The 121,197-nt window shown below is 33.5% G+C and overlaps 12 protein-coding genes, 1 long non-coding RNA gene and 2 pseudogenes across 22 annotated transcripts; 4 read left to right on the forward strand and 11 right to left on the reverse strand.

Moving 5' to 3' along the window:
• Positions 1–6: 6 nt before the first annotated feature.
• Positions 7–2,811, forward strand: LOC123209994. 6 transcript variants are annotated; one of them, XM_044628128.1, is made up of 6 exons: positions 7–485; positions 667–1,305; positions 1,424–1,451; positions 1,560–1,648; positions 1,834–2,022; positions 2,202–2,811. In XM_044628128.1, exons 1-3 carry the CDS (start codon positions 144–146, stop codon positions 1,448–1,450), a joined length of 1,008 nt encoding a protein of 335 aa, XP_044484063.1. In that variant the 5' UTR covers positions 7–143; the 3' UTR covers position 1,451; positions 1,560–1,648; positions 1,834–2,022; positions 2,202–2,811. The 6 variants fall into 6 exon arrangements, with proteins under 6 accessions (XP_044484063.1, XP_044484059.1, XP_044484060.1 ...); XM_044628124.1 differs by having other exon boundaries at positions 1,424–1,648; XM_044628125.1 differs by having other exon boundaries at positions 1,424–1,648; positions 1,834–1,895.
• A 374-nt stretch (positions 2,812–3,185) lies between these two features.
• Positions 3,186–7,354, reverse strand: LOC123209995 (cysteine synthase-like). 2 transcript variants are annotated; one of them, XM_044628132.1, is made up of 11 exons: positions 7,228–7,354; positions 6,420–6,472; positions 6,216–6,325; positions 6,003–6,060; positions 5,498–5,761; positions 5,279–5,416; positions 5,071–5,122; positions 4,215–4,294; positions 3,764–3,823; positions 3,516–3,596; positions 3,186–3,400 (listed from the first exon to the last, which is right to left on the reverse strand). In XM_044628132.1, exons 2-11 carry the CDS (start codon positions 6,468–6,470, stop codon positions 3,308–3,310), a joined length of 987 nt encoding a protein of 328 aa, XP_044484067.1. In that variant the 5' UTR covers positions 6,471–6,472; positions 7,228–7,354; the 3' UTR covers positions 3,186–3,307. The 2 variants fall into 2 exon arrangements, with proteins under 2 accessions (XP_044484067.1, XP_044484066.1); XM_044628131.1 differs by lacking the exon at positions 7,228–7,354 and adding an exon at positions 6,689–7,142.
• A 6,363-nt stretch (positions 7,355–13,717) lies between these two features.
• On the reverse strand, positions 13,718–16,920 carry LOC123209993 (FRIGIDA-like protein 4a). Its single transcript, XM_044628123.1, has 3 exons — positions 15,924–16,920; positions 15,017–15,192; positions 13,718–14,510 (listed from the first exon to the last, which is right to left on the reverse strand). The coding sequence occupies exons 1-3, from the start codon at positions 16,828–16,830 to the stop codon at positions 13,986–13,988; spliced, it is 1,608 nt and encodes a 535-aa protein (XP_044484058.1). The 5' UTR covers positions 16,831–16,920; the 3' UTR covers positions 13,718–13,985.
• Positions 16,921–20,411: 3,491 nt separating this feature from the next.
• LOC123212520 lies at positions 20,412–29,674 on the reverse strand. Of its 2 annotated transcripts, XM_044631687.1 has the most exons (4): positions 28,857–29,674; positions 23,508–23,815; positions 20,682–21,056; positions 20,412–20,589 (listed from the first exon to the last, which is right to left on the reverse strand). In XM_044631687.1, exons 1-3 carry the CDS (start codon positions 29,594–29,596, stop codon positions 20,701–20,703), a joined length of 1,404 nt encoding a protein of 467 aa, XP_044487622.1. In that variant the 5' UTR covers positions 29,597–29,674; the 3' UTR covers positions 20,412–20,589; positions 20,682–20,700. The 2 variants fall into 2 exon arrangements, with proteins under 2 accessions (XP_044487622.1, XP_044487621.1); XM_044631686.1 differs by having other exon boundaries at positions 20,412–21,056.
• A 982-nt stretch (positions 29,675–30,656) lies between these two features.
• On the reverse strand, positions 30,657–32,985 carry LOC123212521 (40S ribosomal protein S18-like). The gene is made up of 4 exons (XM_044631688.1): positions 32,826–32,985; positions 32,570–32,730; positions 32,002–32,190; positions 30,657–30,927 (listed from the first exon to the last, which is right to left on the reverse strand). Exons 1-4 carry the CDS (start codon positions 32,826–32,828, stop codon positions 30,822–30,824), a joined length of 459 nt encoding a protein of 152 aa, XP_044487623.1. The 5' UTR covers positions 32,829–32,985; the 3' UTR covers positions 30,657–30,821.
• Positions 32,986–35,601: 2,616 nt separating this feature from the next.
• On the reverse strand, positions 35,602–39,169 carry LOC123212522 (imidazoleglycerol-phosphate dehydratase 1, chloroplastic-like). Its single transcript, XM_044631689.1, has 8 exons — positions 38,848–39,169; positions 38,633–38,757; positions 38,042–38,146; positions 37,869–37,961; positions 37,247–37,321; positions 36,954–37,016; positions 36,488–36,597; positions 35,602–35,964 (listed from the first exon to the last, which is right to left on the reverse strand). Exons 1-8 carry the CDS (start codon positions 39,092–39,094, stop codon positions 35,937–35,939), a joined length of 846 nt encoding a protein of 281 aa, XP_044487624.1. The 5' UTR covers positions 39,095–39,169; the 3' UTR covers positions 35,602–35,936.
• Positions 39,170–41,462: 2,293 nt separating this feature from the next.
• Positions 41,463–51,534, reverse strand: LOC123211920. The gene is made up of 8 exons (XM_044630895.1): positions 48,654–51,534; positions 47,684–47,816; positions 47,478–47,566; positions 45,466–45,704; positions 44,062–44,148; positions 43,679–43,778; positions 43,322–43,535; positions 41,463–43,234 (listed from the first exon to the last, which is right to left on the reverse strand). Exons 1-8 carry the CDS (start codon positions 50,862–50,864, stop codon positions 41,982–41,984), a joined length of 4,326 nt encoding a protein of 1,441 aa, XP_044486830.1. The 5' UTR covers positions 50,865–51,534; the 3' UTR covers positions 41,463–41,981.
• A 6,409-nt stretch (positions 51,535–57,943) lies between these two features.
• LOC123211921 (probable serine/threonine-protein kinase WNK9) lies at positions 57,944–61,703 on the reverse strand. Its single transcript, XM_044630896.1, has 7 exons — positions 61,064–61,703; positions 60,943–60,980; positions 60,600–60,827; positions 60,259–60,479; positions 59,956–60,113; positions 59,444–59,870; positions 57,944–59,363 (listed from the first exon to the last, which is right to left on the reverse strand). Exons 1-7 carry the CDS (start codon positions 61,142–61,144, stop codon positions 58,324–58,326), a joined length of 2,193 nt encoding a protein of 730 aa, XP_044486831.1. The 5' UTR covers positions 61,145–61,703; the 3' UTR covers positions 57,944–58,323.
• Positions 61,704–68,864: 7,161 nt separating this feature from the next.
• Positions 68,865–73,987, forward strand: LOC123210231 (annotated as a pseudogene).
• A 1,520-nt stretch (positions 73,988–75,507) lies between these two features.
• On the reverse strand, positions 75,508–76,666 carry LOC123211067. Its single transcript, XR_006501319.1, has 2 exons — positions 76,260–76,666; positions 75,508–76,126 (listed from the first exon to the last, which is right to left on the reverse strand). It is a non-coding gene; the product is annotated as an uncharacterized LOC123211067 (long non-coding RNA).
• A 5,092-nt stretch (positions 76,667–81,758) lies between these two features.
• LOC123210640 lies at positions 81,759–85,444 on the forward strand. Of its 2 annotated transcripts, none has more exons than XM_044629113.1 (7): positions 81,759–82,060; positions 82,315–82,432; positions 83,243–83,331; positions 83,416–83,462; positions 83,559–83,647; positions 84,033–84,166; positions 84,240–85,444. In XM_044629113.1, exons 1-7 carry the CDS (start codon positions 81,965–81,967, stop codon positions 84,918–84,920), a joined length of 1,254 nt encoding a protein of 417 aa, XP_044485048.1. In that variant the 5' UTR covers positions 81,759–81,964; the 3' UTR covers positions 84,921–85,444. The 2 variants fall into 2 exon arrangements, with proteins under 2 accessions (XP_044485048.1, XP_044485049.1); XM_044629114.1 differs by lacking the exon at positions 81,759–82,060 and adding an exon at positions 82,141–82,230.
• Positions 85,445–88,280: 2,836 nt separating this feature from the next.
• LOC123211644 lies at positions 88,281–89,385 on the reverse strand (annotated as a pseudogene).
• Positions 89,386–90,878: 1,493 nt separating this feature from the next.
• On the reverse strand, positions 90,879–91,738 carry LOC123211896 (photosystem I reaction center subunit II, chloroplastic-like). Its single transcript, XM_044630863.1, has one exon. It carries the CDS (start codon positions 91,629–91,631, stop codon positions 91,008–91,010), a length of 624 nt encoding a protein of 207 aa, XP_044486798.1. The 5' UTR covers positions 91,632–91,738; the 3' UTR covers positions 90,879–91,007.
• A 410-nt stretch (positions 91,739–92,148) lies between these two features.
• LOC123211895 (linoleate 9S-lipoxygenase 5-like) lies at positions 92,149–98,520 on the reverse strand. 2 transcript variants are annotated; one of them, XM_044630862.1, is made up of 9 exons: positions 98,202–98,520; positions 97,343–97,635; positions 96,257–96,497; positions 95,032–95,328; positions 94,797–94,882; positions 93,932–94,039; positions 93,543–93,847; positions 93,195–93,458; positions 92,149–93,116 (listed from the first exon to the last, which is right to left on the reverse strand). In XM_044630862.1, the coding sequence occupies exons 1-9, from the start codon at positions 98,431–98,433 to the stop codon at positions 92,348–92,350; spliced, it is 2,595 nt and encodes an 864-aa protein (XP_044486797.1). In that variant the 5' UTR covers positions 98,434–98,520; the 3' UTR covers positions 92,149–92,347. The 2 variants fall into 2 exon arrangements, with proteins under 2 accessions (XP_044486797.1, XP_044486796.1); XM_044630861.1 differs by having other exon boundaries at positions 94,990–95,328; positions 98,202–98,519.
• Positions 98,521–111,694: 13,174 nt separating this feature from the next.
• On the forward strand, positions 111,695–118,766 carry LOC123210042 (vacuole membrane protein KMS1-like). The gene is made up of 8 exons (XM_044628204.1): positions 111,695–111,975; positions 112,843–113,054; positions 113,430–113,508; positions 115,047–115,334; positions 115,937–116,100; positions 116,924–117,040; positions 117,896–118,069; positions 118,239–118,766. Exons 1-8 carry the CDS (start codon positions 111,918–111,920, stop codon positions 118,383–118,385), a joined length of 1,239 nt encoding a protein of 412 aa, XP_044484139.1. The 5' UTR covers positions 111,695–111,917; the 3' UTR covers positions 118,386–118,766.
• The last annotated feature ends 2,431 nt before the right edge of the window (positions 118,767–121,197 follow it).

The following is a 121,197-nucleotide window of genomic DNA, read 5'->3' on the forward strand; positions in this document are numbered from 1 at the left end:
CTAGTTTGGAGAGATTGCAAATCAGTCATGCTGATCAGCTGGTAAAATTATGGAACAATCAGGTTTTTGTGGATTCCTTCAAAAAATTAAATCGCTTGTTTGTACAATTTTGTAAAAATCTTGCAAGTGTTTTTCCATCTAACATGCTCGGGAAGCACCAGAAACTAGAGATGTTGGAAGTACAAAATTGTGATTCAGTTGAAGAGATTTTTGAAGTTCTTGAGAAAAGGTCCTGTATGATAGAGGAAGTTGTTGCCAAGGGGGAAGAAATCCCCAGGTTTGTATTCTCTAAATTAACCAACCTGTATCTAGGGATGCTACCAAGTCTCAAAAGTTTCTACGCAGAAATGCATTTTTCAGAATGGCCAAATTTGAAAGTGTTGAAGGTATATGGTTGTAATAATGTGGAGATCCTTGCTTCAGAAGTATTGAGCATCCGAGGGAGTCATGGAGACAGTCAACAGCCACTGTTCTTCTTTTACAAGGTATTTGCTTCAAGTACTCTATTAAATCATGTCTATAATTTAACAAGTACCAATTTTGCTTACCGTCATCATCATGTCTACAAATATCACAAATGTCACCATATAAAGTGCTACCCACTTTAATTAATCATCTTTTCTTGTTTGTTTGAACACTTCTTTTTATGATTAACTGATTTCCCAGGATGCATTCCCTAGCTTGAAAAAACTAGAGTTACGTGAAATGCCCAGGTTAAAGCATCTGTGGAGAGGAAATTTTCTGCCTTCCAATGCTTTTCAAAATCTCAAGACTCTAAAAGTATCAGAATGTGACAGTTTAGAAAATTCATGGTCCTCATCAGTGTCTTTTCAGAATTTGTCAACTCTGCAAGTTTCAAAGTGTGATGGATTGAGATATTTACTAACCCCCTCAAAAACTAAAACTTTGGGTCAACTTACAAGAGTGAATGTATCTGATTGCAAAAGGATGGAGGAAATTGTGACACATTTGGGAAATGTATCTGATTGCAAAAGGATGGAGGAAATTGTGACACATTTGGGAGATGAAGTAATGGAGAATTCAATTGTTTTCAACAACTTGGATTGTTTGGAACTTCACTGCTTGTCCAGCCTTAAAAGCTTCTGTTGTGGGGATTATTCTCTTGAATTCTCATGCTTAAAAAAAGTAGTTGTCAGGCAATGCTTGGAGATGGAGACTTTTTGTCATGGAGTTTTAAGCACACCAAAGCTCGAAAGACTACAGTGGACAGAAGGAGAGGATGAAGTAGAGGAATGTTGGGAAGGCAACCTTAATTCCACCATACAATATTTGTACAAAAATATGGTATATTATCGACTCACCGAAATACCTCAAGCATTTCTGTTGTTTCATGAATTGAATTGGTTGAATTCATGTTTTCTTCTATTTTCTTAGTTCAATGAGCTATGCTTTATGATTACAGAAAGTGTGGAGCTCCAATCAAGATTGAGGTCATTCCTTTAAATAGTTTGCAATAGACCATTGCTTCATTTCCTCCAGGTGAAGAGGGGCTTTGTTTCTGCCATCTTAACTGATTTTATCCTCAAATTTTGTTGAAGGTTGAGGCCTTGCAATGCTGAGTATAAGATTTTTGGTATTTTACTTTAATGGTCTGCTGTACTTGATGCTGTTTCATTTATTTTACCAGGTAAATATCATATTTTATATTTGAAATCTGTATGTTCTTTCTTGATAAATATATACACACACATACACACACATATATATGTGTGTGTGTGTGTGTTACTCTTTTCTTTTGGAATGATTAATTGAATTGTGCTTTCTTTAGGTCTCTTAATATGTTGGTTTTTTTTTTTTTTTTTCTAATTCTAGATCTAATGATCAAGATGCATCTATACTGCTAGGAATCCTACATTGGTTGAGAATTGATTCGGGTATGAGCATATAAACTTTGGAGAAAGTGTCACTTCTTGAATTAACTCATGGGGTGGGAGAGATTCAAAAACATTTTGTGGCCGTGGTTTCAAAATCCAAGGTCCCGTGGATTGGCCACTTAATGTGGTATAATTATTCTAAATTAATCTTGTATTACTTTGACAATTGAAACAAAATAATGTTTATAATAAATGATAAATTAAATAAAGTTATACATCATTTTACCTCAAATTTTCTGTCTGTGTTCTGCAATTCTGGCATTTTACAATTACTTGACACAAATTTTTTTTCATTTTGATTTGTAGAAAACTGTCCAGTGTATCGCTCAGAAGAATTAGACAATGGCTCCAGAAATGGCTATGGCTTCTGTCTCTGAAGTTGCATCAAAGGCTACATCAGATATGTATGATTTGCTAACACAGCAAATCTCTTATTTCAGATACAAGAAAACCTGTCATTTTTATCCTCAATAATTGTTAAGACAAGTTCAGAGAGCCATTTCAAGCCCACTTCTGAGTTAGAAGAAGGCCAGCAGTTGGTTTAAGTTTGAAGATATAGAGGCCCATTTATCTCTACTCAATACTGTGCGTTTTGGTGACTTCTCATTAAGCCAAAACGCACCGTTTAGAGTTAGTTGAAGCTTCATCTAGAAGACTCTGAATGTACTGTTGGTACAAAGATCTACGCTCTTCTTTTCTAAGTCTTCAGTTCTTCTCTTTTCAAGTCTCATTTAGCCAAGAATAATCTAACGGCATTTGTTTTAAAGATCAGATAGTTGTTTTGTAAGAGTTAGTTAGTTATTAATGGTTGTGATGTAGTTACGTAACTGTAGCCAGCCTGTAATCTTAGATTTTGTATAAATACTCTGTAAAACCTAATTTTTTTTTCTAATGAAAATCTTGAGGAATTTCAGTAGTTTTGTGTGATTTCTTTGCTCTGGTTTTCTCTATTTGCTAAATCCATTGATTTTTCATCTTTTGTGTTTTGTTTACTGTTGCTCTCAAAAATTTTCAATAATTGGTTCAAATCATGCCGACACCTTTTAAATTGTTGAGTGGTTTTGGTTTTAGACAGATTTATTCAGCCGATTCAAGGGCCGGTCAATCCAATCCAGGAGCTAGAACTAGTTTTGTTGACTGACCATCGAGTCTTAGTTCAGCCGAACAGTCCAGTTTTTTGTGTGTGGTAGGCTACATCAGCAATGTTGATTCTAATACCAGATGGCAAGTTACCTGGTATAAGAAATCAAAACAAACAAAATATATTATCTATCTTTTTGGTAAATTTGATATAAAAAATTAGGCTGTATAATGAGTAGTTAGCAGCACAAGGCACTTAAGATAACTACAATTCATGTAATTATGCCAAGAAGAAGCAATAGGAGACCAAAATGCTAAACTGATCTAGGAAATCAGGGCTCCACCACCATGTTTTCTGCCTCCTTCCTCTCGGATTCAAATAGCACAGAAGACAGATATCTCTCTCCAAAGCTTGGAAAAATTACCTGCATCAGTTAATCACAAGTCCATTTTTAAGCACAGACAGAAAATTATTGAAAACTTTACCAAACATGCAGGTGAGATTTTATGAGAATCTGCTAGGGGAATGATTCAACTTACAACAATAAGTTTTCCAGCGTTCTCGGGTCTCTTTGCAATCTTAATTGCAGCGGCAGCAGCAGCACCAGATGATATTCCCACCTGTAATAGACACTCCCATAATCAGACATGACTTCGAGAAACAAATTTGTTGCAGTGAGTGAAAAAAATAAAATAAAGAAAGAAACTACATAATTATTCCATGAGATTGCTATCAAGAACAGCTTTAAACCTACAGAAAAATGATTTTGGAGAAGCTGAAAACTTACAAGTAAACCTTCTTTCAGGGCAAGAAGCTTTGCTGTCTCAATTGCCTCATTACTTGATATCTGCAAAATTGAAAAAAGGGCTGTTTAGCAACCTGAAAACATGGCTAGAAATGGTCACTGGAAGAAGTAAGCAGACATCTATATCCAATAAGATATATGCAACTATGCTAAGTTTAAATTTCCCAACATCAACTCTCTCTCTCTGAATTTCCATTTCACTTAAAATCTTCAACATTTCATCTTCGGTTAATGTGGGACTAATCCAACTTCATCTCATAACATCAATCCAAGTTTCCGAGTATACATATTACAAAAAGTTATTACCCTTTCATTTTGTTATTTTTCCTGTTAACTCAATTCAAAAACACGCATTCTAAGGACTCTATGGAGCATTGAGCTGAAATTTCAAGTACATAAATTCAAGAATTTCTTGAAAGAAAATTTGGCTTACTTGAATAACTTCATCAACAACATTGACTTGCAAAACACCTGGGACAAAGCCAGCACCTATTCCTTGGATCTTATGCGGACCTTCACATTTATACATACAATATACATTCAGTTAGTCACAGCCAATAACCCAAGAAATCCTTTATTATATAAAATAAACAGCTAATACATAGGTAGACATAGATATAGATTATTTTACAGCTCCTACGTTCAAGGTGTACTGTGAGAGAGGCGGGGCTGCCAGGGAACAATTGTGGGGCTGGCTGATATTTTTGAGGGTTTCAAATGACAGGAGAAAGCCACATGGGTTGCTTGGAATGGAGGTTTTATAAATTAGTTAGAAGGGAGGAACAAAAGGGGGAAAAAGGAAGAGAACCAAGGTAGAAGACGAACTTACCTTTTTAAATGTTGTCAACTTAATCTCATACTTAGAGCTTTACTAGCATAAATGCCATCAGCTTAAACTATTATGCATGTACAGAAGGTTATGTGAGATAAGCAGACCATGTCATAAAAATTACTTTACACCATTAGTAAGGAAGTAAAGAGTACCAAGGTAGAAGACAAACTTTTCTCTTAAAAATTTCTCTTCCTCAAAAGTTTGTAATACTATCATCCATGTTGATAAAGCTGTCAAAAGGTCATAATACTATCTTCATTTCAACAAGATATAAGGACTCCTTCCTAGTTCCTCTTTTATTTATTATGCATCAATGCCAAAAACTACTTTATACTTCGATTTAGATTACAAATACTTGGAATGCCTCGATTATATATTAAAAATATTCAGACCACTTGAACAAGAAAATGCAAAGAGATGAGATAATTAAAGTCTAGGCATTAGAGATACAACTCACCAGGTTTTCCACCGGATAGAATAGGACTTTCAACTGGCTCCACACCGTATAGCTAATTACAAAAAGAAAGCAATGAGATGTCAAATGACCGTAGACACAAAAAACATTAGTTTTTCTAAAAGACAAAGTTTTAGTTTTTGTCGACTTTCTGAAACAAAATAAATTGGTTTCAATCTGGACTCACTTTAGAATTAAACATTTATTATACCTTTATCTTGGGGTTCTGCTCTTTAAGAAATGTCCCTGCACCTGTTATTGTGCCACCAGTACCAATTCCAGAAACAACGGCATCAACTTTCCCTCCTGAGCCTCTCCATATCTCTGGCCCAGTAGTCTCATAATGGATCTACACCAACAATGACATATATTTGGATAACTTTTAGTACTACCAACTACATCTACTTCATTTTTTACTTGAGAAATGTACCTTTGGGTTGGCTGGATTTTCAAACTGCTGCAGCATGTAAGCATTCGGTGTCTTGGCCAAAATCTCCTCTGCCTTCTGAACAGCTCCCTTCATCCCTTTAGCAGGATCAGTGAGAACCAGCTCAGCTCCAAAAGCTCGAAGAATAATTCTTCTTTCAATACTCATTGAAGCAGGCATTGTAATGATAAGCTTATAGTGCTTTGCTGCTGCCATGAATGCCAACCCTATCCCAGTATTTCCACTGGTTGGTTCAATGAGCACACTCTTCAACAACCATCCACAAAACAGAGTCAAAACCAAGGGAAATATAAAACAACAGATATTGATTATTCTATCGGACCGAAATCAGAATAGACATCATACAATGAAAAAATGAAAAAGGGTTTGCACACAGATCAACTATGATTAGAATGGTTACATACTGCCGTACACCAATTCCTTGTACAAAAAGGTTTTTCTCAAATGATACAGCTACCATAAGTTCAAGGGAAAAAAAAGTGCCAACCTTCCCTGGTATGATAAGACCTTTGGCCTCTGCGTCCGCAATCATACTGTAACCAATCCTGTACATGTGTATACAATGTTTAAGATTTTGAAACTTGATGGCCATAACCCAATAATTCATACAAAAATCCCAAAACACTAGCTCAAGGAATGGTGAACTATCATTTCTTCCAAACTAGAGGAAACTGCAACAATCAATGGGATTTTGTGATACCTGTCTTTGACACTGGAGCAAGGTTCCATCATCTCTAGTTTAGCAGCGATACGGGCAACACAGCCATCCACAATATTATTCAGATACACCAGAGGAGTCTTGCCAATTAACTGCAAACAAACGTAAGTTTAAATTCAGACCATTCCACACTCCACACTCTATACATAGCTAAAAACTAATTTTGTGCCAATTTAAACAACTTACTTCCGTCACATCTTTCGCAATCTCGCAATGCCCAACTCTTGGTTTTTCCATTACTACAGTTAATTCAAAAGAAAAAATTATTTATAAATTATAAGTTATCATTTAATCTGATATAACAACTTAACCTCTAAAAATTTTAATATTCCTCAATTTTTTTAGCTGTTTTTAAGCCTTATATTATCAACTATAAAACTATAATAATATTTATTTTTTCAAAAACAAATAAATAAATTACAATTGAATGGCCATAACAAAGATCTAGTATTTACCTTGATAATTGCTTGTTGAACTAAAAGACTCTAAATGAACAAAAGGCCTGGCCTCTAGTGTATACTGTACAGGGATTTATATTACTGTCACACATGAAGAAGAAGAAAATGAAAGGATTCTATTGAACCTGACCTGGATTGGGTGTCAATCCAGCTGCAAATGTACAGTGACTGGATCTTATGCCAAATTAATAATGGCAAATATCCAGCATAAAATAAATGAAATTAAAATAATTGTTGCAATCAACTTTGACCAGGTCAATGCCCAATTCTGGCAATTAGTTTCAGGAAAAATACAAAACAACTCCTCGTCATCTAAAAATATCTTCAATTATATTGAAGCATCAAAATACATATTGTTATTTTTCTTGCTTATTTTTTATTTCCCAAAATTCTGATTATCAAGATGAATTAATTTTTTTTTTCAATTTTATATATATAAAAGAAACCAGAAGTTATAAATGAACAATAATAGCACATTGATACACCCAGATGATGAAATTGAGCCAACAAAATTGCAGAAGTGAACATAAGGTAACCTTATCTTTTTCCAAAACAGTGATCTCTCACAAGGCAAACAAAATCATGGCAACCCTACGTTTATTATCTCCATCTTGTCCATTCATTCTCATAAAGCAAAAGCACCCACCTGCACCAAACACCATTCCTCCGACTTTAGCCCCAGAAAATGCATAGTCTCACACAGATAAAGATTTCAATGGAGCATTACGAGGTCTTACAAAGTGGTGATTGAGCATGACGGTGAGTCCACAGAGCTGGAGGTGGAGCCCGATGAGACAATCCTATCCAAGGCGTTGGACTCTGGCTTGGATGTGCCTCCTGACTGCAAGCTTGGAGTCTGCATGACTTGCCCTTCTAAAATTATAAGTGGCTCCGCCGATCAGAGTGATGTTATGCTCAGTGATTATGTGGTGGAGCGTGGCTATGCCCTGTTATGTTCCGCCTATCCCCGATCAGATTGTACTATTAAAACCAATCCTGAGGATGAGCTGCTGTCTCTGCAACTAGCAACTGCTAATGACTGAAAGGTATAATGGGTGGTTAGATCCTGAATTTGAACTTCTAATTTTGTTCATCCTGTGTTGCGACCTTAATGTTTTGGGGATGTTTAATGCACTTGATCACTGCTTATTGCTTAAGATGTTCAGCAATAAAATGATTCACATATGACAGTCAGGAGTTTATCTCGTTTTTGACATGTCTAATTATCTTGATTTTTCATCCTTTCCTGTAGAATTGACTAGATATACAACTACAATTGCTGTTGGCTTGTATATAATTCATATTGCAAGCCAATGATTTTAAACCCTGATCAGACCGATCAAGATCTATAGGCAAGCTTGGTCGAGACGGTTTACCCTAATCAAACTCTTGTGCCGAGCTAAGAACTGAATTGAGTCTATTAGTTTCATTAGGTTAGGTCAACAGCGACAATACAAACCGATTAGTTAGTAAAACAATGCAGGTTCCATAGCAACAAAACAACAGACGGTTGGTGGGCAACTACTGAGTGACCTGGTGCCTGCAACACGCAAATTGAAAAGATGGGAACGTAAATGTGAAGATCCATGAAACAAAAAGCTGAAAACTAAAGCCTGGCTTCTTGATAATGGTTCGTTCAATTGAGTGCTTGTGCGGGAACTGGTACAGGATGGCGATTGAAAACGCCCGCCTACAAATTAACTTGTTCAAGAATTCAACCGTTGCAAATGACACAGGCACTCATTGAATAGAGCATACGAGTACTTGATAAAAAAATTTAGGTTTGAAATTGATTCAAAGACCTAATCAGCTCAAACCCGAATCCATATTTGGTTTGAACGACCAAACTCAGATTAAAGATCCAGTTAGAGAGCTCGATTTGAGTTCAAAGGTATTAAACCTTCCGAGCTAGTCCTGGCCACGGGCCGGTTTGGCCCGTGAACCGGACCGAAACCGGCCCGGCTAAACCCGGAACCGGAACCGGCAGACCCGGAATCGGCAGTGAACCGGAACCGAAACCGTGGCTCTACGGTTCGGTTCCGGTTCACATAAATTGAAACCGTGGAACCGCCGGTTCACACCGGTTTATGAACCGGCGGTTTACTGTGCTGAACCGAAAAAAATTTGAAATTTTTTTGAAATTTTTTTTATTTTTTTTTGAATTTTATTTAAAAAGGCAACGGTTCCTGCGCAGGGAACCGTTGCCTTTTGAAGAAAATTTGCAGGGGACCGTTGGTCCCCTGCAATTTTCAGTGAAGTTGCAGGGGACCGTTGGTTCCCTGCAATTTTTTGAAATTTCAATTTACCCCCCTATTTCTAATTTTTTTCAAAAAATTTTTTTTCTATATATACCCCTTTAAATTCTATTCTCTCAAATCTCAATCTCTCTACTCTCTCACTCAATCCTTCAAACTCTCATTCTCATTCTTTAAACTCTTAATATTCTCTCAATCTTTCAATTCAATTAAATTTTCTTAAATTTAATTAAATTCTTTCTTATTTTTTTATTAATTTCAATTTCAATTTTTTTTATACAATTCATAATTAATTATAGAATTTATTTCTATAATTAATTTTATTTATTATTATTTTATTATCTTTTATAATTAATCATATAATTTATTTATATAATTAATTTTATTTATTATCAAAAAATGGTAAGTAGTGAAAATTCTTCCGGTTCACGAAGATTTGGTCAATATTCACATATATCAAATGTGAATGAAAATCAATTTATAGATGATTTTCATTCACAAGAAAGTGAAAACCAATATGAAGAGGTGGAGCAACAACAACAACATCAACAACAAATGGAGATGGAACAACAATCTCAAAAAATTCCTACATCCGATATTTTCAAAATTCATTTCAAGAAAATGCAAAAGGAAGATGGTAATTTTGATGTTGCTTGCAATTATTGTAGGCGAATTTACAAATTCAAACAAGGAGGTGGATACGGAACATTCAAAAGGCACTTGGAGTCAAAACATCCGGAAAAAATGGGACAAAGCCGAGGTCAAACACAAATAACCGGGTATGGTTCTTCTACACACAAATCTTTATTTATGTATAGTGATAATAAAAGTAAAGAAGAATTTGCAAAAATGGTAGCAATAGATCATTTAGCATTTAGTTTTGGTGAAAATTTAGGTTTTAATAATTATTGTAAAACTGCATTAAATCCTGCATATAAAACTATTCCAAGAAATACATTAAAAAGAACATTATTTAGTTTATATAAAAAACAAAAAAAAGAGTTAATTCAATTTTTTACAAATTTTAATGGACGTGTATCTCTATGTAGTGATATTTGGAGTGATCATTGGCAAGTTCACTCTTATATGGGTATAACTTGTCATTGGATAGATGATGATTTTCTATTACAAAAAAGAATTTTATCATTTAGGATGTTTGATGAACGACATACGGCTGATAATATTTATAGAATAATTAAAGGAATATTAGAAGAATATAAATTACTTTATAAAATTTTTTCAATTTCATTTGATAATGCACGTTCAAATACTGCCTCAATAAATAAATTAATTGAAATTTGCAGACCTAATTTAGGTGGTAGATTTTTTCATATTAGATGTGCATGTCATGTGTTAAATTTATGTGTACAAGATGGTTTAGAATGTCTTAATAATTTTATTAGTCCAATAAAAATAGCAATTTCATATTTATGGACACATCCCCAAATTATGAAAGAATGGGGTAAATTTTGTAAACAACATAATAAAAGACCAAAAAGATTTCCTAAAGATGTGCCGACTCGTTGGAATTCAACATATGAATTACTCAACGAGTCATTTGATTATAAGGATTTATTATGCTCATTTATTTCACAAAATGTGCCACAAATTATATTATATCCCCAACATTGGGATATTTGTTCAAAAATTTTAAATGTATTAAGAAATTTTAATAATGCAACATATACTTTAAGTGGGGTTTATTATCCCACTTCTCATTTATTTTTAAATGAAGCTGTTAATATTATTGGAGCTTTACAAGAAGCCGAACAAGATATTCTTTTACAAGAAGTTGTTTCTTTAATGAAAACAAAATGATTAAATTACTATAAAATAATTCCAGAACTTTTTCTTGTTGCATGTTTTTTTGATCCTAGATTTAAATTAGATGGTGTCACAGATTATTTGACATTATATTATGAATGTTTGCAATTAGATGAAGTTAATATTCCATTAACTATAACTAATATTATGAATTTAATTAAAGAAATTTATGCTGAATATGCATTAATTTATGGTGGTTCTTCTTCCTCTCTACCACCTATTGCCCCATCATCAACCCAAAATATGAGTTATGATGATCGTATTATGATGCAAAGGGGCAAAAGACCAAGAGGAACATTAGGCTCCACCTCGGAGCTTGATATTTATTTAACTACTATTTTTGAGTTTGGTGACAGCAATATAGGTAAAGACTTTCCAGTTTTAGAATGGTGGAGTCGACACGCATCAACTTTTCCAATATTGACAACTATTGCTAAACAAGTTCTAGCAGCACCGGTATCAACTGTCGCAGTAGAACAAGCTTTTAGTCAAGGGGGTAATATATTGGATGAGAGACGATCAAGTTTGGCTCCCGAATCTATTGAAGCTCAAGTATGCGTGGACGATTGGACAAGAGCCGAATTACGACAACAAGAAATAAAAGTAGACTTCAATGAAGAATCGCTTGATTTAACTACAGATAGTTCGATGACGACGGGAAATAATACTCAAGATAGTGGAGGTGAATGATAAGGTAAGGGGGTACTGCCAGCTATTAGATATGCAAAGGTAAGAGAACTACGTAGGCTTTGATTCTTCTAAACCCCAAGAAGATACGTAGGAAGCTTAATTGAAAAATTAAGTCCAAGCCTTTCTTTTAAATTTCAATTATTGTAATTAATAATTTAAAAATTAAATCAAGATCATGTATTAGAATTGATGGTTCAATATCGGTTCCGAATCGAAACCGTCGGTTCCGAACCGAAACCGTCGGTTCCGAACCGAAACCGTCGGTTCCGAACCGAAACCGTCGGTTCCGAACCGAAACCGTCGGTTCCGAACCGAAACCGTCGGTTCCGAACCGAAACCGTCGGTTCCGAACCGAAACCGTCGGTTCCGAACCGAAACCGTCGGTTCCGAACCGGGGCCATGAACCGGAACCGGCAGTTCTGAACCGTCCTGTTACGGTTTCGGTTCAGGGTCCTTATATTTTCGAACCGTGAACCGGCGGTTCCGAACCGAAACCGACGGTTCATGAACCGTGGCCAGGTCTATTCCGAGCTCTTTTTATCCGGACAGTTTTTTTTTTTTTTTAAACATTTGTTTTTATTGTTTTTTCAATAACTCTCTAGTTAATTAATTAAATAAAATTCAAATTTAAACTAATTATTTTAAATTTACATTGAGATTTATTCTAATTTAATTTAACTCAAGTCATGCTAGATAAAATACCTTCAAAATAAAATTTCCTCGTACGAGTACAAATGCCATAGGGTTTATAGAAAGTTTTGTGAATATAACATTTTTTTTCCTAGTTTGATAGTTCAAATTATATAATAAAAAGGTTATAATTATCCATGGCTGGGGTGATTCCGATGAACTTATTATTTGATTCGAATAAATTTATTTTGAATTAAAACTCTAATTCAATAGCATAATTTGAAATTGATTTATTTGTCTATATGATAGATTATTCGTACCATCGACAAACTATTTATTTATCCAATAACATAATTTATACACTAGTTAATAAATATGAAAATAGAAAAAAAAAAGTATTAGAATTATACAGGTATAATATGATAAATAATAAAAAATACGTTTATAAAAACACAATCATAAAATTCATATATAGAAAAAATATAAAACGTGTATATACAAATTTAATACGACACATCGTTAATAAAACATTTTTAAAACGATAGCAATACCAAAAATAATTTTAACACTTTTTATAGATATTTTGATTAATAATTCAAATATAAAGTATCTAATTGAATATTAAACTTAATATAACATAATATATAATCAATATTCAATCATCATTAAAAATTAATTATTGAAAAAAATTAGAAATTTAGATGATAAAAATTTGAGTTTTTTGTTTTATATAATTATGACATTATGATAATTAATTGAAAATATAAGAGATATTTTTATATTTTTAAAAATTCATAAAAACCCGGAAAATATAAAAAATAGTAAAAATAAATATTTAATACAGAAAACATATAAAATACCCTTTTAATATATTTTTTGCTCAAAAATTTGGAACAATATGTTTAAAATAAAATTAAATAAGAACATAAATTAGACATGAAAAACTTCGCATATTTACCATGGGTTATACCCCTAATAATCCTCTAAGAACGCCGTGCTCAAACTCAAGAAGGACATTATGTCTTTAATCCGAACTTAATTAACTCCAAACTAACTCAATTCAGATAAATCCACCCTTTAAGTGGCTGCAAACCATGCGCTAAGCAGTTACAGCCGCAGGCATACAATCGCAGTGGGAGCCAGTAAGAACTACCTAGTGGTTTCGGGTGAAAAGACAATTATAACCCTGGATTATTGCTGCGCAACAACGAAGATGATCCCGCCGCAACATCCAACTAGGCTCACGGCAAAACCCCAGCACCTCAGCAAGATCCTCCCACATTCATGGCCAAATCCATTAGCGCTGGACGTGACCGGTGAGATCTTCATACCATTAATTTTCACCAATTACAGGGGGCAAGTATCATAGCTGAGAGATGTCAATATAAAAGCATCTTAAACCATCCCCAAGCCTTCTTGCAAAATACCATTCAACTTGGAATGTCAGTCCATAATAGTCAAGATATATAGGAGAGCGAGGGTCTTCAAATGGACTGAAATACCATCCAACTTTGATTAAACAACATCCTAGCAATGTAACCCTCAGTTGGATTTTATGTGCAATTGTTCCAATCCGAACCGACAATTTCGACTTAAAAAAAAAAAGGACAGATCAACGCAGACGGTCTTTCTACAACAAATCTACAACATTGGTGATGATCGAGTCTTAACATTGTTATGATGCCATCATGTACTTCCACAATCACCTAATACTAGAAGTTTAATCAACATTAGAAATACTTCCCACCGAGAGACGGTGAGAAGCAGGATAAAGTTATAATTAACACACAGCCACTGTTAACATTAAAACGGTTAGTGATTACAAACCATTAAGAAAGCAAATGAGATTTTGGGTCATCATATCAGTGGTTACCATCTTCAAAGTGTAGTCATGTCTATCGGTAGTAAGCCTGCTGATAAGCCGGTGCCAAACCAGTGCCATAGGCCCCATAGGCAGGGTAGTTCATGGGAGCTCCTGGATAGGATCCAGCCAGAGGAGGGACCGCTTCTGGTGAGTATGCATATGGATTTGTTGGTGGTGCTTCTGGTGAGTATGCATATGGATTTGTTGGTGGGCTCCTGTTGCCGTATATGGCAGGTGGGGATGCATATGGTGAGACCCCAGCAGGGTATTGAGTGTGTGAGGGAGACCTGACAAAGGTGGGTGGTGCAGGGAAGGATGAAACATATGCATTTGCCAAACGACCAGCCTTAGCAGGAGGCATTGGACCACCACTGCTAGCACGTGTACGCTTAGTGGCAGGGACAGCTGCTGGCTTTTTCTTCTCAATCTTGGCCTTCTCCAGCTGCTCAAGACGCTTCCTGAGATTATCCGGAGGAAACTCAGCTTCAAGTTCATACTCTTCAATGCACTTGATGACTGCTCGGAGAGCTGACTGTTCTTTGCGTACAGCAAGGTGCTGAATTGGATAAAACTACGTTAATTAGTTGAAAGAATAGACACCCATTTTTGAGGCAACACTATACATTAGAGAAAGTACAAAATGTTACCCACTTCTAGAGGCTCCACCCTTCAACCAATCAAAGGAGCAACATGTGAAAACATTGGCAGTTTATCTTGTTATCAACGTATTAATAAAAGTACTACAGAAAGCCTTTTCTCGGACATCACTAATAACTTGGAGACTGAACAAAAACATTAAGTTCAGTCTCACACAAGAATTCTCTAAGCTGCGATTAGAACACTTGTTCATCCATATATATGACAAACAACTCCCTAAAATGACTCCCAAAATAAAGCATGTTTAAATCCATAAGAAAACCTCTATATTGTTCTAAAAGCATTTATGTACCCTTTGAAGCTATTCCTACACAGGTGGCCAACACAAACTGAAAGGTCAACTTCATAAAATTGAATAACAACTCAGTTAAAGGAACTTAATAAAGGGAAAAAGAAAGCTCATACCCCAGCTCGGCCAGTGTTATTTGGATCCTCCAAAATAGATGCAGCAGCCTTCTTTGCGTCCTTCAGAAAAGCCTTAAGTAGAGGAACTGGGGGGAACTTGTCCACCAGACCAACCTCATATGTAAAATGCACTGCATCAAGCTGCTGTCCCCTACTGATCAATTCTTTAATCATCTCTGTATATATAAGTAACAGCAATTAATAAAACATTAGAAGAAAAATCGAAGCACCTCCGACAGTAATCAACGGATCATCTCAATAAACCCATGACAAAGAAACACTATGGGATTTCCAAACTACCGTTAGACATTGAAACACTCACACATTCAATAGTATTAGAATCATTTGACTGAACTTTTAATTGACATATGCATATACTATCATCGTAAATAGTACAACCATGTGCGTTAACAATGAGCACTAATTTTTGTATTAACAATAATGTGTTATCATAAGATTAGACATTAGCTTATTTTTAATTTAAATTCATTCAATCACATGTCATTACTCAGTATTTGTGCACTTAGTTTTATTGAATCATAAAATACTAATCTGTGTCCATGTACACAAGCAGAAAACCAACAAGGTTATGCTAGCCAGAGGATCTAATTCCATGAGGAGCTCAAAAATTCTAACCGGGGACAAGCAGGACTAACAAATAACCAGTATTGTCCTCGTTCTTCGACTTTGACCAAAAAGATGAAAACCAAACAGAGTCTCAGAACAACAGAAAAAGAAACTGATAATATAGTTAAATTATATCGAAGAACAAAATTCCGTACTTGCGTTGCAGGGAAGAACAAATTGTGCAGCCTAGTCCGGAAATTAAAACCAACATTACCCTTACCCTTAAAAATAAGCTTAAATGGGTAAGAGAAGCTGAATAGGTAGCATAGAACCAACATACCAGGCATTTCATCACCCAGACCAAGCGAAACGGCGAGTTTTGGCATCTGCTTCCGCCAGGCGGAGCCAACCACAAGCTTCCGATACAAGTTCACATCCTTCTTCTTAACAATCCCAAAAGTAACGAGATGCTGCAAAAAGGTATGCACGTCAGGCGTCTTCACGTTCTCAATCCCACCTCTCTCCTCCAGGCTCGCCTTCCAAGTCTCAGCGATCTCTTTGGCTTTCACCTTCACACTCGGCGTCACCAACAACCTCGACTTCCCAATCACCGGGTCAACCACCACCGGTATCAAACTCTCCAACACCAACACGCAAGCCCAGCCCAAATCATTACCACTCTTGTCTTTTCTCTTGTCCACAGGAAAGACCTCCGATATAGCTTCCATAACAAACTTCGCAGGATCAACGCATTCAGCTAGCGCCACCGGTAACAAATTTCTCATCTCGTCTATTTCTTTCTTTTTAGTAATCACAAACCTCCAAAACTCTCTTGCCTCCATTTTTAGACAATAACTCTTCAGTATCATCAACAATGCGTCGCCGTCGTCGACTTCGCCATCAGGGTTGGTCAATTCCTTTTCTTCCGAGACAGAATTCAATTTACTGAGAGCAGCCTCCGTGCGTTCTTCCAGATTTTCTAAAGCGATCTCGACGCTGCCGTCGATGGTGACCTCCCGCTTCTTCAGAAAGTCCAAGGAAGCTTTCGTTTCAGTGTCTAGTGTTTGTATCTTCTGTTTCAGCGCAGCAGATTTCTTCATGATGTTCTGTTCAAGATAAGTAAAGTGATCAGAAAGCTCCTTCCAAAGGAGAGTACAGCTAGTCATTAACGAGGTTTGACGCTGGAACTCATCGAAATTCGGCGGAGTCAACTCGGTCAACTCGCCTGGATCGGGGATCGACCCCATGGCTAAAAATGATAGATTCGATTTTCTTGGTTTGGTGACTCAGTAACTGAGTTAATAACCAGAAAGGAAAGAAACAAAAAACCAAACCCTAGAAACGTAGATAGCGAAATAGAAGAAGACGAGACACTGACCAGAGGGTGAGGACGTGGACGGCTATTATAAGACCACGTGGAAGAGAGACTTTCAAAAAGGGAGTGTGGTAGGAAGTAGAATGCGCCGAGTGTGCGTAGGATAAGCGAAGATAAGGGCTTGTTTGGATGAAGGTGTGAATGAGAAGTGACTATAATGCTTTTTTTTCCCGGAAACCGAAGAGAGATCGTGAAAGGGAGAGAGTAAAGTAGAGTGGGGTGTGTGGGGTGGGCCAGGCCCACTGTGACCACCACATGGAAAGGGTCAGAAAAAGTAAGACATTGCCGGACTATAAAATAAAATAAAAAATTATATTTTTAAAATCATAAATAAATACGCATTAAGACTTTCAATGTACATCACTCTCGAAAATAAATCGATTTAAATACCCTTAAATCGAACTTAACTTCAACGAATATAAATTTAGATTAAAAAATTAAATATTTTTAAAGTTAAAATTAAATTGAAAAAATATTTAATTATATAAATTTACGAATTTAAAAAAATTTAATATAAATAAATTAAAATAATATTTTTTAATTAATATATATTTAAATAATTTTTTATTTGATTCAGTTCAACATAATAAAGGAAACACAATTCCCTTAAGCAAATTCAACAAACACTTGAATTAAGTTACGCTTGAACTTAGACGAGCTTGAAATTAAATTTAATTCAAATAAATCTAAAATAAATTTAATTTGAATAAATTTAAATACAAACTTAAGAGTTAAATATTTTTTAAATTAAATTCAAATTTGAATGGTGTTCGATTCGTTAAACTCATAATCTTAAAAAAATTTGATACGAATAAATTAAAACGATATTATTTTAATCAATATATATTAAAATAGTATTATTTTAATCCATTTTACTCAATTTGGCTCAATGCAATGATTGAACTTAAACTCGAATCCTCTCAAGCAAATTAAGTTTGAATAACTTTGAAATAAATACAACAAACGCTCAAACTAAATAAAAAGTTTGAACTTAAACACGTTTGAATTTAATTCAATTTAAATCCGACCCTACTAACAGGTGTCATTAACTGTTGTTCTGGCAGCAGAAACAGTGAGTGGATAGAAAGTATGAGGCATGCGCGCCCATTTCTGTTTTCACAGAGAGGGCATGTAATAAAAGATAAATACGGGAAGTAAGGAAGGAAGGCTAAGATAGTAAGACGTGAGAGACGTTTGCAATGCAAAACTTGTGATATAAAATAAAAGCAGAGTAGAAGATGGATTCCAGAGAAGGATTGATTGAAAGAGAAATGCATTTTATTCTAAGATGATATTTCAAGTAGTGACCCAATCAAATTGAGCCAAATTCAGCATTGTTTAATTCGAATTCAAATTCGAATTAACTGGGTATATACAAAATTTAATGAAAAGTAATATTATATGTACATATATTAAGTACACAAAATAAGTATATATATGACGTATGATAATGTGATTGAATATTATTTTAACGTTAATTTAAAATTATTTAATTATATAATAATAATAATGAGTAAATAAAGGGAAGCAAGAGAAAACACTTAAAGGGACATTTGATTTAAAAATATTTTATTATCAAAATTAAAAAACTATCTTAAAAATATATTACATTAAAGATTAGTAGGTATAAATTATTATTATATTTAATAACTATTGTATTTGACTAAGAATAATAAAAGAATACTAATATATTATTTTACTTAAATATTTTTAAATATAATAATTCTAATTTTTTTTTTATTATTTGTTATATTAATTAAAAATAAAATTATTTTTACCCTAAAAAATTAATAAATAAGAATATAGTTATAATAAAATAAAAATTATTTTAATAATCTTTTAATATCCAAAAATAGAGATAATAATCAGAGTACATTTTATATTATCTATCATATTATTATTAATAATAAAATCTTTTATTACTTATAAATTTAATAAAATAATATAAATAATACAAAATTAAATTATCCAAACAACCTTTGATGACCTTCACCGAGCACACCCTTAATGGTAGGTCCAGAAAAGAAAAGGAAAGGGAGGCTAAGAATTCAAGCTAGATAGAAGTTGTAGCTTATACTTATCCTTACATTGAAGATTGAGGCAAATTTCAAAATAATCAATCATTCAATTCATGCATGTATAATTTTACTGGTTACCAAAAGTGGGCTGTTTGAAATTAAAACTTTAGATGGAAATATTATTTATTTTCAAAAAGGTCAACGTTAGGCCATAATTGAGTTTGGGTGGATGAATGCGAACGACAAGAGGTTGGTAGAGAGATTCATTAAGATTTACAAACTGGTACTAAATAGCCGAAGAGATGCTGCCAATTTCTCTGCAAATGAAAGAGACCGAGGGGTCCATTATTGTGACACAACAGGAGACACGAATACGAATATACATCACACATTATTTAAGATCTAATCATTTGGAATATTAAGACGATGATTAATTAAATAGTTTATAAAATTTTTAAATTGATAAAAAATATTTTGATTGCAAAAATAAAAAAAAAAATCTACGATAGATTATATATTTAAAGTGAATAACCTCTTAATAATAAATCAGAGTATTAGATGAAAGATATTATAACCCAAGCTTAAGCTCCACACTCAAGTTCAAGCTCAATTTGACAATACTCAAATTGAATCTGACTCAATATGAGCCACACCGTGAGTAGCTTGCAAGCAACTTGAATTGATTGCAACCCAAGTAACTACCCACCGCTCATCTTGTTTGCAGTCGTGACTGGCATATTTCACTAAGCAAACTTATGTTTCAATCTAAAGGGGGGAAAAAAAAGGTAGAATAAAAGGGGTTACCAGCATGGTCCACAGCTACATACACCCGTAAAATTAATAGCCCCTATTCTCAAGGAAGATGGTGGATATCACATTCACATAATTGAACTATCCAAATATCTCACACACTGTAATGTTTATTACTTTAGTTGAACTATAGAGGGCCAGACAAAGCTTATCACAAGACACAGTAGTCCTCTTTAAGGCTTTGCCATTGCCGTAACATCCAACAGCTGAAATTTATGGGACATTTAAACACTAGGAACATCAGCCATCCCACCATTTCCCTTTGCGCAGCAAAGCTGATTCTGAAGCTAGTTAAAAACACTTCACTACTTCAGCACTAATGCATGGGAAGTCATTACAATTTGTGGGCTATTCTATAAATCAGTGCGTCCAAGCAGGACCTCAAACAATGTCATCAAGCCCCAGAGGGCAGCTGCCTCAAATTGCTTGTTTCTGAGTCTTTAGTGTCAAGAAAAGGTTTTCATTATAAGACTTCATAGCAAGTAGTCAATAAAACTAAGTTTGGCAAAGATCTAGACAGAAGTTGAGCCTTATTTTCGCTACTCAAAATTCAGGCTTGCTAGAGGAATTCCTACGCAAATATAAATGACATTGCGACAAACAGGTAAAAGTGGGAGGCATGATATCCTAAGAAAAAAGGAGAGTGGCTCGGAACCCTTATATTAAGATTAACCAATGATGCCTATTGCCAATCAAATATAGCACCACAAACATTGTAACATTATAAATTGTTGAGGATGCCACATCTTAACCTCAAAGACTGATAACAACCAAAGATCATTAAGCTCCCATGACCTTTCAAACTATCAGACAACAAAAATAAAAAATAATTAGGCATCCACAACGATTCATAAAGTAGGTTGGAATTTATACGCTAAGATACAGTAGAATATACCTCAAAATGTACCCATAAGTTATTTGGATACTTTAAATTCCCTCCAGCTCTCAATCGCCACCTTCTTCCTTGTTTCAAAATCAAGCTTGTCCAGATCACTAGCAGTTCCAAGATAGCCATACAATATTCTCTTTTTCTCTCCAGTTCTCTGATCCACCGTAGAAAGATTTGGATTGTTTTCATCGTCTTTGCCTAACATCAAGGGCTGCACACGAGACCAGACCTTGCGTCCACGATTGTCCTTCTCAAAGTATTCTGCCAACTGCAAGGCATCCCTTAGCCCTGATTGGTCACCAGCAAACTTTACAAGAGTAATGCCCAGATGACCCTCCCTTCCATACAATGATTTTGATTTGCCACTTCCAACACCAAGATCTGAAGACACCACATAGAAGAAATAAATCGATGTTAAAATAACTTTCCTGTTTGAACTTGAGTATACAATAAAGTACATCAATAATATCATGAGCAGATTATGATGTATATACAAGATCCCAAGGATTAAAATATTTTGAGAAAATGATTTATTCCACAAAGATAGGCTTCAGAAGTTATAGAATCCTATACAAAAAATTCAACCATGAACCCACACCCCAACTATTATGAGATGCAGTGAAAAACAAAGATACCCTGATTGTTTTGAAAGACTCAAAGAAAGCACTTAACGTTATGAAGTGACATGCAAATATCAGGCCCCTGTCACCAAAGCTCAAAATTTTAAATTATCAAAAGCAGAAGCAACCTTTAACAGATGAAACAAAGCATATAAAAATCAGTATCATTTCTATAAGCTACTCTATATATTTACTCATCAAAGATCATTGACAGGAAAAAAAGGAGGAAGAAGCATAATACTATAGAGAAATTTCGATGAGAAACCGCTGCCTAAAAAAAATTCAAACTGAAAAGCAATCACATAAAATGTCACAAATATATGTTCAGCAAAGTCACATATTCATCACCCATGAATTGCAAGAGATGTAGTAGGATCCACCTATTTATAGAATAAAATCAATGCATTCAACCCCTACCAAATGACTAATTTTGGGCTATCTCAAAAAACCTACCACTGGTACAAGGACACCAAACGAGGGTGGTTTCTTCCAATTTGAATGCCCTGTGGCATTTAGCCGTTGCTTAAAGATTCATAAAACCAATTCCTAGCCTTGCAATGTTCCAAGTTATGACAAGTTTGGCAAGAACTAAGTGGGAACATAAACAATATGCCAATAAAGGACCAAAGTAGCTAAACAAACCCGCCAAAATTGGCAAATCCAAATCAGATTGGTTTACCACTATAATTCCCACATGCAGTTTGATCTGATTTATAAATTATATGAGAAAAAAAATCAATATATATACAAGTGATGTGAGCAAATAATGGACTAAGCCCCAAAACATGCTTCTGACTTCTTTTTCCAGGGAAAAAAATACTTTAGATGGTCAAATAGTAGATAGAGTAATAAAGCGAAAAAGAATATGCATCAATTTTCAACAGGTTCTTGTTTAGTGTTCTTGCTAGTCACCAATCTCTTCAGAGTTTCTAAATCCCTTGTTTTTTTTTTTTTTGAAAATGTCAGTTACCCACCAATAGAAACTTGAAAGCAATGCTGAGGTCAATTCTTCATTGTAATATAAGCAAGACAAAGGTTTCAAAAACTCCAACATGATGCTCAAAAGCATATAAAAAGAAAGTTGTCACATAAGAGCCTTAGTCCTTTTGCATCAAATATGGGAAGATTAGTAACAACTCATCAATCACCCTTACTCAAATTGGCAAGCTTGCAAAGTTGTTATCACCGTCACATTGATCAGAGGGGCCAAAAAAAAGGGAAAAGGCAAATGAGCAATATCAAGGTCTTAAAGAACAGTAAAAACACTTGAACATGACCTCAAAGGTTAGCAAAACTAGTGAAGCATTAGAACTTTCAAGGTGAAACCTTGACTTACCTAATACAGTACTGTACCCCGAGTTTACCCATCCAACAAATACAGGTGGGGTCCCCGGTTATCCAAAAAAAAAAAAAAAAACACTTGAACATATTATTATGCAACTTAAGCTAGAGAAGCTTCACAGGCAAATCATTAATAAAGGCTTAGCCCAACTATGGGGAAAGGCTTCAAGTCCACTAATCTTGATTGGCTCAAGGGCAGTACCCCAAATCTAGCAGAAAGTTTAAACTAGTCTTTTGGTGAATCCTGGCAATCTTCAGCCAATCACATAAATATGCCAACTCACATAGGTAACCAGAAAAAAAAAAAAAAAAAAAACCAAGGAACAATAAGGTCCTTAAATAAATTAGGACCATTGTATTAACGAAATAAAAAGCACAGCAATTTCTAATTAAATAAGAACTCTTATAACATGATAAGCTCAATATGTACCATGCATAGAGTACACTCCAAGATCCAAACAGATCCTCAAGCAATTAGTTTAGTAAAGCATTGCAACTGACAATAAAACAAGCATAACTAAATTAGTTATCAAATAATATGCACAAAAAGAAGTGAGGTAGACCGTCAGACATGGCTCACAATTAGGGCTGCATGCTCAAGGTCACTGTAGGACAGTAGAAGGAAAGATGGAAAAAAGAGGACAAGAAAAAGTGCCTATGGAAGACTCCACAAAGTCATAATCACACACACTATGAGACAGCTACTTGTGGCCATGCTCACCAGTCAGCTCTAGGTATGTGTTCCTTCTTAAGAAAGTGTAATACAGAAAGAAAAATATCCCCACAAATGATCTCATCAAAGTAATAATCATTGATGATAATAGTGGTGCAAAGCAATTACAATGGCAAAGAAATGAAGGGGCCATTATACCTCTTATTGTTTTATCCATTGCTTTGTTTCCCAATCCTTCCATGCGCCCTTCTTTACCCTTCCCTGTAATTGTATTATGAATTATCACTGTGGGTGGCCATATAATCATATCATCCTGATTTGCCGCTGCTTCATCAGGAGGTAAAAACTGATAGGCTTTAGAGTTATCAGGCGGCTTTGAGTAGTTCCATCCCATTAATACACAAAGAGCTTTATGTAAGCCCAAATGATCCACACGCAAGTCAGCATTATCTGAGTTGTACGTGTGCATTATCAGGCCATGCATATCAGGGAAAACTTTTGAAGACCTGAAATTTTGCACATCAAGGGCATTGAACAATGATGATTCATTAATTCCTCTCAGACATCACTGAAAGCCAACAAGTCAGAACTCCAAAGACAGTAAAGACAACAAATACAATAGTTTGACTGTAATTCAAGATGCATATAGAATGCATGTACTATGTGTGTTATGTTAGATAAGTCAGGAAATCAGAGTTATCATTAAGCTAGACAGAAAGCATTAGCTCCACAAGCTGTAGCAAGAATTAATATAACAATTGCATCAAAAATAATCTTCTTGAGAAGCATATGAGCAAGATCATTTTTCTTCTAAAGCACAGAATGTTAGCTCAAAGTGCACTAGAACTAACATAGAATCCAGATTTACAAGCAGCTTCATCCCAAAAGGACATCAAAGCTAGTTTGCACCGAAAATGACTGAACAGACTTAGTGAGACCTATAATGAGTTGCCACAGCCCAAGAAATATGCTTTATGAAGTATAAGGGAAAGTGTTACAGATAAGAATATGCTTTGTCAAGGATAATACATCGGTTTCCACACCTGTTTTCCTACTTTCACATTAAACAGCAGAACAAATAAAAAGGCAAGCGGAAGATAGTTGGGATGATTAGGTATTTGCTTCTACAAGAGGCTATATTGACTTCAATAGAAAGAGAAGTAACATGCTAACAAAAATTAACTATGAGATATGAACTCCAAGGCAAGTTTGACAAGCCACTTATACTTGGTGAAAAGTCTCAATTAAAAAATATTTAGGAAACTGAAAGTGTATACCTTTAATACAAGTCAACTATACAAACCATTGGTATCAAATGAGAGTATTACAAAAGATTCCCAACTTATAGAAATAAATGTTCAACTCAACAAAAACTTAGATTTATTGATTGGTAAAAATCTGCATGGGTCTAGTGAACTGCCTTCTTTCACAGAATTAAGGACAATCAATTCCATTTTGGCTTTATTTTATCTTCTAGTCCTTCATCAAGCATATTAGCTTACAGGAACGACAAGTAGAGTTCATTAAAAACAAACCACACTAGGAGACCTTGAGTTATGTTCAATCACACTTAGATATTGTCACCATCTAAATAATCATTAGTAATAGTTACACATGACTACATTCTTGTCACCGAATTTCACAATCACATTGTTTTTCCTCTATTAGTGTTTCCATTATAATGCAACAAAAGTCAAAGAACAATAGTGATTTCTCAGTTAATTATGCACAAAACAACAGTCCTACCTTATATAAACTTTAAGATTCGTACATAGCCTTCCAAAAACAAATATAATCATTACTCTAAGTTGTCAATAAACATATAAAGAGCTAAATTAGACATATACATCAGTCAAAAGCAAGCAACAATTGAGTTGGACTTCAGACCACATAAGCTTTTAGGAAACCTGCAAAACATCCCTTGATGAAGTGAAGTAAATAATTCAAAGATCAACTCAAGCCCTTGGCCAAAGAGGAAAACAAAGCTTTTAAAAAAAAAAAATAGCTCAAACGTGAGAAAAGATTTTCTAACACATCCACAATATATCTAAAAGCCACACATTCTGCTGAGAAGTAACAAATAGTCATAGGGTTTGTCAATCACAGGGACTATAATACTAGCTATCAGCAGCAAAATGCAATAAGAAAAAAAATGACTCAGGAATTATAGTAAAAATACAATGAAATAGTTAGTCAGCACACTATTTTCAAATTATTTCACACCAAAATGTGTGCTTTGCATCTCTAAGCCTAAGAAATGTGTTCTCATTAATACAGGAAAAAACAACAGAACAGCTAAATGTACCAATTTCAAGAAAAATAAGAGCTCCAAGAACAGATCCTCAAAGACCATTGAAACAAAGCACCATCATAAAAAGCCATCATTTCGAGATGATTATAGAACATATGTTAAAATAATGCCTCAATTAACAACTCAAACAGCTCAGGAGCCATATTTAAGAATGTTGTGCAATCTTGCATAGCAAGCATAAAGTCAAAAAGCTGCAGTAATAAAATCTCACACAAAAGTCCCCCAATATTTGTGTTATGCCTAGGATACAAAATTCTTAATTAGGGGACTGGTTTTCAGCCTGTCGATTGACAGTTCCTAGTGAATCCATCCTCAATCCACAGAATGTACAAACAAGAAATTGAGATAAAAATAATCCTGGTAACAATTTACAAAAAATCATAAGGAAAAACATAATCTTTTGGCAAGATTACAGGGTAAACCCTGGAAGACATTTAGAAAAAAGCATAAAGCAAGGCATAATAGAACTGATTCTTATTGACAGACACCATTAGATCATAAAGTTCTCAAACAAAGAAACTGGAGTAGGCCTTCAAAATAAGTGATAATTCAAGAATATGCAAAGCCACGCAAAAATATTCTAAAACAATATGCTAAAAGCTAGCAGCAAGCAAGATAAATCTAGCAATTTATTGTGAAAAAGGGGTGGATAAATCAATGTCTAATGCATGCATCAGGCTTCCAACTAATATTGAAGAACAGATAAATTCATCTAGCCCAGAGCTAAAAACACAAGTCTGCAAAAAACATGCCAATTAATTTGCTAGAACTTTGGTCAGGAGCACATTTATAAAATCTTTGTTAAAGGTTCATAATGCACTATTTTCCTTGCAAAGGGCTGTTTTAGAATGCTCTTTTCATTTTAGAGAGTCCTGAGTATAATGATGCTAATTTCTTTTTTTGACATGCACGTTCTTCTTCTAGATATCAGTCCTGAATCCTAAAATATAATAAAGGAAAGAATTAAAGCATCTGAAATTGCAAAAGCACCCACAAACTTATCTTGGCAAGAAAATCATAACCATGTGCAAATTATTGACAGTATGAGCCTCCAAGATAATTTATGTCAGCTAGACACAATGAAAAGCAAAATCACTATACTAGTGAACTTCTGAGGCAGAAAAGCAAAGTGCATGTGCAGTGCCACAATGTGAGAGGTATTGGATCAAAGGGATTAGTCCGTACAAAAGAAGTGACAAAGAAACTATAGGAGAAAGGCATGTAGCATTGGCTCCAACGCTAGCAGAGAGCTAGCGCACAGCTAGCCAGCTTGGGCGTCGGGGCTGCAAAGCGTGATGGTATATTAGGATTCCAAGTGCAAAGTATGAGACTTAAATCTTACATTGGAAAGTGTAAAAAACTAGTGTGGGGTTTGTATGGCCTCGGGCTCTCCTATCTCAATAGTTAGGTTTTGAGGTGTAATTCTCCTACAGTTCGTATCAAATTAACAGATCAATAAAAACATGCAAAATGATTGGAAGAGGCCAGGAAAGAAAAAAGACAATTCGGTCAAAATATTACATAATCCCTTGGTATGGGGACGAGCACATCTGTTGAAACATAGAGAAAAGCAAATGAAATACTAGACATATATTCTTAAAACCATATTTGAGGTCATATCATGCAAACAAGATCAAACCTAAAACCTACTTTAAATTCCAAATGTTTCCTCAAATTCACTGATTCTAAATCAACCCACATTCCCTTATTTTTTGGGTCAAAAGCATTCTAAAAACATTTACTTCTACAACAACTAAATAGAAAAACCACTAATTAATTTGGCAGCCACAGCTTAAGTTATTTATCCAATTTGGAAAACAAAGGCTGCAGGAAAATACTCAAAGAATTCAGTCATGATGGCAAAACATGGTATAAAATTGTGATATTTTTACGAGGATTCAACTCCATCGGCATTAATTCATTATAGACAAAATCAAGTTTAATACAGGCAGTGGCAACCTTAAATTTGATGAAGCCAAGCTAAAAAAATTCATCCTGGAAGTTGCACCACAACCATGAGCAAAAACTTCAGCAATCAACTACAATGGTAAAGACTATCAAACAATGCAACTTCCAGTCATGAAATGATAATGAACTTTACCAAAAAGATAACACACATGCATAAGAACTTAAGTATCTTCTCCAAAAAAGAATAATGGATATATCTTCCAAGAAAGTTTCTAACAATTCAAATTGCTCCTCGCTATGGAAAACACAGGTGGTGACTATGCTAAGAAAATAAAAAACAAGAGCTAAAAAGTCACCCACCAAGCACAAGCATAAAAATAGGAGCTATAAAGTAAGCACTAATTCTGCAATCAAAATTTTTAAGAGGGTGAGAGAAGACCATGTCGCTAGCTTGTCCAAAACGCAGGGGGATATCCTGACAACAATAAATAAATTTACTCATAGACCACCTTCTAACCACAGAGGCCAACTGAAGAGAAAACCGATAGAGAGTAAGCAAACATGAGAAGCAAGCAATCCTTTAATGACTTCCAAACTGAGAAATCAATATCTTCATGTTTGTCTCCCATTTAAAGTCTAGCTTAACTCCTAACACTGATAATTTAAAACTTACAGAATAATCCAAAACTATAAATACTCTCGAATTTAAAGAAAAAGTGCAAATAATTTCAAGCCTAAGCCATAAACATAAAACAGCTAATATAGCCTATATCCACTCACCAAAAAACGAAACAGATAAAACTGTCTCTCTTTTCAAATTATTCAGAAAATGCGGGAAAGTGTTGGATTGAGCTTCTCATGCCAAAATGCAAACAAACTTACTTTCATTTACCACACTGACAATGAGAGCTACTATGCTCAGAAACTTAAAATCCACACTATTCTACTCTTGAGATTTGATAAGTGCAAACCAGATAACCACCATATGTGAGATGCAATACCGATTCCATGAATTATAGGCTCTAATCAAGCAATAAGCGAAAACCACATGCAATTTCCCATTACCCATACATGTAAGAAAAAGGACAGAAAGGCAGATTCGAACACGTGAAATATGAATTTAACATAATTTAGCAACCCATACCCCCAAGGATAAGTTAACCTCTCCGCTCAACAAAAAACAACAAACTTTACATCAGAACACATCCTTCTGTAGGTTTTCTTGACGCAAAATAATTCACTCTTATGGATGCATGTGTTGCTTATAAGTATGTCAAAACTATTCATAATCAAATAAATATTTCACATTAAACCTGAATCAATCAAACCTGCGACAGGCAATACACTGAAGCCGTCCTTGCTTCGCGTTCTCCAAATAACTCTTCCTCTGCGCCACATTCTCATTAATGGCCTTCACGAAATGCAAAAACGCCTTCTTTAACGCAATCTCATCAACCTCAAAATAACTATGCTTCACAACACTCTGACCACCACCAACACCATTCCTCATAAGCTTGACAGGCCTCAATTCCTCCTCAAAATTGCCACTCGTTCCTGCCAAACCCTCGCCGCTGGGGTTCGCAAATTGCTTGTCATTGCCGTACTTTCTCTTCATTGGTCCCGCCCCATCGGGACCACCGCCAATCGGTTTGCTCCAAAACTCCCGAGTGTCACGAAACCCTCCCGCTTCGGGACTCAATTGCAGCGAAAACCTATTACCCAAATCGTTCCGTAAAAACCGGTGAGTGAAATCGTAATCAGGCGGAAGGGCAAAGTAGGACCGGACGCTGCCGTCAGCGAGGACAATTGTCCGACGATCGAGCATGTGGAAACCGTAGAAGGGAGCTGGTGGCGGATCAGAGAAGGGCAAGGGAGGTCCGGGTGGAGTGAATGGGGCGAGGGTCGGGTCGGGTAAGGGTTTAGATTGGGCGGGGATGGGAGGTTTGGGAGAGGGATTGGATTTTCGATCGGACGGTGGGTGTCTGGGTGATTCCCAGCGGGATTTACGGTGAGATGAAGAAGGGCCTTTATAAAATGAGGAGGACTTAGGGTTGTTCCCACCGGCCATCCGTTTTGGACTTTGATTTGAGTGCTTATGGAGAAGAAGATTGGGCGCGACTGAGTGATTTTTTATTCTGTGTGTTCATTTTATTGATTTCTCCATGAAAGAACTGCAGGGTAAATTACTAGGATACAATTACTATAAAGCCCCTGATGTTTTCCATAATTACTTATGGTATTAGATATTTAAGTAATTAAAACTTTGTTTTTTAAAATTAAAATAACTAAATTTTAATATTTTTTATTAAAAAATTAAATTTATATTTTATTATACAAATACGGGTTTAACTTTTAACACTATTAATAATTAATAGTATGAATTTTGTTTTAATTCATAAATAATAATTAAGATAATTTTTCTTTAATGTGTGCACTTTAACAATTTAGAGATTGAGGAGAACAATTTTTAGGGTTATACGGACAATTACAACCCACAAATTATAATAAAATCTAAATTAATTATTTTAGATTTTAATTTAATTTTAATTAGTCATTATTTGAGTTTAATTTTACACGAATTCACTGATAAACCAACTTGTTAAACTGTAATCAAATTCTAGAAAACTAGGCCAGAGGACTGTGTCAAGCCTACTCTGCCATGGCTGACTGTACTAGAGGTCAAACTACGTCTAAGTTCACCATTTAACGAGCCTAGCAAACAGAGCCAACTCGCTTGCACTATAAAGCGTACAGGGGCAAACACACGTGTAATTTAGACTGGCTCATAAAATTATATACATTTCATATTTTCAAAATTTTAATTTTTTTTTTATATATTTTTCATACTGTCAAATTTTTGATTATTTTTTAATTAATTGTTAATGGTGCCAGGCCGAAGCGCAGGTCTTGCCCCAAGGCTCCCGTCATAACCAGCATGACCACGAGACTGACATGACCTGCAATTATACAGGCTGTGCCAAAAATGGAAGACTGGGCTAGGCCACAGGGCAGTCCGGCCACCTGCCATGTCCACGACAAAGAATGTCACCACTCACCACCAATGGCTTCAATATAAATTACTTTGGAAAATCACATATCAAAACTTTCATAATAGAACTACAGTCAAATGGAAGATTAAAAAATTAAATTAAATTAACTAAATAGATCCATCAAAACAGTTCCTTCTAGGGGACATTCTAAGCCTGAGCTCAAGGAAAAATAACAAAGTAAACATAATCGATCAACAAACCTTGCTACCAGAACACAATATCCCATGAAAGACAAAACAAAACTCAACGCTTTTTTGAGACACCAACAGTTTTTCCCCTGCGTCCAGTTGTCTTGGTGTGCTGTCCTCTAACTCGAAGACCCCAATAGTGTCGAAGACCACGGTGGTTTCTGTTCATTGGCAACATATGTAATCATTCAAAACTGAATGTAGAATTTAGATGGGATGATTTATGCTAATGTCATAAAGGTATCAAACCAGAAATGGACCATTCAACATTCACAATGATCTTTCACAGAAAAGTTAATATCCACTTTTTGATCACCACCAACAATTAACCAAACAATACACAAACACTTTCATGACAGAGTGAGAGATGTTAGGGTTCCAATAAGAAAAAACGATTAGGATGTCAACAGTCTACCATCAAAGACATTGTCCAACTTCTACCTTTTGAATTCTCCTCAGAAAAAGCCTTTCCACCCAATATCACTATAAACTCCATAAAGAGATAGATTTAAATTCTACATTATCTATGTAAGACCTACCAAGAACTTCGTCAGCATCAGTTGGTAATTTAGTTTCTCACTGTCATCGGTGTTTTCCCCACCCAAATCTTTTAATCTTGTGGTCCAGACTACTACCAGTTCTGACTAAAATTAACCTCTCTAAATGAAAAATGAGCAATCCCAGTAATCATGGCAGGCCATAAAATATAGTATATGAAGAAATAACAGCAGCAACACATGGGGCTGAAAAGCATAAATGCAACATTAAGGTAATGTTATGAAGATCCGGATAATAGGTGTCAGAGGAATCAGGGGTGAAAAAAAAATTAAAATAAGTCCTACATATGAGCCATCAATAAAGAGAATGCAGTTTGCAATTAAATCTATTGGAATCAAGCTCAAATTTTAGAAAGACTTTAAAACTCGTGTCACCATGTCAGATCGGAAAATGGATCCATACAAAACTGTTCCTCCAGGGAACATGCCACTGTTGTCAACTTTGAAATTAAAACTTTAGCTCTATATAAACAATCTCAATCAAGAAGTGTTCACCAACACAACCATGGTTCTGATAAACAAACAAAAAAAATAACAAAAAATAAGCAAGTTTGTAGACAAGCAAAACAAATTGATTCATTTACAAAACAAGCATCAGACTTAGAAAAGATATATAGTAATTGATATAATATAAAATTTACAACAGTATACAACTAAAAAAACAAGAAAATTTAATACCTGATCTTTTTCAATCGCTCAAGATCATCCCTAAGCTTCATGTCCAGTGCATTAGAGACAACCTGAGAGTACCTACCATCCTTGTAATCCTTTTGCCTGTTCAGAAACCAGTCTGGGATCTTAAACTGACGAGGATTTGCCACAATGGTCATCAGGCTGTCAAGCTCTGAAGCAGATAGCTCACCGGCTCTAAGGAAACCAATTTACAGAAAAATTTAGAAGAACCCAAGTCAAAAACAAGTTTCTTTTCTTTACCCCAAAAACAAAACGATGCCAGTAAAATTCAAAATCATAAGTTTCACTTCAATTATCCCAATGCGCACTATCTTTTGTTATGTAAGGTCCTAAATTTCATATTCCCAAGCCTGTGAGTTATTAAGCTGTCAAGACGTGTTTTATATTACAAAGCCCCAAAGCAAAACAAATTATTGGGACAATAACTAACCGAGCAATTGGATCAGAACGCTACAATTAAGATTTATTACGAATTCTATGAACATATATATCTCTGTAATTTATTGCATCTTCGCATAAAAACATGGGGAAATGCAGAGAGAAAAAAGAGAACCTTTTGTTCATGTCGACATCGGCTTTCTTGCAGACAACGTTGGCGAAACGGCGACCGATACCTTTAATGGAAGTGAGGGCGAACATTATCTTCTGTTTGCCATCCACGTTCGTGTTCAATACACGAAGAATGTGTTGAAAGTCCTCGTTCGCCACCAAAGACTGCAGAATTACACAGCCACTATCTTATTCAACAAATCAATATATAAATTTCAACAATGGCTAGTTTAAATAATAAGAAATAATTTAATTCTCACCATCGTGTAGTTCTTTCAGCTTTTTCTACTCTGCTCAGTTCGTGCTTGTTTGGCTGGTGAGAGAGGAAAAGTAGCACAACGGTTATAAAGGGCTCGTTGGTTTCAGTGGACAAAACCCTAGAGAGAAGATTTATATATTGGCGTCAAGAGGTGCCACGTGTGGTTCATTACGAGCGTCCCAAAGAGATGGCGGGGGGGAATTGTTATAAGGTAAAGTATGGGGAGACAGATAGTTTAGTTGAAAAGACTAAAGTGTGAATAACATGTCCCACCCAAGGTTTAGCTTGAAAAACTTTGTCACCCCTAACTTCATGGCAAAGTTAATAGTTCTAATATCTTTTACTATTTCAGTACTCAAAATTAAAATATCACCCAAAACTAACAAAATTGAAAAAAAAAAAAAACTTTAGATATCGAATCTTTATCAACACTATATTCTTTTACTTTCACTTTTCCTTTTACAATCTTCTTTGGTCAATCCATCCCTTCACCCTCTCGAAGCTATAATAAATTCTTATATTAAAACTTTTTCAAATTTAGGTCAGCACCTTTGCCGACAAGTTGGTCTACGACTTCTTTGTTAACCCTACTATTAACGTAGAGAAAAATGACAAATCGTGAAGTTGTCAATGATAATGTGAGGTAGAGAAAGGGACAATAATTTTAGGGTTAGGGTTACGACTTCTTTATCTAGGGTTAGGGTTTCCTAACTTTTGTAAGGGTTAAATGATAAGTTTTCAAATATATAGAATTGTTTAATTGTCCTATTTAAAACGCTAAAATGATATATATATAAAATAATTATTCTTTTATTTTTAATTTTTATAATAAAATTATCATTTTATCCTTATAATATCTTTTTTAATATATTTGACTTTGTATAGTAAAATTACTATTTTACTGTTCATAAACCATTAATTAAACTACTCATTTTTATAAAACCGAATAATATCAACAAAAACTGAATATAACTAAGTTGGAAAAGAACAAAAGATTGAGGAGTTGTCAAGGCAATCAAGTCACTATTTGACCCAAATGAGAAACCAAAATTTGGGATAGTTTTTCGATCATTTAATTTATTCAATATAGTAGTTATAGGTCTAATCACTACACCCGATATTTACCTATCAAACAAAGTCAACAGGGCTCCTTGGTCATAAAAAGAATCTGGGATAGTTTTGGCAAAGCCTTGTCAGCTAGAGAGTTAGTGAAGACATTGCGTTGCGTGATGAATCATTGAAGGAAGATCCCAAAGATATAACATACCCTACGTTTAGAAGGAATGCAGATGCAACAGAGAGTCTATTAGAGACTATTTGAGTAATTGGAGGAGGGGACAAAAGAAAAGAGTCTTGCTGGTGAGGTTTGAATGTGAGTTCAAAATGCACTACCTGAATGTGACATTTGTTGTTAATTCAAGTGAAGGTGTGAATTCTCTCGTCTGAGATTTAACATGTACTATTTTCTAATAGAATAATGTTATAAATGCATATTTTTTTATATATAATTTATATAAATAGATGATATATCATCATATAATTAAATATTATTTTATTTTTAATTTAAAATTATCTAATCATATAATAATATATCATCTATATGTCTAAATTATATATCAAATAAGTGTGTGTATAATCTTATTGTTTATAATTATAGTACTGATAAAATCTTTTTACTGATAAAACAAAATAAATAATTTTAATTGTGTTTGGTATATACCTATGTGGGACTCACCAAATTGGCAATCCCTTGATTTTATTATGAGGTTACGTCTTGTGGTCCAATTTCAGGAATCATATGACGAGCTGGAGAGAGCAATCAGATATTTGGCAGGCCCATCTGCTCCGCTTTCTGTAGAGGCGAGGTCTAAAACATTGAACGGTCAGGTTATAGATGGTGAATTTTTGTAATTACCTGAACGTCTTCCCATACTGTTATTGTTTATAGATTGGCAAATCCTGACCATTTTTTTTTTTCCACATCAATTAATTTGTTGATTTATGGGTACCAAATTTTCCAGAACGTTGAGATTCAAGAAAACCTCTGCGTCATGATGGCAAACTATCTGAAAGTTATTTTATGATTACATTGTTGCAACTGAAATTGTAGATATTCACACTGCGGAATCACACTGCAGAATACGTTGAATCACACTGCAGAATTAAATGTTCTACGAAAATTAGAACAAGGGGTGCATTTGAGTTAAATTAGGCTCAAACGTCGGTCAACTTTAGCTCCACTCAAATCCTAAAAGCACAACTTAAGCTCGAGTTTGAGCGAGCGATGATGTTCCAGAAAGATTCATCAAAGAAAAAAAAATTATCGAAGAAGATGAATCTATCAGTAACTTTCTAACAACTCACTAGATTCGAGCTATATAGACTCAAACTCAACTTGAGGCTACCCCAACTTGTTTTAGCTGAACACTGAGCTAGTTCAGCTTGGATCCCTAATTAGAACAAAGCTATTTGCAATTCAATCACAAGCTAGAAGCTTAACTATCAACAGTACTTTTACCTTTGGAAGTCACTAAGCATGGCAATCAGATTGATAACTTCTCAAGTTGAGAACACCATTGTTTCATAAGATGCGCTGAGGTGCACATGTTCAAATTCACAGGAAACCATGTATAGTTCATCCCAATTGCCAAAAGAATCAAAATGCAATGTAAGGTTAGAAGTTAAAGTCATCCAACCCAAGCCTCATTAGATGTTCAAAACCCACAACCAGAAACTGAATACATACATAAAAATTTCTGCAAGTTTGTTCAAAACGGTGAAAGAATATATAAGTTGACAATTAATTTATTCTAGGACTTCAATGTTTTCAGGCACATAAACTAATAATTACATAGTTTAATTGCTTCATCAACATTCATATGCCAGTTAAATAGACCATATAATTCTACATGTCCAGCAAGCACTCACCAGAAAAGTCATTTCAATTTGAAAATCCCTTGCTCTATTTCACTGGAGCGGCATTCCAACTAATGATAACAACAAATGTGAACAATACATTTCAATTTGGGTGCTTGAGGGTGTGGATATCGCCCTTATACATAATCACCTAAAGTGTTCAAATATCCTCCCCTTCCATGATGCCAACAAAGCATCAGGATCGCAACAAGACCCCCTTTGAGCTGTGAAACAAAAAAAAGTTACATAATCAATATTTGAGTTCCTCTAATAAACCAATCCATCATAATACAATTCTACACATTAACATTTCCTTTTTGGCTGAGTAAAAATTGTAGATGACACCAACAGGTGTAACGATCTTTAACTGTACATCAAATGTCTGTAACAAGCAGATAATGAAACAGTTCCTAAGGATAAAGAAGACAAAAGAAATTTGGATTACAATCTTATGGTAAACGGCCACAATATTTGATGCCATGTTCTGCCAATGATTAGGTATTTTTTAATGATAAATAAGCATATCTGAAGATCTAACCAGAAGTAAGAAGCAGAAAAAATGGTTTTGAAGAAGGAAATTATCTATGACATCAAGAACTCAAAAATGTTACATGACAAACGATGATACTACTGAAGTACAATTACAACTATTCAACATCTTTATAATCAACTTCAGAATAATTAAACAGGTAAAGACAATGCATTTAGAATTGATAAAATATTTATTTAAGTAGAAGTATGACAAACCTTGGTATGGTCCCACAACGTCGTGGATCTTCCTCAGTTGCTTGTCGAAGAGCCCTTGCAAAAGCTTTGAAGGTTGCCTCAATAATATGGTGAGAATTTCTTCCAGCAAGCTGTTATCAAACAAAATTAGAACCATGAAAAAGCAGAGCAAAACTTTCTCAAAAATCGAAAGATTTAGAGGAATGATCAACAAAGTTATATATGTAATTGGTCAAAAATTAAAAAAATTATAATTAAAGAGATAGGTTGCCTAGATTAAAATTTACATTTCATTTGCAAATAAATTCTAGTCATAAGCCAATGTTAATGAATAATGAGTCAAGTACAATGAGCACAAAGCATGTGTCAAGTACAATGAGCACTAAGCATGTTGTATAACTCCAATTTTTCAGTTCCTAACAATCACGAATATTTGGATGATAAAAATTAAAACAATGACATTTAAGCAGCTTTCAGTAAATCATACCTGCCGGATGTGAAGTGTCATACCAGAAGTATTCACCAAAGACTGAAAAAAGTGCTCCACCAACTGCATATTAAAGTGTTCTAACAAAATTATGAAAAAAGAAAATATTTTGGCAAATAATAAATCCAGTAAAAAAACAGAAACAAGTAACCACTAGCTTAATTGTACTGTGATTTTAAAATTCCCAAAGTTGCAGTGAGTATCATACTAAGTTAACATCTCTGCAGGGAAAGTGTAGAACAGACTAAGAAATCTGAAAGTGTAAGTTTGGAATTAAAGATGCAAACAAGTACCTGAGTGTCATATGTTCCAACTCTCTCTGTGGGAATTTGCAAATCATAACTTAAATGAGGACGTCCAGATAAATCCTGAATAAAAAGCATCTCAAATTAAGCATTCAATTCAAATTAGAAAAAGAAACTAGTAAATAACTCTACCAATAACCAAATCTTTCAATCATAACATAGTATAGTATACATGTACAACTAAACCTCAAAAGAAAAACCAAAAAGAAACAGGGCTCTCGTATAGCAAAGCCTTAAGCCTTTCCATAATATCCAAAAAGAAAAACTCATAAATTTCCAATCAGATTCTCTTAAGCAAAATCAAGTACTAAATTCTAGTTTCTGATTCAAAAATTTCTTTTCACACTAACATCTAAAATAAAAAGCTGACATATACTACAAACTTCAAAAATCACCAAATCCTCAAGCCATAGCTCTGAATGATAAATTGAAAGCAAAACCATAAAATTTCTATGGCAGCTTTGGTATGATTTACCAGAGTGAATTTTAATTCTGTCCATTTTTCTGTAATCAGTAACAGAATCCTTCATTGTCCTAAAGGTAATATTAAGAAAAAGGTCAATATTCACCATGAAAATAGTCTAACAAATACAATAAGAAACAATCATACCAATGAAACATGGATTAATGCTTCATCAAGAGGCGCTGAAAAGTCCCCAAACCGGTTAATTCCTTTTCTATCACCAAGGGCTTGCAGCAATGCCTGACATCAACTTACAATAAACTCTCAGCATTCTCAAGATACATAATTTCAAAAACTAATTTTAGGCTTGAAAGAGTTACAGTTCCAATGGCAAGCGCAACATCTTCATTGGTGTGGTGATCATCAATATGAATGTCTCCAGTTGCCCTCACATGCACGTCAAACAGCCCATGAGAAGCAAGTTGCTATCAATACCAGCACACATAACTCAAATTAAATCCCTGATAGTAAATTAATTATATATACATAGTGCCCGTTTAGCACAACTTATGATTATTAGATTATGATTATTAGATTATGATTATAGGAATAATTGGCCATGTGATAATCAAGTACACCTTCTGATTATTGGAGTATAAATAATCATAATTCAATCGTGTATGTGACAGTTTAACAAATTATCTAAAAAGTTGATTATTTGTGCTAAAATGTTCAATATGCTTAATACTTTAGCTTATGGATTAGAAATGTTAAAAAATAAAAAAACCACTAATTCCAATAATCCAGAAAATGCCAACCTAACTTGACATTATGACTTAAATAATTTAAAAATATGATTATAATCCACAATTAAATTATTCACATAATTTATATAAATGATTATTTAATCCAATAATCTGGATTAAATAAGCTATACTAAACAGGCACATAATAAAAAAACAAAAACATACATCTAACATGTGATCTAGAAAGGGAATGCCAGTGGAGGAGTCAGCAATTCCAGAACCGTCCAAGTTAATCTTGACAAAAACATTGGTCTCTTTCGTCACTCTCTTCACTTCTCCAATTCGACCGCCTGAAACAGCAAAAGAAGAAAAAAAATCAGAATCAAAATAAACTTTTAATTTTTTTTCAATCAAAAAGAGAAAATCAATTACGATTTTACCAGAATCAATAGTAGAAGAAGTTAAGGCGGAGCCGTTGCTGGTAGTGCTAGTGTTGTCGTCAGGGTTTAGAGAGGCGCGTGTGATGAAGGTGTTCATGCGGCAATTATGATTTGAAGAGAGGAGGAGTAAGGAAGGGGAGTGTTTGGAGATTGGAAAGAGAAGTCTGTGAGGAGGATTAAGATTAAATTTTGGCCGAAGAGGAAGAAGGTGGAGTGTGGAGGCAGAGAGACGAACAGAGAGCTGCATTTGTGAGGGCGACAGAAACTGAGAGGGAGGACAAACGAGGAAAAGATGTCCGTTTAAAAACGCACCCAAAGTTTGTCTCAACGATTTTGTCACCCTCCAATTTTAAAAAATTTATTTGCTCACTCATTGGGGATTGTGTCAATAAAATTTGTTAACTGACATGATATAGTTAGAGGGATCAAATAAGTCGAATCGGCCTAAAGCCCGAAATGATAAGGCCTAGTTTGGTATTGTGATATATCGAGTCTAACCTATAGGTTTTAAGCTTAGATACAAAGCTTGTGAGCCAACCTTACCTATTACTGTTTATTTAATTAATAAAAAATAATTAATTAATAGTTATAATATAAAATTTTATTTTTAATTAAAATTAATGGGCCGACTCATTTAAAATCGGCACTTCTATATATTAAATCAAGTTATGAGCCTTATGAATTTTGTGGGGCATCTGGACCCAAAGGCATGTCACTATACTAACTTCAGGCCGAGCCCACAAGTCTAATGGGTCACGTCAGAGCTGATCTAACCTACCGATATCTCTAGTTATAGCAATTAAAGAGAGGAAAATATTGCCTGTTATCTTAAATAAAGTTGAATGGCAGCTTGCATTAGGTTCAATTATGCAAGTGGTATTAATCATTTTTAAATTTGGAAAATGTCACTTAAAAAATCTTAAGCATTATTCATTATATCAAGGCCAAACGACTATTTCCCACCCAAGGTATGCTGTAATGACAAGTTTTCATCCTTTAACTATAGAAACATTAAATACCCATCCATAACCGGTTAAATTTAACAGAACCCTAATACCTAAAAATTTTATCTCTTTTTATCCTCATAAACTTTAAAAACTAAAATTTTCCTTCAGCCTAAGTTTTAAAAAATGATAGTTTCACCCTAGGGCTTGGTTTTGAAATCTCCGGCGACCTCTCCGGCTCCATTACCGATGGTCTCTCTCTCCCGAAGCATCCTCTTCTTTCGGTGATCTCTTTCCTCTCATTTGGAGGGCTGATCAACATCGAAGACGCCTTGGGAGACGAAAAACTTCGTCGGGGAAGACGAAGTTCTTTGTCTTCCCATCGTCTTCGTATGGGAAGACGATCGTCTTCCCAGAGGAAACATCCTCTCCTTCCGACGATCTCTTTCCTCCCATTTGGAAGGTCGATTGGCGTCGGAGATGAAGAACTTCGTCGAGGAAGATGAAGTTCTTTGTCTTCTCAGACAAAGACAACGGCTTCGTCTTTGTCTTCCCCGATGAAGTTTTTCATCTCCCAAGACATATCTGACGTCGATCGGCCCTCCAAATGGGAGGAAAGAGATTGTCGAAAGGAGAGGATGTCTCAGGAGAGAGAGGCCGTCGGCAATGGAGCCGGAGATGTCGCTAGAGATTTTAAAACCAAACCCTAGGGTGAAACTGCCATTTTTTAAAACTTAGACTGGGGAAAAATTTTAGTTTTCAAAGTTTAAGGGGGTAAAAATAGATTATATTTTAGTTTATTTTTTAATATTATAGAGAAAATGACGATTTTACCCTTACCACCGTTATTTTTAACTAGCCATGGGTGGGTATTTGATGTTTCCATAGTTAAAGAGTGGAAACTTATTATTACAGCAGACCTTGGGTGGGAAATAGTCGTTTGGCCTTATATTAAATAAAAGACTAATGTCTTTGGCTTGGTTGCAAGGTTAGATGTGCTCTACGGCAATTTAGACACAGATCATGATAGGTCAAACAACTTGAGTTCAAGCAGGGTAGAGATAACCCTAACTCAATTCAATAAAGTCATCAAAAAGTTAATGATATTCATCTAGATGACTTTTCACTTTCTTTATCTATTATTTTTCTTTTCTAATGATTGTTCTTCTTTATCATTTTGAAAACCCCATTTATCTTCACTAACAACTTTTTCAACTTCTTCAATGAACTCATCATTACTCTAACGAGCCAAACTCCATTTCCAACTTACCATTCAAAATTTAAGTCAAACTTAGACTAACCTTTATTTATTCAACTTAAATCCACCCTACTATTTATAGTTCATCTGTTTGATTCCCTACAAATATTTGTAACCACATAAATAGCACCATTATACAACAATATGTTAAGTTCGTTGCATTTCAATATATATACTTTATTAGAACTAGTGGTTTTAAACTCGTTCGGTACAAATTTTCACAAACGAGATCAAAACTAGAATTGATGTCTTTTACTTGAAAGTTTTATAATACTTTATTAATTTTGTTAACCTTAAACGCTTAATACATATAGTTTAATTGACATCTTAAATGAAGTAAGTTCACTTTTGCATTAGATAACAGTAAGTACTAATACTTGAATATGTACCTAGAAATAAGTCATTTGGGCTGATTAGTACAATGAAAGAGTTCAAATTCCCAAAATGTGCTCACGTGCATGGCAAACATTGAAAACAAGGGAAGCAAGAGAAGCAGGCTCTTCAAACATTAACCAGCCTCAAATTTGTCACGTGATGAGCTGCCTTATGATACACTGAACAACAACAAATTGCTACATAAAAATTTCTTAATTACCGCTTGGTAGAGACAGACAGACAGACTATCTATCAACTTCCTACACTCAAATTGGATCAGCTATATACACTTCTAACCACATCTTAAGAAGTCCCCCTCTTAAAGACTCTTTGAAGACTCTTAGAGATGGTGCTTAACCTTACCCTTAGGCCATTGGGTGTCATTAGGCTTTATGAATATAAAGTATCACAGCCTTAACATTTATGGCGGAAAAAATTGTTACCAGGTAGAGCTTACAAGACAACCATGATGCAATGTAGTAGCTAGATCAAACAGAAACAAACTCAGTTTCAGCTTCAAGCAGTGGCATAAGGGTGACTGAATATTATGTACTTTCTCACATGGAATTGCCCGCTCCAGTAGTATTCTCTGTGGCGATTTCCCCTGGACATGGGGCAGAATCAGGATGTGCAACTTTATTAGTATTATCTTTGGATGGAGAATGCGACGGATTCTGTTTTATCTGTAGTTCATTGCAAATGGCTTTGGAAGGAGGCTCAGACGATTTTCCCTCTGCTTGTGAATCAACAATTGAACTCACTGCAACAGAAATGGGAATCTTAACTTCATCAGATGTGGCCATGTTGTAATCTGTGTGGCAGCCATTGTCGGTATCATCCTCTATACATGAGAGAGTACCGTCTTTGACAGGATCATCTGATACCAGTCTATTCTGCATGTCCAATGCAATATTTGTATCTATAGGATGGGCCTCAATCATATCAACCTCTTTACAAAACTCGCGACGCTTTTTGACAGACGAACTCAACTTTGATTGCATGTCACAATTCTCATCAATGGCAAGAGACTTGTTCGAAACAGATTCAACTAATTTATCCTCTGCTTTCAAATCAGAACTTGCACTCCTCCCACCTGTAACTGGAAATTCATCTTCATGTGAAGTGGCAATATTAACGTCAATTGAACAGGCATCGTTTGTATCATCCTCTTTGCGGGACGGAAAGTTTTCTTCAAGAGGAGAATCAGTTAGTTGATTGTTTTCAAGAATTTTCCTCTCCGAAGTGAATCCAGATGACTTGTCTGCAAATTGAGAGCTAGGACTTGCAGATTCCTTAGCAGAGTCAGCAATTTTAACTACATGAGAAGCAGAAACATTGACATCTATGGCATGAACAACATCCCTATCGGCCTCTTTATTTCTCCTCTCTGATGCATCATGGCTTGTATAGGAGTTAGAAAGACAGTTTCCATCCGAAGCAGCTTCAGCCAACTTATCCCCAGGTTGAGAATGAGGGCATGGTGTGCCCTCAACAAAGACATTTTGTCCATTCGAAGAATCACTCAGCACAGATGATTCATTTAGGGAAACATCTGGACACTTGGAGTCAGAATCTGTGGCTGCAACCTCACCATTTATAAGATTAGCATGACTCAAACCACTATCTGCACACTTAACAGGACCATGGTCAGCCGATGAATCAATATTGGATTCATTTGCCACCTCAGGTCTAATACCAGCCTTGGCCTCACATTCCGCAGGATCATGGTTAACTGATGAATCAGTATTGGATTCATTTACTACCTCAGGTATAACACCAGCCTTAGGCCCCAACTCTGTCCGCTGTAAACCTGTGGAGAAAGAAAAGAGGCTTACCTAAATAACAAAAGATATACAAATACAGTTAAACAGACAGAATAAATTGCATGAACTGAAACCTGTTCTAGCTTTCATATTCTCCTTGACACTTTCCTCTTCCAGTACTAGTTTCTGCAGCATATCTATACCAGGGAATACTAACATATTCAAAGACCTCATTTCTTGCTTAAGTGATTCCTCTAGAGGCATGAAACCAAAAATGCCCGTCCAAGTACTCATAAGTTCTGCAATTGCAGGGATAACCAGTTTTTCAACCTTGAGAGAGTAGAGTGCCTTCAAATAGAATAAAAACAAGATGACATCAATGGAGAGTTGAAGGAACAACAACAAAAAAAGGTAAAATATACAGACAAAAGATTTGTGAATACTCATTTCAATACATACAACAATATAGGGGCATAGTTTTAACAACTTACTGATTCAAGGGCACAAAAAAGTCGACGGCACATTCCCTGGCGCCTATATATATGGCGAGTTCCAATGAAAGGCATCTCTGCTAACTGAGTCCCATGGAATCTAATCAGGAATGGCAAGAAAATGGTACAATTTATCAGTATACTAATCCACAGACACATCATATCCCAACACATTAACTAGAACTCCTATTCCAAACAGAGTCTGGCTGGATAATGATCAATAAAACTATAAGTGTTTCTTTTTCTTTGCTGTACTGTTAACCTTTATGGCATTTTTCATGTGCCTGATTTAACAATTATTTCGTACAAAATAATAATGGGAACAAACCAGACCACATTATTGAATACAATAAAATGACCATGAGCATAATGTGGCAAAGTACCTGATAGATGCTGCTGAAATTATTTCATCTCCCCTCTCCAGAATAGCAGTGTAGAAACCACTGTAGTTCAGCCGATTGAAGTTTGATCTTCAGAAGATAAAAGGCAAATACACTAACTAATTTTAGTCAAAGATATATAACCATAATTGCAAGGACAACATACTAAGTGTATATATTCCAGAAAGGAGGATAATATAACTGGAAAAACAACATTCACAAGCACCCAAGCAGAAAAACACTTATTATACAACATTCATGAATGCTGACATCAGAACAAAAATGAGAAAGACCATAACATAAAAGTGTTCATAGAATAATAAAATCAATATGGAAATAACCAGTGCCTTATAAGTACAAAAATTAATATAAAATACAGATGATCTATCTAAGACCATTTTCCAACTTTACCAATAAGATTGGACATATTTGCACCAAAAAGCTAACTAGAGCACGACAGAAGTAAAATTGACTTCATCAAAGCATCATTTAGCCATCAAATCAAACAAATGACAACAAAAACAAGATTCCTAGCCCAGCCCTGCCAGTGACAAAAGCTAAGTTGAAAGTCTTTAAGCTTGAGATAGTGACAAAATTAATTTGTAGTCACATTGTTGACAGGCAAGGATCATCTGAGTCATACAATATACTAAACCATTAAGGAAATTCATACTTGCCTAATACATAAAACATTTTTTCTTATAACAAATTCTCAACTGAGGTTGTAAGTAGACAGCTGAATATGGGACATTGAAAGAGATTGTTCTAATCTGTTATATGTGGTCTAAACACAGAAAAAGCACAAACTACATTATGTTTTTTCAGTATACATATAATATTCTTTTACATAGTGAAATAGTAAAGTTACAGCCAAAATGTGTCCGGAAATGCAGATGTTTCATTATCTTACCTTGTAAGACAATCTGCCTACTTAAAATTGACCCAAGTCAGTTTACTGAAGAAGACATAGAGGAGAATAGGCTGATAAAATTGTCCCCTAAAATTATCTAAAGGATTGCAGTTGAATACAAAAAGCTCAAGCATGATATCTTCATCCGATAACCTATGTCTAGTTGCACACCCCAAGGCAACAAGAAAGTCCATAAAATTAGATTTTAACTTTGACAGCATAAGTTAGAAGCAATGCCCATAGAAAAGAGGTCTTAAGTGCATATAAGAAGCATAGATACAGTCTCATTCGTTCATGCTCCCGTGCAAATTACATGCGGTGAAATTGATGAAGACCATAACGAAACGCACATGACAAAACCATTCACATGCTCATGTTAAATGCAAAATAAACTATCAAGATAAACATCCTTCAAATGTATTAGGCCAGCCAAGCACCGCTTCAAGAAAATAGAGGCCAAATTAAAATTGTTTGTGACAGCATTAATAAATGCTTACGCTAAATTATAAAGAACATTATGAATTAAATTGATTCCACTCCTCCGGTCAACAATGGGCAAAAAGCATTCATCCATAACAGTCAGTGCAACAGCCAGCTTAGAATTGTTTTCCACCCTTTGAGGAAGTCCTCGAAGCATTGTGTCTGAATCTTCATCTGTTCGACGAATAAGGGACCATGAAAACCCCCCTTCCAATTCATTTTTGACCCCCAGATATCTCTGCAAATGCTCAAACAGCTGCAGTAGCAGCAGAAAATACACAATCATAAGCATGAGGTTAGAAGAGAACATTTCCACACTATGAAGAAACAAGAGGTCAAACAATACAAAGCAACAAGGGAACCCCTCTTGCTCATTAAGTCCACACAAGCAACAAGGAAACCTCTCTCACTCATTAAGTCCCCACCCACAATAACCTTTGACATGCACCCCCACACACCAACAAAAACAGAATGATGATCTCTCTTCCTAAAAAAATAACACTGAATGTATTTGACGACAGAGTTAAGATGGGTATAATCAAATTATACCATGTGTCCAATGTCATAAGGGAAAGACAACTGCAGTTAAAAATAACCTTAACAAATATCTCCATTTTCAAACTTCCAGGAAAAGTGAATAAGGCAGCATAAACAAAAGACATAACTTAGTCTTACTGAAAATACCATTTTTAGCACAATTCATGTCTCCAGAATCATAGCAGCTAAAATTTAACCAAGATGAATAAAATTACATCTATCTAACCCAGCTACACTCTCACTAATGGGGGAACAAAACAAATCTTAAACTGAAGTAAATTTGCAAACTCACAAAACTGCCATCCCTTAATTGCAGCTTTCATGTAACAACAGCCATATGTCCATTGAAGAACATGGAACATTTAAAGCCATATAAATTATATTTGCAACAATAAATCTAATATCTAGCAATTAAGCATCAATAAAAGAAAAACCCTCTTCAATTGCTAATATTTTACACAGAATAATAATTGAAAAAAAAAAAAAAAAAACAGAGAGCACAGTTGCCAAAGGAAAAAAGCATCAAAAGGCTATGAGAGGTTCCAGCGCCCAGGCAAGATAGGCAAGGTGAAGGCATCGCTTTTTTACCTAAGGTTATTAAAAATTTCAATTAAAAAAATTCCCATTCTCCATTAAATTTATTTATTTATTTTTTGCTATATTGACATTAAAAAATTAATTGGCAACTTCATCAACAATCTTAGATCAGACCGACAACATGTTATTATGTCTAGACCTCTCTGACAATTATATAAGGGATTAGTGGCAAGCAACCTATACGACGACCCAAAAAAGCTTATTTGGCGACCTTGAATTCTTTACAACTTTAGAACTCGTTCACAAACCCTTCGACAACCTTAGAACTCACCATCAATCTCTCGACAACCTTCAAAACTCATTGGTGATCTCTCCAAAAACCTCAAACCCTATTAGAAACCTCAAAAATTGTCAATAACCCACTAGTTGACAATTGCCCAAAACCTACCGAAAAGCCTAAGACCGTGCCTAAAATTGTCCATAAATTGGCAATAGCTGTCAAATCTAGTCAAAGATAACTTAGGTGATAATAAAGCATGTTTTTCCAATGCCTAAAACTTCTCCAAAAGAGTTAAAAAACGTTAAAGGGGATCGTCTTGGAACCATTAGTCACCTTGACCATACTCAAGGCAATAACCACATTGCCTTGAGTAAAGTGTCGCCTAGGTGCAACTTCGGCGCAACTTAAGCACACCTTTGATAACTATGTGAGAGAGACAATAAAAAAGGGAAAAAAATGGAGAAGAAAGTCAAGACATTGCTTAGCACTCTCATGAAATAAGGTCATATGCAAATATCTACCAAAGTAGCAACAATTCACACACTTCATTAAATTCCAAAAACTATAAACCATAGTAGAATTGTTTGCTAATAAAAATAGAAAGAAAGAGAAGAAAAGAAATAATGGTTCTACAACTGGAACACAAAATTCAAGGAAGCAAAAAGAGCTCAATACCTCTCTGCAAGTCTGCCCACAAAAAGAAGTAACTGAACAATTTGAATCAACTGGAACAGCACTCATGTTCTGCATGCACAATTTGTGATCTACAGAAGCAAAAATGCAAACTCAAATCAAAATCATAGGAGTGCTAAGAAAGTCCAGAAGGGGATATTCTATAAGTAAAAACAGAGATTTACGAAACCAGAAAAAGAAAACAGTACATTTTTTCTCACACATGCGGCAAGTAAGTATTGAACAAGTTGTTATATCACTTCCTTCATTAATATCCTCATCAGCTGAACCACAAAATTTGCACGTACAATTTGGACAGTGCCAATCACCAGCTGGAAGCATCTGCAATGTATGGAAATTTTAAATACACCCAAGCACTTGAAAGATTAAAAGATTTAAGAAAGCTAATTTCATCATTAAAAAACACAAAGCAAATTCACTCCTCAAGTACACCATTGTCATATATAAATTGATTTAGTTTGCTTTCATGACTAAGTTGGAGTAAATTTGATCCCTGCTCAAAGGGGTAAATTTGATAATCAATTACTGATAACCAAAAGGGCATGTAATTCATCAAAACAGAACTAGACTGTGAGTGGCCAAACGTTTAAGCTAGTTAGTTCAAGCTATTAACAGCACTGAGAGACCAAAACATCATCAGCAACACCCAAACAACAATACTTGCATAATCTATGCTATCTAGCCACGCAGCAAGCATCAAAATGGTTTGCTAAGGATGTTTAAACATCCCTAATTCTTTCCAACTGGAAACTTTCTTTTTGGTAGTCACCATCTAGCTTAGTCCTACATAAACTGTTAGCTCATAAAGAATATCTTACCAACCTAAGAGAACCATTCAAATTATCTAAAAATCCTTCCCTAGTTTCTTCCATCTGCTCACTCCTAAATATGTTTATTTTCACAAATACCATAAACATTCAAAAATACAGCTTAAAAAAATCATCAGCATAATGTTAAACTAATGAATGTGATTGCTCCACAAGTTACCCTCAACATCAAAACAATCAGAAATCTCAACTTCTCAAGCCTTTTGCTTAATTCATTAACCAAAATCCATCAGGAAAATGGCACATTAAGCCACAACAAAATAATGAAGAAAAACATAGACAAAACAAAGATTACCCCTCATATGTGGATAATGAAACAATGCAAACATACCTGTATATCAAGGCAGTTCTGATGAAATGTGGAGGGACAACCATCACAGCAGATCAAATCCCCACCATCTCCACATATGCAACAAGTATCATCATTGGGATCATCCCCGTCAATGTCCACAGAGTCAAAACCGATGCGCTCAGAATCCTCTTGTCTATTCCATGCATCAATTTGGCATTGCAGAAGGGAAATCCCAGAGTCCAAATAAATGTTTTGAAATGGTTGACGCAATTTGCTTCCTGCGTGAATCTCAAACTTTGTTACTGTAAGTATTTTACTGCAACAACCACAATGAATGCCATCTCTAGTAATCCACCCCTCCAGCATCACTTTTGTTCGACGACGATTCATATACTGCACTTTCTGGCTCAATTGCACAGTCCCTGAGTCAATCAACCAAGAAAGCAAGGTACGCTTTCCAGCATAAGGAACAAATCCATCAGTCTCTGAATTTGGTCCATCATTGGAACTACGAACCAGTAAAGTACATCTGCCAAGTTTTTTACTTTTCCTTCCATGCACTATATCAGAATTTGATACAGAAAAAGGTTTTTCCTCAGAATCATGCATATGATGAGTAGAACTTGGACCTTTTGAGTTCTGGCCGAGAATACCATTCTCGTCCATTCTACTCTTAGATGATGTTCCACCCTGCTTTAAATATGAACTTAGTTTCTCCTCATGGCTGCTGCTGCCCATGCTCTCCTCATCATGCCTGGCACTTGAAAATGATTTCTTGGAAGCAGCTTCTCTAGTGTTCACACTCTGACTGCCATCTTTTTGCTTCTTTTTCATTTCTTTCTCAATCTTGTTTCGTGTTTTTCGAGTTAATTGGCTAAGGACTTCATCTGGCAGTGGAGCAAATGAAGAACCATCAACACTCGGTTTGACCTCTTCTTCTTCATCATTTAACTGCTTCAAAAGTGCATCATAAGCCTTGATGATGGACCAGTAAGCTGTTCCAGAGGGGTTAATGTACACTGCATCAAGGTAGTCTCTGTTCCTCCTAGGCCTGTAATCTATTGTCCAACCAGCCTCCACAAGCATCCCCCTTATCTTTTCACGTAGCTTTTGTTTTTCTGTGCCACTACCACGCCTAACTTTTCCTGTTTTCCTACCAGTTAATGCGAGCTTTCTGGCAGGAGTTTTATCACTTTCCGATCTAACCTCTTTCTTGGATTTACGAGCTTCTGTTCTCTTTGGTCCAAGTTTCAACACAGTATCGCTGTCAGCAGAATCAGAATCAGTATCCTTACTCTTCTTAGCTGGCAGAGATTTTTGCAAACTAATCTGATTTTTCTCAGTCCTAACAAATGATAAAGGTTTCTCAAGAACTTCTGCTTCTAAGTAAGATGGAGAAGGTATAGGCACATTCCTCTTACTGTCTCTAAAACTATTCAGGTTTTCCTCAGAATCCAAGTGATCATACTTTTTCACAGGATCACCCATCTTTTTCTTCTTGTTCACCATAACCTTTAGAACCCCATTTTTCCCCTGAAGCCTAATGGGTTCATCTGAGTCTTCCATATACTTCTCTCTCTCAAATGATATAGGCATCTGACCAACATCCCTATCCATCCCAAACCTATTCATGCCACCCTGATTAAAGCAACTTGTTCTCTCAAGAAACAAATTCTTTCTCTTAGCAACAACATTTCTACTCAAACTAGTATCAAATTGACTCTCAATCCCACTTCCCATAGCCATTGACTCCACAAACCTTCTCCCTCCACTACCCACTCTGCTATTTTCCAAATGCTTCCGCCTCCTCCTCATCTCCCCATCAAGGCCATCGTACTCATCAAACTCAAAGACATCTAATCTATTCCTCTTCCTATTACTATGCCTGTCAGTCCTACCAATCAAATCATCATCGTTATGTCTAACTCGCTCCACCCTATCCCTCTTCCTTCTAAACTCACTCTCTTCTACACCACCCTTCTCTAAAACACTCAAACCATTACAAACTCTTAACGTCTCAGAACCCACCCTTCTACAAGGTGGCATTAACAGCTCATCACTGGACCCAGAATCACTCATAACCATCCTAGGCCTCTTTTTTTCTTTTTTCAACTCAAAAACCTTTCGAGTACCAGAGGTACCAGCCACATTAACACCCTCGCTCTTCTTTCTCACAATTAAACAACCTGAAGTGCTCCTACTCTTCATAACGATCCCAGATTGGTCGCCAGATCTCCTACTCTCAGCCATAAATGCCAATGATGAGCACAAAACCTTAAATTTGAAAATTTTTGCTCCTAAGCATCCCAAATTCACTTTAAAACACACAAAGAACCCCTAAATTTCCAAACTTCCAATCACAATTCATCATCATCCCAAATTATTCACCAAAACCAAAACAAACAAAGTCATTATAAACCAAAAATCTCCCTCAACCAAACTCTCAGACCAAAAACCACCAGATCTGAAGGAGAAGTAAAACCATAAATTCCAAACAAGAAAACGGAAAATTAAAACAAAATAAAACGCTTAAGATTTTCACATTGCACGAAACGTTGCCGCATCACAAAATCTGCAAAGAAAAATACCTCGTGGAGCTTTCCAGATTCCTTAAAAGAACGATTTGACGTCGGATTGCTGACGTCACAATCTCCCAGCGAAAGAAACAAGATAAAAGGAAAGAGAGAGGAAGACAGTCCCGGAGTTTGGTTTCTTATGGATCCTTAAAATTTTTCTCTCTTTTATTTTTATTAATTAATTTTTAATTTTCATTAATCCATGTTTTTGGGTCAATTACTTCCGTACAGTGTTTCCTTCAAATTTCTCATGCGTGAATTCCGACCAAAATAACTCTAAACAAGTGTCACATTGGGCTCAAGTCGAATTTTGAATACTTCTTTACGAGCTAAAATTGATCGAAATGAGTCACTTTGAATTTATAGATGTACGTCCAATTAAACTGGTGAATCACAAATATCCAGAAAGAGGGAGAAGAATCGCCATAAAAAATAAAATCATTGATAGTGTAAGTTTTACGGCCAATTTCGATCCCTAAGTTAAGTTTAGGTTAAACGAATTAAAATTATTTAAATTTACTTCGAATAGACAAATTGTTATTAGTGTTAAATTTGAACCGAATTGATTCAAGTTTTAAAAGTTAGTTTAATTCGATTTGATTCAATTTAAATTTATTTATTTCAAATATGAGTTGAATTCAAATTAAAAGGTTTGACTCGTTTTAAAACTAAATCGAACTGAAAATAAAAAAATTCAATTCAATTTAGCTCTTGAGTTGGATAAATAACCCGATTAAATTTGAACTTAACTTGTAGTTTGATTTAAATTATGTTAAATAATTATTAAACAATGTCATTTTATCAATGAGTCTAAAATTCAAACTATAAATCTGAGTAATATGTTTGAATTATAAATTTAAGTTAAATTTAAACTAAACTAATTTTATTTAAACCGAACTCAAACTATCTTTAATATTGGATCGACGAATTTAAATCAAACTTTAATAAAAAAATATTTAGATTCGATTTGATTTATATTCATCAATATCTATAATATTAGAGAAAGAAAAAAATTGTGAAAAAAAAAAGAATCACAAGGATCAAATTTAAATATCAATCTGGATCTTCAATTAAGTTTGAATTATACAAATTAAATTAACTCGATTCGAATTTATTATTAAATGTTGTTTTCTGATACCAATTGTGATGCAGCCACGTAAGCTAGTAGTCGTTCGACAATGAGGTGGCAAGATCAGGGAGGGTGGAAATTATGCAGGTGGCTGTTTATACGGATTATTCGGCTGAAGGGGAAAGTGAACTACAACCGCAGATGGAAGCGCGTGAGAGAAATGGATGGGACAAGGGTATCTGGACTATAGTGGATTTTAGGTGAAGAAAATCCCTGGGCTGGGGTTGCTGTTTTGTAAAAAAACAAGAGAGGTATTTTCAGTTTTCATTTCACACAGCTCACTTCTTTCGTCATGTCTTCACCATTGCTCCTAACTGTTCACATCGCAGTCGATCTTGGCTTTTACCCAATTTTTTAAAAAATCAGGCTTTCCTTTGATCGGATCAACCGATAACCCATAATTAAAATTTAAAAATATATTGCATATATGTATAAATAATATTAAACAATAAATATTATTAACTCAACTGTATATGTATCTCTCTGTACAAAAATAAAATAATATTATAATTTTCAAAAAAAAATTAGATTCAAATATTTATCAAATTATAAAATATTGACTTTTCTAATACAGTGATTATAAATCCGATCCTAGTTAATAAATACAAGAACGAGAAAAAAACAGTACACAAATTTACATATACAATATGATAAATAATAAAAAATATATTTGTAATAAAAAGCCCTAAAATTTTCATACAGAAAAAGTATGGAACATATATATATGAGTTTAATATGATACATCGTTAATAATACATTTTCAAAAATACAGTAATATTATAATAATTTTAGTACTTTTCACAAATCTTTTATTAAAAATCAATATAATAATTCAAATGCAAAATATTTAATTATGAAACATAATACGAGTTTAATATAACACATCGTCAATAATCGCTTCTAAAAATATAACTATCAATACTTTTCATAAATCTTTTATTAAAAGTTAATATAATAATTTAAATGTAAAATATTTAATTCGCTATTAAATCAATATAATATAATACATAATTAAAATTCTTTGTACAACCCACATGGAAGAAAACGCAGAATTAACGCTAGAAATTAAGAAATAAATATTGTTGGTTGAAATAGTAGTGGTATTTTTATAAATAATTGAAAATAGAATAAATGATTTTGTATTTTAAGTTTAGTTAAAAATTAAAAAATATAGTAAAATATGACAAATGTAAAATATAACATATAATTCACTTTTGATATGGAAATGACGTAAAATTCGGTTTAATACATTTTGGATTTAAAAATTTTTTGATCGTATTTAATATGCGCATTTATTAACTAAAGATTCGATTATTATGTCTCAAGTTTTTTTTTAAATCATTACAGATAAATTTCCAATTACCAAAAATGAAAATTTGTATCTCACTGTACTCCCATCCTGGATTTGAGTATCTTTAAACCCAATTTTAACGGAATTACATCTTTGTTCCTTAAGAGATTGTTTGAATAGTATATGTGAGGGTAAAGATTAAAGTTCTATTCGAAAATATTTTAAGATTCAACCTTTGACTTATCGTAGAATTGATCACTACACACTTATTCGGACTGATTGGTTTGTTTATGAAGAAACACCAAGGGTTTAATCACCAATTTCCAATCGACTCGGCGATTTAACCTGGATTTTAAAGCACTGCTTTTACCCCGGTAGATAATAACGAAACCGATTCGATTAAAATGTGAAAGGACAGGATCTGTATCTGACTATTTGTTGACAATTACGACTACATCCACGTTGAGAAAGAATCTTCACAAATAAAATGACAACTACACGAATCCAACTGCATATTCCAACTACACTATACATTAGCCCACATTTTATAACCTTAGGTATTTTGGCGTCACAAGTTGACATTCAATGAGCCCGATTCTATCCGAGTTAAGCCAAATTAAGTCTATATCAAATTTATAATATTCATCTTAAACTCAAACTTATTCAAATTGGTGCAAGTATCGTCAGATATGGTTTGTAAAGTGAATAACTTCATCAAAATAATGAACAACATTAATAGAATAAACAAACAAATTAATTTTAAGTTGAATTATTAAATTGAAATTCTAGCTTAAAATTGGCTCATTCGAATCAAATCATGGATTTGAATATAATCAACTCAAATGGAATCTACCCCTACCATTATAATATGGTGTAAATTGTATATTTCGAACACCAACATATCTAGGTTTGGACCAAACATTGGTCTAATCAAAGACAATCTAGGTTTTAGTCTTCAGACTAATGACATCAACGATATAAATAAAATTATATATATCAAATGTATATATTAAACAATTTTAAACATTAATAAATTTAATATGATATTATTTATGTCGAGTTAAATGTAAGAAAACCCAAGTTCCATTTTAACCTCACTAATTAGTTTTAGATATGCCGATGCCAACAAGATGTTATGCCTGGATTAACCATCAATTTAATTAATCAATTCGATTTGGATTAAAAAAAAAAGGGTCAACAATTTGAGCTCGTTGCTTCTTAAAAGTCAAATGACTTGAAGAATCTTTTTATTATAGAGAAAAAGGCTTTCCTATCATGACGTAAAAATGCATGATTATATGTCATGGAGCCGGAGAATTTTCTTTTTCGTTCATGTTTCAATGTAAATACAAAGAACCCTTTTACTAAAGTACAACAAAGATTGCATTGAAATAAAAAAAAAAAGACAAATTCTCTTTGGATATCATATCCCTAACAAAATACAATTGCTTGAGATTATGTCAGACCGAATCTGATGCAGCCCATTGTGTCAATAAGTCATGCCGTGTCATGACATAACAAAGCCTAAAGCCGCTTAGGTTGTCTCTCTGCGGGTCCTTAACATGCCAGCAAAGTCCATGAGCCTAGCATAGCCTGCATTTTTGCAGGCCGTGCCAAAATTGACGGGATCAGGCCAACATCTTTGACATGTCTACTTGAGCCCTTGAGGGGACCTGGCCGACATCTTTGACATGTCCACTTGAGCCCTTCATGTTACTACGGAAAACTATCTCAAATTCCACGAGCCTAACTTTTTCTTGGCGGCATCTCCAGCCCTGGTCTGCACACACACGTACCATTAGTTTTGAAGGCTTACGAGACCCCACATTTAAAATTGAATTGCAAAATGAAACAGCTTTCTTACCTGCTTCACACCTCGAAACTTCTTTGCCCGGTTTTCCCTTCAACTGCTTTCTTGACTTTTCCACCTTAGCATCCAGTCCACTCCCCATCACAAGAAAAAGATAAAATTTAGCATAGACAACGGATTGGACAAGAGCAGGGGAGCATGACAGGATTATACTGCTGCATTATCCACAAAACAGCAAGGGAACTCCTGAACAAAAGCCCATGCACCTGTAAAACAATTAGGGTTGGATTGAAATTAAACTAAAATTAAATATAAACTAATTAAATTCAACTTAAATCCATTGTACTAAATTTTAATTAGCCGGATATATCATCTGAAGGTCATTAACAAAACGAATGATATTGTCAACGGGATGAATTGTACTATTAAATGGATAAATAATATTATCAAAGAGATAAATAATATTACCAGTGAGACAAACAGAATTACCAAAAAAGGATTTAAATTGAACCTGAGCTACCATTTATATATTACTTATAATGCATTGATAAAGATTTCCAACCAGGACACATTTGTCAAGAGAAAAATTAACAATGGGAAGACACAAAAATTGAAAGTAGCAGTGTAGCATTAGAGTTAGCATTACCCTGATGAGCTTGTACTTTGGCTCATACTTCTTTCCCACCCACCTCCAAAATGGGTACGAAACTTAAATACGAATATGGAGTTTGCCAGCTTTCACCTCATACATCCTTGACAATTTCTCCTTCAACTCTGCCTTCATAACAAATCAAAATTAACACAATTTTTGAGATTGCACTGATATTTTATATGTACTAAACTAAAAAAATTTTCAAAGATAGAGAGCCAACTGAACCCCTATAACCCTTAGGCAGTGACGGACCCAGAACTTTCGTTGAGGGGGGTCTTTCAACTTTGTTATTGTTCGTCAATTAATTAGGAAGAATTTTTTAAAAACCACCAAATGTTAAGAAAATAATACAATATCAAGAAATTAAAAGGATCTCTTTTTCACATGACGAGAGCAAAAAAAAAAAAAAATTCATTTAAATCCAATATGATAAAAATTGTTTACAATAATTACAATCCATAAAAATTTTTTAGAGTTGCATTATCAGAGAAACAAACAAATGTTAAGATGTATAATTGTAAATCTAACTGTAAAATCAAAATTCAATTACCCTTATTAAAAATCAAACTTAGGTAATTTAAAAGGACAAAGAAAATAATCAATTATAAAACATAATGGTAAACAACTTACATAAATTTGACAATTAATACATACATACATACATAACATTAGATACTCAAATGAATGTGTTTATAATACTTATGTGGAAATCTCATATTTAGAAAACACGAGATAACTTTTGGATATATATAAGTATCTCATATCGTTTGGGGATGATAATTGAATACTGGTTAAAACTAAGATATTATAATGATATCATCTGATTGAGTGTTTTAATTGTGTGATCAATAAAATTATGTGTATAACTTTATACATAAACAGTGAAATATCATAATATGATTTAATGTCATTTTATATTTAATTTTCAACTATCTAATCATATAATAATATTATTCTTGAAGGATTTAATCGAGATAATTGAGTCGATTCACTATTAAATTATTGATTTATCATCGTTGAAAGACATGTTGATGTTATTTAGACCAAACCTTTGACCAGATCAACACCCGCCCGGCTATTAAAACATTGGTACATGTAATTAGGAATGAAAGAAGACAAGCCAAGCAATAATGATCAATCAAGTTTGGTGGTCTAGGCATTGCTTGATTGTATGTTTGTGGTAAAGCTTCACTCATCACTTGCTTCCTGCCTTCTCCTTTTAAAAGAGAGTAGAAAGCAGTCTGCCTACTTTATGAATTTGCAGGAAATTTTTTCTTTCTTCTCTCTCACCTAACTTTCATATGCCAAACTTATCTTCCTTGAGTGAAAGTCAAGTTTCATCATCATGAAAATGAGATTCACATATGAGCCTTGAGATTAAAGTCACTCAACAAAATGCTTTTGAACGAAAAGCCATCCTACCAAACTACCCAATTATTACTGCAACTAACGAAATGTTATGTATACCCAGTTTTGAATATTTAATTAGATACTCAGATAATATATTATCATCTGATTAAGTGTTATTTTTTTTTTAATTCAAAATTAATCAATCACATGATACCATATAGTGTACCTCCATAGTTTTATTATAACAACTAACAGTGGCTTACATGATACAAAGTTAATTTTAAAGTTTCACCCTCTCCTTGCATACAAGCTTTTGTCTCATATCTCTAGAATCTTTATACCAAATGGTAGTTTAAGTGACAGAAGTACGAGCAACCAAGTATGAGGATATGATTTTGAAATATCAAGATCAAATTCTTAATTTATTTTGGTGCATTGGCTATGGGATTAGTAATTGAAACCGGATTTTCAGCTATTTAGTATAGTCAGTTTAGTATGGTTAGTTCAGACTATACTAGGGGTTGCTGGAATACGGCAAAAACTGTGGATAACACTGCTTCTATAATACATAGTTGAGGCATATGGGCACATTAACCATTGATACAGTTGGAAAACTTGCACGTCCAGGAATAGGATTTGGGGCGTTGTACAGCTGCTGCTGCAAAATGCCAATGAAGTTGACTCTTTATCGAGAACCAGGAGAAGCCATAAGATTTCTCTCACTCCAGTAAATGGAACAGGATTTAGCAACCTGGTTTACTTTGATTTTATAATTAGTGGTAATGGATATTCACCTAAAAAAGCCACAAGGAGGGGAAACTGACGGGCTTTAGATGCTGCAAAAAAAGGTTACATTTCTACCAGTACAGGCACCCTGGTGAAGTTTTAAAGTTTAGAGGCTTCAAACATCGACAGCATCAACTGGAAGAGAAGTTGCTCTGTGAAGGGAGTGTGGAAGCAACGGTTCTGAGTAGTAATTCTTGGCAGTGACCGTGGAATCTGGACTACAAGGCCAGTCGATTGGATCACAACTTTCGACCCTTTGGTTAGCTAAATTCCTACATTTCTTCTCTTCATCAAAGGAAGGCAATGCGGTTAACTTTTTAGAGGATATTGATCTCAGGAAAGGTTTACTGTTTTCACTTCTATGTAAAACTGGAGATAAAGAAGAGTTGTCATCTTTCGCTTGCTCTTTGTCATCAGAAATCAGGGTTGAGCTGAAAGATTTGTATTTGACTCCTAGTTGTTGGTCTTTCAGCTCCCTCAATTGTATTTGATACTTTGCCCTAAGCCACCTTAGCTCTCTCCTAATTTCATTTTCATAATCATCTAAGAAACCACATTCCTCAGAAGAATACATGGAGAAAGTGTTTCTAGCATTAGAATCACTTTGACTGTCCATATTTATAATCTTTTCTTCCATCCCGAAGATTGATTTGTCCAATGTTTCACCCACCTTATCACAGTGGATGTCTCTTGACCCTTGTCTACTTAACTCTGGTCCTTCTCGCTGAGCCCAGATATCTGTGTAATGGATGGCTTCGGATTCTCTTGACAAAGCACCTGCACCTCCTTTACCACATTGTTCCCCCCCATCAACTTGGTATGTGATCTCTTCGAATCGTCCATGGACGGCAGCACTTCCATGTTTAGAACTCTGAAGAACCTGAAGGTTCTTGGTTCCAGAATTATCTGATGCAACAAATTCTGGCATGCAACCATTTGAACAATTGTGACAAAAACTACTGCAAAGTGGACTTTCATCTATGCCCGGTCCCCTCTTCCACTCTGGTACTAAGGTAGCAATTTCACCATCTATGATTTCTGCTATTTTAGTCACATCTTGGTCAGTGATGTCCAGCTCAGATACCATTTCGGTAGCAACACTCAATGCAGTGTCAGTCTCAATGTCAAATGGAAAATAGATGTTTCGAATGCGACCTGCAAAAAGGAACATAAAACTTAAATTGTTTGCATACTCTTTTGAAAGTTGATCGAACAAGACAAACTGGAGCTCTTACCCTCTTGATCTGCAATTCTAAGTCGCAAAAAAATGCCATCATCCTCTCTCCTTTTACCTTTGATGGAGATGTCAACATCTGACAAATGATCATCCTCTTGACAAGTCAAGTCATCGATTTCATTGATTGGTTGGCAATCCAAATCATTCTCAGGATCATAACCAGTATAATCAGCATATCCATTGTTCAAAGAGCTGTCACTGTGATGAATTCCATTCAGAGGTTGCCTGAGGAGAGGGCCTATTTCATCATAGCCACCCTGATACAAAATGGGCCTCAAGTCAGAGTCATATTCATCGATTTGGAGAAAAGGGTCTCTCAAAAGCTCCCTAGCAGGAAGCCTGGAAGTCACTTTTGCCAAGCACTTTTCAATAAACTGTCGCACCTCAGGATCCTGTACTTTGTATAAGGCTTCTGGTTTTTTGCCCTAAGTGAAAAGACCAATCGTGAACAGAGTGTTGGGGACAGATATAAAACAGTAAAATGTGAATTTTGAAAGTATAAGCTCTTACAGAAACAACTTTCTTGTAGATTTGAGCAGGGTGGGTGCATTCGCTATATGGATATTCAAAAGTGATCATCTCCAAAATGCACATTCCAAAAGAGTATATGTCAACTAGTTCATTGTATTCCTCTGCATACACCTCAGGAGCCATAAACTCCGGTGTTCCTGATAAAACGAAATATGGAGAAAAACTCATCCCGATTGTCTCAATTTATCTTTTCACAAAAACCATCTTGAGATACAAAGCAAATGAATTAGAGGCCTAAAGGTCATTCATAAGATTAGAGGAAATATTGGAACAACAACTTACCAACACAATGAGCAGCATGAGATTTGCGGAGGATTGCAGCGAGGCCAAGATCACCAATCTTAACTTCACCTTGGTTTCCATTAACAAAAATATTATCACATTTGAGATCTCTGTGAATTACAGGCGGGTTTCGGCTATGGAGGTAAAGGAGCCCCAACAAAATTTGTCTACACCAATGCTTCACAGCTCTAATATTAACTCTCCTATGTTTTAGCCTATACCTATCCAAAAGCAAGAGAATGGTCCTTTTTTTAACCAAAACAGAAGAATAATAGTAACAATAATCAAAGAGAAATCGTAATACAATAAGAAATTATTTATGGTTTATCAATAATGCTTACTGTCTGAGAGTACCAGAGGTGAACATTTCAGTGACAAAGTTAATGCACCTATTAGCTGAATCAACCCAAGAAGTGTAGAATTTCATGATGTTCTTGTGTTTCAATGTCTTAAGCAAGTGAATTTCACAGTAAAGCCTCTCAATTTCTTCAGGACTCTGCAAGAAATCATAAAGCTTCACCTGATTCCATGCCACCTCAATCCCTTCATACTCATCAAAGGCTCTATAACTGAACCAGATAATGCATACCCAACAAAAAACAGTGTCAAAAAGACCCCTAAAATGAACCATATCTGTAAAACTATAAAAGGCTATCTATAAAACTGAGCTAGGAAACCCCATACACTGTCTTTGAAGCTCCTTTTCCAAGAATTTCATTGTACTGCAACAAAAACCAAAGCTCAAATCCATAAAAGATGAAAAAGTAAAACAGAAAAGAAAAAAGCAAGTGGGTGCTAGTGTTACCCTTCCATATCTTCCAGTAGGATCAACTTCAACAAAGTCAGAAGAATCTGATTCCGGGCTTGAAACAGAAACGCCATCCATTGTTACCAAGTAAGAGGAAAGATGATAAGAGAAGTCAGAAAATACACATAGGAAACAGAAAAGAATCCATATTCATTGTTATTTGCGAAGGAAAGAAGAAGAGGCCAGAATGCCAGATGGATGTGTGCAGAGCAAAAAATAGTAAAGAAAAGAAAAGAAAGGCATTGGTGAGTCCATGGAAAGGACAAATGTTAATTGCCCAACTACTCAAATACAACGAGGCAAAGATTTCACGAGGTTGTCCCCACTAAGACAAAACCAGACACACAACGCGATACAACCTCTCTCTATCTCAAATTCAGCCTCTTTTCCATCTCATGTTTCTTCTCTCTTTCTCTTATCTTTTTCTTTTCTTTTCTATCTCATCACGAGCTCCAATTACTATACAAACAACACTCTCTTTATCTCTTCTTAGGCCTGCAACAGTCAGGTGGACGTGGACTCCCAGTATACCTTTCTTTTATAATCATTTCCCAGTAGTGGGAATAAGGGAAAAAGATTCACAAATCTCTTGTGAAGCTTTTCAGGTGAATCACAAAAGCAAATACAGATTAATGGCCTCCGAGGGAACTTCAGTGCCAAAGGAGATAAATTCTAAGTATGAGCACCATGGCATAAGTTTATATCGTAACAATTATATAATAAGATTAAACTTTTGATTTATTTATTATAATAGTTATAAGGCTGACTTATTATATCCAAAGTTTTATGATTCAACTTTGAAGAACTTAAGTAAAGTTTTTGGGTTATCAGAATCCAGGTTAATGTTTTAGTAGCAAAAGAGGAATAAATTCAAAATTTGTTGCATGATAAAATTAAACTCTCTCAAAAGTATATAAAAATTAATTTTTTTACATATTTAGTGTTATTGGAAGCACGGTTTTCTCTTGCTTGTTTTGATTAGGTCAAAAATGTAATTTTAATTTTAAAACAGAATAATCTAATTCAAATTAAGTTCACTTAATGAGAGATTAATAAATTAATTATATAAAAAAAGAGTTTTTGCATGGAAACATTTAGCTATTTACGTGTGGTTGGGAATCTAACATCTTTTCAAGCAATCTATTGTAATAGTAGAATAATTACTATCCATTAGGTGTTGAAAGCTCAGTGACAACAATAGTGGTTGAGAAAAGAAGAGACTTTTGGTGGTAGTGTTAGCTTCTGGGAGTGTCCAATTCATTTCTGCCGTAGACATTTTGTGCCCAAAATCTGTGGCCAATGATTTTTTGGAATATAAATATTCTAATTATATGCAAGTTAGAAAAAACTGCCTGTGATGTTACGTTCAATGTTTCCACATTCAGATTCGGTTTAGGTGTTGATCTAACAAAGGAACTAATTTAAGTTAATCAATGATCAATTCAACTAATTGATGGTTAAATCGGTGTAAATTTTATGCATATATAAGTGTATAAGTTTGATCGAGATAAAAATAAAGCAATGAGGGTGTATAGATACATGAGTGTGATGACTATATTCATGAGAATTTGAATCGGTTAAATCTCAAATCTACTATATTTTCAACTGCAATTAAAACTCTTTAATAGGTTTTCCTTAATGATATCATGCAATATATTGAATAGGTTAGTTCACTAGTCATTTCGACGACTCCAAATTTAGAAAGGTCTCAAAATGGGTAAAAGACTATTCTCATCCAAGTTTTAGCTTAAATTCAAAATCACACCCACGATAGTTGAAAAACTCAAACTCTCATTTATGATCCAACTTCTGTTAATTTTTTTTGTTAGAATTAAAAGTAAAATAGTTATTTTACTGATAATATTAAAAAGATATATAATTCATTATCTTTTCCCCTTGGGTTTTAAAAACTAATAATTTTACCTTTGCCTAAAGTTTTCAAACTTTGAAAAGTAACATTTTCACCCCCAAACCTAAGGTTTCCATGTTTTTCAAATTGTAACCACCTCCAAAACTTTTAAAAACAATAGTTTTATCCCCACTCTTTAACTTTAGCTTCTAATGTCCTCTCCATCGTTCTTTGATGCTTGAGCCAATGGTAAACACTGGTGCAACGAAGAGACGGAGATCTCTTCGTCTCATGGTGGTGCAACAAAGAGCATCTTTTCATCTCACGGTGGTGCGACAAAGAGATCTTCATCTCTTTGTCGCACCACCTTTGTTAGTTGGGTCAGGAGAAGGAGGAGGTTGGAAGGGATGTTAGAAGCTAAAGTTGAAGAATAGGGGTGAAAATGCTATTTTTAAAAGTTTTGGGGGCGGCTATAGTTTAAAAAATATGAAAACCCTAAGTTTGGGGGAAATTGTTACTTTTCAAAGTTTTCAAACTTTAGGTAAGGTTGAAATTGTTAGTTTTTAAAATCTAGAGGGAAAAAGATAATGAATTTTATATCTTTTTAATATTAAAAATTAAAATAACTATTTCACCCTTATTTCTATTAGAATAAATTAACAGAAGTTAAATCATAGGTAGAAGTTTGAGTTTTTCAACTATCGCAGATGTGATTTTGAATTCGAGTCACTTGAGTGGAAAATAGTCCTTTGCCCTCTCAAAATAACACAACATATATAGGTAGGAGTTTGGGTTTATCATACAAAAGAGTATATTTTATGATGGTTAAGTCTCGCACAAATATAGGTGTCACATTGTTTATATCTATTAGTATATATTTTCCCTCTAAAGTGGATCTCACATTATTTATATCTATTAATATATATTTGCCCTCTAAAATGGTTAGAAGCGAGAAACTTTTTAACCACTTGGTTAAGGAGATCTACATAATCTTGAATATTTTTTGGGCGATATTAGACATGTTAAGGAGGTTAGGCCAACCCACAGCATGACCTAAACCCTCTTATTTTGGCATGCTCGTGGGGGCATGGTCTGTTACTATAGCAATTATGCAAAGGGCCTTGAGATAAGACTTGTAGGGTGATCTAATATAACATGTGAAAAATTATTAACAAATTATAATTAATAAAAAATATTTAAACATTAATTAAAAATTAAAATATTATAATTTGGTGGACCATCTTCGTTAAGGCTCCACCATGACCAAAGATGTCTTGACTTGTGTCGTGGGCTCTCTTAATCTGGTGGGTTGACCAGGCTTGTAGGACCCACACTGTAACTAGCTTTGACATAGTTCGATCTATAAGCATGATTGATCGTGCCAAGGCGTATTCAATTTATGCTTATAAAAATTGAATAAATATTAAAAAAGAAAATTAATAATATGCATCCAAATCCATATTTTAGTAACCAAGTAATAACCCCACTATCAGTTTTAATACTGCATTAAGCATCCTAATAATATGTGTTTCAAAATAATAATAAACCTCCTGTTATAAAATTTATATAACTAAAAAGAGAATTGAAAGAAAGATGAAAGGCTTAAAAGTGAATCGGTCTATGGATATATAATATTTACTTTAGCTTCAATTGGTGCTAAAGGTTAAAAAAAATTTTTTTTCTTTGAAAATTATATGCATTATTACACTATCCACCAAACATATGTCTCTATCATTAGTTTTTGAAGTCAATGTTTCAATTTTAAAGTCTATATCATTTCATTTAAAAATTACGTTAGTCAAAACGTATATAAAATATTGAAAGAAATGAGAACATGATAATAAAATACAAAATAATATTTATGACTCCAAAATAATTATATATGATAGTTTTAAGTATAAAAATCTTGGGCATTCATATCACTATTCAAGTAACCCATATTTTTATTCTTGAAATAAGTTTTGAAATATTAAGATTCATTAGATCGACAAGATCTAAATCATTAAAAATTTAATTCTTATGGATACTTAATATAAATCCACCCAATGTTCGTGTATATTGCAAATATATAACTAATGACATTTACAACCACACTTATTGTTTTGTGGTTTGCTCTATATTATTATTTATTTTGTTTCAGCCTTAGTCCACTTCTAGTGGTATTTCATCTTTGAATTGAGATTTTCTATAACAACTATCTTCGAATTGAAAATTATTTCATCCATGATCTTACTTACATCCATAATAACTACTTCTGGTAGTTGTGTTCACTTCAAGAAACGGTGTAATACTTGTGGAATGAATTTGATGGTTTTTATTAACGACAAAATATTAATTTAGAATTTATTTTTCCGATATTGCTACTACATGAGTATATTATTAAAAAAAAGGCAAAAGATATTTTCTCTTCCACATTATCTCAATTAGGAAAAAATTCTGAACATCACAGAGTTGTACTAAATTATAAAGTTATTGAGATTATTATTGAATCTAATGTTTAAATTTATCTTTCAAATTTTTGCACGAATTTAATGGATATATCATTATATCCATATATTCGGCTTGCAATCCTTTAAGGATGTGACGTCGAAAAAATAGTAGCGTTGTATTTATCCTTCTAAGATATTTTAATTAATCACTTTCTTAAGGCACATAAATTCTAGGTGGAGAACCGTGTGAAACGCCTATGTAATATAATCCATCCAATTTTAGGAACTTCGGATTCAAATATTGTCATATTTACAAAATTTCTAGTTTTATAGACAATATTTATGAGTTAATTTTTGAAATTTCTTGTTCAAATATTATTTCATATTTACAAAATAATTGATTTTGTAGGAGAAATATTGAGATTAATTTTTGAAAACTTCAGGTTCATATATTATCTCATATTTTCAGAACTTTTGGTTTTGTAATTAGTATTCATAATATTATAATATGCATTCTGATTATATTTTGGATTTCAAATCTATATTTTTTTACAATTTATACAAACTTCAAATTGTAAATATGATAGACTTTAATAAAACTTGAGACTTTGAACCCATATATATATATATTTGCACACTTTTACAAATTTCATTTTACAGATCAGACATAATTATAATAATAAAAGTAAATATTCAAATAATATTCAAGACTTTGATTTAGATTCATATTTTTATAAATTTTAAATTATAAATAATATTTATGACTTTAACTCTAAATTTATAATTTTATAAATTTTAAGTTATAAATGATATTCAAAAGTATACAAATTATTGTGAAGAATATTGTCACCCCTTCAGTCAAGAAAGTGGCCATTTTCTAAAGTTAGTTTCAAGGGCACTTATGGTGGCCAATTTCTAAAGTTAGTTTCAACGGCACTTAATTTGTTCACATTAACTTTTTGGCAAAGTCTCTCACGTGGTGGAAAAATTCCCAAGACATAACGCCTCCCATACGGATATTCTCTTTACCCCTATTATGTGTAATGATATTACAATGAACCCCTCATTACGCCCAGTAAATTTCATATACATAGGAAAAAATTAGTACCCATGCCTATAGTATAATTTCAAACACCCCCACTTTGTGTAATTATATTGCACCAAACCCCCATTACATGTACTAAATTACAACAAACCTACCATACATAAGGTTGGACTCAAATCGAGCCTGTTCGAGCTGCAAATGAGCTAGCCCTATACCAGCTCGATCGAGCTCAAGCTACTCGTCAAATTTTCTAATTAAAAATTTTGATACAAAACGACGTTATTTTGATCAATATGTATTGAAACGACATCATTTTAATAATAAAAAATGAGTCAAACCGAATTCAAATCGAATTCAAACTTGACTTTCACAAGCTAAAACTCGAACTCAAGCTTAGCTATATGTAAACTGAACCAAACTCGAGCTCGACTTAGCTCGAATTCAGCCCTAACCATACACATGGTTAAATTTCACTTACCCCTTAGGAGTACAAGCCCCTTAGTTCTACACTAAAGGTATGCTATATAGTATGTGTAAGTTACATATGACTCTAATAATTAGTAAAACTAGTGAAATATTAAAACTTTCAAGATAAAAACCTTAATTCAAACCTCTGTTATACTTATAGAATTTTAACTTACCTAGTACGGTAATTATGAATTTGATCACTATGCTCGATTATTTAAAAAAAAAAAGTGTAAAACACATATATTGGGTAACATAGACGTACTAATAGAAACAACTCAAATATTTGACAATATTGTCCAAGTAGCCTTAAAATTAATTCAATCTTGTGCGAACTATTCCCGCACTCCACATTACCATTTAAATTAACATTTCAATCACCAACAAAACAATAAATTATTTCAAAATGAAAAATGAACCATAAAACATAAACTTCATTTAACCAAAAAAAAAAACCTTAAATCCTAACATGACAAGAAAGAAGACAAGAACAATGCCAAGTTTGATATGAGTTTTTCGAAATAGACAAAGGAGTGAAGTTTCACTTTATATACTAGGGAAATATTGTCTTAACCCTAATTTGATGGTTTTATAGATATAACCTTTAGGTTATTGGTTATTTTTAAATCTATCCCTTTAAAATTGGGTTTTTTTTCTTTTTAGCGGGAAACCTTACTTGAACTGGATCATCAAATTGAGATCGAACCAATTATATTTAACATGACAAACCCTATGTCCAATGACTAATTTCATAACTATTAAATTAGGTAAATTAAAAATTTATTCTTAATATATCGGTAAAAAAAACTTAAACTTAAACTTATAGTCTTTTATACATATAATATCCTCTTTTGTTACTCAAATTATCGCTTGAAAGTAAATTAGTCTATTTTCACTAATAATAATCTGAGTATATAGTAATACAATTTATTTATAAAATTTTATCCAACATAATAATAATAATTTATATTTAATAATTTTTTAAAATAATTTATTTTTTAAATTTAATAACATCTAAATACATAATTATGTTCTTATAATACATAATCATTATCATAGGATGGACTAACAGATTATAAAAAGGCCGAAACACTTATCCTTAGCCAAGGTTTAGTGTATTCTCAAATTCTTATCTGTTAAGTTTCAAAAACTCAAATATTCACATTTCTGTTAAAATTCTTTATTGGGGTTAACAATGGAAATATCATTTAAATAAAAATATTAAAAAACTAAAATTTTATTATATTTTTCTTTATAGTTTAAAAATCTAATAATTTTCTCTCATCAAAAGTTTAAAAAGTGACCACTTCTTCTTAAGGTTTTTTTCCCCTTCTTCGACGATCACCTTGGTTTCGAAAAAAGAATTAACCTTCATTGTATCTTTTTCTCCCACCGATCTTCCGATGTCAACATATGTTTTCATGTCATCTTCATCTTTTCAGGCAGATAAAGACGATTTGTCATTGTCCACCCTAGATCGACATCAAAAGACAACTCAAAACCATTGTCTTCATCTGCTGATGTCGATCTAGGGCAGATGAGGACGAATCGTCTTCATCTAACGAAAATGCATATCAACACTAGAAGATCGACGGGAGAGAAAGATACAATGAATGTCGGTTATCAGTTGAAATTGAGGTGATCATTGAAGAATGAGAAATTATCATTTTTCAAACTTTGAGTATGAAGAAATTATTAGACTTTTAAACTAGGGGTTAAACTAGGGGAGCAAATGTGATAAATTTTTAGTTTTTTTAAATATTTTTAACTAAATAACATTTTTACCCTTACCCCTAATAAAAAATTTTAGTGAAATAGGGAATATTTGAGATTTTAAGGGCGGATTTTGTGCATACACTGAACGTTGGGTTGGAGCCTTTTTGGCCTTATTAAAATGATTAAAGTAAGAAAATTACATCAAAGAATGTCCGTTAGATTACATCAAAGACAACAAACATTCCATTCGTGTCACCATCTGAGTGCTGAAATCGTAATTTCCAACCATATGCAGAGACTGTCAAGTAACGCATTTCCCCAGAGTCCAAGTTTGCAACTGTAAATATCTCTGATCTGCCTTTGCGTCGTCTAAACGTACAACACTTGTTTGTAGACTCGGAGTCTTCCTTCGCGGGCGTATTAATCCGGGCGCTGTTTCTTTAGAGGCATAATAATGGAGAGTTCCGATGACAAGCCGACGATTATGGTCACAAACGACGACGGAATCGATGCCCCTGGATTACGAGCCTTGGTCCGTGTCCTCGTCTCCACCGGTTGTTACGACGTCCACGTCTGCGCTCCCGATTCGTAAGTCTTGTTTGATTGATTGAATTGGACTATTCTGATATGAGAGGCGCTTTGTATTTTTGTTTCTAAAATATATTTGATATTTTTATATACAACAATCTTTATTTTGTAACGAGCTAACAAGAATTGTGCGGCATTTTCAGGGAAAAATCGGCAGTTAGTCATAGTATCACTTGGCGTCATCCTATCGCTGCCAAAGCAGCAGATATCGATGGAGCAGTAGCTTTTGCCGTAGCTGGTTTGTTTTATACCTTTCTGCATTTTTATAATTGAGCTAGTGTTGAAGTTGTCCGTGTTAATTTATGCTAGTTTTAGGGTTTGTAATAAGAAACAAAAATTTTATTGTCATGAGGATTTAAAAGCTCCCAAAGTGGTGAAAGTAGTCTCTACACAATTTTGAAATACCTTAAAAACCTTTGTGAGAATTTTGTTTTAAATATGTGGCACTTTTGAAATGTTGGGGATGACCTATTCGTTTATGGTAAAGAACATCATAATTTTCTATTTAAATGTTGGGGAGCAATAGCTTTTGCTGTAGCTGATTTGTTTTATACCTTTCTGCATCTTTATTTATGAGCTAATGTTGAAGTTGTCCATACTAATTTATGCTAATTATAAGGTTTTCAATAAGAAACAACAGTTTTATTTTCATAAGGATATAAAAAACTCCCAGAGAACCTTTGAAATACCTTAGAACCTTTGTGAAATTTTGTTAAAAAATGGGGTACCTTTGAAATGTCGGGGATGACCTATTCGTTTATGGTAAAGAACATCGTAATCTTCAAATTAAACTGATAATAAAAAGTTTGCTTTTGGTAATTACTTGCAAAAACTCTCTGTACGTACACTTTGCAGGAACTCCAGCTGATTGTGCATCCTTGGGTCTCTCACAAGCACTCTTTCCTTCAATTCCTGATCTGGTAGCTCTCTGGTTATTAATTTTAATTTTGGAATTATTACTGATCACATTTCTAGAGAACACTCATGTAAAGCCTTATGCCATTTCCTTTGCTTGCTTCCAACTTGTGTACTTACCTTTATTCAGGGTCTGCATAAAAATGCTCTGTTTATTTATATGTTTTCAACTTGCCAAATTTTATTAAAATTTTATTAATTTAGGGCTTTTAAATTTTAGTCACATGAAAATAATTACTGTTCAAATCAAACTATTCTGTTTACATTGAGGTAACTTTGTTGGAAAATTTTTCTTGGGATAAAATAGCTCATACTTGTTATACAATTTGGGGCCTAAGTTCTAAGAGTTGTGGTGCATAAATTTATTTCATATAGTTGTTTTTAAAATGTTTTCTATTTCTGCACACAGGTAATCAGTGGCATAAACATGGGTAGTAACTGTGGTTATCACACGTAAGTCATCATTTTTTGTCATCTGTATATTAGGTATCGACAATCTTCTTGAAATTTCTCTCCCTCTTTTTAAATTGAAGATAATTTAAGGGAAAGAGGATTAAGCAGAGGGGACGAGAATTAAAAATTACAATATTGCAATCTGCTATTAATTTTTTTTTCTAATGTCATCCTCATGGATACCCATATAATGATTAATTTCTTCTGTTCTACAAGTTTTATAATTTTATTAATCAATGATGGATGCAATGCAGTTCTTGAAATAGTTATATACATGTTTTTTTGAGTTATGCTGCGGTTATCACAAGTTAATTTAGAAGTGAATAAGTCCATTGATTTTATTGTCGTAACATTTCTAAACAGACCCATCTTCAAAAACAATGTTCTTTCAAAATTTATGAAGAATAGACTAACTGATTTTGTGGCCATGAGTGATTAAAATGGAGCACTTCCACAGAAAGACTTGCGATTAAGTTCCATTTGGCTTCCATTCATGTTTGGCTGTTGTTACATTAATCGATCTTGACCTGCTTGCTTTGCTGATTTGGTTTTTCATTTGACTTGCTTTTATTCTAGTTGCAGGTGCTCGAGAGGCTTTCTTTAATGGTGTTCCTTCTGTCTCTATATCATATGACTGGTATACACACATATTCTGTGGCTATATGCTGTCTTAATATTCTGTTGATATTGCTGTTCATTCATTGTTTTTTTGTATTCTTTAATAAAAAATTGGTTTAGGGCAAAAATGTTTGGTGTTTCATATGTTTTTGTTTATAATTGTTGTTAATCCTTTTTGTAGAAGAGTTGTTTTTTTCCACATCATGAAGTTAAATTGTGAGATTTTAGGGTTGGCGGTAAGAGCACTATTAATGACTATACACTTGCTGCTGAGGCTTGCTTACCTATCATAAAAGCAATACTGGCTGAGATCAAGAATCAAAGCTATCCCAAAAGATGCTTTCTGAACATAGATCTGCCAATGGATGTTGCTAATCATAAGGTACTCTAAATTAGCTTTTTGAAGATGTCAAAGTTATGATAATTTTCTTCTTGTAGAATAAACAAGCATTGCTGCCGATTGTTAGGTATTAGATTATATTTAACACAACCTTGTGAGTATGTTAGCCAATGTTTATATAGATGGTCTAAAGAGTGTTTTGTCATTGGAACTGTCCGATCTCTTATGGCAAGACTACAGTAATATACTTCTCTTGATGTAGACCGTTGATGGTAAATCATGTGTAGATGTTTAATTGTCATACTGCAATTTATTTGAATAAAACTTCTTGCCAATTTCTGGATTTGGAACTTTAGAATTTCATTTTTATTTATTTATTTTAATCTTTTTCATTTTTTATCCTGGGACACAGCTATCCAGCCATTTCTTCTTGACAGAGACAATTTTCATTTTACTTATATTTGTTTTAGGTATTTTGATTATTAGGAACTTGGGTGTTGCTTTTGTTTGGAAAACTTATGATGCCTCTTATCTGTGTTGGTTTGTGGTTTATTTTACTTATTTGGAGAATATTACTTTTGGAAGTGGAACTAGGTTTCCTTTTTGTTTATGAACTGACCATTATAAGCAGGCTTTATATCTTTATCTTTGGGGAGCATAAACTGGTTGGAAAAAATATACTTGAATGATTTTTCTCCAAAATTCTCCCTTTTCTTCCCTTCTAGTCAAGCTAATGTTCCCTGTGTTTTTCCAGTTGTCTCTTTTGTCTGATATCAATTCTGATAACCTCTACATCTGATTCCATTTGAAAAATTCTGGCATGGCTAAGAGGGTAGGAGGAGAGGGGTGAACGTATGATATCCTTTTAAATCATTTCTGTAATTGATATTCTGTCAGTGTCATAATTTGAATGAGTTGAAATTCATTTTTGGATGTTACCTGATTCTTGTGACTAGGATATATGTGGTTGGGGTGCAAACAACTATAAGACTCGTCATCGGATGAAATGACTATAGTTTATAAAAAATATGTTAGCCGTTGTGTTAATCTTATATTTGTCAAAGTTGTTATAATGTTATTTTTCTGCATTTCTTGTTTTCCATGAAGGGATACAAACTCACCAAACAGGGTAAAAACATATTCAAAATGGGGTGGAGACAAGTCAGTTCTGAGACGCAAGGACTCAGAATGTCATCAACAATGACAATGGAGACAGATCGACCAGCAGAAAATACCAAAACTGATTCATCTGCAATATCACAGGAACATATGTTGTTTGCAAGAGAGGTAGGTTCTCTTATCTTTCTGCCTCTTTAATTGCAAAACTTCTCGTGCCTTTGCTCAGATAAGTTGATCTTCCTTAAGGCTCTGATATTGGAAAAAAAAACTGATAATGGAAAAATGAAAATTATGATCTTTACCAAATCCTTGCTTGGATTGACTGCAGTTCAAAAAACTTGGTGATACTTGTGTTTTTCTTCAAGTTTTTGAGTGGAAGATTCTATTTCTAAATTTTATAGGTGAGGGGAGCCCACATTGCTGATTTTGATACCGACTGGCAATACCTTCGGGAAGGATATGTGAGTATCTATCTGCGCTTGATTAAATTTCTGAATCGAGCAGCTAATCATTAACATGGTATCCACCACTTCATTTCAGATTACTGTCACTCCACTTGGAGCCCTTTCTCCTGCAGAGATGGATTGCCAAGTCTTCTTCAAAGATTGGCTGCCCAGTGTTACTGATCGTGCCTCTTCATCAGCATGTTAATGGTATAATATCCTTCTGGTGAGTAAAACACACTGCATGAACCTTCGTAAAAAACGCGTCATTGTACCCTGCTTACATGGTCCTTCTATTTCTATGCAAAATAGTAGGCAACTCAGCATAATAAGCAAAGAACCTAATAGTACTTGTTTGGTTCTTGTAGAACTGTATTTATGTGAATGTTGTTATGCAATATGTGCACCAAGTCTGAGTTCAACGCCAGATTCTGTGCCCCCATTTATAAATCAAATTAAAAGCTCTATTGATACATAAATGCGTGCAATATTTTTCTGCCCTTTCTTTAGTCACCTAAAGGAAGGGAACATTGATCACTATCTTGTATAGATTTGTCGACCTCATTGGACTTTCAATATTTTTACAGATCTCTAGTCCATTGATGTACCTACCTTGTTCTTTTCTCAGTTTATAGTTTTATCATTTGCTATCCGAAAATAAAATGGTCGCAAATTGCCACATGTTACTAATGTATCTTTCTGTTTCCTTTCAGCTGAAATAACGAGCACCGGACCATTCATTGAGGTTGGTGACAAGGGGTTTCAAATTCAACTATTGCCGCAGAATTCTTTGGTTCTGCTATTTTTACATGAAATCATTTTTCTCCTGCCTTTTGATTGTCAGGGTTCTCATATTCTAACAATCATTTACAATAAACCAGGTATTTTATGTTGATTTTGACCTATTATTGATCAATTTTGATAGAAATTCTATCCCTGGATATGAAGTGTTTGTGCTTTCAAAAGATTAGATGAATAATTTTAGTTGTGATTATCATGAATGTTGTTATACGATGCAAACGAAAAACATATATATCTTAAAGTGTATCGAATTGATAAGATATGGTGAGTATATCATTTGATACAATATGTATCGTACAATATGATACATATTATTTATTTGAATGGATACATTTTTTTAGAAAAGTGATGTCGTAATAATGGTGTATATAAGAAATTTTAAAATTTTAATAAGTGTTTGTGATATTTTCTAAGATATTGATATGATATTTTGGGTTTTTTTTTATTATTGTTATTTTAAAAAGATGTATTTTATAATACAATACAATATATAATATACTATACGAAAAATTAAATTTTTAATATATAATATAATACATTATTTGACTAATATAAATATTGCCACAATTAGCTAAGTAATCAAATTGAGTTAAACCAAGTAGTGTCTAACTCTAATTTGACTCAATTACCTTAATGTTGAGCTTGAAACAAGAGTAATTAACTCAAAATAAATAAAAAATTATATTTAAACTCTTTAATTTTAAACCCTTTTAATCTCATAATTTATGCTCTACATTTAAAGTTACAATACAAGATTTTAGGAATATAAATATAAGATTTAAAATTTTTATGGGTATTTTAATAATTTTAAACAGAAACAAGTTCAAGCTCTATTATATAGCCACAATTATTTGGGATAAAAATTTTATTGTCTTCTTGATCTCAGCGAACTTCTCCATCATGGTAAGTGTCTAATTCAGCAAGTAAGCCACTCTCATAGGTATAAATGCTAATTATTATATGAGTATGTATTATTTTTATTTTTAATTTAAAATTATTAAATCGTATAATCATTTATAAGTATTTGTATTTTATTTGTATCCATTATTAATATATAAAATATTAATATAAATAATATTATGTATATCTATTTTAAATATATAAATATATACACATTTATACGTATTATCACATGATTGTATATTGTTCTATCTTTAATTTAAAATTATTCAATTATATAATGACATATATAAGTATATATATATATATTTATATATTTAAAATAGATACATATAATTTTATTGTATTATTGGTGATAATAACAACAAAGTAACAAGTGAATTTTTTAATCGAAATAATAGAGAATTTTCAATTGTTAAGTACTTTTCTGAGAAACCAACTTTGCCCAGCACGGCAGTTGATCTTATAGACTAATCAACCTGATGTTACCCAACAATTTTTTCTTGTTAAATAAAGACTGTCAACATCAGTTTACAGTTTACTCCCTCATTTGTTAAATTATTAGCCACGTTTCTCTTTTTTTTTCCCTCAGAAAAAGACTGATTGACTGACTTTTAAGATCAAAAGTAACACAAAAATAAGGCTACTGAGAGTTTTTTTTTTTTTTTTTTTTAAGAACCCAATAGAAGAGATGAAAAACCTGTAAGTTGCCCCATCCATTCTATGGTTTTCACAAAGTCAACTTCCCAAGGATTATGAAAAGAAGAAACAAACTTCCATCTCCAACTGCTGAAAACTGACAAAGCAACAATAAGAAGAAGCCAATTCAAAGAGAAGAACTGCCCTTCAGCTAGTTTTAGAAAAGAAATTACAAAGAAGAACTTAAATAAAAGAAAACATTACTATCTTAAGTATAAGGAAGGAGACCTGAATCTCACATCGAAAAATATGAGTTTCTAATATAGGGTTTATCTAATTTTGGGTTAGTTTTTGTGGTATAGACAGTTTTTCAAGATTTGTATATAATTTGGTATCAAAATCATCATCGCTACAAGACTTGGACTCTGATATGTGGTGTGGGGTTTATGTGACTTTGGCTTTTCCAATCTCAACACCTAGCTTTCGGGTTATGATTCTTGCAAATTCTGTATCGCAGACCTGTGCTCTCTCTCTGTTATAATAATACATCATAAATCTGTTATGTACAAGACCAGAAAGCTTTCAGTTTTTCTCTTATCTGTGAGCTCTGTATGCATGGGGGCATGCATTGTTTTGATGCAAGGAAGGTGTATGTGACTCCACTAGTATTGACCATAACACTTGAACATCTTCATCAGGGCAAGATTTGACATCCTCGTATAGAATGTAGATCCCTCTCCCTGTGTAATTTAGAGAGACATTCATTGTAAAGAACAAGGAGAAGGTGAGCAGGAAGACATGCAGATATGCAGAAATGAGAATGTCTCATTTTGATTTAAAGAAAAAGAAGACAGAAAATGCAGATTGACATACTCTTTTCCTCAGCTGAGTGCAGGCGAAACCACAGCTTCTTCAATGGAGAGAAAAGGGATTTCAGCCATCCCATTTGCAGAAGTTGATGTGGCTTGGCTCATGCAGATTGAAGCTGAAAAAAAAAATAAGAAAAAGTGGAGACAAAGAGACTACTACTTGCTACTGCTCAAGGCGTTGCTTAAAGCCTTAACACAGCACATCTTTACATTTCCTTTCAGGCCAAGCATGCATATACATGTGTGGGTGTGCGTGTGTGTGTCACATTGACACATTTTTGTTGTTGGTGCACTTTCATTTTCAACCCCATTTTGTATCGTGTTGCAGAAGAAGCCAACCCTACCAATCAGCTGTGCTTTTCACACTTTGATTTCCCATGTATATTTTTTTTTTAATTGGTAAGAAGGAACCTTACTTGAATCACAATAGTGCCCTTTTCGAGTTTAGTTGGAATATGTGAAAACCTTGGGAGCAACACCAGACTTCATAATCATTAAACTATGTAAGTTAAAAGTTTAATAAGTTGATATTTCAATAATGGGTTTTGAAATGATGCTTACTTTTATCATTCAAACTACCTTTGGACAAAAGTTTTTCATTTCCTTTATCCCTCAAGCACAACCTTCCTATGTCTAAACTACACTACAAATATGCTCATCTGTTCAATAAATTTAGGAATAAGCACACAAACTCGTGGGGGCTTCCTCTTTTACAATTGTTGGGGCAGTTGGTAGTCTTTTAGGAGGGTTTTCCACCTTAATGCCACACGGCTTTTTGGGTGAGTCTAAATGTAGGCATAACTTGCTTTACTTAGAAATCGTATTCATGACTGTTAGGAAATATTTGTTATTTTAAGATTATCTTAGACTTATTTTCATTTTTTGTCTTGCCACCAACAAAGTTGCATATATATATATATTCAAAATAAGATCAAATAATTTGTTAAAATAATGCAAAATGACATGAATCATTGAGATTAAGTGAGAAAGCACTTAGGCCATGGAACCACAATAACTTTTTAATAATAGCCGGACCATGGTGCAGCCATATGAAGATATGGGTCCATTAAGTCCATAATTAGAATGATGAGGTTTGGTCAACATTTACATTTGAATTGGCTGGCTATAAATGGTGAAGGTCATGAATTGTTTGTAAGAAAGGCTTCTGTTTGTGCTGAGAACTTTTCAATTGACTGTTCCTAAAAGGAAAATGGTTACCCACTTAAATCTCAAATCATCTTCTTACCTTTTTTACAAGGTTCACACTTCAGTTTTTTTCCTCTTTATTATTAGGGGTGAATTCGATTCGATGCACAAACTCGGACAATGATGGACCCAAAAATAAAGATTGGATAAAAGTAAAATATATAAAATTAATTAAGAAATAATAAAATATAAATGAGGTAATATAAAATTTTAAGGATAATATTAATATTTTATATATACTAGTTTTGAAATTTTTCAAAGTTAGAGGTTAGTTAACCCCACTTATCAAGTTTGGATCACTTGTTGACTTGAATAAGCCAAGTTTAAATTGCTAACAATTCTTTTTCTTCTCCAATAATTTAAACAACTCAAACTTAAAATTAACCCTTGTTTTAGTTTAATTTGAATGTTCGTCTTCATTTCCCATCTTCATCTTTCACCTTGGCAGTTGGTTTGAGAGAGATATGAGAGAGAGAGATCACTAGAGGGAAAGAAAACCTTGAGAGGAAGAAGTTGTCAGATATGGTGTTGGAGAATGCAAACTAAACCCTAAGAGAAAAAATATTATTTTTTAAAATTTGACTTTAAAGGAAAATCATTAGTTTTTAGGGTTTATAGGAAGAAAAAGAGATAAAATTTAAATTTATTTTTTATGTTACACGTAAAATAATGATTTTATCCTTAAAACTAACAGACTTAATAGTTTATGAATAGGTAAAAGAGTTTTTTAAAATTAAAAAATAAAAACCTTTTAAAAGAGTAATCTTTGAGTGTGAGTGAGGATAAGTCTTTACCTAACCTAGACCATTTAAATATTCTCACAGTATTCATTATTACATATCTATAATTTTACTGTTTTATTTAGTGGTGGATTTTAAAAATATCTGAGTTTAATATATTTTAAATAGATATAAAGGAAAAAAAAAGTTTAATTTAAATTTAAAAAAGTAATGATTAAATCATGATAATCCTGTTACAGAGAATAATTATAATATTGGTGGAGGTTGTGGTGCCGAGAGGGAAAGTGGTGTTTCAAAATTTGAAATAAATAACTAAGCCAAAACACTTATTCCCACCCAAGGTTTGTTGAACTCTTAAAGTAGTACCTCTAAAGTATAAAAAACTTAAACTCCCACTTATTAACAAAATCAGTTAATTTTAGAAATAAAATCATTATTTTACTAGTTATATATTAAAAATAATAATATTTTATTTTATTTGTACCATTGATTTAAAAAACTATCAATTTTTAACTTTAAAAAATTATATTTTTTCCTTGTTAAGTGGGCATTTCTCACGCAGTCTCCTTCTAGCTACGTGATTGGACCAAACCTCGCCCATCACGTTGAAGATGGCATCTTTGTCCTCAACAGGTCTTCTTTGTGATGTCTTTGGAGGGAGAGAACTTTCGTCGGGAAAGAGATTGTTGGCGGCAAAAACAAAAAAAAAAAGGTCATGACTGGATTCTGATCGTGAGAGAATGATGGATTGAAAATAAAACTCTATTGGAAAAATATAACTTTTTAAAATTAATAATAGGAGAAATTGTTAGTATTCTAAACTAAATAAGAAAATGAGATAAAAATTTATTATTTTTAATATATAATTTGTTAAATGACAATTTTATCTTTAAAATTAACTGATTTTATTAATTTTAATAACTTACGGATGAGAATTTGAATTTTCGATAGTTAGAGATTCGACAAACCTTGGGTGGGAAGAAACCCTTTGGCCAAATAACTAACATAATGCCAAGCTATGAGAAAGACTAAGGTTGGCTACTAATTTTATTACATTTGGGTCACTTGGGTTTGATACAATTAACAATCTATAGCATCACATCGTATATGAAAGTGGAGCAAAATGTACGTTTAATTTTATAAAAAAATAATAATAAAGTTTGAAAAATAGAAATACAAATAAATCCGAGTAAAGAGAAGAATTTATATAATGACTATAAGAAAAACAATAAGGTTTTTGCACATTTGGGCATGTGGGTTTGACACTATTTACAACATCACATCATATCTGAAAATCATTATCTTATATTATAACCAAAATATCATAATATATGTTTAATTTTATAAAATAACCAAAGTTTGGAAAGATAAAATTAAATAAATTCGAGTAAAGAGGAGAATCTATAACATGATTATGAGAAAGATTATGGTTCACGGCAAACTTTAGTACATTTGGGCCATGTGGGATTGATATTATCTACAACATCACATCATATTCGAAAATAATTATCTTATTTTATAAACAAAAGAGCATAATATATGTTTAATTTTATAAAATAAATAATGTATGAAAAAGAGAAAAATAAATAAATTCAAGTAGAGAGAAGAATATTAAGGTTAGCTATCAGCTTTAGTATATTTGAGCCACGATGGTTTGATACTATCTACAAAAGAGAAAATTAAATAAACTCGACTTGCTGCAAAAGGTTATAATAAGGTTAAAAATATTAACTACAACGAAATTTTCACACCCCTCTCCAAATTTGCTTTCGCCAAATGTCTCATTGTTGTTGTTGCATATGGAGGATTGGATTTGCACTAGATGGATTTGAACAAGCTTTCCTCAGTGATGATCTTGATGAGGAAATGTATATGAAACATCCATAGGGACTTCATAATTTAGATAAGAAGTTAGTATGCAATCTTCAAAATGGACTAAAACAAGCATTACGTCAATGGTTTGGGAAGCTTTGGGAAGCCTCAACGACTTATGGTTTTCCAACAAAGCGATTCAGACAAACTCTATTTTTACTATGGTCAATGGTGATGACAAGTTAACTGTTTTAGTCTTTGTTGATAATCTTACGGCAACCGAGAATAATGTAGAGAAATGCATTTGGTTCAATGAATACATGAAGAGTCAATTTTAAGTTAAAGAATTTAAGTGTTTTACATTATTTTCTTAAATTACAACTGACATAAATGAGAGACAGTATCTACTTTCACCAACATAAATATGCCTAAGACATCATTGTCGAAGTTGACATAGAAATTGGCAAGAAGGTTGCCACGCCCACTCCTCAACAACACGAACTCTCTATGGAAGATGGTGAATTGCTCGATGAACCTTGGGGCTATAGGATATAACATTGACTTGACAAGACCTCTCGTTTGTAATGCATCTGCCTAGTCAAATTCTTAAATAACTGAGGAAGCCACACCTGGATATGGCAAAAAGGGTGGTTTGTTACATCAGGAATGCACTAGTACCAGATAAGAGTGTCTTTTACAAGTCATGGTAATGTTATCAAGTTCAAATTCATACAGTGGAGTTGTTCAACTCGATAAGTTTACAAGTGGGTTACACATAAATAAAATGACATCATTTTCGTGCCACTATTACAAAACAACACTATTCAACTATATAATTTAAAGTCAAAATGACATCGTTTTGTTTTAAGTTTATTGAGTTTGAGTTTGACGTGTATGAGCTCGTATGTATAGTAGTGTACCAAAGCAAGTTGAACTCGAACATCACTTATTATATCAAACTTGAACTCATTTCTTTTAAAACTCGTCAAACTCTAATATAAGCTTAAACTCTATGTTTGTATTCATTTATAAAAGATAATGTACTATATATTATCGTTAGGGCTAGATTCTAATTGAGTTGATTCAAACTCGATTTTCAGTTTGGCTTGAACAATCCCAAAACGAACTTGAGTAAAACAAACTCAAACCTAAGAGTTTTATATCATTGACATCATTATCGTTAGGAGTAGATTCGAATCAAACTTGAAAGTTTTTGTCTCGTAAAATTTGTGAATCTGTAAAAGCTTGATTAGAATCAACTAAAATGATAATATTTTGATTCATATTTATCAAAACATATTATTTTGGTTGATTTTATTCCAATTATATAATTAAACCAAAGTTTAATCAAGTTTGATTCAATACTATAATTAAACTTAAATTTAACTTTTTTAAATTGAATTAAACTAAAGTTAATTTAAAAATAATCATGAAATTTATATTCGAATCCAACCTGTTTTAAGTGGAGTTACTCAAAATGACTTATGCACGTGCTCGACTCTCAATAATCCTGTCTGATTGTCATATAAAAGGCAAGGGGCAAAAAGGGAAAGTAGTAATGATTGCCAAACGGGTGGTGGCCAAATGAGCACGATGATTCGCCCATTGACTGAAATGCACCGTTGTATGTTGACGTTGAACTTAAATCCACTTTAAATATTTTTGTCTGCTATATAACGGCGTTACGGCCGTCACTTTCTTCTTTTTATATATAATTTAGCTTTTATATCAAGCTTTACCTCTGCCTCAATCTCTTTATTCGAAAACGCTTCCCAGTTTCACTCTCTCTCTCCCTGTCTCTTTCTTCCCTCTCCGTCTCTCTTTCTCTCACCTCCTGCATCAATAGCCTTCGTCTGAGCACAAGCTGTTAATGGTTGCGTGAGGAAGAAGTTTGGAATATTGGTTGTTTTGTTCTCGTTGATATCAGTGATCACTTGGGTGTTTTCTAGAAATGGGAAAGAAAGAACTGCGAGATCAGAAAGCCAATGAGAGAGTTGAAGCTGTCCTCAAGCTTCTCAGAAAACAAGCACCTCTCACTACCAAACAGGTGGGTTTTTGGGTATTTCACGGTTCCTTCGCTTTCATTTCTTTTTCACTGCTTCCTTTTTCCTCGCATGTTTTACTTGCTTTTCGTTACAAAGTTGTTACAGCAAGAGAATTTTCGTATTCAAAATGTGTTCTTCATTGCTTCAAGTTTACAATAATGGTGTAGCTAAAGTGGTTAATCATTTTCATCTTTTTTGAACTTTACTGTTCATAATCTCTCTTTCTCCGGGCATTACAGTGTGTTATTTTTAATAGGAGAAGTTCTGCAACTACGCTTGTGTTGAGCGCTTTCTGAGAGCAAAAGGTGATAACGTGAAGAAGTCCGCCAAGCACTTAAGGGCTTGCCTTTCTTGGAGAGAGAGCATCGGCTTAGGTAGATTAAAAAAAAAACCCTTTTATCGTTTTTCTTCTTTCGGTATCTCGTATTTGAAAGGAATTTAAATTCCTGTTCACGTATCGGAGATCCCACTTCTTTATTATCATTTAAACCAGCTTTGTCCATTGGAGTAAATAGGAACCAAACCGAAATCGAACCCCTTCTCATTTGAGTTAAGTTTGAATAAAAAATATCTTAACTTTATTTTGATTCAAGTTTGTTGAGGAACCGTTAAAAAATGATGTGAGTTTAACTTAAATTTATAGTTCAAATCTATAACTCAAATATAAAATCTAGATTTATGAGTTTAATTCGTAATTTATTAATAAAACGATAATATTTAACAATTAAATATAATTTAAATTGAGTCACAAATTATATTTGAATTAAATTAAATTATCTATTTAGTTTATGAACAAAATTGAATTATACTTTTTATATGTTTGAGTTTGGTTTAGTTTCATAATGAACTAGACCTTTTAACTTAATCTTAATTTAAATTTAAACTAAATAAATTAGAATTGAGTGAAACTAACTTTTGAGCCAAGTCAGTTCGGTTCAGATCCGGCACAACTTGCCGGCGGTGTCTTTTTCTCGTTCTTCTATTTCGATTGCTTCATCTTTATCTTCCAGCTATGCTTCTGGCTTCTCTTTTTATAACCATTTTCTTTTCTTTTTGTGCGCTGGAATCTTGCTTTTTCGTCTTTGAATTAAGAGTTAAAGTAGACATCTTGTCATCTTTGAAAACTGACCCGGAATTCAAAATAAAGAACTAAACTTCATTCCTCTCCGCTTTTTTACGTACAGAGAATTTAACAGCTGATGAGTTCTCAGCTGAGCTCGTCGAGGGAGTCGCTTTTGTGGCTGGTAATGATGAAGAATCCAGACCCGTACTGGTAATCTCCCAACCTTCATTTCCTTACATATCAAGCTCTCAATTAATTTCAGCTGAAAGAAACTAACAGGGTCGATTTGAACAGGTTTTTAGAATTAAACAAGATTATCAGAAGTTCCATTCTCAAAAAATGTAAGTAACAAGAAAGGAAAACAATAACTGCTTCTTTTTAATAAGAAAGAATCTGATAGCGGCACTTGTTTTTGTTCTTTCTTGCAAAATTTTCAGGTTCACTCGCTTGATCGTCTTCACTGTGGAAGTCGCCATTGGAGCTATGTCAAAAAATGCTGAACAGCTCGTGATGCTCTTCGACGCAAGTAAGTCCGTGTCCCAAATTTACAACACTCTGAAAAACAAAAAGATTTCAGCTTTATCGGAGAACAAGCACGCCGGTAAAGCAGCAGCAGCATCATGTAAATTAAGAGACCAAGCTCGCAACTTTATCGGAGAGCAGGCAGGCTCTCTGATAATGTCCGAACAATGTCTGGAGTGCCCCTGAGATGTCAACGTCATTAGCTCTGGTTTGGAGGGGCATTATCGGGAATTTGAGTTAATTAATAATATTTTCTCCTAGAATTTGTCAAAAACAGTGGCTGAATCTGAGTCTGAGTCTGTGACTTCCTTAAATTTCTTGATTCTCAACACTGTCAGGCTCTTTGTAATAATATTGTTTATGAATTTGTTTTTTTATTTGAAATTCAGGCTTTTTCAGATCAGCTTCAGCTTTTATGAACTTATTGCTGACATCACTGAAAATTGCGGCCGACTTCTATCCTGGAAGGCTTTTCAAGGCTTTTGTCATCGATCCACCTTCTCTTTTTTCTTATCTATGGAAGGTAATTTTATTTCTAATTTTATTATTTTATTTGGATTTTCAGCACTGTTAATTTCTTATTGTATATTTCGCAGGGTGTCCGTCCATTTGTCGAGCTGTCGACGGCCGTCACGTTGGTGTCGTCGCTGGACTTTGAAGAATCACTGGAGTTCAATGACTTTTCAGCCTACCCACGGGCTTCGTCTCTCCGATTCGAGACACCGTCGGTGAAATCGACGGCCAAGATAGGTTCTTGCTCTTCCTCCCGATTTTCCTTCACAGTGTCCCACCATTTTGACTCTCTCAAACCATGGTACCTCTCTTTAACTGACACCTCATCAGCCAAGGTGGGACCCACAAGTCGATGTCCGATGGGCCCCGCTCTCGTCTCCCCGCTGAGCGCTCGTTCACTCTCGTTCGCATCGCCGGCCGTCAGAACTCCACGTAGCGGAATTAACGGTAGGAAAAGCTTATTTCCGTCGACACCGTTGCCGCAGCGAAGCAAGGGGAGCGAGCCAATCAAAATCGCCCACCCTCGAACACCACGTCCCTCCGCCTTGCTGCAATCACCGGCCATGTTTTTCAGAAAAGATTGCCACGTCAGCGTCAGGACAGACAAGTCTCGAGAATCGTTCTTACCATTTTTAAAATTCTACAGAAGGCCGTACGATGAGATGGTTTACAGGTCAAAGATGCGTCCTCCACTCGGCGGCCTAATCTCCATCGTCTCCCCATACGTCAAACGCCGCCCCATGTCGGAATCACAACGGTTCTAAACACTCACAAACTAAAAAATAAAAAATATTACACCAGCCTTTATTCACATATAACTACTTGTGTCAATGACACTAATTAATGAAGCCAATAATTGACTGATTATTCTGTTTATCTCGAGTTACATGGTGAGCTCGTGCGGGAGACTACGTACGAGATGGGACGTGAAAGCTTGTGCCCCATGTCTAATTTTGAGGTCTGTGGAAAAACATATGTATTTATAAATATAAAATCTACGTTTGGGTTTTGCATGGGGGAAAGACAGCGTGGTCGAGACGGCGAACACTTTACTGTATTGGAAATCTTACTGTACCAAGAAAACCAAAACGTTGAAACTTGAAACCAAATCTCTCTCTCTCTCTCTCTCTCTCTCTCTCTATATGTTTCATATCAAAATTGAAATTTTGTGAGATTATTGTATTTGAGTTGTTTTAGGAGGGTTGGAGAATCTAGATGTACTTGTCTTGGCTGGACTTAATTTGTTTATAATAAAGAAGACTCAAGTAGTCAAGTGTTTGAATATGTACATCAGTTGAGGATTGGCTTCTCTTCTCACTTGAATTCTTGAAATTGAAGAATGGTGGGCAGCTGGCTTGGTAGGAACGTGTGTGGTGTTTTGTTGTTTCAGAAGTCTAAAACTCAAAATGGAGCTTCTGAATTTCTGGGAATAAAAAAAATAATAATTCTGCAAGCATACTCAGACACCAATACGGGTTCTTGTGTGGGAGAAATGGAGATCTTGTCGGGTAGGAAGTCTCGTTGAGGCATCAAGGTTCTGTTCATACGAGCTGACGTTCGCATGGGCATCCTAGTTTCTTGTTCTTGTCATGGTAATCAAATCCTATATTATATCTTATCGTAGGATATATATCATATATCGTAGAATACTGATAATTAATTTCTTAGAATCTGTCAAGTGAAAATCCATCGACTGCTTCTTTCTACAATGAAGGCAGAGTCTCTATTGGAGAAACTCCCAAAGATCCAATAATTTTCTTTATTACCCTTGTCCTCAATTGAGTCATCTGAGTACAATTTCTTCCAGTTTCTATACATATACTCTGGTTCGAGTACTATCTTGGTATAACTATATGTGTCATAACATAAACGTTAACTTTTGAAGGATGAGTAATATTGAAAAACTATTAAATATTTATGTATGTAAGATTTTAAATTATATAAATTAGCCGATGATAAAAAAATCATATTAATAATATTCTTGAAACTGGAATTGCACCTTAATTTTCTCAAAAAATTCAACGGAGTTTTGTAGTGGTTGCTGTAATTGGTTTTGCATTAACATGTGAATAGCGTTAAAAACAAATTAAATAAAATTCAGCAGTCATTTGTATTTTCTTTTGGATTCTTCTTCTTGAGACTCTGGAGTCATGTGCACTTGGTAACGATGCTCGCTCTACCCAATTCAAGACACCAGACTGGACATTTATAATGTTTTTAAATGGCAAAAGAACTATTTCACCCTCAAGTTTTAGTGTATTTTTAAAGTCATAACTACAGAGTTTGAAAAATTTGAAGTTCCACCTATAAACTAACTTTTATTAAAAAAAGTATGGGTAAAGTCGTTATTTTATTAATTATATTAAAATAATATAAAGTTAATTATTTTTCCTTCTACAGTTTTAAAAACTAACAAATTTGTTCATGTCTAAAGTTTTCTAACTTTCAAAAGTAACATTCCCCTTTGAAAACCTAGGGTTTATTTTTCAGAAGCTCTCCAGCCATCGGAGAAAGAGCTTCAACCAACCATCTCATTGGTCACCTCCAAAGCTTCCAAATGGCCCATTGAAGAGTCATCTTCATTGATTTCAAAAGAATCGATGAAGACCCATCTTCGTTGATTCTAGATAAATCGATGAAGACCCACTAAATCAACGAAGACAAGGGTCTTCGTCGATTCTAGAAGAATTGATGAAGATGTTTTTCTTCATCGATTCGTCTGGAATCGATGAAGATGCTCATCTTCGTCGATTCATCTGGAATCGACAAAAATTTATTCAATTCAAATGAATTGACACGTCTTCATCGATTCATCTGGAATCGACAAAGATTTTGTTGATTCATATAAATCGATGCTTCTTCATTGATTCGTCTAGAATCGACAAAGACCTGTCTTCGTCGCCTCTTCTTCTATCAGAGAGTGAAGATTTGGTGGTTGACGAGTAGTGGGTTGTAGCGTTGTCATTGGTTGCCAGAGATGGTGATCGGAAAATGTTTGGAAAATAATCCTTAGGTTTTGGGGGGGGGGGGGGGTGTTAAAAAATTTTAGATAGAGGTGAAGTTATTAGTTTTTAAAGCCATGGGGGAAAATATAAGAAATTTTATCTTTTTAATATAATTAATGAAATGATGATTCTACCTTTATCTTTTTTAACAGAAGTTAGTTCATAGGTGAGATTTTAAGTTTTTCAAACACGATGGATGAGACCAAAAATGCACTAAAACTTGGGGGAGACATAGTCATTTGGCCTTTTTAAATTGGGCTGTGTTTGATAATCTTTCGTTCTCACCAAGGGCATTTGGTTTAGGAATGTTTTACTGTTAAAATTAAAAAATTATTTTAAAAATATTAAATATAAATTATTATTATATTTAATAAAATTCCATAATAAAAATAAATCTAACCGTCAGTTCACTAAATCAGTCAACCTGCCAAATTTAGCAACCTACTAAGGCTGTCTGTGTGCAGCCAAATCTAGCCATTCCGAGAGGAGTAGGCCGTAGGCTGATATTTTGTTCTCAATCCAAGCATCAAATCTAATCATTGAGCTTGAGATGGATGGATATGACATATTTCATTCTTCCATGTCATGGTAAATTTGATGATTACATTTGACAATTGATCAAGCTGTCTGTCTGTCACAGGTGATACACCATATGTGGTTCAAAATTGTCACCAAAAAGCACCTCAGCTCAGTATTTAAAAGAAGAAAAACCTCTTTAATAACCCTAACCTTAAGATTTCATTTAATATATGAATATATGAATTTTAAAAAATAATTTAAAATCGTTTTATTTTATAGATATATCAAAAATAAAATTTTAATATATTTAATTTAATTATTTTTAAATTGATTATTAAGTGTAAGATTTATTATATTTAATATAATTAATTATTATGCTATGCAGTGAGAAGATTAACAACTAACAACATCACATTTGAGCTAGATTTGAGAGATCAAGTTGGGCTACTTGAACTCAAACTCGTCTCCTATTATGATATTTGACAATATGGGCTTCCATGAGTTATTCATCCATTCTAATGAAGCAGAAGAAAGAAAACCAAAGTATTCCAAGATGTTGATTCATTATTTCATAATCTCAGTTGCCATGGATGACCGTGGTCAGAATAACGTGTACGCCTGAGTAAAATTCATATAAAATGTTCCAAAATTTTGCTCTTCCCCAGCCTTTTTCAAATTCTCATTGAACATTGGCCTTATGTAAACCTGCAAATTTATATCAGCCTTCCGGGGAGTTCTTCCAACACCACGGGCGTGCTCTCTTACCCTGCTGTTATAAATCCTAGCATCTTCAACGCTAGCATACGGTGTCCGGCCTAATTTTGGCCACCCCGTCTCTCTGATACGACAACCTTGACATTCTCCAATTTCACCACCCTCACCATTGCCGCTACAAAGGCATCCACCACTGCATCAAAGAGACTATTGTATTCCAACTGTCCATCTTTAACCCGGCTTCGAGCTTGGAACAAAGCATTCTCTGAGGCTCTGAAACCAGGGCGAAATAAGGATAAACATTGATCAGCAATGGCGAACCTGTTCGATATAACTGCAGAGTAATGTTGCTCATGATTCGAGCAACATTGGCAGCAAATTGGCCCTGGGAAGGAGGAAAAGAGACCCCCAAAACATCAGCTGAAACAGCAGTGGTGACAAAAATGTCTTCTGTGCCGGGCAGCTGTTTTAATGAATTCTGAAGATTTACGATGGCTTGGAGGACATCGGCCGCCACAACGCCTGGAATTGCCCCGTTGCCAACGCAGATATAACGAAACCTGACGCCTTTCTTTATGTATGTAATTATGTAGTCTTCAACCCATTTATCAGCAGCTGCTGGTCTTGATGCTACATAAGAAATGGCCTCATTTGGGACCCCGATTGTTACAACCAGATTGGTTCGGCTTAATGCTTCTAAAATCTCCAGGTTGGCGTCGTATATACGAAGCAGGGAGATTTTGTAGTTGAGACCATTGGTGAGGAAATTGATGACTTGTTTTGGAGAAGGAAGATTGTCTCCATTTCTGCCATAGATGATTCCAGCATCACCACCTGCAAAAATTTCATGGAATGAATGAAAATATGATCAAATATTAATGCCTAAATTGAGAGTTTTGAGATTAAGTGACTTACTTGAGACCATGGAAGGTTGAAACACAGTCATTGCCAAGACCACAACCAGAACCAACGTTGTCGATGAAGGGGCCATGTTCATCTTCGGATTGCTCGTTCAACAGTGCAGAAGAGGATTGACTGTAACTTGATTTTATCAGAAGTTATAAGATCCATAAACAATCATATAAATGGAAAGAAATCAGAAAAGGTCTTTACAGAGTCCAGTTGGTCATATAAGGGACAGGAAAAGAGTTAATGAGTTTATGGGAACACTAACACAATAAATGCTGCCCACTTAGCTTGTAAAAACTAATTATCAAAATTAAAAGATTATATTAATTATAAATTAATTACTATATTTAATAAAATTTGATAAATATAAATAATTATTATATTTAGTTAAAGATAATAAAAGAATATTAATATATTATTTTATTTAAATTTTATTAAATATAATTATTTTAAAATATTTTTTATATTACTTATTATATAAATTAAAAATAAAATTTTTTTGTCCTAAAAAATTAATAAATAAGAATATAATTATAATAAAATTAAAATTACTTTGATAATTTTTTAATACCTAAGTTGTATCATTTTTATTACATGTTACATCACTATTAGTAATAGAATATTATTATAATTATTTATTATTAACAAACCAAATAAAATAATAGAAACAATAAAAGATAGATTATTAAAGTAATTTTTTTTATTATAAACCAAACACCTTTAATGAAACTAAGGATTCCCACGGTTCAAGTTTAAAAAAAAAAAAATTTCTTATGGTTGGACCCACACCAAGTTAGTTCAATTTTGAAAGCAGGTGTAGATCAACTCAAATTCATTTACATCAAACTCACGTTGAGTTTGCCTCAAGAGATTGGTTTGTATCTAAAGATGAGCTGAACTCAAGCTAAAGGAAGTTCGACGCACGAGTTGAATGGATGGCGTGATTTGGTTTAAACTTAACTCACAACTTGATTCGAGTCATGTCAAACAAGTGTTAAAACGACATCATTTTATCAGTTATTAGATAAAACAATATTAGTTTATCAATAAGTTATGAAAATGAGCTACAAAGCCGAGCTTTCAGTTTTAAACTTAAAGACTAAATTGAACTCTAGTTACTTTTAAATTTAACTTGACGAACTTAAGTTATCCCATTTTCATTTGAGTTGTATTTAAGTCAAATGGTATTTAGGCTCAATTCGGTTTTTTATCTATCCGTAATTTTCCCACCCATACATTAAAAGTTAGTTTCAACAATCAAAACATATTTTTGTCACTTTTATAATATGAAATAGTTCACAGTCCCAAATAGCATTAAAATTACAATTATGCCTAACAACTTCATATTTTCTTTTTTTCCTCCCATTCATTTTTTTTTTTTTTAATTTCTTCTCCTTTCTTGTTTTTAAACAGTTGGAAAACAGCGAAAGGGAGCCGAAGAAGTTAGTTAAAGTGGAAGAAAATAAGATGGATATATAAAAATTAACATAGTTTAGTTCCTTTGAAAGAAAAAACCTAAGTGGGTTCTCTTACCCTTACAATTATATGGTATGGATCTTTGAAAATACAAACAGATGGATTCAATCAGCAACTTCTGCTATTTATGAAGCAATTTCAAGAAATTAAACAAACAAAACAGTAGAAATGCTTGAACGTAATCACAATTACATAATAAAAACAACACTCTTCAGTTTTCACTCCAATTTACAAATCATAAACTTGTTTCCCTGTGAACTTCACCTCAATCGGATTAACATTCTTCCCAATCGACCTGTAATTCAGCCCGACTCCTTCTCTTCCGGGGTTCACCTTTTCAGGATAAACACCATCTTTGGGGTGCAAATACTGAACTTCACCATTCGGAAACACCCTGTAAAACTGATACCTGATCTTGTATTTGGACCTCAGTCTTGTTCCCAGAGCCAAACACTGTTCTTTCCTCGCTAGCTTCAGCAAATTTGGACCTTCTCTCATTATTGCAGCACCCCCAGTGGGCATTTCGAATATTTGTTCCTTTGGTGACTCCCAGGTGATGACATAGAATTCTTCTACTTGAGCCTTCCGCAGGAGCCCGCCAGTGCTGCCGCCGAAGATGGGGGATGGGGTGTTGGGGTCGAGTTCTGGTGGGGTGAAGCCCACTGGAGCCGCCTCTTTTGTTGGGGTCTCGGTTGTCTCTTCGGCCATGGCCCTGATGCTACGTGGGACGGTTTTAAGTGGCCTGGAAGACAGAGATGATGGTTGTTTCCATGGGACGGTGGCGCGGTGGCTGGACTTAGCGGCTGAGAGGGCGGCGGGAGTGAAAAGAGAGGCTTGGGTTGCCATGGCCATTGGAGATAGTTGGAATGAGTAATGGATCAATGAACAGCATAGACTTAAAAGAAGGTTCTTTGGGGATTTTGCGTGGGTGGTGGGAATTTCGGGTAATGGATAAGGAGATATGGATTGAACCAATCAGAAATATTGGTTTTGATACTTTGCTCTTCTCAACAACTCACCTCCTGGGTGGAGCCCGCATTTTGCTCGAGTTTGATTATTGATTTAGTTTTAATGAATTAATTTAAATTCAAGTTTAGAGATGTTCAGTTTAATACTCTAATTGAATTTAAATTTAACTCTCTATAAATTGAATAAAACTCAAACTGGTTTGCTGCTACCTTGTCAAACTCGAACTAAGTTCAAACTCTACCCTTTCACAACAAATCAAACTTGAATCCACATCTTCTCTTTCAAGACCCATATCAAAAATCAAAACCTTCTTGACACATCTTTTATGTAATCTTTGATTTACACTATATCAAAGCACTCTCCCAAAGTTATCAGTTACATAATTGTGAACATATATTGCTGAGTATGGAATCAAATCATATTAAAAATTTTGTGTTTTTTAATATTTTTTTTATCTAACAAGATTGATTAACGGGTTCCCACCACAGCCCTAAAAACACAATATCAGAATCAAATTCAAAGCTAATTGGCATATTTAACACAATATACTAGCAATCAAATTCACAGCTGCCCCCAAACATGTTAACAGATTTAGAAGCTCACATTGAGACACTGTTGGGAATCCCCTTTCCTGTAAGTCCACCCTGTCTGGAGTAATCTGAAGTATTAGGATATAGCAAGGTGTAAGGCAAATTGACAGGCCCAACTCTGTTCTTCCATCTTTTATCATTGTTCATTTCAATGATTTTCTTTTCAATATTTATCAGTCTTTCTCCGAATCTTTCAAATGCAGCTAATGGCTCATCATCAGAAGTCCACCCAGAAGTATCTCTCTGCCCAAGATAAACCTCATCAGTTGAATGGCGTGACAAAATCTCTATGAGGGACACTCCCAGGAGGGTTTGAAACTGTGCTGTGATTGTTTTCAGGAAGGCCACCTCAGGGTTCTTCTCAACCTCAGCATACTCAGGGGTTCCTGGTTCAGGCATGAAGCGGCGACTCACAGTTGGTCTGTTCGGAAGGTAGCCTGCATACGGATATTGTCCGAAATTGACAGCTGCATGGAGGGCTGAAGCCACCCATATGATAATGGTGCAAGATTGTACAAGCTCATCTTGTGTCTGCATCTCAGGCCACCATGGTTCATCTTTCCTGTCTCCATGACCAACATTGCGGACTTCATGCCACCATGATTGGAGCTCATCATCCTCTTGAATCAAGTCGTCTGTGGGGTAGTAGAAAGAGCAGTAGTCTCTGACCCAAGTTTCAATTGCAGACCAGATTTCAAGCCCATCAACAGCAAAAGGATAATCCTCAATCAGAAGCCTAAGTCCATGAGGTTGGCTCGAGTCTGGCTCCGCCACTCCTCTGAAAGGTTGCAAAGTTTCATTCATGAAGAATCAAATGTAATAACAAGTATTTTGACTTCAAGATCTATTAGCTTACCTCTTAAGCAGATCAGCTGGGAGTGCCTCCTCATTGAAAACCCAATTTTTGTATATTCCAGATGACATTTCCATTGCATATCTTACTGGGAAGACTGTTCTTTCAAGTACCCCATCAGCATTGATGAGGGTTTGTCGAGCAAAGGCATTGATATTCATTGTATCCCGGTAATGGGGATGCAAAAGCTTATATATCGGATGAACCACACTCAACTGCCTATTAGTTGCAATCACAAATGGTTCTATCACTGCATGGGTGTTCAACCTGCAAATTTTGTTCAGAAGCTTATAAACAATGTTCTTAAAGTAAAACCAGGCTTCTAAAAACAGTCTACCAGTCAGCAATTACCAGTGGCTAATAAGCTGATGGTAGCCAGAATCATTCACTGCCGCGTAAGCTTTGGCCAGCTGCCATATTGTACCCTCAATGCCTTGTTCTGCTGGTGTGAAAACTTTGTTAACAGCACCATGATGGTCCCCCTGTGGATGTGGCAAGCTTAACTCTATTGCCAATGGCTTCAATGTCCCATCATCTTGTAACAGGAGCAGGGTTCTGCTGGCATATGTCTTTGTTGTAGTGGAGTTTATTTTCCGCAGGTATGGTATCAATGCATCATGATGATCTAGTATGAACAGCTTCTTATTTTCTATTGCCTGTGTCAAGTTTAACATAGAATAAGAAAAAAAATTGAACTGATAAAACAGAGAAAAACACACTCAATTAACTATGAATATTACTTCATCTACAGTAAGCCCATTCATGTTCCCTTGAATGTCCTCTCTTGTTATTGAACTCGTCTGGTTCCCATATACTTTAGGGTCTAGCTTGCTGGCTGGGGGGAATTCCTGCAGTTATATTTAAGAAAATCAGTTAAATGATGTCAGGAACCAAAAATTCGATTAATTCTCTGACAGCCAATCCAACAATCCCACAAAATAGATTCGAAAACAAGACCTTTATATTGAAAAAAAGGAGTGTTTACAAGAACAGAAAAACAGAAACTAAACGCAATGCTACTGGCTTTCGAGAGGTTAAAACTTTCCCAACGCTGACTCTTCTTCAGTCCTATACTACCCATATGTTTTCATGATTCATTCTATTTTTTCTCACTTAATCCCCACTCTTCTACTTTATCATAGGGCTGGATTCAAGGCGCTCTGAGCTTAATCTCGGCTCGGCTTGAGTGGTGCCAAATTCAATCTCAAGCTCGTCTAAAAGGTGTTCAAGTTTGGCAAGTTTGAGAGAAATCAAGCTCAAGTTCGGTTTGAGTTTGTGCTCAAATCGAGTTTTGGTCTTAGTTTGGTACTAAAATAATGTCGTTCTGATATGTACTGATCAAAATAATGTCGTTTTAGTCAATTCGTATTGAATTTTTTAAGTTCGCAAGTTCGACAAGCCAAATACCATTAAAACTTGAGTTCAAAAATATTAAATTTTCAAACTCAAACTGCTGGACCAGAGCTCATTTTGGACTTATTCGAACCGAGCTCAAATCTAACCTACTTTATCATAGCCATATGCAGCTGTGCTCTCCCTTTCTGGAACAAGTTATAACCCATATAACAACAGTAATCAGCCAATATATTGGAAGATATACAGTACCCGGAGGCGGCTGATGATAAGTGGATTGACTCCAGCAATCATTTCTCTTCCAAATTCTTCATCAGACCTCCAAGCAGACTTATCCTCTGGAATGAATCCACAAAATTTCATAACTCACATGCTAAAGTTGAATAAAAAGTCTAAACGCTAAGCCATAAGAAGCATTATCCGAAAACATGGCATCATTTTGCACCTTTGATTATATCAGGCATTGGGAATTTCATGAACCGCTCACCATCATTTCTGACAAGTTCCTTGAGCATCGCCCATGGTATGTGATCTCTTATCTTGCTGACAGTTTTAGCATCTGGTAGTTGGATACTTCCTTCATACATATTGTGTACATCTTCAAAAGTGTCAAATTCGTTTATGGTTTTGTTACAGAGAGATGCAATCTCTGGCTGCAATACCTGAAACAGAGACTTGAGAGAATAGGCAAGAAAATCTGAAAACTTGAGGTGGCTGAACCGTTCATCTCTTGGAACATATATATTCAGACTCAGATGTGGCAGTCTTTTCTCAGTATTGGGATCTGTTACCATAAGAATACTGAAATCACCATTTGAAAGATATAAAAAATGAAGCTTCTAACATAGTAAACAAATGTTCAGTCTTTGTAGTTATCAGGGGATCTATCCAATCCGAGTTGGATCAGATCAAATCCACAACTCTGTTCGAACAGATCGATTTTAAACTAGAGTTTTAGTGTATTAATTTAGTTTGAGATAAGCTCATTTATTCATACAACCATACTATTTATCCTATCAAAAATATTATTCACCCCTCTTATTAGGGGTGTATTCAAATTGAATTAATTTCAAACTTGGGTACCCTATCAAAAATATTATTCACCCCTCTTATTAGAGGTGAATTCGAGTCAAGCCAAATTCAAGCTTGAGTCAACTTGAAAGAGTTGAGCTCTTGACAGGCTTCCCTAAAATCAATTCGAGCTTAACTTGATTGAGTAGAGTTGAGCTCAAGGTTAATTGCAGTATCAAATCAAGTTTGAGTTGAGTTTGGCTCAAAATTGTAACCGAGTCAAACTCGTTTAAAATGGTGTCATTTTTATATGTATTAATTAAAATAACATCGTTTTAATCTATTTAAATCATTTTTTTCAAATTCGTAAGTTTGGTAAGCCGATTATCCCCAAAACTTAAGCTTGACTATATAAAACTTTCAGGGTAGAAATTGAGCTCGAACTCATGTGAGTTGCACTAACAATCAAGCTCAAACTAGCTCCACTTAAATCCACACCTACCTCCAAAGACATTGTTCATATCATCAACGACCTCAAATGACATTGTTTACTTACTCAAATGAACTCCCACTCAAATTCGAATAAGATATTATATCTTCGATCCGAGCTCAAGACACTCTAGGCTCAACTCGCTTGGATACAATACACCACCAGTTATTGTTTGTTTTAAACACAGTATAATCGTTTCAGGTTAACTAACCAGCTTTTGTTCGTTTCCGGCCCGTTCTTCCACGCCTGGGATATGGATACTCTTCCGATCCACCAAGAACAGGGCGGGCATATGCCGGACCGCGGTCAGGACTCCCCAAATCATTGTAGAACTCATAATCATATACTCTGTCCCATTCTTTCAGCTCACCTTTCCCGTCTCCTCTCAGATTTATGAGTTCTTCTTCTCTAAATTTCCGTAATGGCTCTGGTGTTTCACATGGAAGGTATGTCTACAGTACACAAATCACAAAATCGTATGTTATTTACATCCTCTGTTTCTATCAAAAAAATTTCAATTATCAATACATAACAATGAAATTTCGGTAGATGCCTGGTTAATTTGGTCAGATTCTGATCTGGGTTCCTTCAGTGCAGCTATGCCATGTCAACAAAAAAGTTAAAAGATGTGGAAAGCGCAAGTCTAATCTCAATCAAGCAAGGGCAGTCTAATCTTTTGCTCGGATATAAGGTATAATGACGAGTTTGTTTGAATTGGTGAACAATGTCCACCAAAGTGTTGTTGACAGTGTAAACATTGTCATCAGTGAGACGAACAGTATCATTATATTAGAGATGATAACAAGATGGATAGAGATTGAATACTTTAATTATCGCCTCTATCTCCGTAGGGGAAAACTTTTCCATCCTTAATACGGGGATGATGGGAATCCCCATCCTCTCCTCACACAAGAAAATTTCTCTCCTTACCCCTGTGGAAAAATTCCTCACACTTTCCCTTCTTTATACCCTTAGAAAATAATGAAATATTTATTATGCGTTACAATATATTTACATAAATTCAACATTTGTTAGGATAATTCAATATATATATAATTTATGAAATATGTAAGAAAGAAGAGAAACCAAGAAAAGAATAGGTCAAGGATACATTGTGTGGATTTTAATCATCCCCATCTCTATTTTTATCAGGGGATCCAAAAACCAGATTTCATGGGACGAATTACCATGTCTACAACAGACAAGCAAAACTCAATCGGATCCACCATTCAGTCTAAAAAAGCACAGTGGATTAAGATGAAAACACAGAGGATTGAACTTAGAATTTCATTTTTACCTTGTTGGAAAAAAATACACGATCATAATTGTAACGATGTGTTGGGTAGACCCAGGAATTGCAGACAAAATGTACAGAATCATGACCAGCAACGTCTTTCAAAGTGAGTGTCTTGAGGTAAATCTGACTATGGTGATGATTTCTGATGATGAAAGCTCCAGGACAACCCATGTTCTCATCATCCCAGTCAAATGTCACTGTAAATTCTGTTTCTTTTGCTGTCAATGAAGCTTTTGATGAAATCCATTTCTCCAAGTGCGCTACCTTTCCCAGCTTTCCTCGACCCTCATTGGCTACACAGACACAGTACAAAATTGTAGTCATAATTTATAAACTCAGTTGGCATTTCCATTGTTGCATTTAGGGTTGGATCTGACCGAGCTACCTCGAGTTAAAAGATTCGATTTGCTTTGAAATCAAACCAAACTCAAACCAGAGATCGGCTCGGTTTGGCTTGCAAGATGGGTAAATGGTTCGATTCAGTTTAAATTTGGCTCTTGGTTCGATTTAAATTATATTAAATAATTATTAAACAATGTTATTTTGTCAATAAGTCACAAATTCGAACCATGAATTAAAGCCACATATTCGAGCTACGGATTTGAACTATATATTCGAGTCAAACTCGAACTAAATCATTTTCACTTGAATTGAACTTAAACCACTTTTAATGTTGGCTCGACAAACTCAAACCGAGTTATTTTTCATTCGAATCAAACTCGAACTAAAGAATGTTCGGGATTGGCTCCATTCGGCTCCATTCGTATGCACCCCTTTTCATTTACTTTAACACCAGCAAGTTAGAGAGGAAAAAGTAAACTGCAGTAGCAAAAATGGAGGGAGAAACAGAAAAGCCAACCTGGGTCAGCATGATCTGCACTGATAAGCTGAATAGAAACGCCTTTCCCCAGAAGCTCGTAAACCCGATCAATGGCTGAAGCTGTCATGTCATTGAAGTCCAAGAAGTTCTTTTTCATCAAAACAACACTCCCTTTGATCTTCTTCTTCTTCTTCTTCATGTTGCCATCATCAAGGCCTTTCTCCTTTGTTTTACGCGGTGCACATAACATCTTCATAACGTTTAAAGCCATCTGAGAAATGGGACGAAACCCCGTGAAATTTCAAACAAAGAAAAGAGAAACAGAAGCTTAAGAGTTGTAGAGGATAGTGTACATGGATTGAAACTGAAAGAGATGGAATATATAGACAAACTTGGAAATGGCTGATAAAGAAGAGGAGAGTTGTTACTGTGGCTAAGTTTTATTCTTTTCTGTTTTGGCAAATTGACGAAGTTTCGTATTGAATGGGGGTGAGAAGTATGCACTATACTTTAAAAAAAATAGTCGAACGACTACTTCCCTTCAAATATACAAGAGTAGTTTGAGTGGAAAAAGTCAAAACACCAAGTAACAAAGAGGGCATGACTCTGAAATTTGTTGGCATATCAAGATCAACTCTTAATTTACTTAGGGCAATGATTATGAAGTCAATAACAAAACTTAAGTTTTATTCTATTTGGTGTGATCAGTTCAAATCTAATTAGATCAAAAAGGGTACTCTAACTTAAATAAGAATTTCTCATTAGCAAAAAATCGTTAAATTTTCATCTATTAAGTTTGAAAAGTTCATTTTCCACTCATATGTCAAAGATAATAGTTAGTTTATATTAGGGTTGGATTCGAACCGAGTCAAGCTCTAGCTCAGTTCGAGCTCAGCTCGGTTCACATATACTTGGCTCTAGTTCGAGCTCGAGCTCATCAAGCTAGTGAAAGCTAAGCTCGAATTCGGTTTGGCTCTTTTTTCATTATCAAAACGACGTCGTTTTAGTACATATTGGTCAAAATGATATCGTTTTGTATCAAAAATTTTAATGAAAAAATTTGACGAGCAGCTCGAGCTCGATCTCAAGCTGGCTCGGTTTGAATCTACCCTAGTTTAAATAGTCAAGTATTATTTTAATCATTTTGTTCAACTATAGTTTAAGGGCATTTTGTCTTCTCGATAATTTTTTTAAAAAAAAAGTTAATAGATTTTTTAACAAATCTAACGTAGAGGCAGGGCTGGATTCGAGCGGAGCCAGACTCGGCTCGAACGAGCCCAAAACGAGCTTGGCTTGGTTGAGCTCAAGCTGGCTCGATAGATTTTTTTTTAATTTTTTATACAAAACGATGTCGTTTTGATTAATATATATTAAAAACGATGTCATTTTGATAACGAAAAATGAACTGAGCCGAACCGAACTGAACGTGAGCCCGAAACGAGCCGGCCTTAGCCGAGCTTGAGCCAAACTCGAGCAGCCCATATATGAACCGAGCTGAGCTTGATTCAGCTCGAATCCAACCCTATGTAGAGGTGAGGAAATGATTTTTTTTAAATTGAAAGGATGAGAATTATTGTTTCATCGAACCTAGGGCAGAAAATTATATTTAGCCACTGAAAAAAAAAAAAAGGTAAAAATTAGACTGGGAACCTACTAGGACCCATTTTTGTCCCTAATGATAGGAACAAAAACCTACCCACCCTTAAAGGCTTCAGATAGGCATTGAAACCAAAACATTAGATATTCTAGTGTTCCAATTCCTCTTGGTACTTTTGCTCACTCTTAGCCTATGTTTGGTTTGGGAAGATTCTTCTATCAAAACTGGAAAGATTACAAAAATATATATATTATCTTAAAAATTAATGTGTATACATTATCGATGTATTTGACTGAATTGGCACGTATAAATAATGAGCAATATTATACGTATCCATTGTGAGTACACAAATAAATACATATTTATATATGTTATCATGTAATTAAGTATTATTTTATCTTTAATTCAAAATTATTCAATCATATAATAATAAATATAAAGATATACTCATTTGTATACTCAAAGTGAATACATATAGTTTTATTGATAAATAATTATTATATTTGGCTTGTGGTAATGAAAAAATATTAAAATATTATTTTACTTAAATGTTTTTAATATATTAAACTAAATTTATTAAATTGGGATAAAATTGTAACAGAGTTAAATTTGTGGTAATCAGAGTGTCTCATATTTTACTTATCACATTAACATATTAATAAAATATTATCGTAAATCAACCAAACTTTTAATATTTCATATTAAAGTTACCAAACAAATGTAATTATAATTATTTATTATGTTTTGTTATGGAAGTAACTTAATAGAAAATAGGAAAAGTTTAGTTTTTTTTTTTTATAAAAATTTTAGCCAATTCAGTAGTATTTATGATTTTGTTAGGAAAGCTGCAAAAAGATAAATATTGAGAAAATAGACCTGATTTTTTGATTTTTTTTTTAAAGATCTCTTTATATATAGATGAATAAATGACAACATAATAAAGTAATCACTAAAACTCTTTTTATTTTATTTTATTTTTTCTATCTATTTTTTGCTATGACATATCACAAGTTTAGATCTGGTTGTGGATCTTGTCAAATCGAATTTAGTATGACCTATGATACATAAGGTTGTGTTATGCCAAGAGCAATCAACAGGTGCTCCATGACATTTATTGGCCTAGGGCACGATTCGATCTCCCTTTGGTCATGTTTTCGTGGGCCTTTAACAAGGTGGCTCGATGATTTAGTTGGGTGGCTGTTATATCATATACTTATTTACTTTTTTATTTTTTTTGGGTTGGTCCCCAAGGCCCGTTGCATAGGTCATGCCTTTTTCTAGTGGATCGTAGCCTTGTCGTGAGTTGACTTGACCTTCTGAACATGTCTATCTACATCTCTCATAAGAAAAACGGTTGATGTGATCTAAACTAATTCGGAACTAAATTATTATTTGACTTAAATGAATTGAGTTTAAACAAATAAAATTTCGGTTTAAAAACCCACGTCTCATTGGCATCGTTGCATTGAAACTCACTTAAATGTGATTCTTTCTTGTAAAGTCTTCGTCTCTAATAATTTTTTTTATTCTATAATCATATTATTTACCAATCAAACTCGATCCTGAATTAATTATTTTGAATTTGAATCAAACCAAAGCAAGAATTTATTTATAATCAACTCAACATGAGAGAAGTAAATGCACAAGGAGTATCATATTAATTGAAAAACTATTACCAAAAAAAATGCTTAATCAATGAAAAAGATTGTGTTGTTGATAATCTCCTTTTCTTGGTTTTCAGGGAAAGAATAGAATTGATTAGGAAGGACCACCATAGATGATAAGAAAATGTGTGCCACGTGTAAAAATTTTGAAAAAAGGAATAAAATTAGTATAAAAATGAAATCAGATTCTCGAAAAAAAAATAAATAAATAAGAGGAAGGAGTATAGTTTTAATATAAAATAAAAAAGTAGGTTAAAAGTTAAACCCGCAAACAAGTTACAAGATTAGGAACTTAAATAAAAACAATTAGAAGTTGTTCTGTTGTTAGAGCAAAGGTGAGAATGACATGGGTGGAATGGAAGCATCTCCATCTTCGATAAAGTACAAAAAAGATATTAGATAATAATTTCAAAATTGGATCAGATCAACCAATCAATTGGTTGAGCCAAAAATCGGCTCTAAGTTTATTTAGATTAACATAAAAAACGATTTATTAGTTGCCCCGGATGAATCGATTAAAATCGAGTTTGACCAAAATTTAAGAGTTTTTTTTTTTAATTTTAATTATTTTTTAGTAATTTGATTATTTTTGAGTAGATTAGATAAACTTCTAAATGTTTGTGAGAAAAAATATGTTCAAAAATAAAATAAAAAAGAAGAAAAAAATTTCTCATATCCATTGAAATGTCTTTTATAAGTAATAATTTGTAAAATCATATTTTTTTTCTATATCATGAAATTGAGACTTTTTTATTTTTAATTGTTTTACTGAATTAAATGAATAATTTTTACTATTTAAAAATGATATATTCTAATCTTTATAAGTGTGATATCTTGATTGATTTTATTTTTTAAAAAATTTTTAAGTAAAATATATTTATTATAATTTAGTGATAAGTTGAACTGGTCGATTTTCAGTTGAATCGATCAAACCATAAACCAGTGAGATAATTGATTCGATCCCCCGTCCGGTTTTAAAAACATTGATATTAGGTATAAATATTTAACATTATTTGATAATAATAACAAAATTAGGGTTGTCAATTGGGTTTGATTTGTTTAAGCCAGACTAGAAAAAAAAAGTTTAGACCTAAGTTTTGAATTTACCTATTCAAGTCTTAGATCTTTTGTTTAGAGTCGATTCATTCAAATTTATCAGATTTCAAATCTAATTTTGGTCTGATTTGTGATTTACAAACTTGCAAAAAAAAAACCCTTCAAAAGTCTCCGTAGGTTTGAAAACCTGACAAATACACTTTTGTTCATAATGATTTTTCAGGTCATATCAGACCCCTGCTTTAAGCAACCTCCATTCAAGCTCAAACCTAATAACTTAATGAGCAAATTTTTGTCCAAGCCTGTCTGAAGCCTGAATTCTATTCTGCCCAAAACTGAATTTTCTAATTGAATAATCGAGTATCACGCTTACCTGACTCAATTAACCAGCTTAAGCAAAATATTGGTTAAATCATATGTGAACTCTGGCATTTTTTAAGCCAGTTTTTTGGTTAAAAAATCAAAAACAAAACTATAACAAATTGTGTAACTTAAACATTAAACATCTTGACAATAAACCCAGGTATTACATTTTTAGTTTCATTCCCAGCTCCATAAACTTACAAAAGAGGTGCTTTGGAACCTTACCCACTAATGGTGAAAGCTAAAGCAAATTGCCACCTTTAGCTTCATTAATCATAATAAAAATAATGAGCTATAACAAACGATGATGGGTATATATGTACTTAGCCGATTACATATTAAATATAAAATAATATTTAATTACGTAATAATACATTATTGTTTGTATTAGAGTTTGTTTATATATGGGTTTAAGTAATAAATAAAGATAAGTTCAACATACTTAAAGGTTTGATCTAGGTGGACAACATAAGCGTAAGTTTTGAAGTTTATTGGATCTTGATAGAGAGTCAATTAAAACTACTATAAATTGACCAGATCCCTCTACTAAAACCTAATATAATATAACTGTAGTATAATTGTCTTATTGAAAAGCTGTCATTCAGAGAGTTTTTTTAGTAGAAAACCAAATCATATCGAGAGATAATTTCGATAGATAATCTCAGCAACTTCACAAATTTATATTATATGGCAATCCAAACATTGCTATAATCCTAAAGATGATTCACTATCTTATAACTTATGTATAAATCTTGGAATTAGGATTAATTAATTAATTAATTTTATTCAATTTATGCAAAATAAATCTTATATTTTGTACATAAGTTAATGCTAACTTTTTGTGCATATAATTTCACTTGAAAGAATCTAATTAGAGATAACAATTTAATTTCAATTAACTAATGCAGCCGACCAATTGGTAATGAATACGGTTAGATCTAAGTCAAGTTAGCTTGAATTCGAATACTAAATTAGTTCGAATGAGCTCGAAAATCCAATGCTTATAACAAACCCATCCCAAAAATAAAGCTAATGATAATTTTCTCTTGCTGGCTTTTGTTCATGTGATACACATTGGTTATTTGATTTCAAGAAATGGAAATGTGTCAGGCAACATTCGGTATTATTATTATTATTATTATTGTGTCAAAAAATTAATTCCCAACCAACGTATGTTGAAATAATAAATTTTTGCCTTTTTTTTAAGTTTTAAAAAGTCAGACTCTTATCGTAATATTTTGGGATTTTGGTTTTCGTTAATAAATTTTATTAAGTAAAAAAGTAGAAAAGTCATTTTGTATAAATTATTTTATTCTTCTTTTTCTTTTCAAAATATCATATGTTTGAAGGCAAACAATAATTTTTAAAAATATTAAAGGCTTTAATGAAAAATATAGGGAGGTTTTTGAAAATTTTAAAAAAGTCAAGGTGTTTTTAAAATTTTTAAAAATTTAAAGGTCTCCTAATAGTTTAAAAAATAATAATTACACCCTCAAATAACTAAAAAAAATATTATGGTTGGTTAGATTTTTGATATTTTTAAAGGTTTAAAAATAATTTTTTAAAATAGCAATGATATATTAGTAATTTAATATGTATATTAAGTGTTAATCCTAGTTTTATGATTTCAATAAAAAGTAGGCCAAATGACTATTTCTCACCTAAGGTTTGATGTTTTCTCAAGTTTCTACCATTTAACTATGAAAACATCAAACACCCACCCATGACCGGTTAGATTTAACAAAACCCTAACGATGGAAAGGGTAAAATCATCATTTTCTCTATAATATTAAAAATAAACTTAAATAGAATCTATTTTGCCCCCCTAAACTTTAAAAACTAAAATTTTCCCCCAGCCTAAGTTTTAAAAAATCACAGTTTCACCCTAGGGTTTCTTTTTGAAATCTCCGACGACATCTCCGACTCCATTGCCGATGGTCTCTCCCTCCCGAAGCATTATCTCCTTTCGACGATCTCTTTCCTCCCATTTGGACCCCCCATCGGAGTCGGAGAAGTCGTGGAAGACGAAAAACTTCGTCGGGGAAGACGAAGTTCTTCGTCTTCCCAGTCGTCGTCATCTTCATCTTCCAACTGCGATCGGGTTTAATCTTCGTCTTCATCTTCCAACTACGATGAAGAAAATGCGATCGGCGTAGTCAGATAAGTCGTCTGGGTCTTCCCAGACGACTTATCTCTGCGTCGGATGAGTAGTGCAAGAGTTTAGGGCGGCCGTCGATGGAAGAGAAACCGTCGGGAGGGGAAGACGGCCGGTGATGGCGCCGGAGAGATAAACCCTAGGGGGGAAATGCGATATTTTCAAACCCTAAGGGGGGAGAATGCGATATTTTCAAACTTAGCTTAAGGAAAAAATGTTAGTTTTTAAACTTTTAGGGGGGAAAATGAGATTAAATTTATCACCGTTAGAGTTTTGTTAAATCTAACCGGTTATGGGTGGATATTTGGTGTTTCCATAGTTAAAGGATGGAAACTTGAGAAATCATCAAACCTTGGGTGGGAAATAGTCGTTTGGCCTAAAAAGTATAACAATCATCAATAAAATTATATATATATATATATATATATTTTGTACATAATTTGATTATATAAATAATGTATTATTATCTAATTAGATGATTTTAAATTAAAGATAAAGTAATACTCAATTATATAATAATATATTATTTAAATACTTAAATTATATATTAAAAATATATATATAATATTAAAAATCAAACCGAATTGACTTAAGAAGTAGACATTTTAATGCTTAATTAATAAAAATGTATCATGTCACCGAATCCTAGATAGGAAATAGTCATTCGGCTCTATTATCATTATCATTATCATTATACAACTTTTGGGTCATGGTCCACGTGTACTAATCATTGTATAAAAATATGCCAAAGGACAATTTCCCACCCAAAGTATGCGCTTCTCTCAAGTTTTCCCCTATTAACTTTGAAATTATCATTTATCCACCTATGACCAGTTAAAATTAACAGTTTCAAGGGTTAAATTATCATTTTATCTGTATTATTAAAAATAAACTTAAATTTTATTTTATTTCCCCTCCTAAATCCTAAAAATTAACCATTTTCCCCAACCTAAGTTTTAAAAAATTGTATTTCCCCCTTAGGGTTTTCAATTTTCTAAGTTAGTTTTTCGACGTCGTTTCTTCCTCTCCGACGACCTCCAGGCGACTCCTCTTTCTCTCCGATGCAACCTCCTTCTGACAGTTGTCCTAGGAACTATCGTCGACAAAGATTAGTTGTCTTCATCTCTGATGAAAACGAATCGTCTTCGTCGACGAAGATAAGGTTTTCGTCGATAACGAGTCCTCATCGTCGACAAAGACCTCGTCTTCGTCTCTTGACGAAGACAAGTCAACGATCGTGTCTAGCATAATCATTGGAAGGAGGCCGCACCAGAGAAGAAGAGGAGTTGCCTAGAGGTCACCGAAGAGAAAGAAATGATGTCAGAAAACTAACTCTGAAAAATTGAAAACCCTAAGGGGGAAAACGCTATTTTTTAAAACTTTGGTTGGAAAAAATTGTTAGTTTTTGAAATTTTAAGGGGAAAAATGAGATAAATTTTTCAAGGATTAGAGTTTTGTTAAATTTAACAGTTCATAAGTGGATAAATAGTATTTTTAGAATTAATAGAGGGAAACTTGAGAAAAACGCATACTTTGGGTGGGAAATAGTCCTTTTGGCAATAAAAATGTGATATTTCATATCAAAGGGCTAATCGGTAGACATGTCACAGCATGACTTGCTCCTTGAAAATGCAGAACTTGTAATTTTGCAGGATGTGCAGATGTATTGGAGATCTTCGGTTTGGTTTATGAGCCAATCCCATACGATTTATAAAAAAATAAAAAATAGATAACATTTAAAAAATATAAATATATAAAATATAATAGATCGACATGTTTAAAATCTATTAAGACATGATGCAAGGATCCTTCCACTTTGTTATGCTATGAGCCAATACGATCCATCCTTGAGAATCTTGACATAACACAACATATCAACACGATAAATCATACCAAATTTAGCTTGACACGGTCCTATGTCATGTCTACTTATCACCATTGATCTTCAAAAAATAAATTAAGCTTTGTTTACATGATATTTGGTATCATTTATTGGGCCTGTTACCTGTCCTTGTTGTGTTGTGGTTATTAATTTTTCTTGGGTTTGCACGACTGAATCATGTCTGGTCATTAGAGTTGTGAATACGGTAAATTTAATATAAGCCGAATCAAAATAAAGGTTGATTTAAATTTTGTTTGAATTTATAATAATTAGTTTGAGTTTGAGTTTGACTAATTCAAATTGTTGAACAATAATGCTACAAAGCTAGAGAAAAGAGAACAATTATCGAAGAAGAATGCACCGGTCACAAACTACCCGTTATAATTTTATAATATATCAAATTCTAAAAACTTAGTAAAGGGATTTAAAAGCAATGGAGGATCCAAAATAAAGAAATAATTATTAGTTATGTTGTGGGCAAAAGCAATCGCCCTCTTACAAGACTCACTGTATCCGTGGGCTGCCCATATCCGCAAAGACAATGGCGCCCAGCGAGAGCCTACCCAGTACCCATCTTTGGGACTTTAAACCCATCTACAAAATGGACTCTGTGGATACAAGTAGTCCGGTCTAAGTTTGACTCGAATCTTTAATACTTAATTTAAAATCAAATTTATTCAATTGATACATAATATTATTAGAATCAATATTATATATACTTATTTTAAATACATAAATAAATACACACTTATATATGTTATCATATAATTAAATGTTACATTATTTTTAATTCAAAATCTTTTAATTATATGAAAACTTATATAAGTGTGTCCTTATTTATGTATTCAAAGTAGGTACACATAATTTTATTGATATTATTAGAAGGTTGTTGATGAAACAAATAGTATTATCAAATAGATGAACTCAAGTTATAACCATAAATTCAAGTCATAAACCCAAGTTAAACTCGAATCAAACCAAATTGAATTATTTTTATTTGAACCAAATCTAAATTATCTTTAATTTTGACTTATCAAACTCAATCCAAATTGTTTTTCATTCTATACAAACCTGAGTAAGAAAATGTTTTAGTTTGACTCTCCATATCGGTTCTTAATTGATAGTTATTGAACCTATTTCTCTTTGTTGCCTTCTCCTTTTTTATAATAAAATATTGATAAAAACAAAACATTACATAATTTAACTCTAAATTTATGTTATATTCTCTTCTATGCACATCCAACATTAAGTGTTTCTCATCTATTTAAAAAAAAAGTAATATTATATGTATAAATAATTAACATAATTTTATATACAAATAATTATATATCATTATTTAATTATTATTTTATTATTATATAAAATAATAAAATAATCATCGATCAATAAAAATGAAACGTTTTTATCTCAAGTAAAAACAAATTGTCATCTCATCAGGAGACAAAAGAACGTCATCATCTCCAACTTTTATTGGTTGAGGTTGAACAAAAACATAATGGGATTGACAAAGAAGCAGGGAAGAAGAGAGAACACCGTTGTTGTCCTCAATCGCTAGTAGCATGCTGGAAAAACTCTAAGAAGAATGTAAATTTTCTAAACTTTGAGTAGGAAGAATTTGTTAGTTTTTAAATTTAAGAAAATAAATAAATAAATTTTTAATTTTTAAAAATATTTTTATAAATAATAATATTACCTTTAACAATAATAATAAAATTGGGTTTACATCGAACCATGGTGGGACATTGTCTTTTTTTGTTTTTATAAATTTATATTCACAATCAAACCGAAGTTAGGGACAAAAAAAACATCCTAAACTCAGTTTGAACCAAAACAGAGACAAGCCAACAGAAGCTAACAGCACAAAATGGGGACATAGTCATTTGGCCTTTAGAGTTTTGTAATAAAATGGTTTGGTTACGATTTATGATATTAGTGCTTCTGGAAGAACATTCTAAATATTCTTTGACCAAGAGTTAACTAAACAAAATTGTTAGGTTTATTGATCGTGCCCGCCCTGATGTGTTAAAAATCTTATTTATTGAAAGGATAAATGGACGGCTACAGTCTTTATTGATTATATTAAAAAAATTAATTCAAACCATAATTTATTAATCAATTTTATTTTAAGTATAAGGTAACGATAGCAACTAATAAAATATTAAATTATTATTTTTATTATTGTCAGACATGTTACATTCCGATGAGGGATATACGGAGACAGTTGCATCTTTGGCTAGATAATCCTCAAACATAAGACCAGAGTTGATAATATATAATACGGTCTGTTAATCTGATATGATATAATATGAGAAAAATCAGATTAAAATTAAGTTTTTTTAATGCAAAATTTATTTTGAATTAATCTAATAAAACTCAAAATTAAATCAAATAGTATTAGAGTTTACACGAAAATAACATGTCATGACCTGAACTAATTCGAATATTTTAAAGAAATGTTACTTTAATATAATTTGTTAAAGATAAATTATAGAAATGTTAAAAGTTAATATTAACAGTAATTAAAATCTTTACAGATTATATATAGTTGTATCTTTATATAATTATAATTACTCATATTATTTTTTATTTGTATTTAAATATTTTATTTTATTATTAAATAGTAAAATTGTTATTTAGTAATCAGATTATTGACGTATTTTAAAAATCTTAGTACATAATTTTTAGAGTATTTGTAAATAAGATGGAATATTATTTTTGTATTTTATTAATAGTAGATTGGAATAATTTGATAAATAAATTAAAACAGTAAAAACACTTTAAAGAGAGAAAACAATAGATATATTAATTAATTATAAATTATTATTTATAATTATATAATAATTTATTAATTGTAGGTTAAGTTCATTGTCAACTCTTACCTACTAAGTTTCGAAATTCAAATACTCACTCGTCAACTATTAAAGTTAACAAAATTCGTTAAATCTAAAGGTGTAATTATTATTTAACCAGTAACATTAAAAAAAACAAATTTTATCTCATTTTCCTACTTTAGTTTTAGAAACTAACAATTTTCTTTTATTCTAAATTTTAAAAAATTATATTTTCCCCATATTATGAACTCAAAATGGTTTAGGGTTTTTTAATGCCCTTCTTTGCGCTGATTGCCTTCTTTGCCTAAGATCGATGATTTTCTTTCTCTAACACTCTTTGTTACTCCCAACGATAGACAACATGACGGAATAAGTCAAATCTCTTTTTTCTAATTAAAGGGCGACTATCCAAGACGAAGACAAAAGGCGACTATTGATTTGAAGACAAACACAAGTGCACAACTTCAATTCGACAAACGAGATTTGATTGATTCCTTCAGGTTGACTATCGTCGAGAGTGATAAAGAGCACCGAAAAAATAAAGTCATTGGTCTTGGGCAAAGTAGTTTGTTGGAGCAAGAGAAAATTGCCTGAAAGCCATAAACCCTTTTGAGTTAACGCTAACAAGAAAAAATATAATTTTTTCAAATTTATAGTAAAGAAAAATTATTAGTTAAAAAAATAAAAAAATAAAATTATTTTCTTTTAATATTACTAATTAAATAACAATTATATTTTTAAATTTAATATATTTGATTAATTTTAATAATTAATAAATAAATATTTAAAATTTTAAAACTCCACAAATAAGAGTTTGAGAATAAATTACCCCTGGGTGGGGAATAAATGTTTTCGCCGTATTAAAATGTGAGACAAAGTGTCTTTTTGTGCTCGGAACCACATACGCCACATGGCATTACCATGACACATGCTTACTTGTTACTTCATATTATTAAATTATAAATAAAATTGAAATTGAATATTTGTCTCTCAATTTGTCTCTATTCCATTCCATGTGACCTTTTCTTTTTAAATTAATCAAACATCTAATACATTTTCTCCCCCGCTTAAGCCTCTAGAATGTTTATCTCAATTTCATGTTGGCTTTACGCTGACTGTAATTTTGGATTAATATTTTGTTTAAGATTAAAATTATATTAATTAATATATTGCCAGCAGGTATATTAATATATCATTTTGACAGTCAAATTGGCTTGGCTGTGGAAATTACCAAAATGCACATTTTCAATTCTGTCTAGTCATGAAATCATGAGAGTACATAAATGAGAACTCTCAATCATAAAGCATAGTTTAATTGACAAAGTGAGGGTATTCAAGTAAAAATGTATGAATACGAAACTCGTTAGTGATATATCAAAGTAAAATACTTCACTTACGGTGTCTTAGTTATAGGTTAATTATCAAACTTTAAAGTATGAGTTTAAATATTTATTATCGTTGTTAATAATAATTCTTTTTTTTTTAAATGATTCTTCTCAATCTTCTTCAACATTACAACTCACCAACCAACAGATTTGATTTGACTTAGTATAACTTGGTTTGATGTTTGGCTTCACTCGAATCTCCTGACTATTATAATGATATTTTTCTTTTTTTCTGATAATTCAAACAATCAAACCTACTTTCAAACTACCAATTCTTGATACAAACTAAGCGCAAAGTAATTTTTGTTCAGGCTTAGTTCAACTTAAATCAACTTCTAGGTACAAGAATTATCCACTTTTGAATTGAGAAAACAAGAAGAAAAATAATCCATGAGTTCGAAACTCATTAAAAATATATTCAGATTAAATTTTTGACTTAATTTGGTGCAATAGTTGTAATGTTAATGTTGGTAATTGAACTTGACTCATGTGAAGATCCCTCGTTGCAAAAAAGACAAGGGGTAGTAAGGTAATTAAGCTTTTTAAACCTTATTTTAAGTTAATAATTAATATTTATCCGAATGGTAATTTGGTGCAGTTGCTAGTCGGAATCGTGACAATATAGAGATTCCATGGCAATTTCTCTGCAACGTCCCTTTCCTCCCCTCTCCCGTTTTTTGGCTTGTTTTTAGATCTCCGGTTTTTACCCTTTTTTAAAATTCTCCAGACACTTAACCGTTCCAATTCTCCGCATTAAAGCCCATTCATTTTCATCGATCTTCCTATTTTTTTGGGGACAGAATATTGAGCTATGTATGTGTAATGGGGTCTGGCAAAGGAGCCACTTCGTCTTCAGAAGATATGGACATGTCGAGTTCTGGCAAGTTATTGAATTCCCTGTTTTTTTTTTTTTTCGAATTTCTTATTGTTTTTATATTATGGTTTATATAATATAACTATTGTATCATCCAGTATGAGAATTTTGATTGCATATGATATAAAATGGATCCGTTGCTAGTTTTATTTGTATGGGTTAGTTGTTTATGAAGAAGTTCGGAAATGGATTTCTCATAAAAGGTTTGGTTTGAAGTTGATATTGACTTTAGATGGGACTTTGCCCTTTTTGTATACTTGTTTGTGGGGTGTTGCTAAAGTGCTTGTTATTTTTGCTTCATCTCTGCTTCTTTGTGTTGGTAAAGGAACACTCGTGCTGTTTTTAGTTTCTGATTGAAGAGTTAGGGACAGTGTATTGCAGTTATCCATTGACCTATGTATCCGTTTGAGATGATTTTTTAGCTTTAAAAAAATCGAATTGTTTAATGATTTTATATAATCGGTTGTATCGTGCAACTATTGTATCCAGAATAAGAAGTTTGATGACATATAGCATAAATTTAGGTGTGAAATTATTACGTGTTGGGTATTTGGATCCTTAATTTTATTTGTACGGTTTAGTTGTTTTTTAGAAGTTCAGATATAGATTGGTGATAAAGGTTTTGATTTGATTTTGAGAATATGATATGTTTTAATCTATGTTAATATTGACTTTAGATGGGACTTTGACCATATTGTATACTTGTTTGTGGGGTGTTGCTAAAGTGTTAGTTTGTTGTGTTTGCTAGTTGGGGACAATGTATTGCAGTTATTCATTGACCTTTGTATCCATTTGTGGTGATTTTTACATGGGATGAATTTTGATTAGATATCTGTTCACTTGACCATTGTTTTCTTCTATTTTTGATTTTAGATGTCCATGAGCGGCATCAACAGGAGTTAGTGAATCTGACTCTAACAACTCAACCCTTCAGAACTTTTAAGTATTTCATTTTGGCTGTTGTTCAATATCTTAAGCAATCAACATTGTATCTTTTGGCAAAAGGAGGGTGGCTTTTGCTCCTAAGTAGTGTGGTTGTAGCCGTTGGAATTTTGCTTGTGACAGTTGATGGTTCTCATGAGAAGGTATTATGCTTTGTTTGTTATATTTTGCAAAGGGACATTTTTTTTTTCTATTAGTGCAGATATGTTGTTTTTATGGTTTGCCATTGGTTCCATTGTACCATGATATTCTGTAACCTTTCCCATAAGGATTCGATTGTTATGCAAAAATGAATAAATATGGTACATTCACTAATATTTTTACCACCTTTTGTTATTAGGCTAGCTGGTTATTCTAAACTGGTTTTGAACTGCTATAAATTGTATTTTGATAGTGTCCACAGTGCAGATTATGAGTTTTCTGCAAACTTTTATAAGAATTGTTTGCAATATTTTATGTTCTTAACATTTATTATGTTGATGCTGCCCTGTGAACCTTGCAATCACATTTTTTTGCAGCATGTTGAGGAACTTTCTGAATATTTCCAGTTTGGATTATGGTGGATAGCCCTGGGTGTTGCTTCTTCGATTGGCCTTGGTAAGAAACTACTTCCATTTTGCACAAGATTGTTCATAAGATTTTTGGATCTTGATGAGATGCTACGAGTAGAAAGGTTCTTGGTTGGACTATTTGTGTGAGAGAGATATGTAGTTATTGTGCCTGTTGTTCTTACTACCTTCTATTTTATGGAAGCATATCTCATAAGATTTGGCAATTCTGTAATGCTACACTTATAACTACTATCACTACTATCAATAACACATTGTTTTGGATATTAACCATGCAAGTCTAGTATAGGATTTGTGGTGGGGAATTCAGAACTGAACGGCTTTTGTGGGGTTAAGAAGTAGATCTACATTTTAAGACACCTACTTATATTGTGTAAGTTTTATATTAGGATCCCGCATCTTTGGTGGAAGGCCAAGAATTAGATGACTTTTTTGGTTGTGTTTTTATTAGTATTAATATTGTTGACGCATACACATGGAGATGGGATTGTTTGAGGTATGAGATTTTTGTTTATTGTTTGAGGGATTATGAGTTTCGGAAAGTCACTGATTTGGACTATCATGGACTATCCCTTTTGCTAAGAGCTCACCTTCGAATTAAGCAATCAAATTTCAACCTTTTTCATACAATTACCATGTGATTCTACTTGGAAGGTAGCCATGTAAAAGACTTGACTAATAATCCTGTCCTAGACACTTCTATCAAGCCTGTTTTACTACTGTGAAATTGAATATAGTGATCACAGGTCACAATAAATTCACATATCACAACTTACATAAATCTTTGTGAAAGAATGGTTTGCTCAGATAATCCTCCTGTCTTTTTTATTATAATAAACTAATACTGCGTGGTTGTATCAGATAGATATCCTGTGCTTTAATTTTCTTTTCTATCCCCAACTTACTTGATAAAATTGATTTGGTACGTTTTTTCTGTTCCTTGTGTTTGCTGATTTTAAAGATTGTAGGTTTTGTATTTTGAATGTATCTTTATCTATCTGTGTGCCTACTGATGAAATATATTGTATGTCCATTATGAACTTTGGTTCAAAGAATCATATCTATTTTTTGTTTTTGTTGCTCTGGTTATATGCCTCCACTGTAACTAGATTTTTCATTCAGGTAACATCTTGATTGATGATGCACCTTGATCTGATCTGCTTAGTATATATAGTGCTGAAACTGATGCAGCGGAATAAGTTGCTAAATATTGTTTTGCATTTGACTCAAATTAACAAGTAAATATTTCTCCCAAATCTATGGAGAATCTGAATTTCACAAGAAAGAGTATGTAATCCATGACAAAGTTACATCTTAAGAGAAATTTAATTTATTGAATAAAACTTGTGGTTAATCCTGTTGATATTACACTCTGTCTATAGCAGAAAAATTCCATCCTACTTAGATCAGTAGACAGTAAAACTTATTTAATTAATTTGTAAAATAGATGACTAAACCTACTTATGTAAAGCGATAAGGTCTTCATTTCTTGTTAAAGTATCCACTTTCAACAAAGCTGTAATATATTGTTCTTTTTGTTTATTTAATTCTTTTTCTTAATTCCAGGTTCTGGTTTGCACACCTTTGTCCTTTACTTGGGCCCACATATTGCGCTTTTCACAATAAAAGCAATGAAATGTGGTCGGGTTGACTTAAAAAGTGCTCTATATGATACAATACAGTTAAAAAGAAGCCCTTCATGGCTTCATAAGGATTGCAATGAATTTGGATCCCCATTGTATGGGTCACAGGTTCCTCTTAGTAGCATTTTGCCAAAGGTCCAGATTGAAGCTGTTCTGTGGGGCATTGGCACTGCACTTGGGGAGCTTCCTCCTTATTTTATCTCAAGGGCAGGTATGATCACCAAATTCTATGTTGATATCATTATATGTAACATTGATTTGACACTGAAATTATCATTAAAGACTTGGCAGAAAGCCAATAAGGACTTAGTTGGGAAGAATAAAATGTAATTAAAAAATTACTGCAGTAAGCTTTCTTTTATATATTATTATTATCTTTTGATTTATTTGTGGGGAATGGTTGTTAATTATGTGGTCTTTTGATTGGAGTGTGCTTTTTTTCTTGAATTTGTATCATGTGATTATGCCCAAGTGGGTACTTTGCTGAAACTTGCCTTAGCTCTTTGCATGAATTTCTTGTAGCTATTCTATAATTTTGCCATAACTTTTGAAATCCATGAGAATTTAGAATAGATTCACGCTGATAGCACTGGTGCTGATCCATTTTATGGAGCCATTGTTCCACTTTTCAACTTTAGTCCTCCAAATGATAGTAAATAAGAAGCATAGATTTGCAGCTCCATATTGATTTCCTGTGGCATCAATGGTTGATGTTATTAGATTTCACGTTTGAGGATAAGTAGGAGTGAGACCATATTCTAATGATCTTTTTTCTTGTTACAACATAACCTTTTTGTTTTCCAATTTATGCAGCATGTATATCAGGTAGCAGTAGCAGATTGGATGCCTTGGACGAATTGGATGATTCCCCAACAGAACATGAAGGCTTTTTCACTGCTCATTTAAGAAAAGTCAAACACTGGTTCTTCACGCACTCTCAACACTTGAACTTCTTCACGATTTTAGTGCTTGCTTCGGTTAGTGGTTCTCTATCTTCTCTTTCTCTCTCTCTCTCTCTCTCTCTTTCTCTTGTCAGTCTGTCCGTATGTATGAGAGTAATTCTCATGTCTGATCATCTGGAATCAAGAGTTCAACCAGACCTTTAAGTTTTAGCCACTGAGCAAAGCTCTTAATTAAGAGATACCAAAGAAGCCATGTGCTTTTAGTGTAGAAGTTAATTCTTTTCGTGACAAAAGATTGCCCACAGTTGAATTATCTTTAAAAAAGAAAAAATAATAAAACTTTACTATTGATCAATACAAACAACCAGAGCAGAGACCTGTTCCCGTCCCCATGGGTTTTTTTAAAGACTTTTGAATCCTCTCTTCTCCATTCTTTTGTCAAGTTCTCTGTTTTTAAAATTTTGAGAGTTATATTACAGACTTCTGTATTGGCATTTCCAAACCTTCAAGTTAACATCCAACATGATGCTCTTTATTTATTATAGGTTCCCTTTCTATTTTATTTTTTAAAAGTAGGATGAGAGAAGGATGCCAGTGTAAATTTATTCAGTGTATACTTATTGCCAGAACATTTGATTTTTGATTAATCTACTCAAACAGCCTTTCAAAATGCTGATTTTCTGAATGGATACATCAAACATCTCTTTTTATTTTACTTTTTTGAAGCTTGACTTCAAACCAGACATTCCAATTTTTGTGCTTTTGGTGGTGTCTCTAGAACAATAAATTGAATCGGTTCTGTTTTTTAAAAGCCAAGAGAAAACCTTGATGTGAGAACTTCACTATTAATTTGAATTGTATACGATTTGCAACTTAATACAAATGGTTTATTTTGTAGGTGCCAAATCCACTCTTTGACCTTGCTGGCATCATGTGTGGACAATTTGGGATTCCATTTTGGAAGTTTTTTTTTGCTACGTTGATTGGAAAGGCATTTATTAAAACTCACATACAGGTTAGAAATGTCCCTATTCTCATACACTTCTTGTCGTGGACTGGTTTAGGTCCAAGCCAAGTTTGGGTTCTTTTAATACAAGGATCCTAGTTTTTGGTTATGCCACTGTTACTTCTTATTGGTGTTGCACATGTTTGGACTATGTCAGTAAGTTTAAAATGATTTTTCTAGAATTAAGGGTTTCTGTAATTCGGTTCAAATTATAAAACTGGAGCAAACCATTTGAAAGTTACAATTCGGTTTTAGTTGATTAATTTTAGAAAAACAGTTTACAGTTAGTGTTGCAGTTTGGATGATTTTTAAAACGAACTAAACTGTAAACCATATTTTTTTAATACATATACATATATATATATATATATATATATATATATATATATATATATATATATATATATATATATATATATATTTGACAAAAAGTTTTCAATAAACAATTAGGTGTACCAATTTTCTTTTTTTTTAAATATATATTTGGTCATTTTCTTTACATGTTTATTTTATATGTATTTTATATTCATTTTATATGTTTATTTCATAATCTAGATAACTATAATTTAATTATTATTTATCAAGTATAAAATATTTAAATTAAGTTTAAACCGTACTTCAAACTGTTTTTCTCAGTTTGATTTGAAATTGAAAATGGTTCGGTTTAATTTAAAATTTTTTCAAACCGTTTTTCATTTTGGTTTGAGAAAATTCTTATACCGTATCAAACTAGACTGTGCACACCCTTATTTAGAATAAACTAAAATGGAAATTTGAAAGATCTATACCCCATTAAGTTGGAATCTAAATACTTAATCTCGTAGCTCTGACATTTGGCTTTTTGCTTTTTTCCTTTTTCTGCAGACAGTTTTTATAATTTCAGTTTGTAATAATCAACTGCTGGACTGGCTTGAGAATAATTTGATTCGGGTACTCAGCTTCATGCCTGGTCTCGCTCCTCACTTGCCTAACCTCATTGCTAAAATACATACCATCAAAGCAAAGTATCTCAAACCTCAGGCCTCTTCAAGTACTCAGGTACTCTCTCAAGCCATAGATGGCATTTGTCTAATTTTTGCTTGGATTTGGCAGTAGAGAGCCCCATTTTAGAAACAGATGCTTCTAACTTTCTGGACAGCGTTCCAATACAGACTATTGGAATAGTTACTCGCTTTCGTATATTGATAGTTTCTTAAATCCTTTCCAGGCAAAGTCGTGGGATTTCTCATTTGCTTCGGTGTGGAACACCTTTGTGTGGCTTATGTTGATGAACTTCTTTGTGAAGATCGTGAATGCATCTGCCCAGACATATCTGAAGAAAAAACAGGTTAAAGAGCTAGCAGCAATGCATTAACTAACAATTCATAAGCATCGACTTGATCAAATTAGGAATGTTAACAAGTGGCTTGATATACATATTGTTCTCTCATTTTCTTTTCATATAATTTGGTAAGGAGGATAATGCGATGGCTCCCGCATCGCTCACAATTGTTCAGCTTGAAAATCAGTCTGCTTCATCAAAGTCCTTTATAGAATTTGCTTTCTATAGAAAAAAGGAACACTATTCAGACGAAGTAGCAGATATAATTATTCTATGTCACGTTGGAGAAAGCACGGTTTAGTTAGGCGCTTTTTTTTTACCTCATTGGGAAAGTAGTGGTGAAATTGGAACATATTCAACTGCTATTATTATTCTTTTGCAATTCAATGGCAAATTACTGGCCCATTCCTCGCCCATTTATCATGTTATATGTGTAATAGTAACCTAGGGATGGATTCGAGTCCAACTAGCAGAGGCTTGGTTCGAACAATCTGAACTTGAATTAGGGTAGGCTATCTTGACTTATTGAGTGATCAATAGAATCATTTTCTCCAACAATTTTTCTTCTTCTCATGTTTCTTATTTGGTGATTCTTCTTCTTTATCTTTGTGAAATTACTCACAATTCAATTTGAATGAATTATTAACAAATTCATCTTCTTCGATGATTTTTCTTTTTCTTTGACTTTTTATTCTTTTTTAGTTTTTTTTTTTCAACGATTCTTCTGTTTCAACTCCGGTAAACTCATTATTAGCTTCGCTCCAATAAACTCATATGTGGGTATTTTAGCTCAAACAAGTTAAACTTGAACTAAGGTAGCCCAATTAAACTTGAGTAAGTAGTCAATAGATTCATACTTTTCAATGTTTTTTTTTATTTTTTTAATAATTTTTTTCTTTCATTTTTGGTGAACTTATTATTAACTTGACTTGAGTAAATCATCAACAAATTTATTTTCTTTAATGATTTTTTTTATAATTTTTTATTTTTCAGATATTTTTTTAGCAATTCTTCTTTTTTATCTCTAAGAAACACATTGTTAATGTGGCTCAAGCTATTTTGGGCAATTTTTGGATTTGAATGGAGAAATTTGTTAGTGGATGCATGATGGGCATTTTCCTCTTCCACATTATCTGTCAATTGAGTTGGAACTTTAATTATAATTAATTGAATATTAGCCAATCTGGAATAATTATATATTAATTAATTGATTCAAACCCAATTATTGGCTAATTTAAATCACCAATAAATCTCACTCAAAGGTTTATTAATATAATAACAAAAAACATATATTAGTTTTAATATTAATTAGGATTATGCTCGAATCAAGTTAAGTTTAAACATAAATTGGCTTAAGTTTGTTTCGAAACCTAAAAAGTCAGTTTAAGCTTGAATTCATTTGAATTGATTGGAGATGTCATTGGAGGTTGTTGACAGAATGGATAGTGTAATTAATGAGATGAATGATATTATCAGAGAAAGATTCAAATTGAACTCAAATCAAGTTATTAATAAAACTGTCTACCCATTTTTAGTACGCATATGTATACACACTTATATGTGTCATCACACGATTAGGAGATTTTAAATTAAGAATAAAGTAACATTCAATCATGTGATAATACATATAAGTGTGTACGCTATTATATACTCAAAGTGGGTATATATAAAACTCTAACTCAAATTAAACCAAACACTAATTTGAATCGAATTAGCTCAATTTGACTTAGCCCTAGGTAAGGGTATGCAATGCCCAGTTTAGTACAGTTTGAGAGATTTTTTTCAAATCAAACTGAGAAAAAAAAAGTTTGGAATCAAACAATTTAGATTTAAAACCAAACCAAACTAAACTAAAAAATACGGTTTTATTTGGATTGAACTTATTAAAATAATTCATTTCTAAATATATATTATTTAATAAAATTAATTGGATTATAATTTTATAGAATATAATATATGTAATGAAAGTGACAAAATAACTATGTAAAAACAAGTTTTACACCTTATTATTTATTAGAAAATTATGTGAAATATAATTATATGTATGTATTTTAAAAAAATATAATTTATAATTTGGTTTGGTTTAGAAATTAGTCAAATCGTAACCCAAACTAAAAACGGTTTAAAATAATTCTAACCTAAATCAAACTGTAATTTTTAAATGATTTTATTTGATTTTATGGTTTAAATTGAATTATGTACATCTTTAACCTAGGGCAGTATTATAAATATAATTATATAAGATCATGGCTTCTAGTTGATTGGCACGCGTGAGCAAACGCACACACGTGCACACGCACATGGTCAATATTATAAATATAAGATCATGGCTTCTAGTTGGTTGGCGTGCGTTAGCAAACGCGCACACACACGCACACACGTGTGTGCATGCCCCCGTGCGCGCACGCGCGCGCACACACACACACATATATATATATACACTTTAAAATAATAATTTCTTCAATATATTAATGAGATGGGGGGAAGAAGACAGTTGCAGCAGTTGGGTGTGACCAAAAGATTAAGCTTGTTTTCAGGCAAATCTGGGATAATAATATCATATCAAATATTATATTTGATTTGTAAAGAATCTTTCAAATATTATAATAATAATAACAATATTATTATTATTATTATTATTATTATTATTAAAAAGAAATTTTATATACTATATATAAACTAAACAGGAGTGTGTTGTGGACAAAAATATTAATAAATTATTATACAATTGATGTGCTTATCCTCTTGAATGATATAATAGAAGATGTTGAATGGACCACATTCAATGATGGTTAATTATTTATATATTATTTTTTAAAATATAATAATATTATAGATCAGATTA

The sequence above is a fragment of the Mangifera indica genome, chromosome 3, assembly GCF_011075055.1.
Source record: "Mangifera indica cultivar Alphonso chromosome 3, CATAS_Mindica_2.1, whole genome shotgun sequence".
In the NCBI taxonomy this organism is placed as follows: domain Eukaryota; kingdom Viridiplantae; phylum Streptophyta; class Magnoliopsida; order Sapindales; family Anacardiaceae; genus Mangifera; species Mangifera indica.

Bases quoted from the DNA above. Each gene is read 5' to 3' on its own strand.
- LOC123212520 (XM_044631687.1), bottom strand. From the start codon at position 29,596: ATGGCCGGTGGGAACAACCCTAAGTCCTCCTCATTTTATAAAGGCCCT. The intron at 23,816-28,856 runs GTTTGATTGATT...GCAAAATTTCAG, and splicing joins CAGTGTATTGCCTGTCGCAG to GTCTTCAAAAGTTTTCCCTG. The intron at 21,057-23,507 runs GTATAATGGCCC...TGGTGTCTTCAG, and splicing joins AATGGATAAAACAATAAGAG to ATCTTGGTGTTGGAAGTGGC.
- LOC123211895 (XM_044630861.1), bottom strand. From the start codon at position 98,433: ATGGCTTTAAACGTTATGAAGATGTTATGTGCACCGCGTAAAACAAAG. The intron at 96,498-97,342 runs GTAAAAATGAAA...TGTGTACTGTAG, and splicing joins GTGTATTTTTTTCCAACAAG to ACATACCTTCCATGTGAAAC. The intron at 95,329-96,256 runs GTTAGTTAACCT...TTATGGTAACAG, and splicing joins CCGGAAACGAACAAAAGCTG to ATCCCAATACTGAGAAAAGA.
- LOC123209993 (XM_044628123.1), bottom strand. From the start codon at position 16,830: ATGGGGTCGATCCCCGATCCAGGCGAGTTGACCGAGTTGACTCCGCCG. The intron at 15,193-15,923 runs GTATGTTGGTTC...TTATATATACAG, and splicing joins TCTGGGTGATGAAATGCCTG to AGATGATTAAAGAATTGATC. The intron at 14,511-15,016 runs GTATGAGCTTTC...TATCCAATTCAG, and splicing joins ATAACACTGGCCGAGCTGGG to CACCTTGCTGTACGCAAAGA.
- LOC123210640 (XM_044629113.1), top strand. From the start codon at position 81,965: ATGGGAAAGAAAGAACTGCGAGATCAGAAAGCCAATGAGAGAGTTGAA. The intron at 82,433-83,242 runs GTAGATTAAAAA...TTTTACGTACAG, and splicing joins GAGAGAGAGCATCGGCTTAG to AGAATTTAACAGCTGATGAG. The intron at 83,463-83,558 runs GTAAGTAACAAG...CAAAATTTTCAG, and splicing joins AAGTTCCATTCTCAAAAAAT to GTTCACTCGCTTGATCGTCT.
- LOC123211921 (XM_044630896.1), bottom strand. From the start codon at position 61,144: ATGGATGGCGTTTCTGTTTCAAGCCCGGAATCAGATTCTTCTGACTTT. The intron at 60,480-60,599 runs GTAAGCATTATT...GCTTTTGGATAG, and splicing joins ACCTCTGGTACTCTCAGACA to GTATAGGCTAAAACATAGGA. The intron at 59,871-59,955 runs GTAAGAGCTTAT...CTTTTCACTTAG, and splicing joins TCTACAAGAAAGTTGTTTCT to GGCAAAAAACCAGAAGCCTT.
- LOC123209995 (XM_044628132.1), bottom strand. From the start codon at position 6,470: ATGGAAAAACCAAGAGTTGGGCATTGCGAGATTGCGAAAGATGTGACG. The intron at 5,762-6,002 runs GTTGGCACTTTT...TGGTTGTTGAAG, and splicing joins GTCTTATCATACCAGGGAAG to AGTGTGCTCATTGAACCAAC. The intron at 3,597-3,763 runs GTAAGTTTTCAG...TGTCTATTACAG, and splicing joins CCCTGAAAGAAGGTTTACTT to GTGGGAATATCATCTGGTGC.
- LOC123210042 (XM_044628204.1), top strand. From the start codon at position 111,918: ATGGGGTCTGGCAAAGGAGCCACTTCGTCTTCAGAAGATATGGACATG. The intron at 117,041-117,895 runs GTTAGAAATGTC...CTTTTTCTGCAG, and splicing joins TTATTAAAACTCACATACAG to ACAGTTTTTATAATTTCAGT. The intron at 118,070-118,238 runs GTACTCTCTCAA...AATCCTTTCCAG, and splicing joins AGGCCTCTTCAAGTACTCAG to GCAAAGTCGTGGGATTTCTC.
- LOC123211920 (XM_044630895.1), bottom strand. From the start codon at position 50,864: ATGGCTGAGAGTAGGAGATCTGGCGACCAATCTGGGATCGTTATGAAG. The intron at 47,567-47,683 runs GTACTGTTTTCT...TTGCTTCTGTAG, and splicing joins CCGCATGTGTGAGAAAAAAT to ATCACAAATTGTGCATGCAG. The intron at 44,149-45,465 runs GTAAGCATTTAT...TATCTTCTGAAG, and splicing joins AATGTTCTTTATAATTTAGC to ATCAAACTTCAATCGGCTGA.
- LOC123211896 (XM_044630863.1), bottom strand. From the start codon at position 91,631: ATGGCCATGGCAACCCAAGCCTCTCTTTTCACTCCCGCCGCCCTCTCA.
- LOC123212522 (XM_044631689.1), bottom strand. From the start codon at position 39,094: ATGCAGCTCTCTGTTCGTCTCTCTGCCTCCACACTCCACCTTCTTCCT. The intron at 38,758-38,847 runs GTAAAATCGTAA...TTGCTGTTTCAG, and splicing joins TTCTTCTACTATTGATTCTG to GCGGTCGAATTGGAGAAGTG. The intron at 35,965-36,487 runs GTTTGTCATACT...TTTGTTTCACAG, and splicing joins CGTTGTGGGACCATACCAAG to CTCAAAGGGGGTCTTGTTGC.
- LOC123212521 (XM_044631688.1), bottom strand. The intron at 32,191-32,569 runs GTTCTCTTTTTT...TGGTTTCCTTAG, and splicing joins GATGTCGACATGAACAAAAG to AGCCGGTGAGCTATCTGCTT. The intron at 30,928-32,001 runs GTATTAAATTTT...GCCAATGAACAG, and splicing joins GAGCGATTGAAAAAGATCAG to AAACCACCGTGGTCTTCGAC.
- LOC123209994 (XM_044628124.1), top strand. From the start codon at position 144: ATGCTCGGGAAGCACCAGAAACTAGAGATGTTGGAAGTACAAAATTGT. The intron at 486-666 runs GTATTTGCTTCA...CTGATTTCCCAG, and splicing joins CACTGTTCTTCTTTTACAAG to GATGCATTCCCTAGCTTGAA. The intron at 1,306-1,423 runs GTATATTATCGA...TTATGATTACAG, and splicing joins AATATTTGTACAAAAATATG to AAAGTGTGGAGCTCCAATCA.